Source organism: Rousettus aegyptiacus, unplaced genomic scaffold (genome assembly GCF_014176215.1).
Source record: "Rousettus aegyptiacus isolate mRouAeg1 unplaced genomic scaffold, mRouAeg1.p scaffold_m13_p_9, whole genome shotgun sequence".
NCBI classification, from domain to species: Eukaryota; Metazoa; Chordata; class Mammalia; order Chiroptera; family Pteropodidae; genus Rousettus; species Rousettus aegyptiacus.
In genome coordinates this window covers 86,667,157-86,811,335 of record NW_023416312.1, presented here as the reverse complement: position 1 = coordinate 86,811,335, position 144,179 = coordinate 86,667,157, and the positions used below count along the sequence as shown (strand labels likewise).

Below are 144,179 nucleotides of genomic sequence, written 5' to 3'. Positions count from 1 at the left end.
AGCCATGCAAGAGTTTAGGGGAAAGACATTTTAATGCTTTCTGATAGAGATCTGGGAAGGGCGGGGTATAGGGAAAGGACAGGTGAACTTGGCTTTGGAAGACAAATAGTTTCGAGTTTGTTGAAATGAAGATGAGGCAGAAAATTTAATCCTAGATCTGGCTAAAGATCTAAAGCCTCAACTCTTAGACATTATGCTGTAAAGCCCTTTGACTATGTTGAAACTTAGGTTTGAGAAATAGCATAACACCTTGAATGCCATGTTAAATGATTTGGATTTATTCTGTTGACAACTAGAAGCCATGAAAAGTTTTAAAGAGTGTGGTCTGATGAGAACTGTGCTCTTGTCCCAAAAATCTTAAGCATTTCGATCATTAGGCCCTGTGAGCAGATCAAAGATGACAGTGTAAAGGCCTGGGTTCCATCAGAACCTCTGATGACTGGTAATTATTCTGCAGCTTTAATTGCTCAGATCCTTGTGCTAAGCTCCACTCTGTTACACTTGGCTGGTCCAGTTAAGAGCTGTCAAATATATTTCTTGAGCTGTAGAGTAAATCAGGGTTTTCTCAGAAGTCAGGTTTTATTCAAAAAATGACTTTACATTTTTTAATCAGAAAAAAATGTAAAGTCATTTCCTGATTACAAAATTTTCTAACATTACAGAACTCTACAAGTATTATAGAAAGTGAAAGTGTCCCATAGTCCCAGCCCTACAGAGATAACTACTGCTAGGTCGATATCTATTCCTCCAAACATTTTTTCTTGTATGTATAATAGAATTTATTAAGCCTAAACAATTTTTAGGCAAACTATTTATGCTATTTTTAAACTCTTTCTTCACTGAGCTATACAGCATGGACATTTTTCCATACCGATACATGTAGATCCACCTAATTTTTTAAAAAAGAATGCACCATTGTGTATTTTCTCAGTTCCTCTATGAATAGACATTTGGGTCATTTCTATTTTTCTATTATGGGCAATGCTGCAATAAACATCCTTATATATAAATTTTTGTACATTTAAAGCAACATTTCTATAGGATAAATTTCTAGAACTGAACACATTGGATCATAGGATCTAAAAAGTTATCTTTTAACAGATATTATTAAATTGCCCTTTGAAAATGTTATACTAATTATCACTTTCAGTAAGAGTGTGCTGACTTGTTCACATCCTCTTCAATACTATCAAACTTTTAAATCTTTCCTACTATGATTATTTCAATAATCGATATATGTTAAACACCCATATTTAGGGTGAATTAGGAAGCTAATACTAACTGGCCTCTATCATTCTTCCATACAACATGTAAATATCTTCAAAAGTTATTGGGGCCATTTCTCAGGACCTGGTATATTACATACTCACTTTGGGAACACATACCTTGTCTGGTATATATTACTTCATAGAGTTTGTCTGTAGAAAATACAGATGGAAATAGATAATAGGCATGACTTAGGTTGTACACTAGCCTGATTTAAGGAAATAGCCAAGTCACCCATCAAAATACACAGATGAAGAAAATATTTATCAGGTAACAAAGACCTATAGAGTGTAGTGGATCCGTGTTGAGTGTGCCACTTGGCTTGTTTGTCTTGTTTCACTCATGTCACGTACAAATAATATTTTTCAAATGGTGACAACAGCATCACTAATACCATGGCTTAAGTAATGTAATCACTTGCCAGATGACAGCATTGTTGGCTGAAGTCCAAGAACAGATGATGGCATAATTCCAGTCAGGAAAAGAAACAACTGTAACAAAAACGTCTAAACCCGGATATTTGAGTAATTTGTTCTCTAAATACAATAACCAACAGACCAACTGAGCACATGCTGATTGTAAGTAATATCTGCTTAGGAGGAGTCTAACACTCACCTAGCTGGTATTAGTTTAAGTGATTCTCTTCTTCTGAGCCCATCAGAGGATTCCACCTCCCCAAGTCCCTTTGTTGTTGAGAGGGGCCATTCTAGCCAATGAGTTGTGAGATGAAGTGAGATATTGCATGACTAGGGCATTTCATTTACTGTGTGAGGCCCTCCACTTCCTCTTCTCCTTCCCATAGTGATTGTGGAAGCATATGTGGAGATGTAGTTACCACAAAATCAGAGTAGCAGGTATCACTGAGTTACCACATGGAAGAAAGCTGCCCCAGCGGTCTCCTTGATTTGCAATGAACTTTGTAAGAGCAAAAAATTAAACTTTGTTGTAGTCACCACTGAGATTTTTGCATTGCTTGTTACTGTAAAATAATTAATAAAACATCCCTTGGCCAAAAGTAATCTGTTAAATGTTCTAGCAGATGAAGAGGCAGAATGGTCAACTAAGAATCAATTTCTGAGTGCTTCCTATGTGCCCAGGAAAGTGCTAAGTGCAGGTACAATGCAAAGATGTCTGAAATATATTCCAACTCTCACTGTTTCTATGGTCTTCTTTGATTCCTGCTCTTTCTACTGGGAATGTCCCTTCCCCACACCAGCTCCTTGCCTCACTAGCTATTACTCATTCTTCATGCATTAGGATTATAACACCACTTATTGAATCCTTCCCTGCTCTCCTCTTGGATCCCACAGCTCCCTGGGCCTCCTCCACCACACCACTTATCATGCAGCACTATGATTGTCTTTTCAGCTGTCACGTATGCCAGATACCTAAGGACTGTCTTGTTCACCTTTGAGATCTGGCACCTCAACAACATCCTGGCATAGATTAGGCTTACAATATGTTTTTGAATGAAACAAAATTACAATATCTCACTGTAATCTGACGATCCGTGAATGAGTGAGCTTGCTAGGTTCTTAGAGCACTGATGTGACAAGCCTGACCAAAGTAAAAGAAGCATGTTAGAAGCTGTGACAAATAAGGGTGGATGGGGGCTGGGATGAGGCCTGATTGGGAGAGTCTTGACAGACTAACAGATAAGTTTAGATTTTCTACTGCTGGAAATTTGGGGAGCCATTGAAAAATTTAGCACCAGGGAGTGAGTGTCATGTGTAATGTTTAAACCAATACATCGGTATTGGTATGTGAAAAGGATTAAAGAAGAAGTTGTTGTGGTTATCCAAACCAGCTAGTGATTATTCAAGAAGAAGAATGAGAGCCCAGGCTGGATTGGAGGTGATGGGACTAAAGAAGAACATTTTAAGTCACCATTAGCAAGAGGCTGAGAAAATCAGCTCACAATGCCTTCTCTGATCATTGCAGTCTATTTTCAAATTCAGATAAAATCAAGTTAAAGTGGACATCAAGATAGTTTTAAAGGAAAAAGGAGTCACAGATCAGGATAATTAAGGGTGGCTGCAAAAGAGTGGCTGCCAGGGAAGTCAGTCTCTCACTACTTCACTGTCTCACTTTACGCACCCCAGATAATTTTTATTTTTCTGTTAGAGGTTTATTCCCTCTTTCAGCACTCCCTTTACATGAGTTCCAACAAGGTGAGGCCCCCAAAGTCACCTGCCCAAGTAGCCTTAAGGTAGGGATGATTCTGCTGTCTTGACAAAGTCATGTGTGGGGTGTGTGTGTGTGTAAGTGTACGTATGTGTGCGTAGTAGTAGTAGTAGTAGTAGTAGTAGTAGTAGCTCTCTCACAGCAGTGACATCTAGAAATGAAAGGCTGTTATAGGTAAGGTCCTTCATTTTATAGATATCCTTAACTGCATTGCTACTTAATACACACACACACACACACACACACACACCCCTACATGTGTGTGTGTATTAACACATACACATGTGCATCCTTAAATAATAAGAGTGCATAAATTGGATGAATTAGCCCAAATTAGAGAAGTTTACCACACGATATAGAAGTAGGGGGATTCTGGTTTCTTTGCATAACTTAATGACAAGGGAGTCTTATAGCAATGACATTCAAAATAAAGTAAGAAGAAGTATCCAGCATGGACACATGAACATTAATAGGAATATAAAATAGCACAGTCAATTGACACGCTCATCTATGTCTTGGATTTTTATACAAATTGATTGTTACTGTTTGACTGTCTATAATACCTTAGTGTACTTTGAAAGAGCTATCCATATTATAAAGCTACTATGGGCTTCAATGTGAAATTATGTTCAAAAGGCTTTTCTCTCTTAACTGTCCATCTTCTTGCCCTAGTTCAAGACTTAGAATACTAAGAGGCTACTTTTCAGAGTTATTTAAGTTATTTAAGTAGTCTTAAGTGTGAGGACTCTAAAACCAGACTACCTGGTCTCAAATACAGAAGGTACTACTTGATAGCTATCTTTTCTTAGGCAATTTATTTAATCTCTCTCTATCTTGTTTTCCTCATCTGCACAATGGCCCACAGTATAGTACCTCCCTCATAAATTGTTCTAAGCATTAAATGAGAAAATCCCTGTACTACTTTGCATTATTATCTTTCTATTTACATGTACTGTGTCCCTAATTAGATTGTAGCACATATCATCGAGGGCAAGAACTGGATCCTATTCACCTTTGAAGTTAATATCCAATAGATATTTATTATTGATTATGAGGAAACCTGAAGTAATAGTTTTCCTCAGCACATCAGTTTCGAAAAACAGATCTCTGCAACTGACATGAGGTGGGTTTTAGTTGACACTTTCTATTTAGACTGAAAGTAGGTCAATGAAATGGGTCATTTGCCAACCCAGCTTTATAAAACAAAACCAGATACTCTCATACAATAATGATTGTCTAAATTACAACTTATAACCCAATGTATCACATAGTTTTTGCCTGTTTTGAAAAAACTCCAAAAGGTGTAAGTGTGTTTAGCAAAGTAAAGGGTTTCTCCTGTGTGTATGGCATTGTACAGACTTTTAGGTTCGTTTCCTAAAGAAAGTATCTTTCTCTGGAGAACATGTAATTGACTACAGATGGATCCATCTTGATTTGTTGCCTAGTGACAGCAAAAGGAAGTCACCCTATGGTGAACTGCAAGTCTGTTTGCCATTACACTTTCACACAAAATGGCCTTGCAGCAATCTTTGGTAAAAGCAATACAGGGATCATTTCATTTCAAACAATTACCTTTTGGAGGTCCTCCATTCTGAACCCCTTGCCTGCTCTGGGGTGACCTAGGACCACCAGCAAGATTTGGGTTGAGATAAGAAGAGTCCCGTGGCTCCAATGAAGCTCTCTAATTATCTGGAATTACCCTCTAAAATCTGGGGTTTTCAGAAATTCTAGGGGAACTGATGATTCTGTACACCCCCTCAAGATTTCCTAACTGCTTCAGGAGTCTGGACTCAACTAGAATCTTCTCTCTAATTAATTCTTATTCTTCAGGCTTTTGACTCCATTTCTTTCTATATACCTAGTATTAGTTTCCTAGGTCTACTGTAACAAATACCACAAAATAAGTGGCTTAAAATAACAGAAATGTATTGTTTCACAGTTCTGGAGGCCAGAAGTCTGAAGTTACAGTGTTGGCAGGGTCATGCTCCCTCTGAAACCTCTAAAAGATTCCTTCCTTCCTTCTTTCTAACTTCTGGTGGGTTGCCAGCAATCTCTGGGGTTCTTTGTACTGCAGATGCATCACTCCAATCCTCTATCTTCACATGACATTCTTCCTGTGCTCTCTTATTGTTTTCCCTTTATATGTGTCTGTCTCTGTGTCCAAATTTCCCAATTTTAAAAGGACGTGTAAAGTCATATTGAATTAGAGCCCTCACTAATGACCTTGTTTTAACCAGATTATCTCTGTAAAGATCCTATTTCTAAATAAGGTCACAATGTGAGGTATTGTAGATTAAAATTGACATATTTTATTTTTGGAGGGAACACATTCAACCCATGACATACCTGTTAGTTGTTATTGTTGTCGTTGTTGTTTTTTAATCTCCCTATATTTTAGTTCCTTGATCCTCCTATGTTTTCCTAGTCAATTAATCCTATTCTGCTTTCAATTCCACCCCGGCCACCATTCAATGACTCCATATCCCCTTTATATTTCCATCCCACTTCTCCAGAAAAATTTCAATCCTGAAACAATCCAACTGCACCTGCCTTATTTCTACCCTTTTACTCTAGGGCTGCTGAGTGCTGCCTCTACCAGAAGGATTAATGCATCTACTTCTCCTCTTAGGACAGTGATTTTCTGGCTGCAAATCTAAGCATCATCCCATTTCCGGCCCTTTTCTCTCTAGCATTTCATTCAAATCTGAACACTTTGAGATAGCAACTGAGATTTCAAAATCTACTCTACCATGGTGTCAGGGTCCCAGGCTGACATTATATAGATGGTCAGCGGAGTCACATTTTACCTGGCTGAAATTACCTCCTAAGTCAGGCTTTTCTGAATTTTGGAAACATAAGCAAAGGTTTCAGACCTGAAACTCTAAATGATACATGCTTATGTGTGTCATGAGCAGATCAAAATTATAACAAAACTATAGAACAACCATCATTGGGGGTCACCTGAGGTCTGGCAGAACAGAAGTCCTACAACTTGGGACATACATTAGAGATCATCTCAAGGCTGGTAGGAGGGGCAGAGACACAAAATGGGCCAGTCCTACAATAACATGTGGCAGTCAAGAATCAGGAGGGGTAAGTATCTTGCCTGCAGAGATTCTCCCCATTCCCTTGAGAAGCAATGGGGCCCACCTCCACACTAGGCTCCCCAGCCTAAGGGTTCCAGTGCTAGGAAGAGAAGTTCTCAAAACATCTCTCTGTGAAAACCAGTAGAGACTGTGGCTGGGTGAGACAGAGGGCTGCAGAAGTCCTAGACATTCCTCTTAAAGGACTCACACATGGATTTACTCACTGACAGACTCACCTGCTCTGAGCTCCAGCACTGGGGCAGCTGCTCAAAAGGCACCAGGGACAAGTGGGGAGGAACTGAGTTGTCTAGGTTCAGGATTAGGGCTGGAGGGGTGGCTTTCTCCCAGACAAAAGTTCTGACAATATACCTTGTTCCTCTGTCCTCTTGCCATGCTGATGCAAGTGGCCACCATATCTGAGTCTCCAACAACCAGGCTAATGCAGGCTGCCCTGCCTTGGAGAGTCTATGAGACCCCTGTTTCCCCCAAATTGTGGGCCCACCAAGCTGCCCCTAGTGTTCTTTTTTTCCCTACAAATGGCCTGTCTTGGCTCATGCTGCAGACTTTCCTAAAATCTCTCAAAGGCTCACAAAACCCAAAGAAGCAGCATCTGGCCTGGCCTTGTTGTGCCTCAAACCTATTGCTGAGCAGCCCCAAGCCTTGCAGTAGAGGTGGTCAGCCTCAGTTCCTGGCTTGGCCTCTCAAAGCAACTATAAGCCCAGCATGGGGGGCAGCCATCTGTAGATTGTTATGTAACTCTTACCAGGTGGCCCCAGAAGTGCACAGGCTTTGGCTGAATGTGGTCGGCAGCTGGGCTCCTCCCAGGAGGCCCTTGGGCCAGCACACCTGGTGGCTTGCTTTGACCAGAGCGGGAGCCAGAGCACCACCTAGGGCTGTACCTGAGGAAGACACACCCAATGGCACCAGAGTCCTACTAATGTGATTCCTGCTCTGTAGGGTCATCCCCTCACCAGCAAATCCTCACAACCAATCAGCCCATTGGTCAATCCCTCCCATCAACGTGCAAACAGCAACCAATGCACAACTACAACAAGAGAGCACACACAACCCATACCAGGGATATACCTGGAGCATCCGGCTCAGGTGAAAAAGGAGACTGGGCCCCACAGAACACCTACTACAAAAGACTCTTAAGACTGAGAGACATAGCAGCCCTACCTAATACATAGAAACAAACACAGGAAGGCAGCCAAAATGGGAAGACAGAGAAACATGTCCCACATAAATGAATAGAACAAAGCTCCAGAAAAAAGAACTCAACAAAATTGAATCAAGCAAACTACTAGATTCAGAGTTCAAAACACTGGTTATAAGGATGCTTAATAAACTTAGGGGAAAAGTAGATGAACTCAGTGAGAATTTTAACAAAGAGATAGAAAATGTAAAAATAGAGGTGGAATACATAAAAGGAAACCAGTCACAAATGAAGAATGCAAGATCTGAGATGAAGAGTACATGAGAGGAAATCAACAGGTTAGACAAAGCAGAGGATTGAATCAGTGATTTAGAGGATAGGGTAGTGAAGGATGCACAATCAGAACAGCAACAAGAAAAAAGAATCCAACAAAGTGGGGATAGTTTAAGGGGCCTCTGGGACAACATCAGACATAACAACATTCACATCATAGGGGGACCAGGATGAAGAGAGACAGAGGAATTGAAAATCTATTTGAAGAAATGATGATGGAAACCTTCCTTAACCTGATCAAAGAAATAGACATATACGACCCCAGGAAATCGAAGAGCCCAAAACAAGAGGAACCCAAAGAGGCCCACACCAAGACACATCATAATTAAAATGCCAAAGATTAAAGACAACGAGAGAATCTTTAAAGCAGCAAGAAAATAAAAACAGCTACTTACCTACAAGGGAGCTCCGATAAGACTGGCAGCCAACTTCTCAACAGAAACTTTGCAGACCAGACGGGATTGGCAGGAAATATTCAAATTGATGAAAAGCAAGGACTACATCCAAAATTTTTCTACCCGGGAAAGCTATCATTTAGAATCTGACGGATAAAAAGCTTCCCAATAAAAAAAAAAAAGCTAAAGGAGTTCATCACCTCCAGGACGGTATTACAGGAAATGTTGGAGGGACTTCTTTAAGAAGAAGAAAAAATATGAATAATAAAATGGCAATAGCTACATATCTATCAGCAAATACTCCAAGTGAAAAAGGATTAAATCAAAAGACAACATGGATGAATGTATAAGAAAACAAGACCCCTACAAGAGATTCACTTGAGATTAAAAGACACACAGACTCAAAGTAAAGAGATGGACAAAGATATTTCATAAAAATGGAAATGAAAAAAAATCTGGGGTACCAATAGTTACACCAGACAAAATAGACTTTAAATCAAGAGACAAAGAAGGACCCAGCTATCCCACTTCTGGGTATTTATCCAAAGAAACCCTTAATACTATTTTGAAGAGACATGTGCATCCATATGTTCATTGCAGTATTATTTACAATAGCCAAGATTTGGGGCAACCTGGGTGGCCATCAATGGATGAATGGCTTAAGAAGAGGCAGTACACATGTATAATGGAATATTACTTAGCCATAAAAGGAATGAAATCTTGCCATCTGTAAAAACATGGATGGACCTAGAGGGTATTATGCTGAGTAGAGTAAGTCAGACAGCGAACGACAAGTGCCATATGATTTCACTTACATGTAGAATCTAAAGAACAATATAAACAAACAAACAAAACAGAAATTGATAGATACAGAGAACATCTTGATGATTGCTAGATGGAAGGAAGGTTAGAGGGTAGATGCAAAAGGGGAAGGAATTAAGAGGTACTATTGGTAGTTACAAAATAGTGTGGGGATGTAAAGTATAGCATAAAGAATGTAGTCAAAAATATTGTAATAACAATGTATGGTGTCAGATGGGTACTAGATTTATTGGGGTGATCACTTTGTAAGTTATATAAATGTCTAATCACTATGTTGTACACCCGAAACTAGTATAATATTTATGCCAACTATAATTGAAAAAAATTTTTAATTGTTTTTTAAAAAGTAGTTCCAGACTCCAGGACAGGCTATAACATTGGGAACAAAAGTCTGCTTATGATGGCTTCTGGTTAGCTTTTAAGATTATAGCTGAGTTAATTTACAGTCATTTTGCAAAGTGTAGTAGAGCAAACTTGCCAGATAGTCTTTCCCCACTTGCTATGGCTATGCTCTGTAAACCATCATGATAAGAGTGTTTACAGTTGATGAACTAAAAATTTTGTGGAGAAAGTAGAATTATGAACCAAACGTCAAATGTGAGTCTATAAAAGCTCTTAGAAATTTTTTTTTACTTTCACTAAAATGAAATGTTAAAGATGGAACATCAAAAAGAGTCAATGTGTTATAAGGTCTTAAATTAAAAATAGTTATAAATAGTTTTGTACAATTTCCATTCACCATCCTTTAATTATTAGAGCATTTTCAGGAACTCTCTCTTTCTCTCTGTTTTATTTTATTGTTATTTATTTCCTTTTTTAATTAATTAATTTATTTTTATGGTGACTGGTTAACAAAATCTAGTTTCAGCCGTACACTTTAACAGTGAGGCGCATATATATATATATATATATATATATATATATATATATATATATATATATATATATTTGCACTGTGTGTTCACCTCTCATAGTTAGATTTCTTTCTGTCATCACATATTTGACCCCCTTTACCCCATCTACCTCCCCCATGCCCCCTCTCCTCTACTCTCGGCAGTGTATGAGGGTTGCTTTTTCTCCGCATCCTCTCCAACATTTGTTATTACTTGTCCTGTTGATGATAGCTATTTTAACAGGTGTGACATGGTATCTCATGGTTTTGATTTGCATTTCCCTAATAGCTAGCGATGTTGAGTATTTTTTCATGTATTTGTTGGCCATTCGTATGTCCTCTAGGGAGAAGTGTCTGCTCAGGTCCTCTGCTCATTTTTTGATTGGATCGTTTGGTTTTTTGTTGTTATTGAGTCATATGAGTTCTTTGTATATTTTGGATATTACACCCTTATCGTAGACATTGTTTGCAAATATATTTTCCCATTCAAATGGTTGTCTCTTACCTTGTTGATGGTATCTTTTTGCTGTACAGAAGCTTTTTAGTTTCATGTAGTCCCATTAATTTATTTTTGCTTTGATTTCCCTTGCCTTTGAGGTCAAATTCATAAAATCCTCTTTAAGTCCAAGGTCCTTGAATTTACTTCCTATGTTTTCTTCTATGCTTTTTATTGTTTCAAGTGTTATACTCAGGTTCTTAATCCATTTTGAGTTAATGTTGGTGTGCGGTGATAGACAACAACCTAGTTTCATTCTTTTGCCAGTGGCTTTCCAGTTTTCCCAGCACCATTTATTGAAGAGGCTGTCCTTTCTCTGCTGTATGTTTTTGGCTTTTTTGTCAAAAATTATTTGCTCATAGAAACATGAGTTTACTTCTGGACTCTTGATTCTGTTCCACTGGTTCGTGTGTCTGCTTTGCTGCCAAAACCATGCCGCTTTGATTAATGTCACTTTGTAGAATAATTTGAAGTCAGCCAGAGCGATGCCTCCAGCCTTGTTCTTTTTTTCATGATGGCTTTGACAATTTGTGGTCTTTTGTGCATCCATAAAAATCTGATGATTCTTTTTTCTACTTCTTTTTAAAAATGCTGATGAGATTTTGATAGGGATTGCATTAGATCTATATGATGCTTTAGGTAATATGGTCATTCTAACTATGCTGATTGTTCCAATCCAAGAACATGGAATATCTTCCCATTTCTTTGTAACTGATAGGATTTTGATATGAGTATGTAGTAATCAATTGATTTATTATGATCTCTGTGCAGTTAAACCTCTCTGCTAATGTTAGTCTGTATTTGCAGCCGCTTGCTCCCCAGCACTAATATCACCACCTCGGTTCCACCTCAGATCATCAGGATTCTTCCAATGCAAGAACAAGAAATATCTTTCTATTTCTTTATGTGTTCTCCAATTTCTTTTAATAGAGTCTTGTAATTTTCATTATATAGGCCTTTCACATGTTTCATTAAATTTATTCCTAGGTATTTTATTCTTTTTGTTGCAATCGCAAAATGAATTATTTTTCTACTTCTTTTTCTGATACTTCATTATTAGAGTATAGGAAAGCTATGGATTTTTGAATGTTGATTTTGTATCTGGAAACTTTATTGTATTTGCTTATCATTTCTAGTTGTGTTCTTGTGGAGTTTAAAGAGTTTTCTATATAGAGAATCATGTCATCTGCAAATGGTGACAATTTGACTTCTTCGTTTTCTATTTGGATTCCTTTTATATCTTTATTTTGTTTGATTGCACTTGCTAATACTTCCAACACTATATTGAATAACAATGATGAATAACAATGATGCCTTGTTCCTGATCTTAAAGGAAAGGTTTTCAGTTTTTCACCATTAAGTATAATGTTGGCTGAGGGTTTGTCATAGATGGCCTTTATTATGTTAAGGTACTTTCCGTCTATACTGATTTTGTTAAATATTTTGACCATAAATGGATGCTGTATCTTGTCGAAGGCTTTTTTCTGAATCTATTGATATGATCATATGATTCTTATTTTTTAATTTGTTTATGTGGTGTATCACATTAATTGATTTGCATAAGTCGAACCATCCCTGTACCTCTGAGATGAAGCCCAATTGATCGTGGTGTGTAATCTTTTTAATATGTTGCTGTATTCAGATCTGTACTATCTTATTTAGGATTTTTGCATTTGTGTTCATGACAGATATTGGTCTATAGTTTTCTTTTTTCGTGTTATCCTTACCAGGTTTTGGTATCAGGGTAATATTGGCCTCATAAAATGAGTTGGAAAGTATTACCTGTTCAATTTTTTGGAAGAGATTGAGGAGAATAGGTATTAAATTTTCTACAGATGTTAGGTAGAATTCACTAGTGAAGTCATCTGGTCCTGGACTTCTACTTTTTGGTAATATTTTCAATGATTGTTTCAATTTCCATACTGCTGATCAGCCTATTTAGATTTTCCAGTTCTTCTCGATTCAATCTAGAAAGGTCATATTTTTCTAAGTACTGGTCCATTTCTTCTATGTTATTAAATTTGATGTTATATATTTTTTCATAGTATTCTTGTATGAGCCTTTGAATTTCTGTGATATCTGTCGTAATTTCCCCCTCTTTCATCCCTGATTTTGTTTATTTGTGTCCTTTCTTTTTTCTTTAGTGAGTCTAGCCAGGGGTTTTTCAATTTTATTAACCTTCTCAAAGAACCGGCTCTTTGTTGCATTTATTTTTTCTATCATTCTTTTGTTTTCAATTTCATGTATTTCTGCTCTAATTTTGATTATTTCTTTCCTTCTGCTGACTTTAAGCTTCATTCGTTCTTCCTTTTCTAGTTTTTTTTTTTAAGATGAAGTTTTAGCTTGTTTATTTTGGCTCATTCTTGTTTTTGGAGATAGGCCTGTAATGATATGAACTTTCTCTTATATCCACTTTTGCCATATCCCAAAAGTTTTGATATGTTGTACTATCATCATTCGTTTCTGTATATCTCTTGTTCTCTCTTTTTATTTTTGCCCTGACCCTGTTATTCTTCAGTAGCATGTTGTTTAATCTCCATGTGTTTTTGGTTCTTCCTGCTTTCCTTTTGCAGCTCATCTCTAGTTTCAAAGCATTATGATCAGAAAATGTGCCTGGTATGATTTCAACCCTCTTATATTTGTTGAAGCTAACTCTGTGCCCCAGTATGTGGACAATTCTTTTGAATGTCCCATGTGCACTAGAGAAGAATGTATAAGCAGCTCTTTAGGGATGGAATGCTCTGTATATGTCAATTATGTCCAGTTGATCTAATGTGTCATTTAAGGATGGTATTTCCTTATTGATTTTCTGTTTGGATGATCTGTCTATATCTGACAGTGGGGTATTTAGGGCTCCTACTAACATTATGTTTTGGTCTGTTTCTTCCTTTAGTTTTGTTAGTAATCGCTTTATTTATTTTAGGGCTCCCTGATTGGGAGCATATATGTATTACTAAATGTCATGTCTCTTGATGTATGATTCCCTTTATCATTATGAAGTGTCCCTCAGTACCTTTCTTTACCTTTTTTATTTTGAAGTCTATTTCATTTGATACTAGTACCACTCCTCTGTTCTCTGAATGCCATTTGCTTGAAATATCATTTTCCACCCTTTCACTATGAGTCTATATTTGCCTTTGGAGCTGCGATGTGTGTCCTGGAGGCAGCTTATGTTTGTTTGTTTGTTTGTTTTTTGATCCATTCTTCAACTCTGTGCCTTTTTATTGGTAAGTTCATCCATTTACATTTAGAGTGATTACTGAAATATGACGTCTTGTTATAACCATTTTATCTTTTGTTTTCTAGTAACTCGGTGTTTCCATTGCTTCTTTGTCCTTGTGTTTCTGTTTTCTTTATTTTGGTTGGCTTTTGTGGGTTTTTCCACTAGTTCTTCTTGTTTTATATTATATACTTCAGTTCTGAATTTTTGGTGTGTGGTTACCATTATAAATATGTAAAGATATATACATATTTGAATATGTATATATCATATACATATTTGAATATATATATATATATATATTCATCCATTTTCTTCTGCCCAGGCCTTATTTCCATTACCCTTTGTGAATTTGGATCTTTGAATCCTCACCTTTTCTGTCATTGTGGTCTCAATTTGTCCCTGTGTATGCTGAACGTTCATTACTATCTTGCTATAGCAATTCTTTTCTTATTGTTGAAGCTTATAATGTCCTGTTCTTCATAAGGGTTGCACTCCTCTGCTTTATTTGCCTGATAGTCACCTTACTCCTAATTATGTAATTTTTGTCATTTTGTCTTAAGCGAGCTGACCCCTTTCAGTATTTCCTATAGTGCAGGCCTCACAGTGGAGAATTCTCTCATTTTTTTTTTATGTCTGGAAAGGTCTTTATCTGCAGGATAGCTTAGCTGGATACATTATTCTAGGCTGGTAGTTCCTTTCACTTAATAATTTGAACATTTGATTCCACTCCTTTTTGGCTTGTAAGGTTTTTGCTTAATAAGTCTGACAATAATATAATCATTTTCCTTTGTTATTTACCGTCTTCTTCTTCCTGGCTGCCCTGAGAATTCTTTTTTTGTCATTGATTTTTGATGATTTTAAAACAATGTGTCTTGGAGAAGGCCTTTTGAGGTTGAGATAATCGGGTCTTCTGTTGACTTTTTGAATTGCAAGCTCCAGCTCATTCCTTAGATTTAGGAAATTCTCGTCAACTATTTGTCTGAAAATGCTTTCTAATCCTTGTTCCTTTTCTCACCTTCAATAATGCCTATTATTCTTATGTTCCTCTCCTGATGCTATCAGCTAGTTCTTGTATTTCTCTTTCATTATTTTTCATTCTTCGGTTTCTCTCTTCTTCCTTCTGATTTATTTCTAGATTTCTGTCTTCAATATCACTGATCCTTTCCTCCATTTGGTCCACTCTATTTCCTAAGCTTGCTATTTCATTTTTCAACTTTTTCAGTGTGTTTTTTTTAATCTCCAGAAGGTCTATTCTGTTCTTTCTGAGAGTTTCAATCTCCTTTCTAAGGAACTCATTCTGCTCATCTAGTTGCTTTTTTAATTCCTAAAATTGTTGATATGATTGGTTTCAGAACTCACCAAGTTTTTTTCAGAAGTACCATCCTGAATTCTGTCATTTAAGTTGTATATTTCTATGTCTGTAAGCTTATTTTCTGGAGATTTTTCTTTCTTTCTGAGATGCCTTGTCACCTTGGTTGTTCATGGTGTTTAATGGACTATTTCTCCTCTTAGGCATTAATGGAAATGTATTCTGATTTTTTTTTCCAGAAAGAAGATTTATCATATAAAGATCTCTCTTTAGCCTGCTGTAAAGAAGGCACTTTTCTTTTGGTTTCCAGTAGGTGGCTTCAAAGCCTTTTGGATCCTTGTTTTATATAAAGCCTTAATAATGCCTTTTTTCTTATAGATGTTTAATTGCACTCACTACATTCAGTCTGTGTCCTTGTCGGTGTTAGAGATAGTTTCCATAGTGTTTGTTCAGATTCCCCTGGGGCTCTGTGGTGTTCCATCTCAGAGGATATGGGGGGAGGGGCCCTCTGGGTTGGGGAAATGGGGGCTGCAACTCAGCCTCAGTTTTGCAACCACAGCTGGTAAAAATCAACTGTAGTTTCTCTGTCGTCTCCGCTTTTCTGCCATCCCTGTTTCTCTGCCTTCTGCCCTGATGACGGAGCCCTGCCACTGGCTACATGGAGCTCACAGCTCTCTCAGGCAGGGCTGTTTAGGGAAGTCACCACACCTTCTCCCCTTCCCTTCTTCCTACAGGGAGCTCCAGCAGATGCAAAAGGCAGCTTCTTTGTTTCTTCCAGTCCACTGCCCGGCACCCGGAGTTCTGACCTGTGGTAGCTCTTATGGGCAGATCTCACACTCAGATGTTCTGGTGTGCAGTTTGGGGTGTTCTTTTTTTTAGTTTTAGATGTTCAGCTTATTGTTGTTTCAAGGGGAGAGATCTGAGGACATCTCTCACTCCGCCGTGTTTCTCCAAATTTCAGTGAAATACTACTTTTAAATTGAGTTCTTCTTTAGACTCTTATCATCTGTGACAGCTCATTCTCCTTTTTAACTCCTTTGATAGTTTCTTCTTTATTCTTAGTGGAAAGGCTGGAGTAGAATCCACTGGAAACATAAACTGGTAGGAACTCTTAAACAGAAATTTTGATGAATTGCTGAAGGTTGAATATGTACTCCTGTGAGTGAAAAACTCCTAGGGACTACAGTCATGAGGGGATCCCACACTTTCATGGGCTTTCTCTCTGGGAACCCCACCAAGCACTTATTGTGAGGATCCCAGAAAAACACCCTTGTGTTATTTATTTTTCAGGTAACAGTCTTGTAACAATTTAATTGTATAGAATTTCTATAAAGTATAAAAGCAAAAGTCTATCAAATCTCACTCCCCACTCAGAGATAATCACTATCGTTAGCTGATGGTCTTGGTGTCAATTTAACGCCAAAAAGACCCCCCAATTTGGGGTGCAGTGAAAAAGGAAATTTTATTCAGTTCAAACAGTTCAATTTTGATATAATAGGGCTGTAAAATAGCATGGCTGCTAGGCAGCCCTCCAGTGAGGCCCCTCCTAGAAAACTCAGTCTTGGGTGGAAAGGGAAGCTAAGCCAGAGTGGAGCTGACTTATACAGAGAGAAGTCTCCAGCCCTGGTCCCTGACTGGTCTGCCCTCAACAAAAACAAATACTTCAAATACTCACAGTTTGATTGGTCTAAAAAGCAGCTCTCCAGATTGGTTGGAAGGAAGGTCAGTGAAGATATTAATGTAATATAGCTGCGAAGCTCCAATCGGATGAGGAAAGTCTCAGTTCTTTTGGTTGTAATACAATTTCAGGAACTCCTTTATAAGTGTTGGCTCAGAAAACATGAACATAGTACAGGCAGGCAGTTCATTGCAGTCTTCTCCCTAAAGTGTGGCCTGTATGAGAGGCCCTTATTTAGCAATGGTTACTAGGCTCTGTTTGAGCCCAATTAGCCACCAGGAGCCCTTCTCAACAGGTACATTCATTCTTGGGGTCAACACTATTAATGGAAAGACATTTGGGCTGTTTCCATTTTTATTTTTTGGTGGTCATTGTTCATTATTCAGGTTGATGGTTTTCATAGCCACTTTGATTGTGAGGCTGCTGGATTTTAAGTCTCCTGTGAAGCTGGGGAGAAGGTGATGGGAATAGTCCAAGTTAAAAAGATATAAAATCTGCTGTTCTTATTCAAATTCAGCAGGCTTTTTTTTTTTAAATAAAAACATCTCAGGTTGTTTCAAGCCTTTCATTTACTTCCAGAGTTCTGAACAAGCAGATGTTTTTGTTGCTGTTATGAAGAAGCAGGTTTATGAAGCAAACCTTCACCCTGCCATTCCATACTTCCCACTACTATCCAAGACTTTCGTAATTCTCTTTTTAAAAAATATGGGGATAACTTGGCAAGGAACTGAAGTCTGCCTCTAGGAGCTGAAAGTGACCCCTGCTGACACCCGGCAACAAAGTCCTAGAACTACCAAGAAAGGAATTCTGTCATCAGCCAGAGAGCTTGGAAGAGAACCCTGAGCATCAGATGGAAATTAGACCTAGAGCAGAGAACCCAGATAACCTGTTCCCAGATTCTTATTGTACTTCTTATCCTTTGCATGCCTCTTTCTCTGCCAAGGCCCCAGTTCAAGAAGGACACACTTAATCCAGGACATTTAAGGGGCTTTGCAATAATGGAGTCAGTTTTGTTGGGAATTGGCCAGGCGGTGAGGGTTTTTTTTTTCATAGTAGCACTTATATTCCCTACCAAAATACTAGTGGGCCCGCATAATTTACAAAAGCCTGGAGAAATTATTCTATTTAAAGGATCATTGTTCTGAGGTAAAACTAGTTTTACCCAGGGGCTGTAGAGATTTTAACTGTCACTTCCATGTTATTCTAAGAACCTGATACAGACGTCAAGAGACATAAACAACTCTAAATACTGCACATCCCCAGTCTCACTCTTCTTTGTATACTAAAATCCAATAGTAACCCCTGATATGTCCTGTGATTTATCTCAAATTCTTAAAACCTCACTGGAAAGATGAAGGTTTCTCCTGCTATTCAGCAGGCATAGGTGGCTAGTAATAACTCACCACAGTTAATCTCAAAAGCACAAGGACCATTGTCTTCTTTCCCAGCAGAGTAACACATCTTTCATTCATGGATACGGTATATGAGACAGCCTCATTTTGGCTAGAAAAGGTACAGAAAGAACCCAAGAACATTAAGTTTGCCAGCTTTTCACCATTCGACACATTCATGGACTTGAATTGTGGAAATGCTCAGTTCTTTAACATAATTTATTCATCTCTGGCAAATAATGTCCAAAAAATCTTCAAGTCATTTTGAAATGTAGGGTGCTCCTCCCCTGATACATACCCATATCCAATTCGTGCTGAGAAAAATATACTTTGATACTAATAAGAAGGCTTCTCCCCAGCTTTTCCTTCTACTCAGTGAGTTCTGAGACTCCTGAGGCAAAGCTCGCATGACTCAGAGATTTAAATTTGTTAGAATGAAGGAAGAGGAAAGAAATCCTGGGATTCGTTTTCTTCCCTCCTCACCTCTATTTGCTGGTAAACTGTTGCATTTCAGATGTGTATGAAAAATCCAATTAAATATACAGTGCCAGCTTGCTGCTGGCAACAGGGTACCAGGACTTGACAGAGGAATTCATTGACATAGTCCTGGGTCAGGGCACACCACAACCACCATGAACCACTACTCCTTGTTTTGCCCAGGCCAGTGTGGCCCAAGACAAGGCCTGCATTGAACATTCATGACCTACCTCGGTGTGAGTTGTTTTGGAATCAAAAGTTAAGAAACTAAGGCTTTCTATTTAAGAATATAAGGGTGTATCTATTATGTTTTAAAATGATCTTTAGAAAGAACAAGGCTGAATTGTTTGTTGTGGGTGACAGCTGCCCTGCCTAACAGCTTCACCTTCAGCAGAAACAATAGGTGATCATATTTCCAAAGAGTACTCTATCCAAGAAGCAGAAGTAAATAGCAGTCCCACTTTGCTCATCCTAATTCTTGTGAGAAACTGGAATCCCAGTCTTGAACTTCAACCAGCCTGAGGACTTCTCAATGTCAAATACCTGCACTCCTAGACTTTTACCAATTAGGCTGCCAGACTCATCAAAAACAGTTTCTAGCAAGGACTGGAGAGAGGAATGTGTTGGGAGGGGAGAGTAGTGGGGACAAGTTTTGACTCTAGTTCTGGAGAAACTTGGCGTTAGAGGTAAGTAAGCAAGTCATGGATTTAGATGCAAGGATATGGGAGAAGAGCTCTGTTATGGGCACTAGGAACAAGGCTGGGGCTTGGCCCCAGAAGCAAAGCATGAGACTTGCTTCTGGAACCATAGGGGGATTGGCCACAGGGTGCAATTGGCAAGAGTAGCGTAGAAATGTCTGAGCTGAAAGTCAGGCAACCTGGTTTCTAACTTGGCTCTCCCACCCAGTAGTGATATGGCTTTGTGCACATGATTGTGAGCCTTCCTTAATTCATTTGTAAAATAAAGTTCACTTATGCCAACCTCTGGAAACTCAAGTTACCACAGAACTGTGCTTCTCAAACTTAAATGTGCACTCGAATCACTGAGGCATCTTGTTAAAATGCAGGTTCTGATTCAGTAGGTCTGGGATGAGGGCTTAAGACTCACAAGCTCTCAGGTGATGCTGATGTTGCTAGGCCCTGATGTTGCTTTTTGGAGTAACAAGTAAGCATAGAGGACTACAGAGTGGCTCTAGGGCTCTCTCCACTGGTACGGATGGAAAAGCCAGAAGGAGGATTGTAGTCACTAGCCCCTTCTCAGCCATCAGTCAAAGCAGTTGGCCTTTGATTTGTTTTACATAGAGTTCCATCTGAGATTTTATTTGAAAAGTAAAAGAGATTCTTTTTTTTAAGTGGTAGAAAACCATTGGATTACAATCCTTCTGGAGGAGGGGATATTTTAACTTATTTCTATTGTGAAAATGTTCACACATTCACCAAATTTGAAAGAAAAGTACAAGACACTTGCATACCCACTACCCCACAAGTACCACCATTTTGTCAATCTCATTTTATATAAAACTGATATTTAAGAACCAGGGCAGTCCCAGTTCTGGCGTCTGGCCTCAGGCTCTATTGAATGAAACAACTTCCATGATGTCTGACTCAATATTCATTTCTGCTTTAATGAGACTGAGTTTGGGTCAGTGAACTGCATTACAACTTATGAAGAACAGAGTCCCAGAATTAAACAGCCACCATGTGAAGCTAAAAAGCAAAGACAAAGACCACCAAGAAGTGCTATCAATGCACAACATCCAAAAAACATGTTTGCCAGGTTTGACTAGCCAGATTCAAGAGTTCGAAGAGGCCTTCAAAATGAAGGATCAGAACAGAGACGGTTTCCTCAACAAGGAACATTTGCATGATATGCTTGTTTCTCTAGGGAAGTACTCAGCTGATGCATACTTCAATGCCATGAGGAATGAGGCTCTAGGGTCCATAAATTTTACTTTTCTCCTTGTGGTGTTTGGTGAAAAGTTAAGTGGCATAGATCAAGAACATGTCATCAGAAATGCTTTTGTTTGCTTTGATGAAGACGCAACAAGCACCATTTATCTGAGCTGTTGATAACATTAAGAGATCAGTTTACAAATGAGGAAGTAGATGAGCTGTACAAAGACTATTGACATGTATATCTTTAAACCATGGAGCAAAAGACAAAGATCATTGAAAAAACTTCCAATTACTGTTTCTTATTCTATTTTATTTCCCAGACACTTACTCCACCCTCACAGAACCTATTGTATGTGACTAAATTTCACAGTTTTGCTTTTAAAAAAATTTAGATGCGTTCATTCCAGACCTTTCTGCCACTTAGCACTTATGTAATAAGACTGGAAATTGGGGTGAGGTTGTAAATTGTATTAAAAAACAGATTGCAAATAAACATCAACAGATGTGAAAGCCCAGGAAAATATATTTGTATTTCTGGTCTTGCTGGATTTTGACATTTTCATAAAATAAAATGATATTTTGAAATAAAGTTTATTCCAATTCTAATGGAATATAATGGTAAGTTAAACAGACAGTGGCAGTTGAGGATAGTCCTTTTTTCAGGTTTCAACTTCATATAATTCAGATTTTATAGTAAAATGGATTTTTAGCACATATGGGACAGTGTCCTTCAAAATGTTTCAGTACACTTTAACATCAGCACACAGTAAAAACTAGTTACATCTTTGTTTTTCATACTCCTAGTAAGTTAAATGTTTAAACTACTGAATGACAGATATAGAATGTATCTGAGAAAACCTTAAACATTTTATTGATCTAAGATTCTAAGAAGCAAAATTCTAAGCATTTACTGTGTGAGGCATTACACAAATATGATTTTCACTGAATCCTCCCAACAACCTTGTGAGATAGATTTTTATTAGCCCTGTATTTTAAATAGGGGGCCTGAGCTTTGAGAAGTTGAGTAATTGATCAGAGTCACTATTAGTAAGTGAGAGTTGGAATTCCAATCTCAGGCACCTAACTCTAAAGCTTAGAGTGCTGGAATTGCTGTGCTGTCTCTACGAAAAGCTCCAAATGCCTAAAAGAGCCAAAACATTTCTGACACATTATAATATAATTCTATAATCACTATTGAAATTTAAAATAATTGGGGTAATTTATTATTTGAATAGAATTTCAGAAAATTCTATCCCAAGTTAAAAAAGACAAAAAATTATAAACAATACTATTGTATATTTGAAGGGAGTTCATGTAGTACAGACTGTAGGGAAGGACTAAAAAACATATTGACAAGTATGCTATAAGCTTATTTAAAGTTCTCAAAGCTAAGCAATTCGAGAAACAGGAAAGAAAATTTTAAAGGGAAAAACTCCAATTACAAAAGTTTACCAATATTGTCCAACATCTATTCCCTCTCCTAAGAGTGTTGTATTGGTATTTTACTTACATAAATTAATGCATTTACATATAGTTTAATATTTGTGCTTTACAGGTTGGTGCAGTGGACAAATCTCTGTTCACTGCTATCACTTAATTTTTGGGGGGCTTCCTTTTCATCATCTTTCCACTCTTGTGGTTTAGTACAGTGCTTTGCAGTTCATAAGAGCTTTCACTTTCATTTATTATCTAATCCTCATGGCCTTCAAGGTAAGTAGGACTTAAGTAGAGCTGAAGTTTAGAAAGCCAAAGCACTTACCCAAAGTTCGTCAAGAACAAGAATTCATATCTGGTTCCTTTTTCCACTAACAAGCTTAAAGTCATCATAAAATGTCACAAAACCAGGTGGAGAATCACTGTATGTTTAAGGAAAGGGAAAAATATAGTGGGATTATACAGATAATTTTTAAACCAATATTTGTCAGTCAGTTGTTATGTGCCAGGTTGCCACAGCAGCTGCCCCCTACGGAGCCCTTCCTGCACACCAGGCACGTCCACATGCACACCGCGGTGGTGTTTGATCCCTGGGACAGCCTGGAAGGTGAGTTTTGCACATGCTGATTTTACCAGTTATCAAGCTGGGGCTCAGAGAGGCCGAGCCGAACCGTGTTCCCACAGCCCTTATTAAGTAGTAGAGCTGCTGTATCTAACGACAAAGCTCGTGCCCTTGACACTGATGCAGCGTTGCCTTTGGATGTCCCTGAGACTGAACAGCTCCTATGATGAATAAAGCTAACAGCTAATAAAGACCCGACCACTTCCACGCGTAAGGCATTGTGCTCAGTGCTTACTGAGCGGTGTACATTGTTTCACGATTCCTCACATAACCTCTGAATTGCTAATTGTTCTGCAGGTGAAGAAAATGAAGCTCAGAGAGTGTGAGGGACCTGGCCAAAGTCCCTCTGCTCATCTTCATCTCCTGAAGAGCCAGGTTTCAACTGCAGCTGGCTGCTCCTTCCAAGCCTGCTCCAATCGCATCGAGCCCATTTTAAAGATGGGACTGACCATCTCCCAGTATTGCTAGTGTGCTGAAAAGCTCCTGGAGACTGACTTACAGCAGAAGGAGGGGGCTGCTCCCCGGCCATATCTGCGAATCTCTGTTGTAGCATGCATAGAGATCAGAAGCACGTGATCGTTTTAGAGGCTTTGATTTGTTCAAGGTCTTGCAGCCCGTATAACTTTTGAAAACCTATATATCTCACCCTCATGGTTTATTCATGTGCAGAAAGTTGACTCTGTCAAAGCAGAGTGAGATGCTCCGTGCTCCAGCCCGAGTCTGGCCTGCGCTGATGGAATACCGCCATCTACTGTTTGCTCCCCTGAACTACATCAGAAAGCCCTAGGTGGTTGTTGCGAAGGCTACAGTGAGAGGGACAGTCGCACGTGCACAGTAGATTTTAATGAGGCGAAAAAAGAGAAGGAAGGTCTTGGGGCACCGGAAGGGAGTGGGGGAAGTGGAGTCAGTGTGAGGCTGTAGAGCCTCTGCTTTAGCAATTTCACTTGATTCCTGGGGTTATACGGTCTGACTTCCACGTTTATCATCAGGGAAAAGTGTGTCTGCAGTGAATCCTCCAACTGCAGTAACTCACAGGCGGGTGTGTTATGATTATGTCTCTTACGTGCATGTCATAACTTTGAGTTAATTTTTGTGTATGATGTGAGGTAAGGGTCATGTTTTTTTTTTCAAAGATATGATTTCCCAATGTTGCCAGTACTATTTGTTGAAAATATTATCCTTTCTCTAATGGATTGTCTTGAAATCTCTGTCAAAAGTCAATTATCCATGTAGTTGTGGGTATATTTTGAACTCTCTGTTCTGTTCCATTGATCTCTATCTTTATGCAATACCACACTGCCTGGAGTATTGCCGTCCTATAGTAAATCTTGAAACTACGAAGTGTAAGTCCTTCAACTTTGTTCTTTTTCAAAATTCTATATAGTTGTTGGAATCACCTGTCAATTTCTTTAAAAAGTCCTGCTGTGACTTTATTGGTAATGCATTGAATCTATAGGTCAGTTTGGTAGAGTTGACATTTAACAATATTGAGTCTTCAAATCCGTGAGCATTGTATATTTTTCCATTTATTTATGTATGTATTCTTTAATTTCTTTTGTAATTTTCAGTGTACAGGTATTGCATATCTTTTGTCAAATTTATCTCTAGGTATATAATATTTCTACAAAGAAGGTATACAAATGGCCAACAAGCAAATTAAAGGATACTCAACATCATTAGTCATTAGGGAAAAGCAATTAAAAATACAAGATACTACTTCATAACCACTAAGATAGTTATAATTTGTAAAAAAAAAATAAGTGTTGGAGAAGACGTGTAAAAAATAGAACCATCATACATTACTAATGGGAGTGTAAAACGGTGCATCCTCTATGTAAAACAGTTTTGGTGGTTCCCCAATACATTAAACATAGAATTACCATGTGATCCAGTAATGCCACTCCTAGATATGGACCCAAAATGTTGAAATCAGATGTTTAAACAAAGCATGTACACGAATGTTCATAGCAGCACTGTTCAAAATGGCCAAAAGGTGGAGACAATACAAATGTCCACCAGCATATGAATGAATAAAAAGAAGTAGTATGTCCATACAATGGAATACAATTCAGTCATTAAAAGGAATGAAGTACTGATACATGGAACAATGCAGATGAACCTCTAAAACATTACTCTATATTAAAGAAGCAAGACATACAAGATCCCATATCATATGATTCCATTTTTATGAAATATTCATAATAGGTATATACATAGAAACAGAAAGGATATTTGTGTTTTACAAGGGCTGAAGTAGGGAACGAATGGGGACTGATCACTTAATGAGTATAGCATTTAGGGCGTTGAAAATGTTCTGGAACTAGGTAGTGGTGATGGATACACAATAATATAAATGTACTTCAGCCACTGAATTGTATACTTAAAAATGGTTAAACTGGCAAATTTTATGTTATACATTTTATATGTTATGTTTTATGTTATATGTATTTTGCTAAAATAAGAAATCACTTGATTATAAATCTAAGGATTTATTTATAGTCTCTCAATCTGTGTCATTAATCTATGCACATATCTCTGCACCAATACCACACTGTCTTAATTACCGTGGCTTTATAATAAGTTAAGAAAAAGGTACAGTAAGTCTTTCAACTTTGTTTTTCTTTTTCAAAATGTTTTCATTATTTAAGGTAATAACATTTCCACATTCATTTTAAGATCAACTTGTCAATTTCTATAGAAAAGTCAGCTGATATATTGATAGATACTATAACAATATAAAAGTAAACTTGGGAAAGATTGCCATCTTAAGAATATTGAGTCATCCAATCTGTGAAATGTCTCTATTTAGAGCTTCTTTAAATCTTCCCAGTACTGTTTTGTAATTTTCAGTTTGCAAGTTTTGTATATATTTTATCTGAGTTATCCCTAACTGTTTCCATTTTATTCTTTTTAAGGCTACTGTGAATCAAATTATTTTCTTAATCTCATTTTTGGAATTCTGTTACCAGTATTTAGAAATACAATTGAAATTTTAATATTCATTATGTGTCCTTTAACCTTGCTAAATCTGTTTATGGCTCTAGTAGCTTCGTGTTTGTGTATTTCTTGATATTTTCTCCATATAGGATCATCTGTGGATAAAGAAAGTTTTATTTCTACCTTTCTAATCAGGATCGTTTCGTTTTGATGGGTAGGTGCTTATTCCACTGCTAGAGCCTCTAGTACAATGTTGAATAGAAAAGGTGAAAGTGGATATCTTGCATTATTTCCAAAAGTAGGGAAAACTTTCATTCTTTCGCCATTAAGTATTATGCACACTGTGAGCTTATGTAGACACTGTCAGGTTGAGGAAGTTCCCTTCTATTCCAAATTCATTGCAAATTTTTTATCATGAACAGATGGTGGATTTTGTCCAGTCTGTTTTTTTGCATCTATCTCAATGCTCATTGTTCCCCATCTGGTACTATTAATATGGTACGTAATTCATTTTCAGATGTTAAACCAGTTTTGCATTCCTAGGATAATTCCCATTTGGTCATGATATGTATCTCTAGGGTGTTTGTACCAGGCCTTGCCTGGTGGTCTTGGATTTCCCATTCACAGCAAATGTTGTCCATGAGGCAGGAGAAAGAGAATTCTAGTGTCATTGGTGTAGAACCACTAGCCTTTTCTAGGACTGTAGCCCCGCTCAAAAAGCCACACCCTCCACACCAGGCTCCAATCCTCCCTTGGACCTCACAGAGGAGGCCCCTGAAGCACACGCAGGGCCAAGACCCCAGTCCGCCTCCCTATGGCCACCAGGTTTGCGCCTTCGCCAGTGCTGGGAGGAGCCAGGATGGCCCCGCCCACCACCTCTTAGTGGCCGCAGGAGCCCATTCGCTGCACCCCCATTGGCTGGACCGTGTCGGGGGCGGACTCTGCATGATGCGCACCTAGGGACAGAGAGCTTGCCGCCCAGGTGAGCTCCCGGGATGGCAGCGTGTCCCTTGAGTGGCATAGAGGCTCAGGGACAGAAGCAGGATTCCTGGGCTGCCGTGGCTGGAGGGCCTCTGCGAGGCAGCAGCTGCAACAGAGGCAGGCCTCGTGCTTGTCTTGCATGACGAGGGTTCAGGCCAGGGTGATGGCAGGGGCATTGGTTCTGGGGAGTCCCGGAACTCCTGGACCTCAGTTCTTTGCGTCTGGTTGAAAAAGAATTGAAGGCAGACGCCCAGAAATTAATTGTGTACAAGGTAGCCTTATTAAAGGCGAAAGCACACCTTTAGAAGGGTAAATAGGCCGCCAGGAGCTATCGGCCTTCAAGACAAACTAAGCTCAGTCTCAAAAGGGGGAGAAAGCTGCCAAAAGTCGTCAGCCTCAAAGACTTCTGCCAAAGCAGAACTACACGCTCAGATGGGAGAGCCGGCAGGCTCAAGGGAGAGCTGCTGCATGGGCCTGTTGTGGGTTTGGGGATTTCATCCATTAATATTACTAAGGGGTGGAATATTCATGATTTAGGGTGGTCGCCTTTTGGAAAGAAGGTGGTTCTTTTTCTGGAATTAAGGAGGTGCCCCTTTTCTTACCACATGTGGGTTTTTTTCCCCAGAACTGTCAGAGCATCAGATGCATAATGGATACAGCCTTAACCCCAATGCTAATTTATTATAATGATTGTATAATGAAGCAAAGGTGAATTCTAGGTCACACCACCAGCTCTCCCTCTGCGCATGCCTATGTTGGGGACTTTCCCGATTCCCTTTATTTTCCACTTTAGCAGGAATATTTAAACTACAAGACTGTGTCACTACGTCAAAGCTATTGTTCAAGTAGCTCTGGGGGGGGTGGTCCTGAGGTAAGTCCTACCTCAGCAGGACCATGCTCAGACTTCTCTGACCAGGGCAGTGGCTTCTTCTGGAGGAGGGCGGGCTCTCTGAAGGGAGAGCACCTGAGGCAGCAGAGTTCTTCTGCCAGGCAACCCTCAGTCCCCTCATCCCCTACGCAAGGACCCACACAAGGACCCTCCCCAGCGGGCTCCTCACCCCTGGTCTGGTTGGCTGGGGGTGGTTCCAACTCGTGTGCAAGGGGCAGTCCCCCAGTGCTCTAGTCCTTGAGGGCTGGGCCTGCCTCCACCCAAGCCCCAGACTGCCCTGTCCCTCCAAACTGGCTAAGGTGGTGGTGGGCAAGGACCCTGGGGGAGCTTCCCTCCCAGGCATTTCCCCAGAACTCCTGCAGCTGATTCCTCTCTGTATTTCCAGTAGAGGGCGTCGCTCTGAGCAGAGGGTGCATTTAGTTTTGTGTCACAAACGCGCGTGTGTTTTGGAGCCAAGGGGACAGTCATATACATGTCGCCCCTAGGAGGGCAGGGGCCGTGTCTGTCCTGCTCACTTTTGGATCCTACGAACCTGCCCCAGAGTCTGGCACTGAGTGGATGACTCAAGGGACACTTAGAAGGTGGCATTTTGTTGGTAGGAATCTGTTAAAACATGAGGTTTGGTGGGGAATGGACGCATCCCTGCTGTGAATCGCATTAATTCTAACGTGTGTCCAGTACTTGTGTGTGCCAAGCCCTGGGCTCAGCGCCTTAAGGGCATTCACGACATTTAATCCTCAAAAAACTCCCACGAGAGACGTCACAGCATTCATTGTCAAGTCCATGTTACAGCCTGGTGGGGGAGACGCAACCAGGGCGTGGGAGCACAGCGCTAGTCCCACCCAGACCGTGAGCCAGCAGCCCTTTCCTGACCTCTGCGCTCCCACCCGCGAGGTGCCTCGTCCCGGGGGAGTACATTCACAAGGTGCTCGGGATGGCAGTATGGAAGCCAACCCCCTTTGGACAGCATTCTTCTCCCAGCAGAGACCCAGGCCTTCCTGGTGTCAGAGTCCCCCTGCCGCTTCTCTGCCAGTGGCGTTGACCCCCTGCAGAGGTAGCGGGAGACTTTGCAAAGTTTACCATCGAAGGCCGCTGCTAGCCCTTTTCTCTCCCAGTTCCTTCCTCAGAGCGCAGGGCACCGCAGGTAGGACGGTGGGTGGGCTGCAAGCCTGCCCAAAAAGGGTTTGAAGGCGGCCAGGGCCGGCGAGAAGGGTGAATTAGCGCACAGTGGAAAGGCTGCCCAGCCGGGTCAGAGTACATACGCGAGGACTGTGCAAACAAGTGAAGATACTGAGAGTACCGGGAGGTCGGGTTCTCCATGCCAGAAGGCTGCTATAAACATGGAAATGTGGAAAGAGAGGGAAATGTGGGGTGATCCCTGTGCTCTTGGACTGGTACTGAAGGTACTGGTGTCATCTCAAGGGTTTTTTCGATAGGCATAGAAATAAGATCTTGGCTTCTGAGTGCTATATTCTCCAACCTGAAGGATCAGAAAAAGTTGGCAAAACGGCTGAAGAATGACATTTTAATGTCATTTAAAGACATTAAAGACTCACGCATTAAACACGCCAAGGAGGGGTTGTTTATACGGATTAGAAATATCTATGAGGAAAATATACAGCCAACCTTTATGCATATAACAACAGCAGTGCACAGGGAGGGCAAGGAGAGACTGAATGCAGAGGCAGGCCACTCCAGATTGGTGGGGGCAGGTTAATAAGCAAGGGAGCTTACATACAAGGCTTGTCTTGGACAGCTGTAAGAATCTCTTTTTTTCTTTTTTTCCATTTATTTATTTTTTATGGTGACATTGATTAATGAAATCCAATAAGTTTCAGCTGTACACTTTACCAGCAAGGCCTATGTATGTAAGAATCTTAAATATGCAGAGAGGCCTTAACTGGGTTTGGACACTGTACCGTCCAGATGAGCTCAACACCTTCTTCTTTCAAGGTTTTTGTCCTTGAAAGGGCTTTGCCTATGGGAATGGTGGCCAGAACATGCACTCCAAAGACAGGTTGGAGTAAGGAGCCTCTGATTGCCCAGCTCCAGCTCAAGGACAACTGGTGGTCATGTCCTCTCAATGATGTCTTTCAACAGATGACTGTGGGGATTATAATGAGATGACTGCAGCAAACCATCCAGCACAGTGCCTGGATCTCCAAAAGCTCTCATTATACGTCAGTTCCCTTCACTTGGTTTCCTCTTCTCAGAGTGACAAGGTTGCTCCAGGTGACATCTGAGGACAAATGTTGACTAGACATCATCTTGATTGTCCACAACCACCCTGATGGCTCCTTACTGGAAGTGCAGGAGTGCCCGTGGCCGGCCTGGAGCCACACAGTCATGGGTGGAAGAGCTGGGCTCAGGATGCAGGTCTTAACCAGAGCGGGGTGTGCTTGCCTATCTTTCTCCCTGGCTAGGAAGGGTGGTCCTCCCTCATCAGAGTGCCTTAGGGCTCTGTTTTGATCCTCTCGATCTTGGTTGTGCCAGATTACATGATCCCTGGAGTGGGTGTGGAACTATCAGAGATTGAATAGGACCATCTGAACAAAGAAGAGGGAAGCTCAGGACATTGGCAGGGACTGGGGTCCATTCCTCCTGTGCTGGCAGATGTTGGAAGGGTCCATCTTGTCAGGGTGCTCTGATCCATGGAGAGCTCTTGGTGACAGGTGAGGAGTGCACCCAGTGCCCTTATCGTGGCTGTTCCTCAGTGTGACCACACCTTGTCTCCTCAGGGCACCTCTCTCCTGAGGCCTGTGGGCCTGCCTTGCTCTATCTGGGTAACGACGGAGCCCCCTCTCCCCTAGCCCCCTACCCAACTGCCACCCTCACCCGCAAAGCAGCTTCAGTGCCCCTGGCCTGTCTTCTCTGGGGAGGTTCCATGAAGTGAAGCTCCAATAGTAGAGTTGGGATTTAAAGTGGAGGGAAGGGAAGCTTTCATCCCAGTGGTTTCTCTTCTTCAAAACTCTGCACTCACCTGGCCAGCAGGAGGCGATGTAGACCTTGCCACCTGCTGTTGCCCAGGGCCCTCCAACAACACAGAATCTGCAGTCTGTTTCACCTCACTTCCCCAGCTCATCCTCATGGTTCAAATGAATTAAGCACTTTCTAACACCAAGCTCTATTATGAAGACAAGATAGGTATTAGGTTATTCAGACAAAGGTTGTGAATTGGGCAGTTGCCACCTTAGGCCTCTTGCTGCTGCCTTCTCTTCATGGGGGCAGTGGTCCAGGCCAAGAAAGGCCTCGAGCATCTCCTGAACTCTCCCTACCCACTTAAAGCCCTCTGAGGGTGCACCCATCCCCCAGCTCCTGGCCATCAGAGAGGTTATCTCACCAATACGCCATCTCACCCCAAGGACATTGCACACCACAAACAGGAGGCCTCCAGTTTTATTTTTTTGAACTCAAGGACTTTTTTTTCCACTTAGAGAGACAGCAAGATTTGACAATAGCAGAAACAAGAACGTTTCTCTGACCAGATTGTGCTGACCAATACAGAGATCACACACACAGAGAAGTGAAAGTCATCTTATATGGGTTGGTGTCTCAGATTCTGTACAAATTCCACTGCCTGGAAGACAGACTGCAAATAAATAAAGTGCATTGCGAACCCATCAAGCAGCTAGGGTCCAGTGGGGTGTGAAGGGAGTTGAGAAAAGAAAAGCAGCTCACTACTCAAGGCCGAAATGATGAGAAAAGCCCTGGCAGGAACACAGTCTAAGGCCCATTCCCTTTGAGCAGAGACAGCCACAGCAGCTCCACCCAGAGCCACTTCCTGTGCCCCTCGGCATGGGGTGGAGCTTCTCCATCTGTGAGGCCAGAGGACCCTGAGGCTCCTATGCACATTTCTCCCTGAGGGACAGGGCACAGAATCCATGAGGAGCCTTCCTCATGCCATTCTCAGGTCTTCCTCCTCCCTGCCTGACCCAGGAAGAGGCTGGAGCTGGGTTCCAGTTGCCCAGACGGTAAGACCTGGGCTCGAAAGGAGTACATCAGTGTATCGGCCCCCAAAAGACCCTCATCTTCCTCACCACTCAAGAAGCCCATGTCGCTCTCCTTTCTCTGAGGCTGTCTCCAGAGAAATATGGATGGAGTCGGCAGGCTGGCAGACTCCCAGTAGTAGTCCTGGATAGATAGGGTTGGAGTGGAGGAGTTGCCACCAGGACTGTGGACTCCTGGGAAATTTGGCACAAGGAAGGAAGCCATCCAGTTCTCTCTCTGGGAAACTGCAGGGGGTACATGGTGGCTTTGGTCCAGTCTCGGTTCCCTGGGTGAAGCAGGTGATCTTCACCCAGGACCTGGGTTCCAGCTGGGCAGCTGAGGAGGGCAGATGGTGTGAGACTGGGTCACTCTGTTGCTGGGGCCAACCAGGCTGCTGTGGTTTTCAGCCTCAGGAACTCTGAGTGCCTGGGCTGAGAGTAACCAGTGTCAGAGCTGATGGGACCAGGGGCAGGTGGTGAGGGCCAGGGTCTCTCTTGACTCCCCTTCTGAACTGCTCCTGGCCATCCTGGTATGCCAGCCGTCAGCAGCACAGGCCAGTCCTCCAGGACTAATCCAAGCTCATCCTAGAGGAGTGTCTCCCATGTGATTCTGGGAATGTAGTCAGGCCCAGAGACAGAGGTCATGCATGGTTCCCAGCCCCATCCTACCCCAGGTTTATCCCTTCACCTTCATGGTTACATCATGTTCCCAGTAGGTCCTCATCCACACCTAAACTGAGAAGCTTGTGTCTAATTGCTGAGGAACCCTTGGTCAAGCTTGGGGTGGGGGTGGGCAGACCCAGATCTGTGGGTGTAGACCTCAGCTCCCCAGGGGCTTCTGGGACTCATCTCAGTTCAGATTGTCCACCTGGTCTTTTGACCTCTGCTACCATTCCAAGGAAAGCTAGTTCCCCACATTCCCTACCCAGGTCCTCTCTTTCCCTAGGTCCCCTGGGAGCCTTGTGCTCCCCTCCCCCAGGAGCAGACAGGGGCTGGGATGGGGGACTGTAGGCCTAGGGGCAGATTTAGCTCCACCACTCTTTATCTGTATGACTAGGGCAAATGCAACCCCCCTCCCAATAGCCAATTTCCCAAGTCATTAGGTAAAGAGAATAAAAGTCCCTCATGGTATTGCTAGGAGATCTCAGTGCCCAGGTGACACGGTCCCCATCCTTCCACATGCCAACACTGGATCACTGGGTTACCCCAGCCCTTGGGGTGGCTGCCTGGAAGACCACTCATCTCCTCCTTGGTCAGGCCCTTCACTCAGCTGCTCCCGGGAAGCACCTGGGCCAGGGGTGCCTGTGGGCACAAATCTGACTCTTGAAGCCAGAGAAGGAGAGAGTCATGACGTGCAAACACCAGTCCCTGGAAGAAAAAAAGAAATGGAGACTTGAGAGTTGCCTCCCCACCCAAAGAGTTCCCAGTTCCCCAAGTAGCACCTACTCTACAAGCCCTTACTGCATCTGCTCTCTCCACCCAAGCCCAAGAGTTGCCTTCTGCTCAAGGAAATCGCCATTTTCCAGATTCTCTGGGTCCACAGGGGGCTGCTGGAGGCCATCAGTACTGAAGAATGGCATTCTGTGGCATCTGGGAGGGCTGGAGGGGGCATGGCGGAGATGGAGTAAGAGCAAGACTGTGGGGGTGGGCATAGGGACGAAGGTGCCTTTCCTCCTCTCCCCTGCCTCCCATGCAGAGCTTGGGAGGATGCCCTCAGAGAGGAGAGAGAGCAAAAGGGGCAGCAGGGGCAGGCAGACGGGAGTCTACCTCTCCGCGGTGCCCCCCACCCCCCCACCCCCGCCCCTGGCTGGGAAGACGGGGTGCAGGGAGCTGCAGAGAGCCCAGGGGCCTGAGAGCTGAGAAGAAGACAGACCTGTGGTTTGGCCAAGAACACAACCATCCATTCTGGCTTCCAACCAAGGGGTGGAGAAGGCTGGCAGCATCTTTTCTCTTCTAGGGCCTCCCTGGGGGCCACCCCAGCCCATCCCCCCCATTTCTTCTGGTTCAGGTGACTCCTTCGAGGCCTCTGGGGAAAGAGAGGCGGGGACTGGGTCGCGGGCAGGCGGGACGCCCAGGTCTCCATTGGCGATGGGCTGAACCTCTGATATGGACGGTGCACAAGCCACCGCTGCCCCTCACCCCCATCTTGGAATCGTGACAAGGGACTCAGAGAGACTGCGGAGGCTGTGCCTGCCTCTGCTCGGCTCTGCAGCTCACCAGACTGGCTTCCTCGGGTTCGTTCCATATTTCCCCTGAACCCCCAAGGGGTCTGGACGTCTAGATGTCACGGCAACCGCCCCCCTCCAGCCCACAGGTCCAACCTTTGGCCGCCTACCTTTTCGGTCAGGCCCAGTCAGAGCAAGTCCTTGCAGCACAATTTCTTCTTTCTGGTTTCCCCCTTCCGCCAAGGTGAGGCAACAGGTCGGCCACACTCAGATAATTTCCTCGAGCCCGAGGGAAAGGGCCCGTTTTGTGAGTTCGTGTGCAATCCGCGCGTGTGGGCGGGTCACGGCTGGGTCCGGGGATCGGTGGCCGGCGTCCTCCCGCGGAGGTCTAGGGTGCAGGGGCCCAGGGCGCCCCGCCTCCTCCCCCCTGCAGCGTCCCGGCGACCCCGCCGTCCTCCATACCCGCGCCCCTACTCGCGCAGGCGTGCGGGCGCGGGACCCTCCGGACTCGCCGCTGTGGCCACGGGCGCTCACTCGATCCGCACCTGCAGGCGGACGTTGAGCATCACCGAGGCCACGACGTAGAAGTAGGGGAAATTCATGCGCAGCCGCCAGGCCAGGTCGAAGAAGGTGAGCAGTGTGCGCGTGAGCCCCTTGCAGAAGGCGTGGTAGGAGCCGCGGGTCGCAGCCGAGCGCGACAGCCGCACCGCCAGGCCAGACAGGGCCGCCGCCGCCGCCGCTGCCGACACAGCCGCCGACGCAGCCATGGGCCCAGCAGGCGCAGGCCCCGCCGACCCGCAGGAGCGCAAGCGGGCTGGCAGGTGGACGCGAGGCCTGGAGCTCCAGCCGGCCCCGGGCGCTCTCGTCCGACCCTGTCCCGCCTCAGTATCCAAGCTGGTTGGACTCGGTCAGCCGCCCCCGCAGCAGCCACTGTCCCTCCTCCTCCCACCCCCTCGCTCGCGCAGCTCCGCCCCTGCCGTATCCACGCCTTTTGCCGAGAGCCACAGATCTGCAGTAGCAGATATAGCCCCGCCTGCGGCATCCGCACCTCTGGCATAGCCCTGCCCATGGCACCACCCCGCCAGCAAGCCTGGGCTCCTAAGAGCAAAGATGGAAGGCCTGAGCTCATTGGAAGGCCTTGCTGCCCTGGAGGGAAGTGGAGGGCTGGTGCGTCTGGATGGCTATGCTGATTTTGTACGGAAGGCCCATCTGAAGGCCCCGCCCGTTCACACCATACCCCATTGTCTTTTGCAGAGCTTTTGTAGCTTTGGGAACATCATTTTATTACAGACTGCGATTCATCTACAACAGAGGATTAACCAATATTACATAAACTCCGAGTTATTGGATGATTTCACCTACAAGTTGTTGTCATACCCTGAGCCCTGTGGGCAGGTCACAAAACCAGGAAGAGGCCTAGCTATGACTGGATCTCAAGTCTTAGTTTGAGCCAGCTGTATAACACTATCAGGAGTAAGGAAGAATACTGTTAAACAAGTGGGGGAGTGAAATATTCTGATTTGGTCTAACTCACCTTGAAACCAAATCCTCTCCATTGGTTGCCTGGAATTGCCCAGGAAATTACTCTTCTCTCATTTAATTCATTTTCAAGTATTTATTGAACACCGATTATCTACCAGCCTTTGTTCTAGGTACTGGAAGCACAGCAGAGAACAATAATAAAATCCTCGCCCACAAGATACTAATATTTAAGTTGGGGGGAGACATACAATACATTTGTAAATAAATCAATAAATAAGATTTTGCAGCTGATAACCAGGGACATCAAGAAAATACAGCAGGAGTATGTGATAGAATGTTACACAGTAGAGGAAAACTCTCATAGAATTTGGTCAGGGAAAACAACTCTAAGGAGGTTACATCTGAGCTGAAATTTGACAGATTATGGGAAAGAAATAGCCGTGGGAATTTAAAAGAAGAGCTGTTTAGGCTGAGGGAACAGCAGTCACAAAAGCATTAAAGTCGATTCTGCCTAGGGACTGTTGATGAGTTCCTTGCCTAAGCTCTTTTTAGAGGTGTTATATATATACACACTTATATATATACACACACACACACATATATATGTATGTATATATACATATATACACACACATACATACATACATATATATGTATATATACATAAATACATATATATTTACACACAAATTTTTTTGTGTGAAAAAATGCAGGTCAGTAAGATAGGTGAATACACACAATGAAATAGTATGCTGTAGTTGGAAGTAAGAAACTAAATAGATATATGGTCTATTTCTAGTGCTTTGTTAGTACAAAAAGTGCTGTCGCGAACATGTATATATTTGTCTGCTCATGTACATGGGCAAGGGTTTCCCTATGGTATACAGTCAGGAGTGGAATCCTGAGTCAAAATGTGTGTGCATCTTGATTACTTACCAGCTAATTCTAATTTGTTTTCCAAAGTGTCAGCAGCAATCATATGACTTTCATCAGCAGATAAAAGTTATATGACCACGTCTTCTCCTATTCTTGATATAACTGATTAAAATTTTTGCCAGTCTGAGAAATGTAAATTGGCATGTCACTGTGGATTTAAACTACATTTATCCACTTACTGTTGAAACTGAGTATGTTTTCAATGTCTATTGGCAATTTGATTTTCTCCTATAAGAACTGCTTCTTTCAAATCTCTTGCCCACTTTTCTGCTGGACTGCTTGGTAGAAATAAAATTGATTTTTACATTGATTTTATATCTAGCATCCTTGCTTAACTCTCTTATTAATTCTAATGATTAATATCTGATTCTTTGTGCTTTCTAAGTAGAAAAATCCTATCATCTGTAAAGAATGACAGTTTTCTATCTTCTTTTCCTACCCATATATTGGTTGTTGTTGCATTACAAAGCCTAGTTAAGACTTTTAGTCTCAGGAACTTTCTTGTCTTTATCTTGATCTTAAAGGGTATGATGTCGAAGTTTCATTCTGAAAAGTTCTTATTCCAAATATCTACTTCCCTAAATCTCTAACCTCCTTCAAGTCCTTTCTCAACTATTATTTTCCTATTGAAGCTTATTCTGACTACCTTATTCTAAAATACAACCTGCCACCCATCCCCAGCACTCTAGAACTTCCTACCATGCTATATTTTTCCATAGCACTTATTACTTTCCAGCATACCATACATTTTACTCATTTATTGTTTCTAACACTACCCTTTCCTCAACCCATGAGAATGTTAGTTCTACAGGGATAAAATATTTTGTCTCTTCGTTAACTGATTTATTCCAAGTGCTCAGAAGAGTATTTTAGTCAACATTCAACAATTGATTAAATGAATGAATAAATATAAAGTATTTGGCAGAGTAACTGGTTGTAGTAATTATGTAAGCACTCGATAAATGGTAGTAGTGATTAAGAAAAATTTCCATGATTAATTACCACCAGGTTCCATAATATGTATTGGCCATTCCAAAATTTTACATGCCTACAAGAACACACACACATATGTGCATGTACATATACACACGTGTGTACACACACACACACACACACACTTCACCTAAGCAACAAGTAATTACTTCTGAGTTTTGTTTTCATTTGGCCCCATTCTCATGCCCAAAATCCCTTGCAGGCAAGGGTCCAGTCAGACTCTATTCTGAGAGGCACTGTTGCAAGATATGGAAGCCAGAGGGATGCAATTTTTCTCTGGCAAGGTGATGGCAGGACAGTGCAGGCTTAAGCGGTGGGGGTTCCTATAGCTTTCTTGGACTTCGCATTCCCCTGTCAATCTCCAGCTCTGGGATATCAGGGAAGTTCTGGCTTTGGCACAGATTCCTACACTCTTCTGATTCCTTGTTGTTACCCATAGCCCTTGACCTTAAACAGATTAGTCAGTTTCTAATTTCAGCATTAGATCTTTTCCTTTTCAAAATACCTGCAGTGTTTTCTCTTTAATTTGACTAATCCAGGGAGCAAGGCAGACAAGGTTTTGCCTTCACTGAATTTCTAAGGCGGATATGGTCAAGGGACTAGGCAGTTACCATATAGTGTAAAGGGTCCATCAGTTAGTTTGTCGGTCAATCAGTCAATAAAAATTGATGAAGGCTTTCACCAGAGTCCCAGGCACTGGGGCTAACACCTTGTGCTAAGAAATATGGAGAAATGAGACTCAGTGTCTGGAATAAAGAGATGTCAAATGAGGAATTAATAAACAATTCAAGGCAATGTGTGTTCATAGGAGACTTTCAGAGTGATGGTGTCTCTGAGCTGATCCAGTGTAAAGGGACCCAAGATGAAAGCTGCCAACTCCAGGGCCCACTGGAGTCTTCGGTCTTATAATAAGAGCAACTAAAGAGTATTAGGTGAGAATCAATTCAGAAATTGCAGAGCAAGGACAGAGAAATATTTCAAATCAATAACTAAACTTCCACCTTAAGAAACTAGAAAAAGAAGAGTGACCTAAACCCAAAATAACCCGAAGAAAGGAAATTATAAAGATTAGAGCAGAAATAAATGAAATAGAGAGTAGAAAAACAATGGAGAAAATCAATGAAACCAAAAGTTGCTTCTTTGCAATGATCAAGAAAATTGATAAACCTTTATAGGTAGACTGACAAAGAAAAAAAAAAGACTTATATTACTAAAATCAGAAATGAAAGAGAAGACATCTTTATTTTTAAAAAGGAGTGTAAGAGAATGATATGAACAACTGTGTGCCCAAAATTAAATGACCTACATAAAATACTTTCCAGAAAGACAAAAACTATCAAAACTAATTGAAGAAAAAAATAGATACTCAATTGCCTACGTTAAATAGGTGATTACTATGGAATGTGAATTACATCTCAATAAAGCGCCTATAAAAATTAAAAATAAAACACAAACCCTTGTAAAAAAATAGAAAATATGAATAGACCTATAACAAGAGAATGAATTAGTAAGTAAAGTGCTTTGCATGCACGCGCGCACACACACACACACGCACACATGCATACAAGCCCAAGTCTAGATTGATTCACTGGTAAATTCTACAAATCACTTAAACAAGAATGAATACCTTTTTTTTGTCTGACTTATTTCGCTTAACATTATTATCTCAAGATCCATCCATGCTGTTGCAAATGACAGTGTTTTATCTTTTCTTATGGTTGAGTAATATTTCATTGTATATATGTACATCTTCTTTATCCAATCATCTATTGAAAGATATTTTCATTGTTTCTATGTCTTGGCCACCGTGAATAATACTGCAATGAACATCGGGGTCCATAGATCTTTACAGATTAAATGTTTTCAAATATTTTGGGTAGACACCCAGAAGAGGGAATGCTGGGTTATATGGTAAATCTATTCTTAAATTTTGAGGAACCCCCATACTGTTTTCCATAGTGAAGGTATTATTGAATAGTACACTTGAAATCTATATGATTTTATTAACCAATGTCGCCTCAATAAATTTAATAAAAAATTAAAATTAAAAAACTACTTACTATTGTTAGCAAATAATCATGCAAGACTTCTAGCATATAATTTTTAAAAAGAATGAATACCAATCCTTCTATAACTCTTCCATAAAACAGAAGCTCATTCTATGAAAGTAGTATTACCCTCATACAAAAACTGGACAGAAACATCAGAAGAAAAAAAAATAACCTCAGGCTAGTGTCCCTTTATGAATACAGAAGCAAAAATCCTCAAACTGATAAAACATGTAAAAGGATTGTATGCAATGATTGTATTAGTTGTCTAGGACTGCCATAACAAAGTATCACAAATGGGATGGCTTAAACAAAGTATCACAAATGGGGTGGCTTAAACAACAGAAATTTATTTTCTCACAATTTTGGAGGCTAGACATCCAAGATCAAGATGTCAGCAAGGTTGATTTTTTTTTCTGAGGCCTCTCTCAGCTTGTAGATGGTCGTTTTCTCCCTGTGTCTTCATACAGTCTTCCCTCTATCTGTAATCTGTGTCAAAATTTTCCCACATAAGGATACTAGTGATATTGGATCAAAGCCCATCCTAATGACATCATTTTAACTTAATTGCCTTTTTACAGACCCTATCTCCAAATACAGTCACATTCTGAGGCACTGGGGGTTAGGACTTCAGCATATGAATTTTATGGGGACACAATTCAGCCCACAACAATGACCATGTGAAATTTATTCCAGGAAAATGAGGTTGGTTAAAAATTAAAATCAATCAATGTTGCACAACATATTAATAGGATAAAAGCCAAAATCACATGATCATCTCATTAGAAAAAGCATTTGATGTAAACTAACATTCTTTCATGATAGATCACCCAAAAAAACAGAGAGTAGAAGGGAAATTTCTTAACCTGATAAATAGCTGAGCAGCCACTAGATGCCCTGGATATTAAGCTGCCCAATGTCCAGGGCCGGTTGAAGTCATGTGCACTGCCCTACACTCAGGAGTCTGAAGCTATTTTCGAGCCTTCTCAAAACCAGGTGATGATAGGTCCAACCTGCAGCAGCTTTAATGATATTGGTAAAAATAGAAGATGTGATTGTATCTGAGCTGGAGAGGGAGGGATTTTTAAAAATTTGGTGACTGATGAGGCATAAAATGGTCCCAAAGAGAGCAGGCTGATGTATCTGAGTGATGTATCTGAGGGAGTCAACAGGTAGTGGTGAGGATGGTCCAGAGGAGGATACAAGAGTGAGGGACTCTGGCAACCAATGGCCCAAGAGAACTAAGAAGCTGGGAAGATATCCATGAAAAGGGAGGTTTGGCAAGGTGCAGAGTGAGGTTTCAGGGCCTGGGTTTCAGAAGAGGCCATTATAGATAGACAAATACTTCCAGTCTCACTTCACTATAGGGTCTAGAGCGCTTGGCTGGCCAGAGCTCCCTGGAGAGAAGACAGGCTGTGTCAGAAGGTGGGTATGTGGGAGCAATTTAGTATATTGCAGGTGGGGGTTCAAGGTGCAGAAGGAAAGCTCTGGCACTAGGCAGCACCTGGAATTCCAGATGGACACTTGTAATAAAAAGAGGCAGGGAAGCTGATTCAGGTCTTTGTCTTAGATCTCAAAACCATAGGGAGCCCTTGACTAGCCAACGTCATGTTGAAAGAATAGTACCCACTAAATTATGTCTTTTTGGGCTTTGGGAAGTGGATGCCCTGCTTCTAAAAGTTTTTCAGTCTTGAGGGTAAGTTGGAGACACTTGGGTCTTGAATCAGATATTCTCAGGTAAATAGCTTCTACTGTGACCTGGACGTGGAGATTCTTGGAGCTAAACAATGTTTTAGAAACAAAGTTTTGATGTGGTACATTAAAGACAACCCAAATAATCATTTAATATTCTTAATGTGACCATGGTTCCCCAAATAAAATAGTAGTGATGCAATCCAGCACTACATGCATGACCTGACCCTCTTCACCTAGCCATCCTCACTTAAAAGTGTCTCTCAGGACCATAATGAGTACTCTGCATGAGCCCCAGTTCACCCCAGCTTCAAAGCAGAGTGGGGCACAGCCTATGTTTTGAGGCCCCATAGATGTGAAAGTTTGGCTTTTCCATGATATTATGATGTGAATGAAAAAGGGTCTCTGTAATAAATATGACAAGCTCAGTGACTGAAAGTACCCTCACAGGGTGATCTGATCACAAATTCACAAATTCCTAACTGGGCAGGCCATCATGGCGAATAGTAACACCTCAGACCTATAACTTCCCTAGTAAAAGGTTTACTCTTTGCCTTAAACAAACTCTGTCCATTGTCCTTGTGCAGTTAGGTTAAAACACCCTTGAAATGCCAGAGTAATCTTTTTTTTTCAGACCCCTGGAGACCACCCTCAAGGGAGTACACAATTTTATTAATTACCCTATAATCCAATAATAAGGATTTCCCCATCTTGCTTTTTTCTCACTTTCATGTAATCTTCCGTAAATTCCCTCCTTAATTCCAAATGTGTAAAAAGAACTGCAAAGCTGTCATTTGCAGAAGCATTTGAGATCTTGTTTCCTGGCATGTTGTCAGTTTGGTTGAAATAAACTGTTATAAAAATTCTCTAAGGATTTGGACGTTCTTATGTCAGCAATAATATAATTTAACATTGAATAGAAAGTAGTTGCTTACAGTTTACCATTGAACTATCTGTGGAGTGGCGCTGTTGTGGGGTAGGTGGGTGGAGAGCACCTAGAGGCAAAAGAAAAGAACTCAGGCAGTGAGGAATGGGGGCTCCACACCCGGGAGCCTGCTTCCATCCTCCTGGGAAGTCGCTGCACCAGCTTTCAAGACAAGCATCAGGCCCTCCCCGTGGAAGCCCACAGAGGAAACCCTCTACCCAAGAAATGCGAAAAGTGTTGGCCTGGAAGCGATTTCCCGTAGGCCACCACTTCTCCCTTTTTGCCTGTGGTGGGAGGAGCCACAGAGTCCTGCTCACTAGCCCCTAGCATCTCGGTGGCATCCGCAGAGCGCACTACGCCCCTATTGGTTGGGTGGTGGATGTGCACTCAGAACATTAGATCTCCTCAGTTGGCCGCCATGGACAAGGCTTGTGTGATCCACTCTGATTAGAAGTTGGATGGCAGCACAGAGGAGCAGGCACGACTTCTGAGAAGGGACTAGACTGAGAAGCAAGTCTCGGGTGCACCCAGTGTCACGGGGGTCCCGGACCACCCTAAAGACAGGACCATGCTTCGGTTTATTTCCAGGGCTCTTGCTTTCTGTAGGAGAGTGGACTCATCAGAGGCTAAGAAAGAGCACCATCTGAAGCTCTTGGAAGGTACTCAACTTATCCTTTCCCTCCTTGGGGGCCTGAACCTAGAGGCATGCCCCACTCCTGGTTCTGAGCCTCTAAGGCTGAGAAGGAAACTACATGTCCAGGGTAGCGCCATCTTGTGTGGGATAGGAGCGTATCCGAGTTCCTGAGCCCCTGGGATTTTCAAGTCCAAAGTAGTGAGGATATAGACAGAGAAGGCCCCTGGGGTGCTGTGCTCCACCCTTGCATTTACTCAGATGCCTTTGGTACTTACATTGTGCACATATTATATGAATGTGTAGCAGATTCCTCTCCGTATTTCCAGTAGAGGGCGTCGCTCTGAGCAGAGGATGCATTTAGTTTTGTGTCACAAACGCGCGTGTGTTTTGGAGCCAAGGGGACAGTCATATACATGTCGCCCCTAGGAGGGCAGGGGCCGTGTCTGTCCTGCTCACTTTTGGATCCTACGAACCTGCCCCAGAGTCTGGCACTGAGTGGATGACTCAAGGGACACTTAGAAGGTGGCATTTTGTTGGTAGGAATCTGTTAAAACATGAGGTTTGGTGGGGAATGGACGCATCCCTGCTGTGAATCGCATTAATTCTAACGTGTGTCCAGTACTTGTGTGTGCCAAGCCCTGGGCTCAGCGCCTTAAGGGCATTCACGACATTTAATCCTCAAAAAACTCCCACGAGAGACGTCACAGCATTCATTGTCAAGTCCATGTTACAGCCTGGTGGGGGAGACGCAACCAGGGCGTGGGAGCACAGCGCTAGTCCCACCCAGACCGTGAGCCAGCAGCCCTTTCCTGACCTCTGCGCTCCCACCCGCGAGGTGCCTCGTCCCGGGGGAGTACATTCACAAGGTGCTCGGGATGGCAGTATGGAAGCCAACCCCCTTTGGACAGCATTCTTCTCCCAGCAGAGACCCAGGCCTTCCTGGTGTCAGAGTCCCCCTGCCGCTTCTCTGCCAGTGGCGTTGAACCCCTGCAGAGGTAGCGGAGACTTTGCAAAGTTTACCATAGAAGGCTGCTTCTTAACTTTTATGTTAAATCTCTCACTAGAGCGTCTACTAATTATTCTTACTTTTACCAATGGGACAACACAGAAGAATCTTTGACATATTTTCATGTTCCTAAGTGGCAGTTGTCACTTTGATCTCTTCCACTTTCTTGTATTTTATGATTTCACCTAACAAATTTGACTTTTTTTTCCAAATGATCAGAATTTTCTTGGCTTCTGTTTACATTAGCTACTACTATAATCAAGATTTTCCCCAGCCATCTTGTCAATTCACTCAAATCTTTGGGGAAACACCTAAAGTATTGTGGTTCATGTTGTGGGTTCTACAGGCTGACTCACTAGGTTCAGATCTTAAATTATGGCTTACTAACTGTGTTCGTTCAGAAACAAACAAACGAACAAACAAACCTAAGTGTTTCAGATGCACATATGGGCTAGATTTAAATCCCCAGATTTCTTTATGAGTTTTGTCTGGTGAGATGTTTAAAAATCTCCAGATACTGCTGCTTTTGCTGATAATGATGAAATTATATAACAATAATGGATGCTTAAAGGTTGTCTAGATGCAGATACAATAACAACAATTAATATATAAGCTCTTGACTGTGGGAGAGATTCACAGTTCTAACCATTTGACATGAAAGTGCCAGTTAATATTTATAACAACCTTTTACCCCAGCTTTATGGAGGTATAATTGACAAATAACATTGTGCAAGTTTAAGGTGTACAAAATGATGATTTGATATATGTATATATTGTGAAATAAGACTAGTTATACCTCCATCACCTCACATCATTATCTTATTTTTTGTGGTGAGAACATTTAAGATCTACTCTCTTAGGTAGACATTGTTATTGTCCTGGTTTTACATATCAAGAGAAATTCAGTGAGGTTAGGAAATGTGCCCAGGGTTACACAGATGGTGAGAGGAAGAGCTATGATTCAAAGCTAGGCAGTTTGGCTCCAGACTCAGCGCTCTTCACTTCAGAGCTACTGCCTTGGGCACGGAACCACTGTGCTTGCTATAGAGAGAAATGGTGGAACCAACATTGTAACCTAAGAATTCTGCCTGTGCACTTAACCACTATGTTCTACTGTCATTGTCATCTGTAGCACAAATCTTGCCCAGTTTATTTCTAGATTTAGATCATTATATACCATATCTTCTTCTGGTAAGTCTTATTTATAGTGGATGTTTGCTTTTGAGATTAATGAAGCCTTTTGTTTACCCATCTTGTAGGTGACACCAAGTTAAAAACTGTGCAGGGCGTCGTGACAAAATTCTATAGTGACTATGGCTTCATTGATCATTTGATCTACTTTAGAAGTGATGTTGTGACTGGTGGTGTGATTCCAAAGGTTGGACAAAAAGTTATTGCAATTGTGGAAGAAGATAAAATATCTCATGAACTGAAAGCGATCAAAGTAAGATTAATATGAGTTTGGGGACTGTCTTTATTCCTGGGGGGCTTTCAACCTTGCTTCTGTTTATTCAGGCTCTCTGAGGTGACCTGGTATAATGAATATCAAGTGGAATTTAAACTCCAATTCACTGGATTGTGTGGGGTATCTGTTCTCATCTTTGGAGTGGTTTCTGTTTACAAAAATATAAATAATATATTTATTCTTCAGCATTTAAAAATATGGTTTGCAATGATTATTAGAGTCTATACTATTGTGAAACTTCCTTTTTTTTCAACCAAGTAAACAATTCTTGTATTTGTTGAAATTGCTAGGTGAACAGACATGCATTTTAATTACTTTTAAAAACAACTTCATTGAGATACAATTTACATGCCATAAGATTCTCCAGTTTTAAGGTTCAATGACATTTTTAGTAAATTTAGTCATGCAAACTTTACCTCGGTACAGATATTTATGATTTTAATAGGCACAGTAGTCTTCTTTTATCCACAGTTTTGCTTTCTGCAATTTCAGTTATGTGTGTTGAACTATGGTCCAAAAACATTAAATGGAAAATTCTGGAAGTAAACAATTCATAAGTTTTCAATCGCTCACCATTCTCAGTAGCTAGCGTGATGAAGTCTCACACTGTCCTGCTACCCCACCCAAAATGTTACCCATCCCTTTGTCCAATGTCCCCACACTATAGATTCTCCCTGTCCATAAGTCACTTAGTAGCCTTCTTGGTTATCAGATCGACGGTCACAGCATCACAGTGCTTGTGTTCAAGTAACCTTTATTTTACTTAACATTGACCCCAGAGCACAAGTGTAGTGATGCTGGCAATTCATATATGCCAGAGAGAAGCCATAATGTGCTTCCTTTAAATGAAAAGGTGAAAATTTTCAACTTAATTAGGAAAGAAAAGAATCGTATGCTGAGGTTGCTAATATCTATAGTAAGAATGAATTTTCTATATGTGAAATTGTGGAGAAGGAAAAAGAAATGCATACTAGTTTTGCTGATACACCTCAAACCATGGAAGTCATGGTCACCGTGTATGATAAATGTTTAGTTAAGATGGAAAAGGCATTAAACGTGTGGGTGGAAGACGTGGACAGAAAATGTGTTCTGATTGATGGCAATATGTTGCACCAGAAAGCGTTGAGCTTATATGAAAACTTAAACAAGGAATCCTCTGAAACAAGTGATACCAGGTTGTTTAATGCAAGTAAGGGTTAGTTGCACAGATTCAGGAATAGATTTGGACTGAGAAATATAAAAAGTACTGGAGAGGCTGTGTCTGTTGACAAATAAGCTGCTGCCACATTTCTAGCAGAGTTGAAGAAGTTGATTAGGATTTGGTAGTATGTGTGGTTTCAGGCATCCACTGGAACATATCCGACAGATATGGGGCAATTAATGTATAATCAAATTATGCTTCAGCTTTATGTACAAATTGACACTGTGAAACTGTGTGTTTATGAATATTGACAAAGATGGAAATATTGTTAATTTTGAAATCTCTGCCAATATGAAAAATGAAAATCTGTCTCATAATTTTATTTTGCATTTAAGTGTTGTTGAGAGTAGATTAATTTCTCTTTTCTTGGAGTTATTTATATATTAGGAGCATTAGAGCTATTTGTATGTCTTGGAAACTAGAGCTTTGTTAGGAAATTTATCATATTTGTTAGGAAATTTATCAAATATTTCCTAAAAGACTATTTTTCGACTTTGTGAAGTTTATTTTTTATATAGTATAAATGTGCCCATTTTGTTCACATGGCTTTTTGGTTCAATAAAAATCCTTACAAAGTCTCATTCTACGTCATAATTTACACAAATATTCACTTGTTCTCTTCTGAAAGTTATTTATTTACATCTAAATATTCAGTCCGCCTGGAATTGATTGGGATATAACAATTGAGAGAAGGATCCAGATCTTATTTTAATGACTACCCTCTTATCCCCATACCTTTAATGGAACAACTTCTTAAACAAAAATATTTTATGGCCAAGCTTTTTCTGAAAGAAAGATTTTATTGAGCTAAATATTGACCAGAAATAGACTAGGTCTTGGGACATGAAGTATAAACCACCAGCGCGGCATAGCCAGGTGGAAAAGACATGTCTGCTCTCCTGGAGTTGACAGACTCTTATACATTATGTTTCGGGGAAAGAAAGATGTAATTAAGTTGTTTTGAAAGAATTTGCATTGGCTACAGGTAAAGGGGATGGAGAAAGGTAAAGCATGGGCAGTTCTGTAGTAGGTGCACAGTCCTTAAAGAAGAAAAATTTACTATTTTTGATTGGTTGCAGGCAATGGTCTTGAATATTCTTGCATATGCAGGATGCTGTGGCATCTAGTGGTTGGGTAATAGACTCCTGGAGGTTTATTAGAAGCTCCAACACACATGCAGGAATGTGAGCAGTCTTTTGTTGGTTGCTCAACAGCTATTAACTGCTTAACCATTCCTGTATTGTTCTATCACTCTTTAGCTGATGTAATTTAATTTAGAACACTCTGAATTTTTCTTATGTCAACCCACTTTTTACCTACAGAGTTGAAATGCCACTTCTTTCATGTGCTACATTCCTATAGGCATTTGAAACTGTGGTGACATCCTGTTGTATTCATTTGATTGTGTTATCTTGCCTTGGAGGTATGATAAAATGATTTGAATTACTGAAGGATTTATAACACATTTAGATGTTTGGGAGCTGCATTTCCCTGTCAAAAATTTGCTTATGTTTTTGGGGTTTTCCTGCATCAATTTAGAAACATTGTGTTTAGTTCCCCCATTTCCAGTCACAACAATCTCAGTACCCATTGGGATTTTGAAATTGGGATGATTGAGTTTATAGATTTATTTTAGGGAGGACTGACCTAATGATAATTGTTTTTTCCTCCAAAAGGCATGTCTCTCCTCTTACATGCTTCTGAATCTTTTTATACTTTTCTTCCAATAGGTTCTGTATGTTTCCTGCTCATTTTATTTCTTAGATTTTTAATATTTTTGTTTCATTGTCAATATACATGCTTACTTAAATTATTTATTTAATTTTTAAAAGTAAACTTCTAATTTTAGGAATAGTTAAATCGTCACTATATTTATATATTATTTGTTCAAACCAATTTTGTATTTTATATAGTAAAGTATTGATTTTTGTTATGTAATTTGTTAGATGGCAAACTTTCTGAACTCTTTATCCCTTTCTTAAATGATTGAGATGCACTTCATTATTACTACTATTATTTAGATAGCATTATCAATTGAATGCTTAATATAAACTTTCTCTAAATTTGAAAAGTTTTATACACACATAAAATTATACATAAATAATTCAAACTCCAGAGGAATATAAAATGGAAAGTAAAAATCACCCTTCATGCCATCCTGGGCAACTTTTATTCCTGAGGTATGGTGTTTTTTGTGGTTTTTACTTTTAGAAATAGAATCCCTCTTCTTGTAGGTATCTGGATATCATGTATAATATTCTTACACTCTTTTTTGACTTAGCAATACTGTAGTTGAGTGAAAGCTTGAACTGCTTGCCGCATAACAGCCAATAAATAAGTCAAGTGACAAAGAGTTGGGGCAAGGAAAGTGACTTTATTCGGAAAGCTAGCAAGTCGAGAAGATAGTGGAATATCTTGAGAAAGTACAGAATTCAGGCTTCTTTTATGTCAGGGGAATTGGGGAAAGAGGAGGGATTACAGGTCGGGAGTTGATTGATGACCACAGACATTTGGACGCCAGCAAGTACCTGAGGGGGATGGTGAAACTTCTTTGCTTTTCGTCAACAAACTCCGGTTGCTGTGGTCCCAGTCACAAGATTTCTGTAAATCTTTTGATAATCATATTTTTGTACATACCTTTCCTATCTCCTAGGGGAGGTAGTTTCGAGCAGGGCAGTTTTTCAGAAATTTCTAGGCTACAGGTTAGATTCCTTTAATGATTAGCCTGTCTATGTACAGGACTAAGCAGAAGTTGCTAACCAACATGTTATGGGAACTGGACAGGCTCCAGCAAAATGGAGTCAGAAAGACTGATTATTTTATTCAATTACAATATTTGCCAATATTCATTGACTTTGTATCATGAAAGATGTGGAATTCAGCTAAATTGCATCATCCATTTCTCTGTTCTCTTTTATCAGTATTGTATTAATTTAAATAAACACACATATGCGCGCATCCTTTTTAATTCTTTTGTAAGTTACTACCGTAAGTTCAAAATGAACGAGGACAGTTAATTTTTTGACACGTATAATAAGAAAGTATGATTTCAGGATATTAAAAGGGTATCTTAATGTTAAAAATATAGTATTTATGTCTATTCAACACTGGTTGGCCCTTTCAAATAGAATGTCATCAATTTTTAAGGTTCCTGTCAATTTTAAGGTACATCAATAATTTTATGGAAATTTTTAGTATACATAGGTTGTGGCTGTCCTCTTGATTTCAGAAATGTTAAAATGTGGAAAAACTGGTTGTAACCCTTATCTGATTTTCATTTTATTGGAATGCATGATACTAACAGAGGCATTGAAATATCTTAGTTATGTTAAAGAAGTGTCCTCCGTATTACATTTCTTGATTGTGTTTGAAAATGAGGGATGATATATTTTCCAAATATTTTTCAGCACTCTCAAGATATCCATCTAGTTTTTCTTTCCTTCATGCTCTTGATATGGAGAAAATATGAATAATTTTCCTAATATTGAGTCATTCTTTATGTAAATGATCCTCATTTGGTTATTATTTCTAATTTTTGTAATGTCCTGCTGGATTTGCTTGCTTACTTTTTATTTAGATGTTTGCATTTCCATAGTGGAATTGATCTATAGCTGTGTCTTTTATGTTATTGTTATCAGTTTTTGGAGTCATGTTTTATTGGATTTATAAAAGAATCGGGAACTTTTCTTTATTCTTTACATTATTGCGCAATTTAACATCGGAATTATATATTCCATGAAGATTATAAAGAAATTATCTATCAAGCCACTTTAGGACTGACACTTCATGGAGGATAGGGTGGGGTAGCTTTTCATTCTCTTCCAAAGTTAGTCTTTTTTTGTGTTGTTTTTTGAACCAAACCCTTTCTGATATTATTGAGTATCTCTTCCCTTTCTGTATTTTTGATTATCTCTCTCTTAAGGGCCAATATCCATCAGCATTGAAACATGCTGAAATCTTAGCTTACAAAATACAAGTCTTGGCTCTCAAGATAGCTTTTTCTTTTAGCTTCCCCTCTTCCTTCTGTAAGCAAGACAACGTGACAGAATTGTCTGTCTGTTACCTTCTCTTCCTGTGAAAGGCGAGCTCCAAGCTTTGCCTGTGTTGACCCCACTGCAGCTCCCTATACAGAGGAAACCCACATCTGCTGCTTCTCAGTCCACATGGATGGCTTCTGGTGTTTGTCTCAATTCAAGGATCCTGGTCAGTAATGATGTGATTTCTTTAAATTCAGTTTAGATTTTAGGTAGACTAAAAGGTGATCTGTGTTTGGGGGAGAGAAAGATGGTCTAACATGCTGGAGCATGGTGAGGGAGAGTGAGAGTAGTAGATGATGAGGGCACAGAGGAAGAGATCATGAATGGTTTTGTAGATTGGGATAAGCAATTTGAAATTTACCTGAAGTGCAGCAAGAATCCATTAAAATATTTAAAACAGAGAAAAGACAAATTTCATGCATCATTCAAAATAAACTGGCTGCTGTGCAGAGAATGGATGGTAGTAAGTGAAAAGGGAAGCAGAGGGGTGACATAGAATGTTTTTGCAGTATTGTAGATGTAAAATGCTAGTGGCATGGATTAGAGTGCTAGGAATAGAAGTGGTGAGAAGTGGTCATACCACAGGCATATTTTGAAGATATTGATATAACTTGCTGATCGATTGCATGGGTACATGAAAGAAAGTGAAGAGAGTTAAGGGTTCTGCCAGGGGTTTTGTGGTAAACTGGATTGCCATTTTCTGAGATGGCGAAGATGAGAGGAGTGCAGTTTAGGGGGAAGTTTTCGACATGTTAAATTTTGTACATGCTATGCTTCAGATGCTTATGGGACATCCATGTCTATAACTTAGCATAATCAGTTCAGGGACAGGAAACAGGAGAAGGACTTAACAAAGGAGGCTGAGATGGAGCCATTCCAAGAGAGGATGGTCACACAGAAGCCAGGCAAAGTATTTCAAGAAGTAGGGAGTGGTCAACTGGATCAAATGCTAAGAGACTGAGTGATGAGAGCATGGAAAATTGACCACTGGATTTTGCAACCTGGAGGTTGCTGATGATCTTAAGATCAGTTTCAGAGGCATGCTGGGGCTAAAAGCCTGATCAGAGAGGAATGAGGAGAGAATAGGAGATGCAACAGTGAATATACATGATTCTTTAAATATTTTTTGCTGGGAGAAAGAGCAAAGAAATGAGACTGAAGGGGAAATAAAATCAAAGAAGGTTTGTTGATCTTTTTTTTAAGATAGGAAAGTCTAGATAGTATGTTTACCTGTTGACTCATTAGAAAAAAAATAGTTATTGTAAGAGGAAGAGAAGCAATAACTGTAGGAGCAAAGTCTACATGGAGGCAAGAGGGAATGGTACCATGTGCCCAGTGGAGGGTTAGGGCTTGGACAGCCTTCCACTGTTACAGGATGGAAGGCAGAGAAAACCAGAACAGATGCCAGAGAGGAATATATGAGATCCTATCCAGAAGCCTTTATTTTCTTAGAGAAATATCTGTGTTTACTGCTTTTGCATTAATGAAAATAAAATATTTGTGGAATTAAAAAATAAAATAATGTTATAGTTTTGAGGTGTAGGTAGTTTCAGATTGTAGGAAGGTACATTTCCTGGGTATGATAGTGAGTTAGTATGGCGTCAGTGAACAGAGAACATGGAGGTCTTATGGATCATTCACTTGGATGTTGGCAGAAGTGGTGGTCGAGAGATAGTTGAGAGTCTGATGCTTCATTCCTCAAGAACATGAATGAGGGAGAAATAACTAGGAGATTGGCACTGGCAACTGGAAAGCCATGAATAGAAAAATGAGACTAGGCCATGAACTAGTCTATTCAGAAAAGAAACATGAAAATGAATTTACACCTCCATGGATCAAGTTTACATTAGCAACATTTGAACAAGAAATTTCCCTCCTAAGAATTTATCCTACATAAATAAATCAGTCAATTAGGCAGTGTATTAGGATATAAGCCAAATATTCAACTGTATAGAATTTGGTCTATAAATTATGGCACTTACATTCAGTGGGATTCCATATTATCTTCTAAAGTAATATTTCAGCACTCTGTTGACATATTTGTGATCATTTGGTGATACATTAATAAAAATATTAAATTTTTCCTTAAAATAGTGCATACATATTTATGCATAGTAAAAACATCTGGAACAGGGTAAATACCAGAATATAGTCAATGTTTATCTTTAGATAGGTGGTAGACTTATAGATTATGTATAATTGGTTTTTGCTTTTGTCTTCTCTGTACATTTTTTGTGTAATTAATATGTATTATTTGCATAATAAGAAAACATACATATAGGCCATTATACTTCTAATAATAAAAGTTTTGAGCCCTAATTTAACTTGTCTTTTTTAGTGTCACCTCCCCTCCCCCTGTTATTTTCCCAGTTTATTTCATGCTTTGTCCTTCAGGTGCCCTGATCTGGAAGCTTATGTTTTTCTTTCTTGTTCCTCTAACATACATGTGTCTTCTTTCCTCCCTCGCTGTCCCCCTACCACTGTCCTCAACCGTACCCCCATTTGCCAGGTAAAAATCTTTGTTTTCTTTCACAGCCCAGGTCAAATCCCACTTTCTCCAAGAAATTATTCTCTATTTTCTCACTCCAAAATTCTCTCCCTACTGGCAATTTATGGAAGCCAATTTTTGCACTTATTTTTACCGTTTGTCACTATTTGCTTTGAATTAGTTATTTTTGTCTTGTACTATCCTTTGAGAATTCCTGGAGGGAAGGAATAGTATATCTTTTATCTTTGAATCTAATAGTATCAGTGCATAAACCTGATTGGTCCACAAATAATGTTTTCACACACATTTTAAAGATATGACAGTAGAAGACAAAGAGTGAACCCTCATTTAAATCTTGGATTTTAAATATATTTTATCAATATTGGTTTATCAACTGAATGGATGTACCAATTGAATAAATACAAGATGCTAGTAATAGGGGAAACTGAGGGCAGAAAAGAGGAATATATGTGAACTTTCTGCTCAATTTTTCTAAACTACTCTAAAGAATAGTTTAAAAAAGATGACTCGGTCATTATTTTATCATCTCATGTCTATGATGCGTTTGTCAGGTAAAATATATTCACCACTGTTTATTATAGTTATTTAAACCTTTTCTTGAACAACAATGATTTAAGCACATGTTCTGATTTTTAAACTTTTGTTATGTTTGAAATAACTGTTTCTTTATCTCACAGGTGGATACTTTCTGTGATAATTACCATGACGATGGACCGTCAGACTCCTGTACTAAAGTTTCACTTGGCTGTATTACCTCTTTAATGGAAGGTGCTGACTGCATTAGTCACACAGCTTACTTCTCTGTAGATGTTGTTTGTAAAGGTACAATTTACGTTTTTAAATTTTTTAAATTAGGTTTTGCCTATTTTTCAGTTTTATGGATTGGATTTGGAGATGGTTATAGGCATCATTTCTAGGGTCAAATTTAGAACGTGCTTATTTGGTGAGAGGATTTTAGTGCTAGAACTACTTCTCCAGTGTCCTTGGTTCCAATCAGAGGCTCTTTAATAGTTGGGCAGATCTTTGGAGTTGAAAATAATGTAGAGCAATGGACAGATACATAATATTTTTAAAAACTAATGCTATCATTTGTTGTGTTTTCATTTATTGGATGCAATCACTAGTGTTTGTGTAGTTTTTCCATTCATATAGGTATTGAAGTTCTTATCTATCTGAATGATATTACAAGTATACAAGATTAATATATATTTTTAAATACTTCAAATGATTTAAAATAAGATTGGGAAATACTTTGTACCTTTCCATTGTTTCACAAACTGGCAGGCCACTCCAGATTGGTAGGTGGAAAAGTTTAGTAAACAAGGGAACTTACAGAAGAAGCTTGTCATGGGTGCCTCAAGACAAGCAGATCCGGCACCCACACACCAGAATCTTAAGAGCTTATATAGAGGCCTTAATAAGATTCAATCACTATTCCATTCAGATGGCCTCAAAACACCTTGCTCTTTCAAGGCTGTGTCCTTAAAATGGCTCTGGCTATGGGAATGGTGGGCGGGACATACATTCCAAGGACAGGGGAGGGGGTGAGGAGTCTCCCATTGCCTAGGTCTAGCTCAAGGTTCGCCTAGTGGTTATGTCTTCTCAATGACTTTCTCCAACAGTTTCCAAGTGTGTGTGTGTGTGTGTGTGTCCATTGTTGAATTCTGTTTGTAATTATCAGATATAATATTTTGTTGTTTTATGCCTGAAGCAATAATTTGTTAATTTGTTTATACTATTGGAGTTTAATTCAGCTTAAGATAGAGTGCTAGATTTCGGCAAGATCAAGATAAATAAGAGTTCATTGAAACCTGCCTGCAAAGAACTTATAGTCTAATTGGAAGAGATATATATGTGAATACACTAAAAGAACATGATGAAACATTACTGGGCAGAGGAAAGAGAATGATTGACTGTTACGGAAAGAATTCAAGAATGCTGCTTGGGTGAGGTAGTGTCTGAGCTAGACTCCGGACCTGTGCAAATCCTTGCCAGGCTAGATTTTGAAAGATGATTAGAAGTAAACATTTTGTACCTGTTTAAGTATGGTCCACTCCCCTGTAGCATGGATACAAAAGAAGAAATTAGTTCAGCCACACCAGGCAGCTTTCTAGTTTACTTTTCCTGGATGTAAAAGCCAAGACTTTACCTTAGCTATCAATTCTGGAGATCCCCAAAGATGATTGTTTATTGGTGGCTAGGGTTTTAAGACTCAGTTAGTCAGAAATACCCAATTCTAAGAAAAAATGCCTCTGTGATTGCTAAGCTCCAAAAGCAATTTCTTGGTCCCTATAATCATATCGACAGGAAGCCACCACGAATGGTAACCCTCACTAGAAGAATTCTTTTCAAGAAGAGAAACACTTGAACGTGTTTGTAATGCCAAAGGGATTGATTGAAGGTGCAGAAGATATCAGGAAGAACCGATGGAACAAAGTCCATAGGTGGAAAGAGAGATGGACCCAAAGCAGAGGTAGAGGGATTTACTGCTGCACAATAGTGAATTGAAGTAATAACCTCAATTTACATAGGGTGAAAGAGAGAAAAATAAATTAAAAAGACCTGAGTGCCTAATTAATCATACTTAGAATTGTCAGAATAGTTGCTGTTAATCTGATTATGAAACCCAATGAAAATGGCAAAAATATTCCAATTTAAAATATAATAGGATTCTAAGAAGGAAAATTTGTTATTTTTTTTGTCCCACTTAAATGGGGAGATAGTATATTTTCTTATTGGAGTTCACTCCACAAATATTTGAGATTCTTGCTCTGTTTCAGGTACTATTTTCATAATATTTGCATTCTAATTGAGGTAGACCTCAATCAGCAGGTAAGCCAAAAAAAAAGTTAGATCATTTTCTGCTCCCCATGATTTGGACAAGATACTATGATAGTAAAACTGGAGTAGGGTGATTTGGGAGTTTACTGTAGATAGCAGATTAGGAAAAGCCTCTCTGAAGAGGTAACACTTAAGCTGAGACCTAACGGATAGGAAGGAGCCAGCTGGAGATGGTACTCCAATCATGGAAGAGTCATTGTAAAATTTCCAAGGTGGAAAAATCTTGGCATTCCCTAGGACCTGAAGGGAAAACAGATGGCTGGAGTGTGGTGAGTATGTGTGGTATGACTTGAATGAGGGATAGTATAAATTGAGATTATAAATGCCAGTAGGATCCAGATGATGTAGAATCTGGTACTATATTAAGTACATAATTTATACTATCATATTTAATCCTATCAGGAACCTTCTGAGGTAACCTTGCATGCTCAGTTCTAATAGGATGGTATAGATTTAAATAAAAGTAGTCGTAAGTAAGTTGAGGAATGAGTAGGAGGTGAATATATGCAGACCAAGGAATAGTGGTTTTATGTAAACCTAACTTAGAGTATCTTGCATTTTCCAGTGGTCTTGCCAACTTAATAACCTGGCACAATCTTGCCATTATTGGGCTGTGGCATAGGCCATGTCGTGACTAAATTGGTCATGACCAAGTGGTCAGCTGGGCCAGTAGAACCTGTTACTTCTATCATTACCTGAGACTGGTTGTTATTAACTATTCCCAGACACTCATGTCCAAGGATACTTTGTTTTATCATCTAGCACTCCCCATGTGGTTCTTGGAGGGGAAAATTAGTTATCTTGTGTCCAGAAAGAGTTTGGAAAAAAGAGGCAGATTATTGCTGATTGTAGTTCAGAGTTTGCCATGTTAGTGAGAACTTTGTTAACTGCAATGGCAATTGCAGTCAAAGTTTATCACCCTAGCTTAAGGTTATGTATGTTTATTAAAGTTTTTAAACATACAGAAAATTTGAAAGGATTTTATGGTGAACAACCATATAATTACCACCTGGCATTTACCATTGATTTTATTATATTTGTTGTACCACATATCTATCCATGTATTCATTCAATTTGTCCATCAGTGTATCTTATATTATAGATATATTTGAAAGTAAAATACAAACATTTATATAGTATCTTCTGAATACTTCAACATGTGTATCAGCAACTCAAGTTCAATGTTTGTTTTTTTTCTGAGTTTCTTTGAGTTTTGACAACTGCATGTACCTAAACATTACCCTCATGCCCTTCCCCAGTCAATCCCTATCCCCACCTCCCAGGAAAACATTGCTGTTTTTTTTTTCATCATAGGTTTAATTTGCCTATCTAGAATTTTATATAATGGTGCTGTCTAGAATTTTATGTAATGGAATCAGACATATATATTCTTCTGTGTAAGACTTTTTTTATTCAGATGAATATTTTTAGATTCATCTATGTTGTTGCATGTCTTTACGTTGGGCATGTTGGAAAACTTAAAAGGAAGTTTTGCCAAAGTTCATTCCATTATATTGAATATATCAGTTTCTCCATTTTCCTATTGAAAGTCATGCTGGCTGTTATCAGCTTTTGGCTATTATGAATAAAGCTGCTAACAAATGTTTTTATACAGGTCTGTTTGTGGATCTATGATTTTCTTTGTCATGACTAAGTGCTGAGAACTAGGACTGAAACTGCTGAGTCATACTTTAAGGGGAAACATAAATCCAGGGAACCATGGGTTGAAATTTTAGACAGAGTGCACTAGAAAGGTTTCACTGAAAAAGTAAATTTTCAGAAAAGACCTGAAGGAGCAATAATGACGTGAGTCACATAAGAATTTATAGGTCATTATATGGATGTGGCCTTTCAGAGGGTATTGAGCAATGATGTGATATGAGATGAGTTATATGTTTCAGGATTTTCACTCTACCAGTCATGTTCAGAACAGGCTATATGGGACAAGGATGGAATTGAGAAGATAAGTTAGGAATCTGTTGCAACAGTCATGTGAGTGATGATGGAGACTTGACTAAGGTTAGTGAAGTGGAGGCTATGGGGATTGATTTGAGTCTAGAAATATTTTGAAGGTAGAAGTGAAAGTATTGGCTGATGGATTGGACATTTGGTGTGAAGGAAAGAAGAGTCGAGGGTTACTCCTAAGATTTTTGTTTGAGTAATGATAAGGGTAGAGTTTCCATTTTGGAGATGTGGAAAGATTAATGTACAAAACTGAGTACATAGAACAGCTTTAGGCATAATAATTTGAATAAACACTTGGATATATGAATTTGAAGTTGGTTAGAGCTGCAGTTATACACACACATATACACATATCTGTGTGTGTGTGTATATACATATATACATATATATATACACATATACATATATATATATTTGGAGTTGTCAGCCTATTGATATTATATAAAGCAACATTAAAGAAATGTGTATAGGGGAGTATAGGAGAGGAGAGAGGGAGAGAGGGAGCGGGAGAGAGAGAGAGATTGAGACTGAGTGAGACTGAGATCTAACACATGCACGTGTCTTGGGTCACTCTAAAATTTAGCTATAATGGAACTGAGGAGGAACAAGAAAAGGACTATGAATGAACTAGGAAATAGTGGATCATAGGGTATGGACATGTTTAGTTAGTAGATACTGCCAAATTTCTGAAGTGATTGTACCAATTTTCACTTCCAGCATCAGTATTTGAGAATTCCATTTGCCTGAAACCCTTCATGGTATCTTTGCATCTTGTGGCTTACTTTTAATTTATTGTGAAAATCTATAGATATTTTTTTATAACTGTAAAATATAAGATATGTACAATTCATCGTTTCTCTAAAACACTTTGGAGAATTATTTCTTTTTGTATCAATATGTTCTCCTGCTACTGCTACTACTAATAGCAATCAATATTTATTTGGTGCTGGTTATATACCAGGCACTGTTCCATGAGTTTTATATCTATCCATTAATTGTTCCTTCAACTCTATGTAGTAAGTACTACTATTATGCTTCTCATTTTATAGATGAAGAAATCAAGGCACAGAGAGGTTAAGCAACTTGACCAAAGTTGCAAATTGAGCAGGCGGCAGTATGAAGGTTTGAATCCAGGCAGCCAGATTCATGCTTGTGCTCTTTCTGATGTATTTTCCTGCCTCTCAAGGAGTTGTGAATGTGACAATGGTTTAATAAACCCTGTGCTACTCTCAAAAAGATTGCCCCGTGTTGCCCCATTGTTGCTTTTCCCCAATTGACTTTGTTAAATCAGTAGAGAGAATCAATGTGAACTTCCTTACGAACAGGATGATTTCCAGGTTTGCCTGTTTTAAAATGTTCAAAATGTACCTTCTATGCAATAGAAACTATTTTAGGGTATTGTAATGTTGAAGTAACTTGTGAAATTAACATTACCAAAAATAAGAGATAATTCCAATTCGATTCCTCTCCATGGCTGTTTTAGATTTTGAGCCTTATCAAGGTGACCGAGTGGAAGTCGCGTTTTCCATTGAGCCAAACATGCAGAGGAGAAAGGCCATCTCTGTGAAGCCTCTGAGACACAAGCATGTGCATGAGGTGGTTTGTTTGCATGTTGCTCTTGCTATTTGTTTCTGCTTATCTTTCCTCTAGTTATGTTTGCTGCTCAGGATTCTATTGGGTGTGTTGAAAAACCTAAAAGGAGGTTTTGCCAAAGAGGAGTCTATTTTCTTATTGAAAAGGCTGTGCTTCTGAAAGGAAAAATTAGAGAATAATATAGAACACAAATATAATTAAGATCTCAATTATGTAGTTTATTTGAGAAGTATTAAAATGTTTGAGAATAACAAGAACAGTAAACAAATTGTATTCAGGGAATTGTTGGGAAAGAATGAACAGAGTGGGTAATGGTACTAGAGGCTTACACTAAATGCTGGGTATGATTTGGGTAGTGGAGATTGAAAATGAGTGGGAAATTCAGTCTGCACAAAGGTGCAAATGAAGCCTAGAATATGGCAGGGGAAACAGTGGAAAATGATGTTCTATTTACTACCACATTCCTTTCTTACTAAACCCCTTCATTTTCTTAACCTCAACTATAGAAATTAATGGAAATTGTGTATTATACTTAGAGGAGGGTTCCTAATCCTAGACATGGGCCCCATCTGCAGAAATTCTAACTTAATTGGTATGAGATGGGGTCTGGACATGAGTAGTTTTACAAAGTGCTCTTGGTATTTTAAATGTGCCAGCCAGTTTGGGAATCACTAATTAGTAGTAATCTACAGATTAGAGCCAGACTGAGGAGATACAGGCCCTGTTCTAGTGTTTCAAGCTTTTCATAATATTGCCTTTATTTGTATTTACAGGCCTGTATTACCAGCTTACATGGAAGAAGTGGGGTGATAGATAATAGTATCTTCTTCACCTTGGATTCTCTGAAACTTACTGATGGATACATACCTCAAATATCTGACATCGTCAACGTGGTTGCAGTGGAGAGCATTCAGTCTTGCTATATTTGGAGAGCAATTTCTATGACTTTAGTGAAAACGTGTCAATAAGAAAAAATTTTTATTGCCTATGCAGCTTTTCCTCTCTTGGCAGTAAAGGGCCTGGTTCAAATGCTTTGAAAAAAAAATAGCTTAGTAAAATTTAACAATGATTTTAAATACAACCTCTTAAATCCTGTGTGGTTTGGCTAAATGGAGTGTATCTTCTGGAGAATGTTCAGTATTTTTTTTATTATTAGTTAAAGGTATTTTCCTTTTAATCCTTTATAATAAACTTTAAATGTCTCTGTTTATTTTTAAATTAATCTACCTTTTTTTCACCTTTAGAACAGAGTTTCTAATCCTAGAAATTTTTTTTAGAATACATTGTATATCATGGGTTTTTTTAATATTTTGAGTCTACAGTCATGCCACCCTGCACACACCCAATCTTGTCTGATCGCCAAAGCTAAGCAAGTTCGGGCTTGGTTAGTACTTGGATGGGAGACCACCTAGAAAGACCAGGTGCTATAAGCATAAAAAAAAATGAGTTTGCATTACAGGTCCAATGGGAACCCAACCATCTAGTAGTTAGTTCCCCACTTTATGGGTTGATAGTCAGAGTCAATATGCTCTAGAATTTAGGGATTCACTTATTGATTCACTTCAGAAATTGTGATTACCTTCAATGTACCAGGTGCTAGGGTTATAGCCTGAACACAAAGGCCAAAATTCTGTGCACTAATGGAACTTGTTTCTATTAATGCTTCTTAATGCATGGAGTCATAGAAGAGAAAGGGGCATGTGGAAGGTGGTTTGGCTCTGAGTCCCTGTGAAAGTCATGATTCCAAAGCAGTACTACACCCTGTGGGAATCATAGAGAGGTCCACCACTGGACTTGATTCATGGATCATCTCCCTATTGTATTCTCCCATTTGGTTGGTGTAGAAGACTATTCTTTGAGACTGACTTGACAGTGGATTATCATAAACCTAATTGGGTAGTGATTCAATCCTAACTGCTGTTTCACAAACTTCTCACTGCAGTGAGTGAATCATGTCATCACCTGGTGTGCTGTGGTGGTTGGATGGGGGTGTCAAATAATTTCCCTTCATCCTTTTAAATAGCAAATTCTAGAATCTGTTTGCTTTCCTAGGACTGGCCTAGCAGTGGTATACTTTGAACATGTTATCTCAAGGATATGGCGACTCTGAGTCTTTTTGCCATAATTTTGAATGCAGGGTCCTTGGTCACCTCACACTCATCAGGGCATCACCTTGATCTCTCCAAATGAATGATGTCATGGTTCTAAGACAGGGAAGCAGGGAGTAGAGGGCTGAGATAGAAATGTGTTTTTCAGAAGGTGGGAAAGAAATTGCATGAAAATACAGAGACCTGTCATCACAAATTTCTGTAGCTCCAGTGTTCTGCAGTAGTACTTTCCAACTGGTGTGCTGGGAACAGGCCGCATGTGTGCTGATATACAGATTCCACTCTCCTCATTTAGGGATATGTGCAAAGAAGGAAAGGAAATAAGATAATCCTCTTAAACAGCATTGGCCAACTACAGCACTTGGGCCAAATCTGACCTGAGCCTTTATTATTTTAAACAGCTTTATTGATATGTAATTTGCATAACATACAATTTAACCATTTAAAGTAAAAGTCAATGGTTTTTAATATATTTGTGTGGTAGGTAACTATCACCACAATTTTAATTTTAGAAAATTTTCACCCCCACTTGAAAACACCCCATATCAGAAATAAAAAAATCAGATTGCACCTTTCACCTTTTCTATAAAGTAACTGATACATTCATTCCCTTTCTTGCATTTTAAAGTCAGCTCTTCAAGTGGTTTTGAAGCCCTATAAACACTGAGACCCAACTGCGTTCAGTTGGTTACGCATATGGCGTTAGATGTCACTCGTGATCTAAATTTCAGTTATTTCCACCCAGATGTGCTGCCTAAGTTTATTAAATGTGTTAACCAGTTGCTTACTGCGATCTATCTTGAGCTCAAACTCAAGTGTCATAGAACAATCTTTTCACTTCCTACCTTTAGAACTGTATCTCAGCTCACTATATTCCATGTCCTAGTGAGTAAGATCAGCTAACTCTTCAAAGAGGACATGAATTGTTCATGCTGACATAGAGACAAGGCATGAGAACTGTATAAATAGACTAAATATTAAACTAGAGCCTACAACATATTGCTGCCAGACCACCGGAAGCCTATAGAACAAAGGAAGATTCCTGCCGGGATTACTAACAAACTACCCACTCCATGAAAGGAAAACAGTCTTTAAGTTGTACACTACACAAAATAAACTCAACAATTCATTCCCTATGGGGAACCTAGAGAACAAAGGCTGAGATTACTAGCATGCTTTTCACTCTGCATACCCAGCCTTTCATGCTACATACCCATACCATCGAAGGAAACACAGGTAAACAAAGTCTATAAATTATAATTCATATAACTAAGAATCACACATAAACTGAATTCCTTGAACACTTGGTGTTTCTCTGTGTCTGTCTCTGTCTCTGTGTCTGTCTCTCTCATTGAGATGAGACCATGCTCTGTCTATGGAGCATTAATCTTTCTCTAATAAACTTTCCCCTGGTCTCTCTCATTCTCTGTCTTTGAGATGAGACCATGCTTTCTTTGTCTATGAAGCGTTATTCCTTCTCTAATTAACTTTCCTTTTATCTCTAACTCTGGAGTGCACTTGAATTCTTTCCTGTATGCTGTCAAGAACCTTCATCCTCTTCTCTTGGTGCAGGACTTGAGTCCCCAGTTGGGGGATTTGCCCTGTCCTGCATTCATGTTTTCCTTTTGATTAAGTCTCCTTGATTCTGCTCACTCTTTTCTAGAATTTTAGCTCGATACTCTTTACAATTCCATGGTTGCCTATGAAAATCCCATCTATTTCAGGCTAAAGAGAAACATAAATGTGAAATAGAGACTTAGAATATCAGTTAGCAAAGTGTTTATTAGTTCCAAGTTCCATACATTGCATGACTTCCCTATAATATCTAAGAGCACTATTTGTACTACATTAACCAGAAAGTATGACAAGGGCTCTAAAATCCTGGCTATTCAGTGTAAGCATGGGACTGGGACTCTGCTGTCTGGGAATATAAAGAGAAAAATGATCATGACTTTTGACTGTCCAATATACTCACAACATTGGGCTAGGAACTTATATCCACTATCATTTAATCCTCAAAAGCACAGTCAGAGTTAGGGAGTACAGAGTTAGTAAACACAGGCACAGAAAAGTCAAGTGACTTTGTAAAGGACAGAGGCCTTTTACCCAATAGAACTGAGAATCATATTCATATTAGTCTATTTCCAAACTTATAAATTCAGTACATTTGATAAGAGGAAATTCTCCCTACAGGGTTCTAATGTTTTTCACTCATTCATCCAACAACTATTTTTTTAAATACCAGACTGAATATCTGCTCCTAATGTAAAGGTGAAAAAAAAGAGGCCATGGCTTAGACATCAATGACACTTTGAGGCTAATGGGAAAGATGAATATAATCATATAAATTACCATGAAAATTAAAATTATAATGGGCTAGGTATGAAGAATAGGCTGCTCTGAATGTGAGGTAATAGTTGTTGTAGGGACTATGTTAGATTAAGTGTCAGGGAAGACCATTTGGGGAAGCCATATTTAAGTAGAAAAAGGAAGGATAAGTAGACATTTATTGACCACAGAATTATGAGTAGAGGGCATGGTTCTGAGGCACAAAAGAGCTTGGTGGATTTTAAAGAATTGAAAGACTTTGGGGTTGCCCAAGTGATTTGATTCAGTCAATGGAATGTAAGAGTATGTGATGTAAGTAAATGCTTCTGATGTTCTGGTGACCCACCATGCCCCTTCATCTTAAGCCCAGAATGACAGCACATGGAGCTAATCTGAGTCTGGCCTGCAACATGGAGCCAAATCTAGGCAACTCACTTTTGAAACAGAGTCAAAAAATGGCAAACCCTAGTTCACGATCAATATGCAGAACTGTGAATGTACAAATAAATGGCTTGTTATTATAGGTCACTGAGTTTGGGGCATTTTTTGTGGCAATACTAATATAGACATTTTACATAAAAAATGACCTCACTAACACCTTTATTAATAAATGATTTCTTATCAATTGCTGTGCACAGACTTAGATATTTGATAGCTCGATATGCAGGACACACCACCACAAGCTGGTTGGATATAACAGTAGTTTATTACGGAAATAGGTGATGAAATAGAGGACGGTAGGAGAAACGGTTAATAGAACAAGGAGAATATAGGGAAAGGAGAATATATCATACCACTAGGACGGCTTTAATCATCATACTGCAACAACAGCACGGGCATCATAGCAGCACCGAAAACGTTGCGGCAGCGCAGGACCATTCTCAGAACACAGGCATCACGAAAAGGTTTTTTTCTTTCTAGTCTTTGGGTCTTTATACTGTTGCTACACAAAGCCGGCAAATTGCCAGTATTGTGTGGCGTGTGTGCCAAAAAAGGCGACTATACATTCTTGCAAGATGGCCCGGCCTTGGCCAGAGACCAGGGAGGGACATGCCGCAAGAACCCATATCTTAAGATACCAAATAATCTGTGGAATTTTCATGTTCCCGGGGGAAGCGGCCGACTTTCCCAGGGAACAAGTAAACACCAATTAACTTTATCGACCCTGAACAGGCCTTACAATCTAATCCTCTTACCACACACACACACACACACACACACACATGCACACGCACATGCACACGTACACACGCTACCTGCTCTATGCCAGGCTTGATTAAAGAAAGAACAGAAAATAATGACTAGGAGACTATGCAAAGTGTAAACTTGATTATTAACTATAACAACACTAGATTATGGACTGTTAGGTCATAATTTTGTCACTGAATTTAAACCAGACTGTTATTATCAATTGTACTGCTCCAGGCTTTAAAATAGACCCATTACACAACATATGTCATATATTCTACAATAAGATTTTACTTTAGATAAAAAAGATAACTGTACAATTCAATGACAAAAAAAGAACTATGGATAAGCTACCACATACACGATCTGAATTTCCAGTTTAGAGAAGCCTCAGTCATTTCTAATACATTTTTTTTTCACAGTCAACAAGATGCCGGCACTTAAAGGTATTACATTTCTCCCTTATATATAGCCAGGAGATTTTTATGTTGTAATAATGCTTCCTACTTCTTAAGGGTTTTGGGGAATCAAATCTTTCAACAGTGAGTTTTTACTGCACACACTCTATGATGACGTTGAAGAAGTAAAAAAGAAAATTACATTGATGTAGTTCGCCATTTGTTAATAATTGAACTGGTCTAACATCTAGAAACAATTTCATTGAAATGCACCTGCTAACACTTAAGCATTGTAGTAAGATAAGAATATAAATGCATTCAAACGAATTGTTTATTAAGTCTGTTCTGTAACTGGGACCTATAAATTAAACTGATAAAAGCAAGAATAACAGGAGAAAATGCACACAAAATCAATTTTAATTCTGTGTGCACAGAAGTTTCACAGAAAATAAGTGAAATTCAAAGAAGCTGTTAGACTTGGATACTTACATACCATTTTAAGAGAGAGTGATAAATTGTGGAGAAGTGGCTAAACAAAGTAAAGGGGCATTGGGCTTCTAGGGGAAGTAAATTGTGGGAAGGTAAATATATGGGAAATTATGGACGATAAGAGTAATTTTAGTAAAGTTTGTGCAGATTCCTCTTGAAGCCATCTTTCCATGTCTAATGATTAAGGTACTCAATTTTATCTTATGGCTATTCGGCTTTAGAATCATTTTTTTAAAATTTTATTGTTAGTTTCAAGTATGCAGTACATTGGTTAGACATTTTTAAATTTTATTATTAGTTTCAGGTATATAGTACATAGTTTCAAGTACATAGTTACACATTTATATAGTTCATAAAATGATCTCCCTAATCGCTCCCTCCCTCCCCTGGCCCTCCACCTAGCCATCATATTAATGCTGACTGCATTCCCTGTGCCATGCAACCCATCCCTGTGACCACCTATCAACTACTAATTTCTACTTCTTTAACCCTCCGCCTCCCCTCTAGCTGTCACCAGATCGTCCACTATATTTGTGAGTCTGTTTTTGATTAGTTTCTTCTTTTTGTTCCTTAGATTCCTCATATAAGCGAAATCATATGGTATTTATCTTTCTCTGTCTGACTTATTTCACTCTGCATAATAACCTCTAGGTCCATCCATGTCATTGTGAGTGGTAGGAGTTCATTTTTTAAATGGCTGATTAATATTCCATTGTATATGTAAACCATAACTTCTTTATCCAATTGTCTATTGATGGGCATTTAGGTTACTTCCATATCTTGAAGAGATATTTCTCCAAAGAGGAAATACAGATGGCCAATGACATGTGAAAAGATGCTCAAGGTCACTCATTATCAGAGAAATGCAAATTAAAACCACAATGAGAGATATCACCTCACACTTGTCAGAATCGCTATCATCAGTAAATCAAAGAACAAGTGTTGGTGAGGATGTGGAGAAAAAGGAACCCTCATACACTGTTGGCGGGATTGAAAATTGTTACAGCCACTATGGAAAACAGTAAAAAGTAAAAAAGTAAAAATGTAAAAAAGTAAAAGTAAAAAAGTCAAAAAGTAAAAATGGATTTACCCTTGACCCAGCAATTGCACTTCTGGGTATTTAAAAAAGAAAACCAAAACAATAATTCATAAAGATCTATGCACCCTTGTGTTCATGGCAGCACAATTTATAATAGAATTACTTTAACTATATGAAATACTATTTTCTATAGGGAGTTATTGTCAAGGAGTAATTCAACTACCAAAAAAATCTGGCTTCATCCTCTGGCCAACAGAAATTTGTTTATGAACATTTCTTTTTTATGGACAAAACCAGAAATCAACTTTATCATGTTACAGGTTCTCTCTTTCACATATGTATTTGAGTACAAGAATTTAGGCTTCTGTGGGACCTGATTTCATTGCATTTTTGTTAATGGTCTGCTAAGCAATTACCATATCTCCAGGACTTCTTATTGAAAGAATAGATGTAGGGTTAGAGAACGAAGGTGTTTTTTTCTGCTTCTGACATGATAATGAAGAAGACAAAATTGGCTTTCTTTAATGTACTCCCAAAGATCATATCACAAAACATTATCAACTTAAATACTGATACTAGTTGAGTGACTTCTTATTGAGTTGTTTTTATTTAACCATGGATAGTCATAATTTTCATAAAATCTAAAGTATATATTTATTAATACACCACTTTTTATTAAAGACAGTTATTAAATTGTTATATGATTATTTGATGAAACTGGCACATGGGAAATAGCATATCGATCCTTAAAACTGATTTTTATTTAATTTGGTTATTTGGCTTTTCCTATATCGATACTGGAGTCACTGAATAAAGTGACCTGACAACTGTAGGACCAGAAATAAAGCATACTGTGTTTTCTACACATAACTCTCAAGTTTAATTGTAGAAATTTTAGCTAAAATCATCATAAAAACAACATTAATATTGAAAGCATCTAAAAATACATTTAGTTTTTACTATTTTTAACCTTTGTTGTATTGTCTGTCAAGAAATGATCTTTAAATATTTCAAAGCTTTAGTTCAGGCAAACAAAGATGGAAGGTCACTCTTCCCTCCTTCCCTAGGCAACAGTGCAGGTACTTCCAGGCATTCTACTCATCTTGTTAAGGGTGGAAAATTTTCAAAGTGAGCTAACTAGCTAAGTCAGCTACAGGGAATACATATCTTTAGATACCAAAAGTTGTCCTACTTGCTTGGGTGTGGGTTTAGGAAATGTATAGGATATGAAGATGGTCAGTGTCTGCTTCTGTAATCTGCTCACTTATTAACCAGAGTGTAGTACGAGGTGATGTATTTGTATTGCGTTAATGGCCGACTTCTGCTTCTGTAAACTGCTAACTTGTTTAATGTAGTTTTGGGCTTTGTGAGCTGCCTCTTTTGAAATTGTAAGAGTGAAGACTTCCCAGTAAATCAGTAACAAGGAGGTGATTCCTCAAGGCACCAAAGTCCCAGGAAGGGGCCCAACATTCCAAGATACAGATAACAAGACTGTCTACCAGGCTATGTTTGATCTAGCAATTCCCCAGATACATTTATCTTTGTAAAGGACATTAACGGTTAACTTCTGCTTTCTGTAATTTCCTTACTCTCTCTCTTTGTTCTAAGATGTAGTCAGAGTATTCATAAACTGCCTCAAACAAAGACCCCAAGCTGATCTCCTCTAACCCTGCGTGGAAGAGAGTCAGTCGTGGGCCGGCTAATAAAGGCTCATGATTAATCTCAATTGGCTCTGTGGGTCTTAGATTTGAACATACCACAACAATATGCTCTTCTCTCCCAGTACCATGGCTAAAATGAACCATAGATGAGATTTAAAAATTCATAAATGTAGTGGAGAACAGCTGCAAAAAGTCAGGACACTGAATTAACATAGTTTAATTTCTGCTTACATTTTAAGGGAAAGCAAAGCAAGAAGCATCAGAGATACTACAAGCCAAGTGGTTGCCATCTTAAAAAAAGAGAATAGATTTCAGCCAGACACAAAGGTCTCCATGACAACAGTGAACTTAAATCCTCACCAGCACCATTTTTGCAATATTTTATCAACAAAATATCCATCCCACTAGCCTGCCTAGCAAGTCCTAATTTTCTAATCTTCCATTTCTTTGCACTGAATTTGTATCTGGATCCTTAGCTACCTGTATCGTATCCTGAAAAATTATAAAATAATTTAAAAAGTAAGCTTAAGGCTTTGTTTCCTTGATATTCAAAGGGAAAGGATAGATTCAAGAGGCTTAGAGTTCATATTTAAAGCCAGTTTGATCTTATTTCAAAGATGGACAGATGTTTAACAAACATGAGTTTATTCAAATTATTTCATTTTAAAAATGAGATTGCAATTCAACATAAGTAAAAAATGTGGTAAAATCTAATGAAGCAAAGGCTCACAGAAAAGAGAATTTGTTTGGATGCTGATTTAAAACTAGATTTTATATGCCGATGTCTACCCACATGCACACCTAGCATTATCATAATATCTCAAAGAATTCCTTTAAGTGTTCTTTTTAGCCAAGAGTTTATTTTAGCCTAGAATATTTCAGAATCATAAATTCAACAAAAATATTTTAAACATATTATAATGAACTGTGTACTAAATGGACTCCAGGTGCACATTTTATAGCTAGATCAGAGGCAAGATATTTAATACAGGTAAAATACATGCATCAAAGTAATTAGGCTGCTGCATTAACAAAATGATACTGTAAAATTATTTTTTAATTCTATAGCAATATACAAATATAAATTGTTAGGATGATATTTGGTGTTCAAAGAAAACAGTAATAGTGCTCATTTGAAAAGACTTGTATTTAGTATTATTACCTCAAATAAGAACTAAACAAAATGACTTTTAAAAATTAGATTTTGATTATAAGATAATGCAAGCTTAGTATAAAAGTATTTGAATAGTGTATACTTTTATAAAGAAAAAGTTCTTATTGCACACACGTCTAATCACAATCCCACTGTCCTTTAATACATTGTTCATCCTGCCCTAAATCATTTTCTGTGATTTTGGTGATGATCAACTCTATTTTGCAATGGACATTAAATTATCAATTTTTCAAGGTAGCTTCATGAGTGTCTATATTTCTGGTTTTGGTGCATATCTAAGAAGATTTTCTGTTGCCTGCAAAATACTCAAACACTGCTGTCATTTAACCCCAGGGGGCATTATCCACTTAAAATGGGATATATATAGTTGTTTATTTCAGAACTCACCTTGCACTCTCTGAGACTGTGATCTTTGGAGTCGTGCAACTCAAGGTCCTGCTTAGAAACTTTCACAATTCTTGTGTCACACTTATCTTCTTAATTCTGAAAAAAAATCATTGGTATGCTTTCTGTTATGAGTTAAATTATGTGCCCTCCAAAATTCATATGTTGAAATGCTAACCCATGGTATCTCAGAATGTGACCTTATTTGGAAATAGAGTCATTGCTGATGTAATTAGTTAAAACAACAACATTCTGGTAGGGTGGGGCCCTAATCCAACATGACTTGGAGTCCTTATAAAAAAGGAGAAATTAAAAAATAATAAATAAATAAATAAATAAATAGGAAATTTGGATGCATACATGTACACAGGGAAAATACCATGTGAAGATGAAGGTAGAGATCAGGGTGATGCAACAGAAGATAAATATGATGGTTAATTTTATGTGTGACCTTGACTGCGCCACCAGTATCGAGGTATTTGGCAATCATTATTCTAAGTGTATCTGTGAGGGTGTCTTTTGAATGAGATTAACATTTGACTTGGTAGACTGTGTAAAGCAGATTGCCCTTTCTAATGCAGGTGTGCTCATTCCAATCAGTTGGAAGTCTCAAATAGAACAAAAGGGCTGACCTTCCTATGAATAAAGAAATCTGAATAAGAGGGAAAACTGGCTGCTTGAGCTAAGACATAGATTTTTTCTGGCTTGGGATTTGGACTGAAACATTGGCTTTTTGGAGGTCTTGAACCTACGGCAACTTACACCTTCAACTCTCTTGAACTCAGACTAGAACTATACGATTGGCTCTCCTGTGTCTCCAGCTTGCTGACTCCAGATCTTAGGACCTCTTGGCCTCAGTAGTCAAATGCCAATTCTCTCTCTCTCTCTCTCTCTCTCTCTCTCTCTCATTTATCTAACTATCTATCATCTATCATCACCATCTATCATCTATCATCTTTCATGTATCATTCCCCTATCATCTATTATCTATCTATCTATATCTATATCTATGTCTATGTCTATGTCTATGTCTATATCATATCTATCTATCTATCTATCTATCTATCTATCTATCTATCATCACTTATCTCATCTATTGATTATCTATCTATCCTATTGGTTAAAAACAACCAAAATAAAACACACACAAAAATAGTAAAATATTCATCCTAATGGTTCTGTTTCTCTGAAGGATGCTAATACACTAAGAAATACCAAATATTGCCAGCAAACCACAAGAAGCTAGAAGAGAAGCAGGGAGCAGATTTTCCCTCACAGTTCTCAGAAAAAAAACTAACCTTTCTAATACCTTGATCTCAGACTTCTAGTCTCCAGAACTGTGATATAATTAATTTCTGTTTTTTTTAATACAGTTAGTAATTGGTAAACTAGTACACCTTCTAACACTAAAAGTTGCAGAAGAGACTTAAAAAATCAGCCCGATATTTCCCCTTTTATAAAATGATTTTAAAATAATTTTTTAAAAATAAATTATCCAATTGAGAATTGTTATAGGAATAACAATGACCCATAGATTAGCTCTTTATTCTCTCCTTTCCACATCTATTGCCTTCTTTTAGTGCCTTTTATTTCTTTGTCTTTTTAAAAATTTTATATTCTATTTCCTCATACTGGTCTTCTTTTTTCCTGCACTATCTATTCTGATTCCTGATGCTTCTAATGTGGTTTCATTTCAGCAATGGCTTTGTTTTTTCCTATTTTTATATAAACTTTGCCAGATCATTGTTGGCTATTTCTTCTTTATCTTATCATTTCTTCTTTAGTTTTACTTTTTCCCATGATTTCATAATTTGAAATTTCTGAGTGCCGTTTGAGAAGAATATGGCTTTCTCTTACACTATCTGTGAATAATCCTTTTTTTCTAGAATTATACTTTCTCTGCATTATGTATAATATTGTATTAATTTGTTGTTTTTCTTATTTCTTTGTTTCTTACTTTTTTCAATAACATTGTGAAAGTTGACATAGAGACATTTCAAAATGGAGCCAGACAGCCATTCCAGAGGACCTGCCTTACACATCTTGCTCCTTGAACTATTGGACTGTTTGAACTGGGCCAGATCTTTGGACTGTATCAAATCAACTTTGTCTTACAAACAATTGTAAAGGCAGCAGGAAAGCAGACATGGTGACCACAGGGACTGATGATAATGGACTCTCTGTTTGAATATAGAATTAGTAACCAACCATGTATAGCTAAAGAGTAACTTACAGCTTGCTAGCACAAATGGAAATTTCTTCTATTCATGTAATTATTCCTTTTCTTTTCTTATAAAAACCCCATTGCATTCACTCCATAATCAGGATATTATTTGGGTTTCTTCCAGAACCCGTGCTCCTTAAATTGCAATTCTTTGATCTAAAATAAATGCTTATTGCCTCTCATTTTTGCTTTTTAATTGTAGGTTAACAGTATTAACCTACCATCTCATATTTAAAATTTTCTGCTTACTACTTGATTTGAAATATGGTAACCTTATTTTAATCTAACGTTGCTCAATAACAGATTGGGGAGAGGAGGATTGCAGAGGAGGAACAAAAAGAAGGCCACTGGTAGTTTAAAAATTGTAATTCCCATCTTTGACTTTATTCTGTTTTCTTGGAGCTAGGATCTGTAGGGCTCTCTGACTTTCCTGAGTTCTCTTAAGCCTTCAGAACTCCTTGTTCAAGTAAAGAAATCTGAGACATACCATGCCTTTCTTCCTTTATTCCCTTCCTTTTTTCATTCCCATCTTCTTTTCTTCGTCTTACTTTTAGTGAAATCTGCACATTATATAATATCTGAAAAGAGAAGTTAGAGCTCTGCCTTTTTTCTTTATAGATAGTTTGCGCCAATACTTTAATTTTTGGTTAATAGCTATAACAGTTAGTTTCTAATCTCGGTTCTACAAAAAGCCACTTGGAATCGAGTTAGGTATATTTAAAAATATCTGTTAAAACCACATGGAGTATTTAAATATACATCTCTAGGCAGCATTACTGAGTGTTTCCATCATGATGATTGAGCAACAGACTATGTAAAGCTCCAAGTCACTCTGTCCTGCCTATGTCTCAGTGTTCTCATGTATAACATGAAGGGTTTGGAGGAAACATAATCTAAGCTTTCAACAGTTTTAAAATGTTGTGACGATAAAAGTGATTTTGTGATTTGGTGAATCATGATGAAGTTATTTCAGGAGAGACAACTTTTTAAAGTGTTTCTGTGGCTGTGATTTGTCTAGAAAAAAGAACAAAGGTATATTGCCTTTGTTTGTTTGTTTGTTTGTTTTTATTGATTGATTCCCTCAAATTGATCTGTGTTCAACTTACTAGAGAAGAGTATTGTCCAAAGGAACAATCTTTTATCATGGCAATTTTGTTTTCAGTGAGAAGTTGCAGTTTTAGAGTCTGTACTTGATGCCAATAGAAATTTAGTACTTAGCCAGATAGCAGTAAATTTTCTTCAGAATGTTTCCTCCTAATTATAAATGTTGAGCAGGACTTTAAAGCCAAGGTTATGTTTGCTATATTGATCAAGGAAACCAGAATGGGTGAACAACAACCTTTTCCATGTACATAGTTTTGATTTTGCTAAGTAAAACATCTGAACAGAATAGACTATAGACTGAAGAATAACCCCAATAAAGAACCATAAATGAGAAAAAAAAACAAAAAAGAACAAAAAAATGTTTTAGACATATAATAAATATCAAGCTAAAACACTATCAAAGAGGTACTGTAAAAGGCTAGATGTCATAGAGTACAATAAAATTATTTTTACTATGTGATCCAATGTTGTTTCAATAATTATTCTGTGCTCAGTCAATCTCTTTGGTAAGTCATCTAACCTGCATGTCTCAAGGTTTTAATGTAATTTATCTACTTCTTTCAAGGCTTTGAGGACAGGAAGATTTTCTCCACTTCTGAAACTCTTTGAACTTCTTTTCTTATGACATTTCTCACTATATATAGCCAAATAAGCAAGAACAAAGAGAGAAATTCACCCATTCTTTCCTCTTACTCATTAGTATGATGACCTACTGATCATCTTCATGAAATCATCATTAGACTAATATTTTGCAGCTTATTACTATCACCTTATTAACAGAACCTAATAAATTTCTTTTTCTTTGTTGGACTAAAACCATCTTATATCAGTAATTCCAAATAATTCAGTGAAAGCATATTATTACATAAAAAAGTAGTTTATTATTAAAACCAGATGATAGTACACAGGAATATCTATACTATGCTGATTTCTAAGACATTTTCTTCAACTATACCTAGAGTCACAAATTCAAATGAGATGCAGCAGATAAAGTAAAAGTAAAGAGGTGGCTGGACATAAGAACTAAGGGTGATATAGAGAAAAAGGTGAACTGAAGGATTGTGTTTATCCAAAATTGATTCAATTTATTAAAAATGTAAAGCAAGGAGGGATGCCAGAAAAATGGCAGAGTGAGAGACATCCCCAGATATCTCCCCTTGAAACAACAATAAGCTGAACATCTAAAACTTAATAAAAACACCAAACTGCACACCAGCTCATCTGACTGTGGAATTTGTGCATAAGAGATACCACAGGTCAGAACCCCAGGTGTCGGGCAGCGGATTGGAAGAAATAAAGAAGCTGCCTCTCCCAGCAGGAGCTCCCAGTAGGAGGAGGTGGAGGGAAGAAGGTGCAGTGAGTTCCCTGAATAGCCCTGCTTGGGAGTGATGTGAGCTCCACTCAGCTGACGAGAGTGCCCAAGGTTCAGGGCAGAAAGCAAAGAAGTAGGGACAGAAGAGAAGCAGGGACAGTAGAGAAACAACAGTTGATTTTTACCACCAGCTGTTGCAAACCAGGGTTGAGCCACAGCCCTCATCCCCCAATGAGAGGGCCTCTCTCCTCATATCCTCTGAGGTGAAACACCATGGAGCCCCAGGGGAATCCGAGCAAACGCTACCGAAACTGTTACTAATACTGACAGGAAATGAGACAGGGTAGCAAGTGTGATTGAATATAAGGGGGAAAAAAGTTATTATTAAGACTTTACATAAAGCAGGGATCCAAGAGGCTTAGATGCCACCTACTGGAAACCAAAAGAAAAAGGTCTTATTTGTAACATGCTAAGAGAGACCTTGATATAATATCTTCTTTCTGGGAAAAAAGCAGAATACACTTCCATTAATGCCCAGGTGGAGAAATAGTCTATTAAACACCATGAACAACCAAGGCGTCATGGCAGCTCAGAAAGAAAGAGAAAAATCTCAAGAAAATAAGCTGAATGACATAGAAATATGCTACTTAACTGACAGAGAATTCAGGATGGTACCTCTGAAAAAACTCAATGAGATCCAAAATATCCACATCAATAATTTCAGTAATTGAAAAAACAACTAGTTCGTCAGAATACATTTTTTAGCAAAGAGGTTGAAACCTTCAAAAAGAAACAAATAGTACTTCTGGAGATGAAGAACATGCTGAAAGAGATGAAAAATGAAATAGCAAGCTCGGGAAATAGAGCCAACCTAATGGAAGAAAGGCTCAGTGATATTTAAGACAGAAATCTAGATATAAATCAGAAGGAAGAATGAAAAATAATGAAAGAAAAATACAAGAACTAGCTGATACCATCAGGAGAGGAAACATAAGAATAATGGGCATCCTTGAAGGAGAGGAAAAGGAGCCGGAATTAGAAAGCATTTCAGATAAACAGTTGATAAGAATTTCCCAAATGTAAAAAATGAGCTTGGAATTCAGGAAGTCAACATAACATCCAATTATTTCAACCCCAAAAGGCCTTCATCAAGACACATTGTATTAAAATTATCAAAAATAAATGACAAAAAAAAAGAATTTTCAGGGCAGCCAGGGAAAAGAAGATGGTAATTTATAAAGGAAAACCCATTAGATTATCATTAACCTTCTCAGCACAAACCTTACAAGCCAGAAAGGAGTGAAATCAAATATTCAAACTATTAAATGAAAGGAACTACCAGCAAAGAATAATGTATCATACAAAGTTCTCTTTTAGATATGAAAGAGAAATAAATATTTTAAAAAATAGGGAATTCTCCACTACGAGTATAGCATTGCAGGAAATATTGAAAGGGGTCAGCTCACCTAAAACAAAATGACCAAAAAAAATGCATAACTAGGAGTGAGGTGACTAGCAGGCAGATAGAAGCAGAGAAGTGCAAAATTTACTAAGAACAGGGCATTATAGGCTTAAACAATAAGAAGAGATTAGCTATAGCAAGATAATAATGAATGTTCAGTATACACAGGAACAAATTGATACAACAATGACAAAAAAAGGATTTAAAGATCCAAATTTGCAAAGGGAAATGGAGATAAGGCACATGCAGAAGAAAATGGGTGTATACACACACAATATGTGCACATATATATATATATGCACATATATATATATATTTATATAACTGTCCTCTATATATTCCTTATGATAACCACACCTCAAAGATTCATAAATTAAGTATATAACATAAAACAAGAAGGATCAGATGGAAAGCCCACAAAACACAATCAAAATACAAAATACAAAATACAAAAAAATGACACATACACAAAAAGGAAGCAATGGAAACACCAAGCTACCAGAAAGCAAAACATAAAAAGTTTATAGGAAAACTTCATATTTCAACAATCGCCCTAAATATAAATTAACTAAGCTCACTAATAAAAAGGCACAGAATTGCGGATTGGATTAAAAAAAAACAAAAGCCAACCATACGCTGCCTTCAGGAGACACATCTGAGTTCCAACGACAAATATAGACTCAAAATGAAATGGTGGAAAATGATATTCCAAGCAAATGGCATTCAGAGAAAAGCAGGAGTAGTGGTACTAATATTGGATGAAATAGACTTCAAAATGAAAAGGGTAAAGAAAGATACTGAGACACACTTCATAATGATAAAGGGAATCATGCACGAAGAAGACATAACACTTATTAATATCTATGCTCCCAATCAGGGAGCCTCAAAATATATAAAGCAATTACTAACAGAACTAAAGGGAGAAACAGGCCAAAACACTATCATAGTAGGGGACCTAAATACGCCACTGTCAGATATGGACAGGTCATCCATACAGAAAATCAATAAGGAAATAACGTTCTTAAATGACACATTAGACCAACTAGACATAATTGACATTTACAGAGCCTTCCATCGTACAACAGCTGCTTATACATTCTTCTCTAGTACACATGGAACATTCTCATGAATTGACCACATACTGGACAATGGAGATAGGCTCAACAAACATAAGAGGAATGAAATCATACCGAGCATATTCTCTGATCATAATGCTTCAAAGCTGAAGATCAACTGTAAAAAGAATGTGAAGAACCACAAATATATGGAGATTAAAGAAAATACTACTTAAGAATGACCAGATCAGGGAAGAAATAAAAAAGATCAAGAAATACATAGAAATGAATGATAATGATGGAACAACATATCAAAACTTTTGGGATATGGCAAAAGCAGTCATGAGAAGAAAGTTCATATCAATACAGGTCTATCTCCAAAAATAAGAATGAGTCCAAATAAACAACCTTATACTTCATCCATGCTCATTATAGAAAATTTAGAGTACCCAGATAAGTACAAAGAAAGGAAAAAACACCCATAACTTCACTTCATTGACTCAGTTTTCTGAGATCCTGGGCAGGGGAGATAGAAAGATGAGGATGCAGTAGTTCTCTCCATGTAAAGTTAATATTTCTGCTATTTGTGTGCTAACCTTGAACTTGGTTTTGATACTTGATTCTTGCTTTCTTCATCTACCATCAAGTCTCTTTTTATAAAAAAAAAAATGCTAGTAATTTGACCTTGTTCAGAAAGTTGGTAGCTTCAAGTTTTGTCTCTTTTGGGGGGATATTTTTCTTTTCTTTTCTTTTTTTTTTTTTTTGCTATGATCAAAAATGTTGCAATGAACATCTTATATATAATATGTGAATCTATGTATATCTTGGTGAAATTATACAAATATTTCTATAGTATAAATTCCAAATAGAGTCTTGCTCAATGGCTACATGCATTTAGAAATTTAATAGATATTTTCAACTTGTCCTCCATAAAGTTCTATTACTTAATGTTTTTACAACCATGCATGAGTACGCAAGTTCTAATCAATATCCAGTCCTTCATAGTACCAGGTGTCATTTAACTTTTCATTTAACTTTTGGCAATTTGCAAGGTAAGAAATTATAGACTATGATCACTTTGGTTTACATTTGTTTTATTACAAGTGAGGTTTAACATTTTCTCCCTGTTAGTAATTTCCATTTTCTTTGTACCCTTTTTTTATTTCATCTTTCTTCTATTAGGTTTTTAATCTTTTTTTTAAACTTTTGATTTCGAGCTCTGAATAAATTAGGCAAATCAGCCCTTTGTCATGCATGTTGCAAATATATTACTCAATTGTCATTTTATAATTCTTTATCTGTGTTTGTTTTGCATTGGTTTTGGGTTGTTTTGTTTTGTTTTGCTGCGCAGGTATTTTACATTATTATGTAGAAAAAATATAAATTTTTCCTTTTCAGTTTCTGGACAAAGATCATGTAAAATAAGAAATTTTAAATAACTGAGAAAAACTATAAGATGCTGGAGGGCGTGGCTGGAAGATGCACCAAGAGGAGCAAAGATGAAGACAGGACAGGGCTGCAACATGAAAGCTCTGTCCTCTCTTGGAAACCTTTCCAAAGATTTTGTCCCCTCGCTCCTTCCCTGGCTAATATTTGCTCCTTTTCCTGTGTCACTTTACATGTCCATCCTCCCCAGAGGACCAGTGGGGTCCCTGTCTTGTGCTTCTTCCACAGCCCATTTTCTCCCAGGGTGGCCTTCGAAAGGCTGAATCCAGTTGTTCTTCTAAACCATCTTCCCCCACTCACCCACCCATGCCGAGACTATACGCCAGAGACCACATCTGTCTCATCACCTGCTCCCAATTCCTAATGCAGGTGCACATTAGGTTTGCAAGAAACACCTCTTCCATCCTGGGTTTCTCAACCTTGCACTAGTGGTTGAGGCACTTGGGGCTGGACAATCCTCTGTGGTGGGGGCGACCTGAGTATTGCAGGAGCTTAACAGCATTCCAGACCTCTGCCAACCAGAAGCCAGCAGCACTCTGTGGTCAGGATAATCACAACTGTTTCCAGACGTCATCCACTGTCTGTCCCCTGGGGGCCAAATCTGCACTGAGAATCACTGCTTTAGGACACCAGTGAGGGAATAAAGGAATCCTGTTGAGATTGTCTCCACTGGCAACGCTGATTGAACAGCAGAAGGCGATTTTTCCTTTGCTCCAACTAAATGAATCCAAACACACATGAGACCGAAGGAAAAGATCAACCATTATATTTGTCCTATACACATCCTCACAACTCTCACCAAAACCAAACCAGACCAAACTCTCACAGCGGGCTCCTGACAACGTGCTTTCCTTCTTAGCCTCAGGCCACATCTACATATCTCCTCCCTTTTTTGAATATGGCCCCAACAAGCCATCTGCCCCAGCAATGCTTGCCACTGACACTATTTTAATCAAGGCCCCAGTCAACTCCATGCTCTCTGCCTTCTCAGCTCCCCTAACACAGGGTTCCCACTCCCTTTTGTCAGAACCAGTTCTTCAGCCAGTTCTAAGGCCCCCACTGACCTGTGCACAGAGATGATCACACCAATGGTAGCAGGTACCATTTACTGATACTTCCTATGGTGCAACACTGTCTCACAGCATGCATGTCTTATTTCACTCTGCCACAGCTCCGTGAGGTCAATTTACTATTAGAGAGGGGACTGAGGCTGAACCAGGATTAGTGATTTGCCACAGGTCCCATAACTCATAAGTGGCAGCAGCAGAATTTGAATCCAGCTCTTTCCGATTCCAAATCTGGGCCTTTCATGGCTGAGTGATGTGGCAAAAGAGCACCCCACACTGGGGCCTGTTTGCAGTGACAACCAGGAGGTGTAGAAAGCTCCTCCTACACTCTTGGGACCACATCTTTCTGGGGCCCTGTGCTCACCTACCCACACCTCTTTGCATGATGCAGTCTCACTCATTAACAGAAGCTTGTAACAAATGCCTCTTCTCAACTGCAGCCAGCAGGACCTTTACAAAATGCTAATCTGGTCACTATGCTCCCTCCCCAGGGTCAGTCAATAAATGGTGTCTGTGGTCAGCCTTCCATTTCACTTTCTTGTTTTATCATCAACACCCTTCATTAGTCACCTACAGACTGCATTTCACTCCAACAACATCATGCCATTGACCCCAAAACTTTGACCTCCCCCTTGTCATTGTTTATGCAATATCCACAGCCAGAGTGCCCTCACCTCCAACCTTGACCATTTATCTTCCTGGTACCCAGAACAGTATCTGGCACAGAAGAGGTCCTCGAAAAATGCCATTTGTTGGGATATAGGAATGAGTGGTTGGAATGCTGAGGAGTGGATTTTTTAAATAGTGACCACAACCAATTGAATGATTGGGTTGTATTTAACACTACCTCTTTCAATCTGCTTAATTGCTTTTGAAGAGACACTGTTTAAGGATCTGTTCTCATTATTGGTACATCGGTACATCCTCTCCCCCTTTAAAAAAAACTAGTATAACAGAAGGGCAACTGCTTGGAAAATTGGACCAAGATAGTTGCAGCTTATGATCCAGTCATATAGTTTCTGCCACCTTGAAACACAGTAACGGAGCTCGAATGCTATCACCAGGCTTGCCATATTTACAAGTCTTCCATTTCCTAGTGCCAGTGGGAAGAAAGGGTCAAAAAGAATGGACATAGCCTGCAATTGAGGCCTGTGATGTGCTTGGCCATGATTAGGCATTTTCTGATCTTTGTGCACAAGGCAAATTGTTGACCAACTGAATCCACATTGTGATAGTCCATGATGCCCTGACACCATATCACTCTCTGTAAAATTTGTCGTCAATACTCTTGTATATCTCCAAATGTAAATATCAACCCCATTCAAACCTTTTGAGCAATGATTAAGCTTTGAACACCTGAGAGTAGACTGCCATGATGAATGAAACTGGTTTTGATTTCACCTTGCCAAGCAAGGGCTTGGAGAGGGAGAAAGCAGGAAGGCTCAGAGAGGAGCCCAAATGCTCGAGAGTCATGCACTTGACGGACACCAAAACCACTTGACAAGAAGAACTGCTGAGATCTTTTGTTTCTGGTGTGAGCTTTGTCTATCTCTGAGGCTAGATTCATTCCAGGTTAACATTAGGCAGAAGGAGAACTGTGAGCTCCTGACTACAGGGTTCTGCCTCTGAAGCAGCATTCGTAACCAGAAGCATCCTGGTCCTGATGGTGGTACAGAAAGAATCTCCCAGAGTAGGATTAAATGGCAACCTGTAGGAGGTGTAAAATTATTTTCTGATCTGCTCCAAGCAGTGCACATCCTGGACAGGAGGCAATATTGAGCCATCAACGATGTGGGCTTCTTTGGCCCACAGATATTGTTATCTACAACAATGTCACCATCTTGGTTAGACCTGTGATAACACAGTTTTCTCTTACAGGAAACTCATTAACTTCTTCTGAGAGACAAACATGGATGTGTTCAAAGCCCTTGCACTGGGCTTCAAAAGTCAAGCCTTCTTTAGAATTATCTCATAAGAATGAAAAAGCCCATATGAGAAGTAGGGCTCCAGAAAACCATTTAATAAAAATGTCCCAGCAGGGGATTTAAATCTGGGATGTTACCCTAATGTAATTCACTCTGACCCAAATGGACTGTGCTTACATTTGATATTTGGTTGAGACTCACCAGAATTAGTCTGTCTTCCATGGCACTGGAGTGAAGGATCAGGGCCTCCTGACAAAGTACAGATACAATACGATCATACTTTGTGTGCCCCCCTTTAGGGTTCACCCTGTAGCTGTGGATATCCATCCTCTAGATCATATCTAAGAGCCAGGAATGAGGCCCAGGTGTGGGATAATTACACACCCCTCGTGGCAAGACACTGCCTCCTCCCAGCAGGTCAAGACTTCTTCCTTCTTTCGTCTTCCCATCTCTCTCAGAGAAAGGTATGGTATGTGTGCATGATATTCCTTCAAGTGCATACTCCAAAACAGAAACATCCTTGATCTCAGTTAATAACTGAGCTGTGTGTATATTAGATTTCTCATAGAACCATATCTCAAAATGGGATAGAGATGGTAGAATTGGGGGCATCTATCTTCCATTCGACAAGTATTTGTTACAACAGAGATGAGGGTGAAACATTTAAAGAGAGAATGGTGTGTGCCCAAGCCCCCAAAGGATGAGAATGAGGAGACCTGAGAGATTGGCTTGGCCAGTGTGGAGGAGATGCATGGAGAAGAGGAGGCAGAGGATTCAGTCTAGTGAGGGGCACTGGGACAGGTTTCGTGAAGAACCTTCAGTGGCAGGCTGAGGGACCAGCATAGTATTTGGACTCAACAGTGATGGTAGAAGAATCTCCTTTACCAGTGGTCGCGATGAACCTGACTGGGAGCTTGAGTAACGCATAATAGTGTCTTTCTCTCTCTTTCTTTAAATAGACTTTATTTTTTTAGAACAGTTTTAGGTTCACAGCAAAACTGAGCAGAAGGTACAGCAATCTCCCTTATATCCTATGCCCCCACACACACTCAGCTTCCCTCACAGTCAATATCTGGCACTCAAGTGGTACATTTGTTAGAACTGATGAACCTACATTGATGCATCATTATTGCCCAGAGCCCACAGTTTACATTAGAGTTTACTCTTGGTGTCATACATTCTCTGGGTCTGGAAAAATATATAATGACATGTATTCATCATTTCCCTAAAAATCTTCTGTGCTCTGCTTGTTAATTTCTCCCTACTCCATCCCTGGGCTACCACTGATCTTTTTACTGTCTGTAGTTTTGCTTTTTCAAGACTATCACGCAATTGCTATCATACAGTATGTAGCCTTTTTAGATTGGCTTCTTTCACTTAGTAGTATACAGTTAAGTTCTTCTATGTCTTTTCATGACTTGATAGCTCATTTCTTTTTAGTGTTGAATAACATTCCATTGTCTGCATGGATCACAGTTTATTTATCCACTCACATACTAAAGAACATCTTGGTTACTTCCAAGTTTGGGCAATTAAAAAGAAAGCTGCTACAAACCTCCATGTGCAGGTTGTTGTATGGATATGAGTTTTCAACTCCTTTGGATGAGTACCAAGGAGCATGACAGCTGAACCATAAGAGTCTGTCTCTTTTAATTTAGGAAGCTCTTAATCTCCTGTTTTAATGTAAAGTGTGGGTAATTAGAGGCTTCCTGTGAAAAAAAGGTTTAGGAGTGATGGGATCAGATACCAAATCTTGGAAAAGAAAATACTATGGAGACATTAAAATAATTAGAGTAACATCAGAAACATGGCAGAATGAGAGATGTCCCCAGATCTCTCCTCTTGAAACAACAATAAGCTGAACATCTAAAACTCAACCAAAAACATCCAACTTGCACACCAGCATAATATCTATGCTCCCAATCAGAGAGCCCCAAATTATGTAAAGCAATTACTAACAGAACTAAAGGGAGAAACAGACCAAAACACTTACGTGGGATCTGCGCATAAGAGCTACTACATGTCAGAACCGTGGGAGTCAGGCGGTGGACTGGAAGAAACAAAGAAGCTGCCTCTCACAGCTGGAGCTCCAAGCAGGAGGAGGGGGAGGGGAGAAGTTGCGGCAGGTTCCCTGAACAGCCCTGCCTTGGAGAGCTTTGAGCTTTCCGTAACCAGCGGCAGTGCCCAGTCATCAGGGCAGGAGGCAGAGAAGTGGAGACAGCAGGGAAGTGGGGATGGCAGAGAAGCAAAGTTGATTATTACCAGCCACAATTGCAAAATGCAAGGGTGAACGGCAACTCCCATACCTCAACCCAGAGGACCACTCCCCACATACCCTCCAAGACCCAACACCATGGAGTCCCAGGGGAATCTGAGCAAACGCTACTGAACCTGTCGCTAACACTGAAAAGAAACAAGACTGAGAACAAAAAAAGAAAGGCATTATTAAGACTTTATATAAAGCAGGGATTCAAGAGGCTTAGATGCCACCTACTGTAAACCAAAAGAAAAACACCTTATTTGCAACAGACTAAAGAGAGAGGCCTTTATATGATAAGTATTTTCAGGAAAAAAAGACAAAATTCACTTTCATTAATGCCCAGGCAGAGAAATAGTCTATTAAACACCATGTACAACCAAGGTGACAAGGCAGCTCAGAAAGAAAAAGAAAAATATCCAGAAAATAAGCTGAAAGATATAGAAATATAAGACTTAAATGACAAAGAATTCAGGATAGTACTTCTGAAAAAACTCAATGAGATCTGAAATAATTCATATCAAAAATTCCAGAAACTGGAAAAACAACTAGATGAGCAGAATAAATTTTTTAGCAATGAGATTGAAACCCTCAAAAAGAACCAAGTAGAACTTCTGGAGATGAAGAACACACGGCAAGAGATGAAAAATGAAATAGCAAAGTTAGGAAATAGAGTTGACGACATGGAAGAAAGGATCGATGATACTGAAGACAGAAATCTAGAAATAAATCAGAAGGAAGAAGAGAGAAATCGAAGAATAAAAAATAATAAAAGAGAAATATAAGAAATAGGACAGAAATAACACCAGGACAGGAAATGTAAGAATAATGGGCATTATTGAAAGGGAAGAAAAGGAGAAGAAACTAGAAAGCATTTTCAAATAAATACTTGGCGAGAATTTCCCAAATCTAAGGAATGAGCTGGAGCTTGGAATTCAAGAAGTAAACAAAACACCCAACTATCTCAACTCCAAAAGGCCTTCTCCAAGACACATTCTATTAGAGTCATCAAAAATCAAGGACAAAGAATTCTTAGGGCAGCCAGGGAAAAGAAGATGACAACTTACAAAGGAAAACCCATTAAATTATCATTGGACTTCTCAGCACAAACCTTACAAGCCAGAAAGGAATGAAATCAAATATTCAAACTACTAAATGAAAGGAACTACCAGCCAAGAACAATGTATCCAGCAATGTTCTCCTTTAAATATGAAGGAGAAATAAAGCCCTTTCCAGACATACAAAAAATTTAGGGAATTCTCCACTATGAGGCCGGCATTACAGGAAATACTGAAAGGGGTCAGCTCACCAAAAATGAAATGACAAAAAAAATACATAACGAGGAGTATGGTGAGGAGCAGGCAGATAAAAGCAAAGGAATACAACCCTTACAAAGAACAAGGCATTATACGCTTAAACGATAAGAAGAGATTTGCTATAGCAAGATAGTAATGAATGTTCAGCATACATAGGGACGAATTCAGACAACAATGACTGGAAAGGGGAGGATTCAAATATCCAAACTCGCAAAGGGAAACAGAGAGAAGGCACACGCAGAAGAATATGGGCAACTGTATAAACATGCCAAAGATTCAGAATTGAAATATCTACCATAAAACAAGAAGCACCAGAAGGAAAGCCCAGAAAACCCAACAAACACAAAACAAAAAACAAAACAAACAAAAAAAAAACACACCCTGAAACACAAAAACAAGGAAGCAATGGAAACACCAAGCTATGAGAAAGCAAAAGATAAAATGGTTATAGGAAAACCTCATATTTCAATAATCACCCTAAATGTACACAGATTCAGCTCACCAATAAAAAGGCAAAGAGTTGCAGAATGGATCATAAAACAAAAGCCAACCATACGCTGCCTCCAGGAGACATATCTCAGTTCTAAAGACAAATATAGACTCAAAGTGAAAGGGTGGAAAATGATATTTCAAGCAAATGGCATTCAGAGAAAAGTGGGAGTAGTGGTACTAATACTGGACGAAATAGACTTCAAAATAGACTTCAAAATAAAAAAGGTAAAGACATTGAGGTACACTTCATAATGATAAAGGGAATCATACACCAAGAAGACATAACACTCATTAATATCTATGCTCCCAATCAGGGAGCCTCGAAATATATAAAGCAGTTAATAACAGAACTAAAGGAGAAACAGATCAAAACACTATCCTAGTAGAGGACCTAAATATCCCATTGTCAGATATGGACAGGTCATCCAAACAGAAAATCAATAAGAAAATAACATCCTTAAATGATGCATTAGACCAACTGAACATAATTGACATTTACAGAGCCTTCCATCCCAAAACAGCTGCTTATACATTCTTCTCTAGTGCGCATTTAACATTTTCAAGGACCACATACTGCGACATAGAGATAGCCTCAACAAATATGAGTGTTGAAATCATACCAACCATATTCTCTGATCATAACACTTAGAAGCTGGAGATCGAATGTAAAAAGAAATCAGTAAGAACTGCAAATACATTAAGATTAAACAACATGTTATTGAAGAATGACTGGGCCAGAAAAGAAATGAAAAGAGAGATCAAGTAATACATAGAAACGAATGATAATGATAGTACAACATATGAAAACTTTTGGGACATGGCAGAAGTGGACATAAAAGGAAAGTTCATATCATTACAGGCCAATCTCCAAAAACAAGAATGAGCTCAAACAACCTAATGCTTCATTTTATAACACTAGAAAAGGAAGAACAGATGAAGCTTAAAGTCAGCAGAAGGAAAGAAAGAATCAAAATTAGGGCAGAATTAAATGGAAACGAAAACAAAAGAATAATAGAAAAATAAATGCAGCAAAGAGCTGGGTCTTTGAGAAGGTTGGTAAAATAGACAAACCCCTGGCTAGGCTCACTAAAGAAAAAAGAGAAAGGACACAAATAAACAAAATCAGGGATGAACAAGGAGAAATGATGATAGACTCCGCAGAAATACAAAAGATCATACAAGAATACTATCAAAAAGTATATAACACCAAACTTAATAACCTAGACAAAATGGACCAGTACTTAGAAAGATACAACCTTCCTAGAATGAATCGAAAAGAACTGGAAAATCTAAATAGACTGATCCGCAGTATGGAAATTGAAACAATCATCAAAAATCTTACCAAAAAGTAAAAGTCCAGGACCAGATGGTTTCACCAGTGAATTCTACCAAACATTCAAAGATGATTTAATACTGATTCTCCTCAAACTCTTCCAAAAAATCAAACAGGAGGCAATACTTCCCAACTCATTTTATGAGGCCAATATTACCCTGATACCAAAACCTGGTATAGATAACACGAAAAAAGAAAACTACAGACCAACATCTCTCATTAACACAGATGTAAAAATCCTAAATAAGATACTAGCAAACCGAATACAGCAACATATTAAACAGATTATACACCACTATCAAGCGGGCTTCATCCCAGGGCCACAGGGATGGTTCAACATATGAAAATTGATAATGTGATACAAAACATTAACAAACAAATTTAAAAATTCGGATCATATCAATAGATGCAGAAAACGCCTTCGACAAGATACAGCATCCATTTATGATCAAAACACTTAACAAAATCGGTATAGAAAGAAAGTACTTTAACATAATAAAGGGCACAGACAACGAACCCTCAGCCAACATTACACTTAATGGTAAAAAACTAAAAACCTTCCCTCTAAGATCAGGAACAAGGCAAGGCTCTCCATTATTCCCACTGTTATTCAATATAACATTGGAGGTCCTAGCGAGTGCAATCAGGCAAGAGAAAGAGATAAAAGGCATCCAAATAGGAAACAAAGAAGTCAAACTGTCACTATTTTGCAGATGACATGATTCTCTCTATATAGAAAACCCTTAATACTCCACAAGAACACTACTTGAAAAAATAAGCAAATACAGTAAAGTTTCTAGATACAGAATCAATGTTCAAAAATCCATAATGTTCCTAATCTCTAATAATGAAGTATCAGAAAAAGTGGAAAAATTTATTCCTTTTGCAATTGCAAGAAAAAAATACGTAGCAATAAATTTAATGAAACATGTGAAACACCTATATAATGAAAACTATAAAACCCTATTAAAAGAAATCGAAGAAAATACAAAGAAATGGAAAGATATTCCTCGTTCTTGGATTGGGAGAAACAACATAGTTAAAATGACCCTATTACATAAAACATTATATAGATTTAATGCAATCTCCATCAAAATCCTATTGGTATTTTTTTTAAAGAAATAGAACAAAAGATCATTAGATTTGTATGGAAGCGCAAAAGACCCCAAATTGCCAAAACCTCCTGAGAAAAAAGAACGAGGCTGGAGGCATCCTCTACCTGACTTCGAATTATACTACAAAACGACAGTAATCAAAACAGCGTGTTATTGGCAGAAAAACAGACACACGGACCAGTGGAACAGAATCGAGAGTCCATGTAAGTAAATCCATATTTATATGAACAAATAATTTTCAAAAAAAAAGAGCCAAAATTATGCAGTGGAGATAGGAAAGCCTCTTCGATAAATGGTCCTGGGTAAACTGGAAAGCCACTGGCAAAAGAATGAAATTAGACTGTTGTCTATCACCACACACCAAAATTAACTCAAAACGGATTAAGGACCGGAATATAAAACTGAAACAATAAAGTGCATAGTAGAAAACATAGAAACTAAACTCAAGGACCTTGGACTTACAGAGGATGTTATGAATTTGACCTCAAAGGCAAGGGAAGTAAAAGCTAAAATAAATTAATGGGACTACATCAAACTAAAATATTTCTGCACAGCAAAAGAAATCATCAACGAGGTAAAGAGGGAACCATCTGAATGGGCAAATATATTTGTAAGCAACGTCTCGATAAGGGCCTAATATCCAAAATATACAAAGAACTCTTGCAACTCAATAACAACGAAAAAACAAATGATCCAATAAAACAAATGGGCTGACGACCTGAACAGAGACACTTCTCCCTGGAGGACATATAAAAGGCCAACAAATATATGAAAAGATGCTCAATATCTCTAGCTCTTAGGGAAATACAAATCAAAACCACAATGAGATACCACCTCACACTTGTTAGAATGGCTATAATCAACAGGACAAGTAATAAGAAATGTTGGAGAGGATGCAGAGAAAAAAGAACCCTCATACATTGCTGGTGGGACTGAAATTGGTACAGCCACTATAGAAAACAGTTTGGAGGTTTCTCTAATAACTAAGAATTGATCGACCATATGATCCAGCAATCCTCTACTGGGTATTACCCCAAAGACTTGAAAATTTATATGCAAAAATATATTTGCACATAGCAGTGCTATTCACAGTGGCCAGGACATGGAAGTAACCGAAGCGTCCTACGATAGATGATTGGCTAAAGAAGCTGCGGTACATATATATAATGGAATATTACTCAGCCATAAGAAGAGATGAAATACTGCCACTTGCAACAACATGGATGGATCTCGTGATAATCATGCTAAGCAAAATAAGCCAGACATAAAAAGTTGAAAACTACATGATATCACTTACACGTGGGATATAAACCTAAAAGCAACAAATGAACAGGACAAAGAGAGACTTATGGTCATGGACTATGTACTAGTGGTTACCAGAAGATAGAGGGAGGAGGAAGGGAGGAAGATGGGGTAAAGGGGTCAAATATGTGGTGACAGAAAGAAATCTAACTATCGGAGGTGAGCACACTGTGTAAACATATATGCTCCTTATTGTTAAAATGTACGGCTGAAACTTATTGGATTTCATTAACCAATGTCACTATAAAAAATCAATCAATAAATTTCTAGTTATTGGAATGCAGCTTGCAGTTGGCCACTTACAACTTGTAGTCAGATGACCTACGTATGGGAAGAATAGCCATATTCTAGATCTCGCCTATCAATCATGTATTTGGAAATTCATCCTTAATCCTTCCAAGGGCACCATCATGAGCTCCAGACCTTCCTTTGCATTCCTATAGGACTTGGAAGATATGAATTTTCAGGCAAAATTGCCATTACTTAGAGAGGCCTGACCTCATGAAACATGTGGAGGTATTTATTCATGGTGGCTTTGGAATCACAGGGAAAGATCATTACGATGGCTGCCAAGTGTTAAATAAGTGCTGGGCCTTCTGCTGGCTGGTGGGTTTGGCTTTGGAAAGGTTGAGCTCAGATGCAGCCCTCCAAAGGACAAAAGTGGAGAACTTTTGCAGACAATTGGAGATAGAGTGTATGCATGTGTGTTTTTAAACTTACACAAGTATTGTGTTGTATAAATCATGTTGTTCTCACTATGGCAAAATTAGAAAGTGTAGTTTGTACATTTTTTTAAAGCTGAAATCCCTCCACCCTGACACCCATGCTCTATGGCCTTCTCAGTGGGCCTTAAATCCAATGACTGGTGTCCTTATGAGAAAAAGAGAGGAGCACACACAGAAAGAAGCCCCGTGAGGGCAGAAGCAGAGATTGGAATCATGCAGCTATAAACCAAGAAATGATAGGAGGATTGCTGGGAACCACCAGAAGGTAGGACGAGTCAGGATGGATTGTTCCCTAGAGCCTTCGGAGGGAGTACGACCCTGCTGACACCTTGATTTCAGACTTCTGGCCTCCACACATGTAAGAGAATCAACTTCTGTTGCTGCAAACTACCCAGTGTATCAGTGTATGATCATTTCTTACGGCAGTCCTCAGAAACTAATACAACATCCAAAACATTCAAACCAATACCTCCTGATCCGATGCAGTAGCGCAGAGTTCTTTCTAGCCTTCCCCTTTGTATTTTTGTGCCTCCCTTCTCCAACAGTGAGAAATCTGGCTCTCATTATATTCAGTTATCTTAATCAGCCAGTCTCTGGATCCTTCAAGGAAGGTACCAGACTCCTGTGCAAATGAACCTTGAGCTCCCACTCAGACCTGCCTGCCCCTTTTGCTCTGGCACTGTCCTCACACCACCCCAACCCTCACTTGGACAGGCCTGCCTGCTCTGCTTGTGGCACCATCTGGCCTTTTACAGAATCCTTGAACCCCACCTCTGCCCACTCAGGCCTAGCTGCCTTACCCGTGTACCTAGCTCATTTGGGGTAGGGTCTGGATACTGTTTTGATCCAGAGGCCTTCGGTTCACATGAGAGAAATCCAGCTAAAACTGGCTATGAAAGCTACCTCACAAAATGGAACCCCACTCAAGAGAGGTGGCCTCAGGCACTGCTGGGTCAGTAACTCACTTTTCTCCTAGTTTGCCAGGCTTCTGTCTGCCCATCTTTATGTTTCACTTTATGCTCCACTGTGGAAGTCTTTGCTAATGCTTGAGCTCCACTTTCATTTAACCTATACGTATTTGTCACTGTACTTACCACCTTGGTATATATTTTTTTTTGCTTAACTTTTAGTCTTGTCATAGTGACCCGTGATTCTCCTGAGGACTGGGAATCTGACATCCCTAGTACTATTGTGTTATCTAAAGCATAATAGGCCCCCAAAGATTTTTAAAAGACTGAATCGCCATGGGCAGGAGACAGTCTAAGAGAGAGTGAATGGGATGACAGCATCAAAAGTTTTACAAGTTTACATGCGTGACAAATGGGGCCTATAGCCTAAGAAACCCCTCGTTCTCTTTCCATGAGCTGTTGCTCCAGTCTCCTGGCTGCAGGGGCCTAGGACACAGATTGGTCTGTCATGCTCCACCCTACATATCCAGTCAATTATCGGAGCCTGTGGATTCTGCCTCCTCATTCCTCTCAGATCCCTCCCTTCTGTTTCATCTGCACACCATTGCTCTTCTTGCAGCCCATGTTCCCTCTCATCTGCAGCACCATCCTCACTGGTCTTCCATCTTGTTCCCCATCTTATCTCCCCTAATCTCCACCCAGGATCAAAGTGAGCTTTCTAAGACTCAGAGCTCACCAGTACTTCTCAACTAGAGTCTGTGGTTTCCCACTGACGAAAGATGAGGTTCCCGCTCCGTCAGGTGGTTTGTTAGACTTTCCATTACCTGGCCTCTGCCTAGCACTCTAGCTTTCCCTCAAGCCACTCTGTCCTCCTCTTCTCAGGCCTTTGCATGAGACAGCCCTTTGCCTGGGATGCTATTCATAAAATATTTGTTCAACCCCAGTTAATGGGCTGGCAAAAAGTTCTCTTACCATCTCAATTTTAACTAAGATCAAAGGTCAAGGACACAATATCAATTGGCAAGTACCCTCTCATTCTAAAATTCTCTTCACCCTAACCTCAGACCATTTGTAAAAGACGTCAACTCCAGGTGAAATGTGATCTCGATGTGTAAGCTAAAATAATACAACTTTAAAATGAAAATGTAGAAAATACGTTCATGATGTTCAGGTAAACAAACATTTCTTCACCAGGATTCAAACTACACTGATAATAAAGACCGTAAAGAGTAAGTTGGACCCTGTAACTCCCAAGAACTTTTCCTCATCAAGGGACACCAATATGCGAGTGAAAACACAAGCCAGGGAGTGGGAGGAGATATAAATGTAGTACATTTCAGCAGGATTTAGAGAAGCCGAATACATGTAAACCGATGACTCGATCATTCTTCTCCCAGAGTGTACCCTACAAATGGAACGGTTCGTCTCCGTGGTCTTCGGACATAAGTCTTCAAGAAAACCTAAATAAACTGCAAAACAGACCTAGAATGAACCTCATTTGTTAATACTGTTGCATTATAACCAAAAATTGATGGGAAAATATGGACATTATCTAACTGTTGGGGCACAAAGGAAGTAAAATGAAAACTGCAATAACAAACCATCAAAAATCATAAATAAGAACACTGCATAAGATTTGTGAGATGTGACCCAACTGGACGTAAAGTTTTCTGCCTTCAATGTTCTCATCATTTCAAAGAACAAAGAAAGAATACACAGTATTTACTGGATGTTCATTTCAGGTAGGGTCTCCACATTCTATACTCCATTCACTCTGCCTAGTAGTTGCATGATGGGTCCTATTCTCTGTCCTCCCTAGCATTTTATGAGTCAGACATTTTTCCTTGCCCTTATATTTTGCCGATGCTCCACATTTCAAAACTAGACTGTGTTCAAAGCTCAAATTATGCATAAACATAGCAATGGCTGCATAGGAAAAAGTGATTCTGACACGTAGTATAAGGGGAAGTAAAGAGAAGTGTTCATTGCTACCATCAGGGAAGCATCTGCATGTTGCTCCAACTACTTGTTGGTGGCAATCAAACAGGAAGAGGGTATCCATTTCTATGAGACTAAAATATTGCATTGATGCAGGTCAATCGGGCACATCCCCATATGTCGGAATACTGACCATCGATCCAAAAGGAATGCCGACATCCATATGCCTCTTACTGACACCTGTGCTGTGGTTGGCTTGGGATAGAGACATTTTCATCACAATGATTAAAGAAGACTTGCCAAGTCAGAAGCAAATTCAAGTCTAGTACAGTGGCAAGAGTCAGTGCCTGCTCTAGAAGCTGGAAGATGGGTTTTTAACACAGCAAAACACAAAGCTGTTCTTACGAATAAGCTCAAACAAAATCATTCTTCCAAATCAGCCTAGTACAGGTTAAAGCTTTGATACAGCCGTGTCCATTTGTGTAGGAGCTGTTTCCCACAACAAATTCTCAGAGAATTCTTCTCTCCCATGAGCAGCTTGGTGCATATTAAAGCCTGTCTTCTTTATGAAGCTTGAGAGCAATGATTGCACCTCTATGCCTTCTCCCTTGTGTAGTTTCTTAAATGAAAAACAAGGCTTGATTTCTCTCTATCACTTTCCCCAGAATACTGACACATAAAGGGTCTCTCCATGTGTGTTAACTGGTGCAAAGTAATCTCTCTGTGTCAACTAAACTTTTTCCCACAACTGTGACTTCTATGGGCTTTTCCATCTGTGTGCGTTTTTAGGTGCCATATAAAACTCTCTCTAATACAGAAAAGTATCCCACACCCAAGACAAGGGTATGTTTTTTGCTCGGTATAGGTTTTCTGGTATTCTGCAAGGTATGCCACTTGAGTGAATCACACACACTGCATTTATAGGGTGCCACCCTTGTGTAAACTCGAAGATGCCTGGAGAGGTTCGACCTACAAAGGAATCTTTTTCCACATCCAGGGCACCCGTGAAGGAGCTCTCCAGAGAACTTCACAGGTGCCCATGAAGTATCTTCTAGGAAGCAGAACCTTCCGCACACTGAGTACATTGGTGTGGCTCCACTCAGGGACTGTTTCGCTCCCGGGCTCTGGGGCTAAGAGATTCTTTCCAGTTGGATCTCTCAGCTAGAGGAACGTTCTCTCCTAGAGGGACGTTCTGATCATGGACAGTCACCGTGCAGTCTCTGGGGAGCTGCGCAGTCCATTTGCCAATTGAGTTTTTAGCCATTCAGAGCTTTCTGGTAAATTGGGACCAAGATGTTCATTTCTGACTATAGACACAGAAAATGGATACCCACTCTCTAGTGTATTTTCCTTTGACATATTTTCTTCAGTTTCTCTCCCGATATCAAAATTGAGAGCATGCATAGTAATCACAGGTGTCACCATATTTCAAAGCGAATAGAGCAATAGGGACGGACAAGAATTATACTCAAGAACTAATAGGAGGATAAAACTTCCAAGTGCCATCCCAAACCTCTTTACCCTGGGAGTGAGGCTGAATTTTTCTTTTCTTTCTTCCTGATCATTCCGTGAACCCTCACCTACTTTTCTGTGAGTCATTGTTGTTTCACTTCCTACAGTTCCTTCACTCGGGGCTCTTCTCTGTGCTACACTATGAAGGTCAGGCCAGGCTTTGGTTGTGGGTATCCTGGCCATAGGAGAGGTGGGAAGGACAGTCTGGGTATATGGCCTCTCAGTATCTGCCGACTTCCTTCTCAGTTAGGATTGCCTCACCAGGAGCCTCTGATGTGTCCTTTTTGTTCTGTTCTGTTTTGTTTTTGTTTTTAAAGATAAAAACAAAACCCAGATGAAGAATTGGGGCAGGGGGTGGAGATCCTAGTTTTCTCAGATCAAGGCTATTCTCCTCCAAGCTATGGAAAGGGAATTGATCAATTTAGGTGTGAGGTCAAGGCACTGAATGAGTTCCACATCCATTTTGAGAATGTAATTATGTAGGTCCAGAACATAAAGTAGATATGCCTAAAGTTTTGGCATATTAAAACTGAGAAACACTGTCTAATTGACTACCAAGTGAAGAAAGAGAGAGGCTAAAGTGGGAATTAGCAAACTGCTCACTATAGCAGTTTCAATAAGAAATGTTCGAATTAAAATGGCAACTGAATTAGGAAAATCAGTACATTTTGTATTGGCTGAAGTCTAGAAGTAGTCTCTTAACATTAACCCAAATATCCATCAAACAGTGTTTCTCGCTCTCAGTCTAAGAACAGCCAAAAGAAGTTTCGACACTCACTATCACCCTAGTCCTACCTGCCCTCTCCTCACTGAGAGACACTGGTTCGTACCCTCTCTATACAACCCCACCTCAGCTCTGGCCAAGTATACCTGTCAGTAAAAATGTGTGGGTTGGAAACAGGTCACGTAAGATTGAAATACAGGGAATGTTTACATATTAGAATTAGTAAATTGACATCAGCAAGTTGGTTTGACTAATGTTGACCTGAAGGAAATCAGAACATTATATCAAAGTGTAGGAGTTGACTAAAATACCTTATTTTCTATTTTCATGGAGAAAAGATCGTATATTTCAGTTGAAGAAATATTACTCATCATTTTGCGTATACATGGGTTTCAAAGGTAAGGTAGGGATGAGAGGGTAGTGAGCCCCAGGCCACATAAAACTGGATCATGGATCAAAGGAACACTGCCATCAAGGGAAATTGCAAATGATCTCTAAGGTGAGGAGTGAGCAGCAGCACAGTCTTAGGGTGGCAGAAACCTGGAGGCCCAGATTATCCCTGTAAGGATGATGTGAAAAAAAGTTCAGAATGCAGGAAGTGTTCATAAGGCAGTTCCAACCCTGTGCATGGAGCCTTGACTTGAGACTCTTCAGGCTGTAGACTTCATCACACGTCCCTTCGAAACCAACCCAGACACCTGCCCCTTGGACGCAGGGGAGCTAAAGAAGCCACTAGACTAAGAGTGAAACAGCCCTGGAGACAGAATCTAGCACCCATGAGAACAAGGCCAGGAGCATTACCATTGGACAACTGAGTCTCATTGGTGTGCCATCAGTCCAGCTAATCCTTTCTGTGCAGCACCACACCAAAGAGGACTGAGAAGCGTCAACTTAGTTCTTTGCCCTGGCATAGCTTTCAAAGAAGCTGGCCCAAACTTGAGCTCCTTGCTGGATGCCCTGGACTCTCAGAGCCCTGCTCCTGCCATGATCACTCTTGGCATTCCCAAAATCCATGCTTAATGCCCATGTCAGCTAAGGCCACTAACCATCCCTTTTGATGCATCTCCCATCCTCCTCCTCCTTTTCTCTTCCTCCTCCCCCTCCTCCTCCTCCTTCTCCTTCTCCTTCTCCTTCTTCTTCCACCTACAGCACCTGGTCTTCCTAGTTGGTCTCGTATCCAAGTACTAACCAGGCCCAACCCTGCTTAGCTTCTGAGATCAGAGGAGATTGGATGTGTTCAGGGTGGCATGGCCATAGACTCTCCCACCCTTCTGATCTCAGGTCCCACCCTCTATTCTTGTACATTTAATAGAATACCATCGCGAATGATGAATGGACCAGACACTTATTAAAAAGGTTTTCACAGGTATCAGCCTTCCTTCTGTCTGCCAAGATAGGGGAGACAGCCATGGCTCTCATCTTAAGGCAAGCTTGTGAGAGAAGGCAAGTAGACACTAGCACTCTCACATGGTGTCATGGGAGAGTAAATTGGTATGTCATTTGGGGGGTGGCATTTGACAATATCTATTAAAGTTAAATGTATATGCACTAACCAATTGATCCAAACCTAGAAATTTGTCCTGCTGCCACATACCCATGGAAGGAAGCTCACCATGTTCTTTTATAGCTTGGCCCAGGGTATTTCAGTTAACGTTGTGTGTCTGTCAGAAGTCCTTTCTTTATGCTCATTTGTGTTGTCAGGGCCTTCTCTTTAACCTCAAACACCACAGTATCCACCAGAGAGGTTGTCCTAGAAATGAGCGTATGGATGTAAATGTGCTTCCTTTGTATCAACCCCTAAATTGTTCACTTCTTCACTGCCTGCTGGAACTTCTGACCCCAAACACTGCAGGTGATGACTTCAAATTCTCACACCTCCAATGATTTTAAAATTAGCCCACAGAAGCAGATTTTTAGCTATTTTGAGCCATATCCTGTGCGTAGCTCAGAAAACCACACCCTTCATCTGCTAGCCAGTGAAAAGTTGGAGGCTTCTGCTTCTGTGACCCTGAGCTGCAGCTGCCTTTCTCTGACCCATAGACTTCAGGTGTGTTATTGGTCTATGACATCACTTGGATAGGTAAGACCTCTCACTGAGCCCTCACTCCCTGGGGAGTTTTCTTATCCACCTCCCCTTCTGACCCCTGACTTCCCCCACAACACATCTGCCAAAGAGTTGTCCAAAAAACTTGTGCATGTTGCTGTCGCTTCCTGATCATGTCTCCTTCCCAGGTCAGCCTGAAGATCCCTTCCATCCTCTACAAGTGGTAAGGAAGATGGAATCATGATGACCAGGAGGTAGATATGGAGACCTCCCAGTCACTTTAAAACAGTGACGAGAAAGGGGTAGTTGACTCTCCTCTGCATTGGCATATTTTGCATGTTATATCATTCTATCTCTCCCTGGTTAAGTATACTGGACATTCCTGTGCTTTGGAGAGTGAAGCGTTACAATCAAGAGCAATAGCCCTACTTGGCATCATATGCAATCTTTGTACTCACCACAGTTGCTAAGAGGAGCAAATTCCTATGTGCACTGGGAAGACATGTATATGGAGATTTATAATCCCATAAGACTGTCTGGGTTCGGCCACTCATTGCAGGCACACACACAGGAATGCAGATTTTTACAAACTTGTTACCAGATCAGAGATGTGGGTAAGGTAAAGACTGCAATATAAATGACAATATTTTCTATAGTTTGATATTGACCTTAAAGGATATACATCTGTCCTTGTGGGTTTTACCTCCTGGTCACATCTTTTAAAAATAAGGCATTGCCCATGTCTTCTATAGCCCCAGCACTTGCTAGAACAAGCTACAAAATAGGGTATACCTGGACAAATTGAGTAAGTGCAGAAAGGGGGACAGATTTGCCACCAAACAACCACACTGTGACCTTATGAGCTAAATTCCATGAGTGTGGTGGCACTGCAGACAACAGACCATTCTACTGTGAGGCCTGGAATGGACCAAGCCATCCTTTCCAAGGAGAGAGTGGAGTCTCACCTGTGTCCTTCCCCATGGTCTGCCAGACAGCGGGAGAAGAGAGGTGGCACTTGGAATGAAAACCAGAAGATGGAGGGTGGGAGAGAACCACAGGTAAGCACCACAGCTAGAATTTCTATTGGCTTCAAGAGGAGATAGGCCAAAATGTTTAGGATGCCCGTTCTTATATGCTTAGACAGGGCATGGGAAAGGAAGGAACCTAGGCAAGGTAACTGAAAGTTTAACAGGTCTTTGAATTCTTATATAATGATCTTTTCTGGCATGACATCTTCCAGGTTCTGCCCAGAGGAGCTTGTGCTTTTTCCTTCTCTACAATCCTAAAATGTCCTTGACCATTCTCAAGACATAAATGATTATCTATGGGCCTTTGACATGCACATCTCCCTCTCAAACCCTGCTTTCTCTCCTGAGCTCTCATTCCACACTGGTCATTTCTACCTGGAGACCCGTAAACATCTCAAATTACTCATGTTCCAAGCTAAACTCACTTTGACCCACCAAATCTGATCCTCTTCTCTTGTTCTCTATGTCAGTGAATACTATTGTCATCTACGCAGTGTACACACCAGAAACCTGGATTTGTAACCATTTCTCCCTCGTTTCCCAGTGCCCAGTCAATCTCCAAGCCCTATCTTTTACACAGGGTAAGTAACCTTCAAATAGGGCCCCCTTTTTCGCTCCATCATCACCAGCACAACCCTAGTTCACAAGACCATCCTCTGTCACCTGGGTGATTGCAACACCTCACAAATGCTGTCCCCGCTTCAGGCCTTACTCATTCTTAGTGCAGTCAGAGCGATCATCGTGCAAAATGCAAATCTCTGTGTATCACTTCCCTACTTAAGAACGTCCAGTAGATCCTAACTGTCCTGATGATAAAGCATAACTTCTCAGAAGGATGACAAATTTCTTCATGATGCAAGACCCTGCTTCTGTGGCCAGCCTCATCGATGCCACCCTACCTCTCCTACTCTGCCTGTGGCCCCACACAACACAGCAGGAGATCTTTAATATGTCACCCTCACTATCTCTCTGAGCCTTTTCACATGCCTTCCGTTCAGTCCAGGGTCCTCGCCACTCCCCACTTCCACACTCAGCAGGCTTACTCCACTTCATACTATAGGTTACTATCCAGGTCTGCCTTCTTCCAGGATGCTTTTCCTCTCTGCTCAAAGCTGATAGATCTGCCTCACTATGGGCTCCCATTGCACCCTATTCCGTCCAATGCGTGGTTTTACAGTCCTGCTAACATCACAGCCATACCTGCAGTCCTGTTTCCATTTCTGCATCATCCACAGGAGTTGCAGCTCCAGGATGCCTGGGACTGAGGTCCTGTCCTGTGCACTACTGAATCCCCAGGGGCTGTCACAGTGATGGACTCTTATTAGGCACTCATCTAAATCGGCTGAGTGAGTAAATGTTAAGATGTGGAGAGGGACGTGGTTACTAGTCCTCATGCTGAGCTAGTTATGAATGTATCGACCAGAAAACTGGATTTTCTGACTTGGGCTGTCCCGATATGTTCGCTTTTTGTGTCTGTTTCATTTCCTCAGTATTTCCCAGCATCTTGAAAGTGCCAACATATGGAAGCTGTGCTTGAGAGAATTAGGAGAAAGGTTTCTCACCACCCTTGGTCAAGACTTTAAAGTGGAAGGAGGAGGAGTAGCAACATGGATCACCAGTAGCAATGAAGAAAAACCCCACAGAGAAGTGAAACACAGGAATACAAGAGCCACACGATCCAGCTGCCTTTCTCCCCCTGGGTTTGTCCCTGTAGTGTCTGGAGTGCTGGTTCTCAGTCTGAAGTGCACTCATCTGGAAATCTAGTTAAAAATGAACCCTGGGTGATCCTGATACAGAGGCTGCTTACTACGCATGGAGAAACACTGTTCTGCATTTTCATGGGTGAGATACCTATTTGTTCTACTGTGGTTTAGTGATGAAATCCTCTTAAAGGATCAGAAGTGAGAGCAGTAACAAAATATTAAGTTTGAATGTGGCTCTTATGGCATAAAAGTAACGGAGGCCCTTGGAACCCAGAATATAACAGAGCGCATTGGTCAAAAATTGCAGGGAATTTAGTTCTTATTCAGACTACCCAAACTCCTATCGATTTCCTGTAAAATATCCTCTGTCAAAGCCTCCTGAGCAAGCTCATTAGCCAAAGGAATTTTGAGCCCCATTCAAGCTAACGTGCTTTGTGGCCAGCTAATCCCAGAGAGATGGTTCTTCCTCCTACCCTTTATCAGAGTGATCTCATTACATCTGGTAATGGGTTTCTATGCAGCCACACCCCTGGAGGGCTCCCGAGCTCTCAAAAGGGAAATCAAGGAAAGGAAATGAAACCCTTGCCTTACCAGGGTCCAGGAAGAGGTGGCCTTCCCCAGCAGCACCATAGCTCAGCTCCTGTGGCCCTGCCTGTAGGGTCCACACCTCTGCCACCGGGGCCTCAGAGACAGGTCCCATTGCTTGGAGTGGGGGTGACTCCAGGTGGATGTCTGGAGGTATGTCTGCCATTCCCACTGCCGCCAGGTCTTCCAAGAGCACTTCCTGTCTATCCATCTGGGGGGAACACCAAAAACCATCACTCTAAAGTCTGGACCACCAGTGCCCAGTAGCAAGATAATGCAAGACACGCAAGCCATTTAAAATTTTCCAGTGGCCATGTGAAAAATAAAAGAAATAGGTAATCTTAATACTACGCATTACTTATCCAATATATCTAAAATATTGTCATTTCAGAAAGTAATCAGTAGAAATAATTATTAATGAAATATTCCACCTACTTTAGTTTTCACCCAAAGTCTTCTGAAGTGGTAGGCATTTTATACTTACAGCATTTCCCACCTTGGACTAGCCATATTTCTAGTGCTCAGAGACACACTTGGCTGGTGGCGACCGTACTGGTAGGGCAGGATCAGACCACACACAGACAAAATCATGTGTGGTAGGCCAAACGAGGAGATAGAGGAAGGAAGGGAAACCGCGGGCTCACTCTATGCCGGGGGCAGGAAGCGGTAGAACAGTCCTGTTCAGGCAGGCTAACTGCTCAGCCCTGTCATCACACCAGCCTCAAGTGCCCCTAACGCCCAACTAGAAGCACTTCCTCTCTTCTCCAAAGACACTGCCCTGTGCTGAGCTGTGCATGCCCCAACCAGGTTTTACTGGGTGGCTCTGAACAGAGGTCATGGCCACTGCCCCCAAGAGGTGTTTTGGATATGATGGCAAGTGGTGCCTATCAGAATTTTGTGGGCACAGATGGGAGTATAGTTCACGCACAGTGCAGAATTGTTCCGGGTCCCTACCAACTTTGGAGCAACCCCTCAAACAGTCATGTCAGCAAAAAGAACCTGTCAAGAGCCTCACTCTATTGGTCGTATAAACACAACATATTTTTTGCACATTTCACCGTGACTTAAATTTTCTAGGAAAGCACTACTTCAGAAATCAAGGAGAGACTATACTGCTAATTGTTCAGAAATGCCAAGCGTGTTTGCCTCTGGAAAATCACATGACCAGCATCCATACCTCTCACCGTGCATGAGCTCTGTCAGTCTGAATTTCTGGTTGTTGCCTTTGCAGTGAGTCTTTGCAGAGAGGCAAGCATCTGACCCCTTCATGAGGTCTTCTGGTGCCCGTCATGTGCACTCTAAAATGATTACTAGTTTATAATAAACTACGTTCTCATTTATATTCCTTCTAGACTCTACTTGACTCAGGGTGGGCCAAATTTCTGTAAAAAGCCAGATTGTAAATATTTTAGGTTTTGTGTGCCACATTCAGTCTGTCACTTATTTTCCTTTTTTTTTTTGAACAGGTCAAAACCATTATTAGATCTCGGAGAATACAACAAAGGTCGTGGCGGATCTGATTTGCAGACTCTAGAGCATAATAATGGCGTTCCTGATGGATGACTCCAGGTAAGTAATGTTATCTAAATTTCATTTAAATATATTTACAGGGACACTACAAAATATTTGTTGTAGAACGGGTATTGCGTATGATGAGGTTGCAAACTGCTGACCCATACGCTGATGAAATATGAACAGGACTGCGGAGAAATTTCGGGGTTGAAGAATGACACAGAGACAAATGTCTGATCCATTCCCACCAGCCTCTGGAACTTCTTATATTCTAATACCCAGATCCCAAACTCTTTCCTCACCTGCTGCTCTGGTATCTTGAGTTTTCTCTGTAAGTCTTCTGTCAGTGATGGAACTCTTTCTCTGTTCTCTGGGCAATGTTTTCTCATGAAGGTCTCTATCTCCCTGGGCAGAACTGTTAAGAATTGCTCCTGCACTAGAAGCTCTAGGGTGGGTTCCTTAAAACACATCCCTGGCTTCAGCCATTGACAGCAAAGCTACCAGAGGTGGTTGAAAGCTTCATGAGTCCAGGCTGCTTCTGTGTACTGTAACTGCCTGAAGCACTGACAGGAGACTTCAGAGTCAGTATCATATTCTTGAAACACTGGGCCCTGATTCTAGGAGGCCTAGATTGCAAAACCCAGGGCCACAGCCATCGTCCCTTTCCAGCAGTGTACAGTTTATCCACGGCCTCAAGTCTCAGATGTCAATTTGCTTCTTTGTGTAATTCTTGTGGGGGAGGCACCTACAGCTGAAGACAGAGCAAATGAGAAAGGAAAAACAGCACTGGTCACCACAGGGCACCTTAACTCCCTCAATTGCTTCCTTTTCACCAAAGCCCTAAAGGAGCAGATTGTAATCTTCTGGAGGCTTTGAAAATCTGATGAAAGCCATGGACTCACTTCCCACAAAAATACAAATACATATGCACTTCTGCGCCCAGTTTCCAAAAGGTTTATGAAACATCCAGGCTCATGCACACACACCCTGCTTTCCAATATGGTAGCCACTAGAATCCCGTGGGATTTTACGTTGAAATGGATTAAATAAAAAATTCAACTTTTAGCCACACTGCAAGTTCTCGACGGCCATGAATTCAGAGGAGAGAGCTGTATTGGGCATCTCTGCTCCAGAATTCTACTGACTAAGGTGAGGAACACCTGCTTTCGCAGGAACCCACCAAGGATGCACTGGCCTGTATCCACACTCTCAGTCTAAGAACAGTTTTATTCCGTTTCTGAATATAGGTGAGCCACAGGAGAAATAGAGGAGAGACACTGAAATAGTGGTGAGTAACCCTGAAAGTCCATCTAGCCACGAGTAACCATTAGTCGCCTGCAGTCATGGGCCTCTTAGTGAGAGGCATGCCTTGCGAAGGCAGCAACTCAATCCTCATTCTTCTCCACTCGGGGTATGTGTAGTTCAGCCAACATCACCGTGACCCTCATGGCATTCCAAGTCGTTTTCTCAAGAGAAAAAGAGCCTGCCCAGGGCAGGCCATTAGGAATCTGGTCTGCATTCATAGTGAAGGACCATTATCCCATTCAGCACACTGTGTGCCAGGTGCTGATCCAAGCCTCCTATGTGTACTAGTTCATTTAGCCCTCACCCAATGGCAGGAAGTGGGTGCTAGTATAATGCCCTGAATACGGATGAGGGGACTGAGGCTTGAGGCTTAGGAGGACTGAATAACAGGTTCCAGGTCCCATCGCAAGTGCCAGCTGGAAATGGCGATGAGGTGAGAATCCATACACCCCTGCAATGCTCATGTGTAAAAACATCCAAATGGCCTTAGTGCAACCTCTGAGGTCACAGAGGCGGTCTCATACATGTTTCCGCAGATGTGGAGACTGGCACTGCTCATGCACTATGGGTGCTCTCTTTCTCTCTCTCTCTCTCTGCATTTTCTCACAGACCTCACATACCTGTTCTAGTTCTTGCATGCGATCAAGGATTAAAATACTCATGATCCTCTTCCTGCCCAGTCATCCAAAAATGACACTCCGGTCCCATACCATCCCTGGGCTAGTTTCCTAAATGACACACGGGTCTCTCTCTGCAGCATCCAGTTCATAAAATTGCCTGCAGTGGATCCAACTCCATTGAAAGGGAACAGCAATACGCCTAACACAGAGGCAGTGGTCCAGGAAGATGATTGCTTTGCTCACCAGGACTCCTTCCCAAGAAGCTTCTTTTTCCCCTCCTAGGCACCTAACGGTCGCTAGATGGCATCCAGGAACCGTGGCAGTTTGGGCTGGGGACCAATTTTTCCTGTGCTGCAGCCTCACGGCTGGGGAGCCCTCCCGAGTGACCCAAACCTTCCCCCACGGCTTCCAGGAAACTGACCCTCTGGGTTTCTCGCCATCGGCCCTTCCGGATGAAAACTTCACTTCCCCTCAGGGCCGATGGCTTCTCCCCAAATACTCCTGAAGGATCCGGTGCTCACAGGGTCTGTGGATAAAGAGGCGTGCGAAGAGGCACAGGGCTCTGTGAACGGCGGACACTAGGGGAAAAGTAAAGGGGACAAATCCCGAAAGGTCTGACGCAGGTTTTAAATCAGCTGCAGTGGCGAGGGTGCGGAAGTAGCGCGCTCCCCAGTGTACCTGTCACGCTTCCCTGGGGCGGGGGGGCGCTGCCGGGCTCCGAGGGCCCTGGGGAGGCCGGTCAGGTCGCGGGGAACCCGGCGGGAACCCGGGCGAGACAGTGGCCTGCCACTCATCATTCCTCTCACTCCCACGCCCAAAGGAAGGACAGGGCCACCTCACCTGTTTCTCCTGTTCCTGCGGGAGCCGAGCGCGTCAGGGCTGGAGCTCACCATTTGCGGTGGCTTCTGGTTGTGAGGGACAGGGATGCTCTTTCTATTCCTGCATCCGTGGTGGGGATAGGGGCCCGGAGCTCCCTACTCTTGCCATTCCCACGCCTGAGGAAGGGACAGGGTGCCAGTGCCCAACGTTCCTTCCATTTTCCACTCTTTCTAAGGACGTGGTCCCAATTCCCATCGCTCCTTACATTCCCTGGCTGTGGAGTTACCCGGGCCATGTGCCAAATGCTCTTTTCCTTCCCGCGCCTGTGGAAGAACTTGGTGCAGGTCCCGCCATCACTGGCTGCCACCAGTTTGGTGCTGGGGGCGAACCGTGGGAGCCTAAGCAATCAAGCGAGCCCTGCCCTCGGTGTCCTCCGTGTCTGTGCCTTTCGATGCCCCCGACTCACTGCGTGCGGGTGACCCGCCAGCCGAGCCCTCCCGTTCGCTCGGTCCTCCTGCAGGCCGTCGGGAAGACCCAGACAGCTTAGGTCTCAGTGGCATCTTCTTCCCGGTGACGCTGGGGGAGGGGTGCATAGCGTCCTGCCACCCGTCTAGGTGCAACTTCATCCCGAGGCCAGGAGGTCCAGGTGGTGGCTCAAGCTCTTGTCAGTCAATGTACTGTGACCTGGGACAAAATTGTGTACTCTCGGTGGGGACTGGATTTCACCAGAAAACTTCTTAAAAATCAGATTTCTGTACCACGCCCTGAAACACTGAGGTGCTGAAATTCACTTGGGCTCCAGTAAGAACATTTTAATAAATGTTTCAGCAGATTTGACTGGCCCATTGTTGCTCTGAAATTTGCATTTTGACTCTTTTGAAGTAACGCCTTATGAAACATGAGATATCTCAAATTTGAGAGAAATAATAGAACAGTAGAATTTTAAAGTCATTAAAATTAGTTAAATGTCTCTAAAATGTAAAGTTACCGTATGACTCTGCAATTTCACTGCCACAATGAAAAATGTCTGTCCACACAAGCCACTGTACACAGATATTCATGGCACCTTTATTCACAATTGCCCAACAGAAGAAACAACACAAACCTCCACCCATTATTAGATAAACAAAGTAGTATAGCCATGCAACCCGGGAGTGTTGAGCCATATAAAAGAAAGGTAGTGATGCCTTCTATGACACAGATGAATCGTGAAAACATTGTGCTATGTGACAGAAGCCAGTCACACGTATTATATGTTTCATGATTCCATGTATATGAAATGTACGAAATAGGCAAATTGATAGAGCCAGAACTTCGATTAGTGGTTGCCAGGGCTGATGGTGTTGCAGATAATGGCAATGATGGATGATGGGGATCTGTCTCCTTTGGGGGGGATGATGCAAAGATTATGGAGTATGTAGTGATATTGGTTGCAGAGCTTTTTGAATATACTAAATATCAAAAAATTACATTAATTTGGTGATATTTATGGCACGTTAACTTTCCTTTGGTAAAGAATAAATAACGTCCCCTGGGGGGTAATTGGCCCCATTTCAAAAAGTACCTCTGCTCTTTCGACATACCCTACCTTGACTGGAAAGTTAGGCTTTCTTCCTGATCATGTGAGATTATCTCGGTTGCTTTTGACTCTGCTAAGACCACCTGCCTGGCCTGTTAAGACAAAGTCAACAGCTCTAGGATCTCTCAGTTCCCTGTGTGTAACTTTCATCATATGGTCTCATCATTGTTCCACATATTTATTCTTCCCAGATACTAGAGGCTGGCCCTGAGCCAGCTATCTTCAGGGTCCTTACTGTGCTTGCTGATTCTGGTGAGAGCCCAGCAAGTATCTTTTAGGTTCAACCTGGGAATTTCACATATCTGCTACTTGTGCTGTAAAAACCCTTTGGGGTCCATCCATTTTAAGGAAATATACTAGACTTGGGTTTTATTGTATTAATATAACATTATTCAGTGAACTCAGCATTGAAACAAAAAATCCTAAAAAAAGATCGAGTCCCCTATGAAATATGAAACACATGTGCTCATTGAACAGTGGGTAAATCGAACCAGCTGGAACTCTTGAAAACCTTGATTCCTGGCCAGTCACACACAGGGCCTCCTGCCCACTGAGGCAACAGAAATTTGTATCTGACCTGTAGGAGTGGTCAGCATGGCCCAATGTGAACTTCATAGGTCAGCAGAAAAAGTGAAATCTGTGGTTCAAGACTAGCAAAATAATGTTCTTCTCTTGGGGGAGGGTGGTGGGGGAAGGTGTGGTCTAACAGTGAATAGAAAAAGGGCTTTGGAGCTTGATTGCTCTGGGTGAGGATTCTGGCTCTGGACAAGGAACTCAATTTTTCTAAACTCAGGTTTCTGACTGCAGTATGGGCATGATAACCCCTTCCCTGCAGGGGAAATGCAGAGGTGTTAGGAAGATCATGTGTACTGTGCAAACAGTGCCTGGCATAAGCACTCATGAAAGAGTAGTTGAACCGTCAAATACCATGCATAAGATATTCTGGTGTCACGCTGCTTGGGTGGGTTGGGGGCTGTTAGGTGAGGCGTACCAGGGGACCTGAGGCTCTTCAGCTGCTGGCCATGGGTGAGCTCGGGCTGAAAGGTCTGCCACACACCGTGACTGCAGCTGGGGCAGTCTGTTAGCATGCCATCTGGAAAACAACCTGGTTACTGGAATGCCAGATAGTTAAAGCTCAAGGTCCTTTGGCACAGATCATAGCTACACTGACCAGGTTAAACAAAAACCCCTCCTAAGATCCCACATAAGGTGATCGACCATGCTGCAGTGCTGTTATTCTTTGGAGCCTTTGTCATTATCTGTCGGGAGCCATTATGAGACACTGAAGAAGTTACATAGCTGATAGCCATGAAGCAACTGCTGAGACTGCTTAAACAATGGTTCTAGGAAGCAGGGTGTGGAGTTAAATGTTACCGACCCTGGAGGGGAGGTTCGCCTCCTAAAGAAATCCTCTTAAGATAGTGGAATGTTTTACAGCCCAGAAAAGGGAAGGATATATAGGAACTTATGTAAATGTAAGCATTCTTACGGTAACGTACATTGTGCTTTGCTATTGTACTCTGTGCCTTGCTACTGTATCCAAAAACTTATATAAAGGCTGCGCTAAATAAACTCTTGAGGCTGCAGCATTGACTGTATGCCCTCCGGAAAGTTCTTTCCTGTCTTTTTTCTCAGGCTTCACCCCCTTCTTTCAGGTAATGATCGACTTTAGCTGGCTGGCTCTGGCAATTATCATGGCTCCCTCTGGCTGGGCTGACCAGCAATGTTGGAGGGGGATGGGTGGATGGGTGGCTTCCTGTCCCAGCCTCTGGATTTTACCACCTGGGCACCCTCTACTATGCATTCAAAGGCACCTGGGGTTACTCTGGACATTCCAGATTTTGCTGCCTTGCACCCACCTTAGCCCTAGGAGAAGAGTCACAGATGGAACAATTCAGCTTTAAGGCAGCAGAAACAATGGCTACTCACTAAAGAATTCTGCATATTGCAGACGTTTTAACATACTATGGCCATGTTGTATGAGGTCCGTCTTAACTATTTGTTAGCTAGGTTACTATCTTCAGAAGGGACAGGGTATGATTAGCTAAGAAAGACATTATACTGTATATCTCACTTGAACAACCAAAGTGACTCCATCTTAGGTATAAGACTCCATTTTAAGCACAGGCCAGTTCCCGGAAAAGCCGCAGATAGCGAGACGATCACCCCACCCTAGACTCAACCAATCAGAGCAACTATGGAAGGTAACTCTCCAAATTACCTGCCTTGTTCCTTGGCACCATCACCCAGCCAATCCTGCTAAGTGACAAGCTCTTTGTACCAATCCTGTAACGCCAAGACATCGCTCCCCATGCTTATGATTTTTCCCTTCAAATACCCCTGAAGCCCCATGTTCAGAACCGCCTCCTACTCACTGCTGCGTCGGTGTGCAGAGTGTGGTCTGGATTCAAGTCTGAAATAAACTCCCTCTTGCTCTTGCATCGGTGTCGGCTTCTTGGTGGTTCGTGGAGATATGAGTTGGGGCATAACACACTCATATTTGGAATCTTAAGAAGCCAAACTCATAGAAACAGCTAGTGTAATGCTGTTTACCTGAGACTGGGGTTTGGGAAATGGGAAATGTTCTTCAAAAGGTACAAACTGTTAAGTATAAGATGAGTAAGTTCTGAGCATCTAATATACAGTATAGTGAATACAGGTAAATGTACTGTATTATACAGTTGAAGGTTTTAAGAGAGTAAATCTTAAATGTTTTCACCACAAAGAAAAATGTAAATATGTGAGGTGATGAGGATGGTAAATGATAATCATTTTGTGATACATATGCATATCAAATAATCTAATTATACATCTTAAAAAGAGTCTTTTATGTGCATTATATCTAAATAAAGCTGGGAAGGAGAGGAAGATGGTAGATGGCTAAAAGGAAGGACGGAGATTAAAAAATGAATCCTCTGGAGGGGGTCAAAATCTTTTACTCTATTTCACATAAATTTAGCCATAAAACAGAGGCTTATGAAAAGTATTGAACCTGGGTTAACCAGTCCATAGGAAAACAACTGCCTCCATGACTGTTTTCAGCAGCATAAAGAACAGAAGCAGTTATTGCTTTTGCCTCTCCCTCCCACTCCCTCTCCTGTGGATTAACCCACCTCCTGCCCCTATCCCCCAAGCTTTGGATGTGCATTTATGGCTTTAGCAACTTACTTTTTTGGTTGTGAGCCTAATAGGCTGTGTGGCTTCCCCTCCCTTTTTCCTTGTTGCTCGAACCCCCTATTGGTCCATGGAAATAGTTATCCCACTTTTATTTGCAGATATATCTTTGTTACTTATTTATAAAATGTAACTCCTCTATATTGCTGTGTACTTTGGGGAGATGAAAGATCTTTTTTCCCCATGAAAGATTACCATTTATATTCAAATGCAATGAAACAACATGCCAGTTTCATAAAAAGGTGTAAAAATTTATGAATATATAGAAGCCTTCTGCAACACCTGAAACTAGGATCTGACATAGATATAAATCCATGTCTTCTAACATCCTTGCCCTTCCCTTGACATCACATTGCTTCTCAGAAGATAATCACTGAAGCCAGGCCAATGGCAAAGCAAGAGAAACCACCATAAAAAAATTCCATCTGACCTAGTTCTCACTGGGATCATCATCCTAAGCCACAGGCCTTGTTATCTTCTAGATGGTCTGCCTTGGTATCCAACCTGCGATGAGCTACAAAGACCACAGTGCTCTCCTTGTCATTAACAGTAGATCAGTTTGCAAAATCCCTAGACCTTCCTGCAGAGGTGTATGGGGTTGTGCTGAGCAGGCATAATAATGGGCCTCCCTCTGGGCCTCAGAGCAGTGTGGCACCAATTTGAAAGTCTCCAATCTACATAGTTAAATAAGGCCATTCACCACTGCTCTGCGCTTTCAAGACAAAGAGGTAGATAGCTAAATGAGGGTCCAAACTGCCTCCTTCACTATTTCATTCTATATACCTCAGTGTTGAGAGGATCAGGAGATGGAGAAATATCAAGTGTTTTCAAGTCCCTATGTCTGTTGGCATTCAGGCCTTAACTTGTTGTTTGGAATTACTTGACAGAAAACTTTGCAGTACTGGGTGCTCAGGGAAGAAGAAACTAGAATGGGTGCACTTTGCTCAGGACAAATACTCCCAGGACAAATAGTGAATACTCTCCTCCTATTCCAGAATAAAGTCTCGAGTCCTGGGCTTGGTTGTTCATAAAGACAGAATAACAAACATAGGAATTCTAATACCCTGAGCTCCCTCTAGAGAATCTGAATATTTTTGTTTTCTATCTCTCCCAAGAAAGAATGAGAGTAGGGCTAATGGCTGTCATATATTTGCTGGGCACCTGATACCTGAGGAATTTAGATCACGAAGGGTGGGGAAGCTCAGTAACCAGACAGATATATAATTATAGACATATAATAGCTATATTTTCAATCTTTTATTTATAAAGTACACACGTTATCAGTTTTGTGCTATGCACTGAAGATACAATGCTGAATAAGAGAGATAGCTTAGATTCCTTTATGTACTCCTCCCAAATTTTCTGCTGATGACAAAATCCTATCATCAGGCACCTCATAATTTTGCATTTTTTCATCACCTCTAGGGTGAAGCTCCATATGGTGACTTTCTTCAGACTGGAGCCACTGGACATGTTTCCCTTCTCCTGTGGAGCTTCTGGTGTCTAAGAAGGCTTGACCGCCTGCTGAAATTTCTTCTGCATATGCTACAGGAATAAGGTTGCTCACCTGTGTGGGTTCTCTGGTGCTTAATAAGGTGTGAGTTTTGAATGAATCTTTTCCCACATTCATGACATTTAAAGGGCTTCTCTCCTGTGTGAATTCTTAGGTGTGTGTGCAGATTTGTGTTATGACTGAAGCTTTTCCCACACCATGAGCATCTATATGGTTTTATTCCTTGGTGTGCCATTAAGTGTTTATTAAGATCTGAACTCCACCTAAACCTCTTATCACACTGTTGACATTTATAGGGTTTCTCTTCGGTGTGAATTCTCTGGTGTTTAATAAGGTCAGAGCTAACTCTAAAGCCTTTCCCACATTCCTGACATTTAAAAGGTTTCTCTCCTACATAGCCTTTCCTATGAAGATCCATATGTTTTGGAAGCTCTTGTTTACAAGTTGAAAGTTTCTTTCTTTTCTTCCCTAGACAAGCTCGAAGCCGTTTCTGTACCCTGTGTGTATCGCCATGATTTTCCTTGCCAGTTGTTTTCTGGGCAACTTTCGTTCTGGCCTTTCTTAATACTTTGCATCCTGATGCTTGTATTTCTAATGTAGAAGTAGATATAGGTTGGTCATTTCCAGTGTCTTTTTTGAGTTTTAACCCTGTTGGAATAAACAGAAGAATCAGCCATCTGTGTCCCAGAACAAGAAAACTGGGAATGGAGCAAAAAAATTGATGACTGCTTTTTAAGAAATAGAGGAAAAAGTGATTTCTGGTCCAATCTGGACAAAATTGCATAGACGCATTTCTCCCTGATCCTCTCTGCCAGGCCCAACAACTAACCCATTAAAGAATGTAAGACACAACCAATAGAGAATTCTAAAAAGTAATTTAAAAAAAGGGAAAATGGTTTGGACCCCAGGACCAGTAGAATAGCATAGCAAGGTTATCTAGCATCCCCACACCCGAAGAAAGAAGGCATCCCAGATCTAGTGTTTCCTAACCCTCAATCTAGCAATAGAAGGCTGCCTGGATAGGCTTATTTCTTCCTAAGTCTGAATGGGAAACCTTCTGACAACATCAGAACCTATTAGGAGACACCAAAGGCACGCAGAACTAGCAACAGGTACCCAGGCACAACAAGTGGTCTGGAGAGGCCTCTTCATCCCTGTGTGTATGAGACTCCCCATTTTCATTGAGAGATACTTGGGACTAGATAAATACCTTCCTTACCCTCTGGGAGCACCAGCAAGGACACATGGGAGTCCTAGCAGTACCACATCAATCAAGGAAACATCATAAAGGTTCTGAAAATTAAATTCTCACTGGAAGTATACCCCTTAAAAGCAGAAAAGAATGCATGTGTTAACTAACCTAAAATAGATTAAATTTAATTAAAATATTTAAATAGGACCCAGACTCTCCTAACTTAACAAAATTATCCAGATACAATTTTTAAAAAAATCACCTATCAGACCAAGAGCCAAAAACAAAATCATGACTTGAGTAAGACAATCTGACAAAAATGGAGTCTGACTAAAAAAAAAGACAACAGGAAAATCTAAAAATACATGAAATTAAATGATACACTTCTAAATAATCCATAACTGAAAGTCTCAAAGGAAATTTAAAAATACATAGTTGAACAAAAATGAAATGAAATGTACCAAAATATGTGGAATAAAGCTGAAGAAGTACTCAGAGGAAAGTGTATATCCCTCAATGCTTACAACATAAAAGAGGAAAGGTCTCAAATCAATAATCTAAGTTTCTACCTCAAGAAACTAGACAAAAGTAAAAGAAACCCAAAGCAAGTTGAAGAATGCAAATAATAAACATTAGAGCGGAAATTACAATCAAACGAAAGCTTGTTCTTCAAAAAAATAAAATAGGAGTAATGTCAGAAGCATGGTGGCATAAGGGATTTCTCCTGATCTCTCCCCTTGAAATTATAGCAAGCTGAACATCTATACTCCAACAAATAACACCCACTCTGCACACAAGTATTATCTGAGAGATCTGCACATCAGAACATTTGACTATTCGTGTGATACAGGGCAGTGGAAAGAGAGATACAAAGGCACTGCAGAAAACAGCCTGGAGCTCCAAGCAGGATGAGGAGGAGTAGAGGATTATGCAGTGGTGTCTTGGCTCTTTGAAGCTCCAAACAGTCCTGCCTGAGTGATGAGCATATTCCGTGCAGTGGAACCCAGTGATCAGAGAAGAAAGCAGGGTAGAGACTGAGCATGGAGGGATAACAGTTAGCAGCCTCCTTTCATACCAGCATTATTCATGGTGGCCAAGACATGGAAACCACCAAAGTATCCTTTGACAGATGACGGGATGAAAAAGATGTGGTACATATATACAATGGCATATTACTTGGCTATAAGAAAAGATGAAATACTGCCATTTGAGGCCATCAAGTGAAATAAATCAGACAGAAAAATAAATGAGAACCATATGATTTCACTCATATGTGGCATCTAAAACTGAAAGCAACAAACATTACGAACAGAGACACATGGATAGTGGCTTAGTGGTTACCAGAGGGAAGTGCGGGAGGAAGAAGATAGATGGGGTAAAGGAGATCAAATACTTGGTAAAAGAAGGAAATTTAACTTTGAGTGGTAAACACACAATGCAATATACATAAGCTGTATTATTGAATTGTACAATTGAAAACTATTTGATTTTATTAACCAATGTCATCCCAATAATTTTAGTAAAACAAGTAAAACTCTAATTGATAAACCTATCATGAATGACAAAATAAAAGGGGAGAAGACAAATCATCAAAATCAGCAAGGATACTTGGTATATCACTATACATTCTGCAGCAATTAAAAGATAATAAGGAAGTATTATAAACTACTTTAGGTTTACAAATTTTAAAAGAGAAAATGAACAAATTCCTCAGAACTATAAACTATCAGAATTCAACCAAAATGAGATAGATCGTGTGAATACCAGTGTTACTATTAAATAAATTGAATTCATAATTTAAAAAAAAACTTCTAGAAAAAAAAGAAATCTCGAGGTCCATATGGTGTTATGGAAGATTCTACCAAATATTTAAAGAATGATCACCAATTTAATATAATCTCTTCCAGAAATGAAAAAGAGGAAATACTACCCAACTCATTTTATAAGACCAGTGTCACCCTGGTAGCAAAATCCTATACAGTACACTAAAAAAGAAAACTACATAAAAACATCTCCCATGAACTTAAATGCAAAAATTCTCAACAGAATATTGGCAAACTAAATATTACAATATATAAGAATTATATACCATGATCAAATAGGATTTATTGCAGGTATACAAAGCTGGTTCAACATTTAAAATCAATCACCACAACCCCCATATTAACAAGCTCTGAAAAATCATATTCCTAACAACTGACACAGAAAAGTATATGACAAATTCCACGTCTAGTCATGATGAAAACACTAAGAAAATTAGTAATATATAGAATGGATAAAGGCTATAAATAAAAAATCCCTGTACTAACATCATAAGTAATGGCGAAAGACTTACTGTTGTCCTAAAAATTGGAAACAAGGCAAGGATGTGTACCCTCATCACTCTTACCAACGTAGTACTAGAAGTTGGAGCTACTGCAATAAGAAAAATAAAAGGCACTGAAAATTATATGATTGTCTCTATATAAAAATCTCAAGAAATATACAAAAAAACTTAGAACTAATAATAAAGTGAGTTCAGAAGAGTCACAGGATACAAGATCAAAACATAAAATCAATGGTATTACTACATAAAAACAATGACCAGGCAGAAACCAAAACTGAAAATAATACCATCTATAATTGCTCCAATGAAAATGAAATGCTTCAGCATATACGTAACAAAACATGTAGAGGATAAATACACTGAAAATTACAAGCTGATGAAAGAAATCAAAGACCTAAATATAGAGACATAAATACTGTGTTTACTGATTGGGAAAGTCAAAATAATAAAGATATCAACCCTCTTCAAACTAATACATAGGTTTAAAGTAATTTCTAGCAAAATCTCAACAAAATTCCTTGTAGACATAGAAAAGCCTACTCTAAAATTTACATGGAAATGCACAGGTCATGAAATTGTTAAAATAAAATTTTATCTTGACAGAAAAAGAATAAACGAAAGAATCACTCTACCTGATATATATTAAGGGTTACTATATTATATAGCTACAATAATTAAGACAATATGATATTGGCAGAGGAATGGACACACATAGCTTGATGAAAAAGAGCATATCCATACAAATATGCCCAACTGATCTTTGACAAAAGTTTTTTACAATTCCGTGGAAGAAGTATAGCCTTTTCAACAAATGGGGACTAAAGCATCTAGACCTCCATAGGCAAAAAAATGAATCTCAACCAAAATGTCACACCTAATAAATAACTCAAAACGGATCATGGACTTAAATTTAAAATTATGAAACTTTTATCAAAAAACATAGGAGAAAAGCTTAGGGATCGAGAGCTAGAGTTCTAGTCTCGACACTAAAATTATAATCTATAAAAGGAAAAAATGAATTGGTGTTCTTCAAAATTAAAAACTTTTACTCTGTGGAAGCCCATGGGGAAGATGATAAAAGGACAATATATAGAATTTTGAGTGATGTCAGAAACATGGTGGAATGAGATTCATCCCTAGATCTCTGCCTTGAAACAACAATAAGCTGAACATCTAAAACTCAACGAAAAACACCCAAACTGCACACCAGCACATCTAAGCATGGGATCTGCACAGAAGAGCTACCACAGGTTAGAAAACTGGGTGTCGGGGGATGAACTGAAAGAAACAAAGAAGCTGCCTCTTGCAGCCAGAGTTCCCTGCAGGAGGAGGGGGAGGGGAAGAAGGAGAAGTAAGTACCCTGAACAGCCCTGCCTGGGAAAGCTGTGAGCTCCACAATGCTGGTGGCAGGGCCCAGTCATCAGGTCAGAAGGCAGAGAAGTGAGGATGACATAGAAACGACAATCTATTATTACCAGCTGAGGCTGCAAAACTCAAGGCTGAGCCACAGACCCCATCACTCAACCCAGAGGGCCCTTCCTCCATATCCTCCAAGATCCAACACCGCAATCCCCAGGGGAATCTGAGCAAACACAACCAAAACTGTAGCTAACACTGACAGGGACTGAAACTGAGGGTAGCAAGCATGATTGAATACCTATAAGGGAAAACAAGGCATTATTAAGACTTTATATGAAGCAGGGATTCAAGAGGCTTAAACACCAACTATTTGAAACCAAAAGAAAAACACCTTCTTTGCAACAGGCTAAAAAGATCTTTATAAAATCTTTCTGGAAAAAAAGCAGAACTCACTTCCATCAATGCCCAGGCAGAGAAATAGTCTATTAAACACCATGAACAACCAAGGTGACAAGGCAGCTCAGAAAGAAAGAGAAAAATCTCCAGAAAATAAGCTTACAGTAATAGAAATGTATGACTTAAATGACAGAGAATTCAGGATGGTACTTCTGAAAAATCTCAGCGAGATCCGAAACGAGTCATATAAACAACTTCAGAAATTGAAAAACCAACGGGATGACCAGAATAAGTTCTTTAGAAAGAAGAATGAAACCTTAAAATAAAAATGAATAGAACTTCTGGTGATAAACACACTGAAAGAGATGAAAAATGAAATAGAAAGCTTGGGAAATAGAGTTAACCTAATGAAAGAAATGATCAGTGATATTTAAGATGGAAATCTAGAAATAAATCAGAAGGAAGAATGAAAAATAATGAAAGAAAAATACAAGAACTAGCTGATACCATCAGGAGAGGAAACATAAGAACAATGTGCATTCTCAAAGGAGAGGAAAAGGAGCCAGAATTAGAAAATACTGTCAGACAAACAGTTGACAAAAATTTCCAAAATGTAAGGAATGAGCTGGAGCTTGGAATTCAAGAAGTCAACAGAACACCCAATTATCTCAATCCAAAAATGCCTTCAACAAGACACGCTGTATTAAAAGTATCAAAAATCAATGACAAAGAAAGAATACTCATGGGAGCCAGGGAAAAGAGGATAGTAACATATAAAGAAAAACCCATTAGATTATTATTGGACTTCTCAGCACAAACCTTATAAGCCAGAAAGGAATGAAATCAAATATTCAAACTACTAAATGAAAGGAACTACCAGCCAAGAACAATGTATCCAGCAATGTTCTCCTTTAAATATGAAGGAGAAATAAAGCCCTTTCCAGACATACAAAAAAATTAGGGAATTCTCCACTATGAGGCCGGCATTACAGGAAATACTGAAAGGGGTCAGCTCATCAAAAATGAAATGACAAAAAAAAATACGTAACGAGGAGTATGGTGAGGAGCAGGCAGATAAAAGCAAAGGAATACAACCCTTACAAAGAACAAGGCATTATACGCTTAAACGATAAGAAGAGATTTGCTATAGCAAGATAGTAATGAATGTTCAGCATACATAGGGACGAATTCAGACAACAATGACTGGAAAGGGGAGGATTCAAATATCCAAACTCGCAAAGGGAAACAGAGAGAAGGCACACGCAGAAGAATATGGGCAACTGTATAAACATGCCAAAGATTCAGAATTGAAATATCTACCATAAAACAAGAAGCACCAGAAGGAAAGCCCAGAAAACCCAACAAACACACAAAACAAAAAACAAAACAAACAAAAAAAAACACACCCTGAAACACAAAAACAAGGAAGCAATGGAAACACCAAGCTATGAGAAAGCAAAAGATAAAATGGTTATAGGAAAACCTCATATTTCAATAATCACCCTAAATGTACACAGATTCAGCTCACCAATAAAAAGGCAAAGAGTTGCAGAATGGATCATAAAACAAAAGCCAACCATACGCTGCCTCCAGGAAACATATCTCAGTTCTAAAGACAAATATAGACTCAAAGTGAAAGGGTGGAAAATGATATTTCAAGCAAATGGCATTCAGAGAAAAGTGGGAGTAGTGGTACTAATACTGGACGAAATAGACTTCAAAATAGACTTCAAAATAAAAAAGGTAAAGACATTGAGGTACACTTCATAATGATAAAGGGAATCATACACCAAGAAGACATAACACTCATTAATATCTATGCTCCCAATCAGGGAGCCTCGAAATATATAAAGCAGTTAATAACAGAACTAAAGGAGAAACAGATCAAAACACTATCCTAGTAGAGGACCTAAATATCCCATTGTCAGATATGGACAGGTCATCCAAACAGAAAATCAATAAGAAAATAACATCCTTAAATGATGCATTAGACCAACTGAACATAATTGACATTTACAGAGCCTTCCATCCCAAAACAGCTGCTTATACATTCTTCTCTAGTGCGCATTTAACATTTTCAAGGACCACATACTGCGACATAGAGATAGCCTCAACAAATATGAGTGTTGAAATCATACCAACCATATTCTCTGATCATAACACTTAGAAGCTGGAGATCGAATGTAAAAAGAAATCAGTAAGAACTGCAAATACATTAAGATTAAACAACATGTTATTGAAGAATGACTGGGCCAGAAAAGAAATGAAAAGAGAGATCAAGTAATACATAGAAACGAATGATAATGATAGTACAACATATGAAAACTTTTGGGACATGGCAGAAGTGGACATAAAAGGAAAGTTCATATCATTACAGGCCAATCTCCAAAAACAAGAATGAGCTCAAACAACCTAATGCTTCATTTTATAACACTAGAAAAGGAAGAACAGATGAAGCTTAAAGTCAGCAGAAGGAAAGAAAGAATCAAAATTAGGGCAGAATTAAATGGAAACGAAAACAAAAGAATAATAGAAAAATAAATGCAGCAAAGAGCTGGGTCTTTGAGAAGGTTGGTAAAATAGACAAACCCCTGGCTAGGCTCACTAAAGAAAAAAGAGAAAGGACACAAATAAACAAAATCAGGGATGAACAAGGAGAAATGATGATAGACTCCGCAGAAATACAAAAGATCATACAAGAATACTATCAAAAAGTATATAACACCAAACTTAATAACCTAGACAAAATGGACCAGTACTTAGAAAGATACAACCTTCCTAGAATGAATCGAAAAGAACTGGAAAATCTAAATAGACTGATCCGCAGTATGGAAATTGAAACAATCATCAAAAATCTTACCAAAAAGTAAAAGTCCAGGACCAGATGGTTTCACCAGTGAATTCTACCAAACATTCAAAGATGATTTAATACTGATTCTCCTCAAACTCTTCCAAAAAATCAAACAGGAGGCAATACTTCCCAACTCATTTTATGAGGCCAATATTACCCTGATACCAAAACCTGGTATAGATAACACGAAAAAAGAAAACTACAGACCAACATCTCTCATTAACACAGATGTAAAAATCCTAAATAAGATACTAGCAAACCGAATACAGCAACATATTAAACAGATTATACACCACTATCAAGCGGGCTTCATTCCAGGGCCACAGGGATGGTTCAACATATGAAAATTGATAATGTGATACAAAACATTAACAAACAAATTTAAAAATTCGGATCATATCAATAGATGCAGAAAACGCCTTCGACAAGATACAGCATCCATTTATGATCAAAACACTTAACAAAATCGGTATAGAAAGAAAGTACTTTAACATAATAAAGGGCACAGACAACGAACCCTCAGCCAACATTACACTTAATGGTAAAAAACTAAAAACCTTCCCTCTAAGATCAGGAACAAGGCAAGGCTCTCCATTATTCCCACTGTTATTCAATATAACATTGGAGGTCCTAGCGAGTGCAATCAGGCAAGAGAAAGAGATAAAAGGCATCCAAATAGGAAACAAAGAAGTCAAACTGTCACTATTTTGCAGATGACATGATTCTCTCTATATAGAAAACCCTTAATACTCCACAAGAACACTACTTGAAAAAATAAGCAAATACAGTAAAGTTTCTAGATACAGAATCAATGTTCAAAAATCCATAATGTTCCTAATCTCTAATAATGAAGTATCAGAAAAAGTGGAAAAATTTATTCCTTTTGCAATTGCAAGAAAAAAATACGTAGCAATAAATTTAATGAAACATGTGAAACACCTATATAATGAAAACTATAAAACCCTATTAAAAGAAATCGAAGAAAATACAAAGAAATGGAAAGATATTCCTCGTTCTTGGATTGGGAGAAACAACATAGTTAAAATGACCCTATTACATAAAACATTATATAGATTTAATGCAATCTCCATCAAAATCCTATTGGTATTTTTTTTAAAGAAATAGAACAAAAGATCATTAGATTTGTATGGAAGCGCAAAAGACCCCAAATTGCCAAAACCTCCTGAGAAAAAAGAACGAGGCTGGAGGCATCCTCTACCTGACTTCGAATTATACTACAAAACGACAGTAATCAAAACAGCGTGTTATTGGCAGAAAAACAGACACACGGACCAGTGGAACAGAATCGAGAGTCCATGTAAGTAAATCCATATTTATATGAACAAATAATTTTCAAAAAAAAAGAGCCAAAATTATGCAGTGGAGATAGGAAAGCCTCTTCGATAAATGGTCCTGGGTAAACTGGAAAGCCACTGGCAAAAGAATGAAATTAGACTGTTGTCTATCACCATACACCAAAATTAACTCAAAACGGATTAAGGACCGGAATATAAAACTGAAACAATAAAGTGCATAGTAGAAAACATAGAAACTAAACTCAAGGACCTTGGACTTACAGAGGATGTTATGAATTTGACCTCAAAGGCAAGGGAAGTAAAAGCTAAAATAAATTAATGGGACTACATCAAACTAAAATATTTCTGCACAGCAAAAGAAATCATCAACGAGGTAAAGAGGGAACCATCTGAATGGGCAAATATATTTGTAAGCAACGTCTCGATAAGGGCCTAATATCCAAAATATACAAAGAACTCTTGCAACTCAATAACAACGAAAAAACAAATGATCCAATAAAACAAATGGGCTGACAACCTGAACAGAGACACTTCTCCCTGGAGGACATATAAAAGGCCAACAAATATATGAAAAGATGCTCAATATCTCTAGCTTTTAGGGAAATACAAATCAAAACCACAATGAGATACCACCTCACACTTGTTAGAATGGCTATAATCAACAGGACAAGTAATAAGAAATGTTGGAGAGGATGCAGAGAAAAAAGAACCCTCATACATTGCTGGTGGGACTGAAATTGGTACAGCCACTATAGAAAACAGTTTGGAGGTTTCTCTAATAACTAAGAATTGATCGACCATATGATCCAGCAATCCCTCTACTGGGTATTACCCCAAAGACTTGAAAATTTATATGCAAAAATATATTTGCACATAGCAGTGCTATTCACAGTGGCCAGGACATGGAAGTAACTGAAGCGTCCTACGATAGATGATTGGCTAAAGAAGCTGCGGTACATATATATAATGGAATATTACTCAGCCATAAGAAGAGATGAAATACTGCCACTTGCAACAACATGGATGGATCTCGTGATAATCATGCTAAGCAAAATAAGCCAGACATAAAAAGTTGAAAACTACATGATATCACTTACACGTGGGATATAAACCTAAAAGCAACAAATGAACGGGACAAACAATCAGAGAGTCATGGACATGGACAACAGGCTCGTGGTTATCAGAGGGTGGGGTGGAGGGGGTGATAGATGGGGTAAAGGGGTCAAATATGTGGTGACAGAAAGAAATCTAACTATGGGAGGTGAACACGCAATGTGTGTGTATGCCTTATTGTTAAAATATACGGCTGAAACTTATTGGATTTTATTAAGCAATGTCACCATAAAGTAAATTAATTAATTATAAAAATAAGACCAAAAAAATAAAAAGTACAATATACAGACCTGGAAAAAATATTTGCAATTTCCGTTATCTGAACATATAAAGAACTCTCAAAACTCAACATTTAAAAAACAATTCAATTAAATATGGGCAAAAGTCATTTCAATGAAGAGAATATAGAGATTACAAATAAGCACGTTAAAAAGCTACAATTCATTAGGGAAATGGAAATCCAAACCACAAGAAGATAACACTACAGAGCTATCAGAATGGCAGAAAAAAATGATGACAATACTAAACACTGCAAGGTGTGGGCAAACAGGATCACTCACCTATTGTTAGTAAGAATATAAAATGGTACATCCACTATGGAAAACAGTCTGGCAGGTTCTCATAAAATTAAACATACAATTACCATATGAACCAGCAATTGCACTCTTAAGGCATTTTCCCAGAGAAATGAAAACTTATCTCTACATAAAACCCTGAACATGAATGTTTATGGCAGTTTTATTCACAATAGCCAACAACTGAAGATAGAAAAAATCTTTCAATGGGTGAATGGTTAAACAAATGATGGTATATCAATACTATGAAATGCTACTTAGCAGTAAAAAGGAGTGAATTACTGATACACACAACAACTTCGATAAATTTCTTGGGAATAATTCTGAATGAAAAAAGTACAGCCCAAAAGGTTACATACCTTATATTTTATTTACATAACCTTATTGAAATGGCAAAATTTTAGAAATGTCAACCCGATTATTGGTTGGCATGGGTTGGTGATGTGGTAGGGTATGGGGGGAAAGTGTGTATGGTTATCAAAGGGCAATAGAAGGAATCCTTGTAGTAATGTTCCTGTCTAGCATCTTGATTGTGTAGTTAATGCACAAACATACATATGTGATAAATCTTTGCAGAACTAAACACACACACATAAACAAAAACAAGTAAAGCAGGAAATATAAATAAGGTCAGTGGATTATATCAATATCCTGGTTATGATATCATATATTACTTTTGCAAAAGTTATCATTGAGGGAAACTGGGTAGTTTCATGTACTACATTTGAATTCTTCAAGTGAAGTCTACAATTATGTCAATAAAAAGTTCAATTAAAAATACAGGAACAGAATCTTAAAAATGTTAAGCCCCTGTTAAGGCTCCTATCAAGGAAAATTTCCTCTCTTCCCGTGAATATACTTACCTGTAGGGCTCTCCAAGACTGTCCTTGAACTCTTGGGGACCTTGGATCTATGGTTCTTTCCCTTGTTCTAACAGATCACTTTAATTTTAAAATGCAACAATAATCTGAGAATAAAACCTTAAGGTCATGGACTGCCATCTTAATTCTAGGCTATTTTCAGGAATAGTGAAGGACTCTTTTGCTTTCACTTACTCTAAATGTTTGAATAGGCAGAAATTTAGATTCAATATTTTTTTTATGCTCTACTGTGGTTGTGGGTGAATATACAATAAGTAAGCTAAGAATTAAACTTAAGGAGGATTGATCTACTCAATATGGAGAATGGGAATCTAGTGCTATTGAAGAGACTTAATTAGAGATAATGGTGGCTTAAACTAGGATAAAGAGTGGAAGAGGTGGAGACATGATTGTATTCACAATCTATTCTGAAAACTTGCTAATGGATCAGTTGTGGGGTATAAAAGAAAGATTGGAATAATGAATAATAACTGAAAGTTTTTTGACTTGAGCAACAGGGTAAACTGTGGTGCCCTTTCCTTAGAGAGAAAGAATATGAGAGGAGCGGGTTTGCAGGGTGGGGTGGGAGTATGATATAACAAGAATTCTATTTAGAATAAAGAAGTGAGATGTGTATTTGTAAAAAGCTCTCTAGGTGATCTAGATGTGCCTTTCCTTTTCCCCACATCATCAAGTTGAGAACCAACCAGCTACTGAAACACTGGAACTCTCACAGGAGTACATTTTCCATAAACTGAGGGCATAACAGATTATTCAACTTCTATACAAAGGAAAGGAAGAATCTTTACCTAGAGAGATGACAGTCTCATAGTTTTCCTGCATTACATCACTGTAGAGCATCTTCTGAGCAGGGCCCATTAATTTCCATTCCTCTTTGGAAAAAGATATGGCCACATCTTCAAATGTCAACAAACTCTAAAAAGAATGGGTTTTAGTTCAGTATTTGCCACTACAGAAGCCATCCTATCATTCATTTCTGAATTACACAGCAGGCCAATCACTGAAGTGTGTAAGACTTAGGGGAAAAAGTGAGATGGCAGCAAAGGAAGGAAGCAAAGAGACCATTAAACAAGCTTGGGAGGTGCCCAATTCCCATGGTGCCAAGCCTAGGTGCCTAGAGGACATCTGGAGCTAATATGGCTCAGAGAACCTGCTGGGCACTGTGGGTCTTGGGCATCAAAGAAAAACACAGACAAGGTCACAATCAGGCTGCCTGAAAAAGCTGGAAAATACAGCTCACCTGGGACTCAGGCAAGATGAGCTCAGATGCCATCTTCCAGTTTGGGGTGCTTTTCTGCTCAGAAAAGGCTAGAATCTGTTGAGCAGCCATAGCTGTGGGTGGAAAAGAGCCAGAAAGTTTCTCTTTTCTGTTTATGAATATCTTGAGCTGATTTCTAAAATATAGATTAGGATTCCTTCAGTAATGATGGTTCACCTTCGCAAGTGAGGTGTGTGTGTGTGTGTGTGTGTGTGTGGTGCCTAAAGTGGCTTTCTCATGGTAAATAAGAACCAAATATCCAACACTCCATAGGACTGGTTCCCCATTTGGCTGTTTCCCGGATTTCATGAAAACTAATAAAAATAAATCTACTATTTTTTCCCCTCATAAAATAAGTTGTTCACTGGGCCTGGCAAGAATTAGAGGTGTTTGAAAATGAATAAAAGACTCAAGTCCTCCAGTGTATAGTAGAAAATGTGGGACATTTTTGTCTTTTACTATTTTTTCCTGGTGCACAATTCTCTTTCCATTTTGCCACTAACAGGCCATTTCTGATTCAATTTCTCCTCTAACTTATAAGGGTGAGATCCCTATGCTGACCATCACCCTCATTCGCCACCGACCTACTTGTACTTTCACCTGAGAGACATCCTAACTGCTAGCATGGCTGAGTACCTGGAAAATTCCCATGACAGTCTAGCTGAACAAATTACTAACACAGCTCTCAGAAGAGAATTATGAAGCTCCTCACCTCTTTCATATACAGGCTGGGTTTCTTTCTGAGAATTTCTGCCCAGCTGTTCTTGTAGTACCTGGCATATATTCCAACATTCTTTCTGGAACACACCCATTGGTTGGGGCTCTGCTGGCTTCCACTTAAACTCTGGGACCACTGCTGTTCCTCCCAAGAGCACTGCCTCCTTTCCCAGGTCATGAGCTGTGACCTAGAAATAATCCCCATCTTCATTAGCACAAAACTTACTTTGGGTTTTGAGGTGGTAGTGGAGGGACGAACAAGAGTAGAACCCAGATTTCGGGAGTGTGTGACATTAAAGGAAGTAAGAAAACACTGAAAAGGTATTGTGCCACCATTTTCCCACAATGAACCAATATATCATCTGAGAAAATTAGGATAAAATGAAGAGCTCTGATTGCTGCCAGCCTCCACCCCTCCACACACAGCCACAGCTCAGGCCACTAGTGGACTGGGAGTAGGCTGTCTGTTCTAACACTGCCTTCACTGGCTTGCTTCTTTGACTTTACATCCTTGTCTGAGTGGATTTCTATCTTCTAGTTTTCTCTAAAAAATAAGGCAATGAATAAAAAGGGTTTTCCTGCCAGTCAGATTTTCCAATCCTGTCATGGCTAGGGAAGAACTTCATGGAGGAAGAGGATGCAATGGAAGAAAAACTGGGGACAGTTGGGCTCTAACTTCCTTTCACATAATTCAATTGTAATAAGACACCAAAAATATGTCCCGCCCTGTGTTCAAGGTGGGATCTGGAAGAAAGGAAGTGTGCTGCCATCTCCCAAGGGTTTTCCTTTGGTTCCCCACTTACCAGCAAAACCAAGCAAAAAACACTATGGGAGGAGAAAGACAGCTGGCTCTTTTCCTGACCTAGAGATGTATGTTCCCACTATGGAGGGCACTGCCCCTTAGCATCTTGATTCTCTCCAATTCTTTGTTGGCATTTTTCTTCCTTTCATATTGTTTCCCTTTCATTTTTTCTATTTTCTTCCTCTGCAGTCTCCCCAGAGTTCTGTGATTTAAACCTGTTTGCTACCCTCTCTCTCCTTTGATCTCTAAGTGCTGCCTATTTTTTTTTTCAGATTTTCCTTCCCTTTCTCAACTCTTTCTTGCCTATAATTTCTGTTTCTAAGAAATCAAGTCCTGTCTCCTTGGCCATCCCAGACTAGGCCCACCACCCTAAATTTGCACTGTTCCTAAAGAGGACAAAATGCATTTTTTCCGTAAGCCAGGAAAAACTGCCAGGAGCTCCAAAATTTGTAGACTACTGCTGCATGTCTGTGATTTCTGATCCCACATAGTTATCCTAAAGGAGCAATGGAAGCATGACCTAGTCCATCTCATTCCTCAATTAATCTCCACCCCGCCCTCGACCCGGACATAGCTACCTTTATCCTATTTCATTATACACAAAGAATCTTTCTCACCTCGCTGCTTATTCCACCAGGTTCTCTCTGAAAGCATTTCACCAAGGCCACAGCCTCTTCAATGCTCTGTGGACAATACTTCTGCACCCAGCTCTGGGTATCCCTGGGCAGAATGGTCAGGAACTGCTCTAGCACCAGCAGTTCCAGGATCTGTTCTTTTGATTGTATCTCTGGCTTTAGCCACTGATGGCATAATTCCTGAAGTTGGCTGACAGCCTCAAGTGGTCCAGATGCTTCATGATAACAGAAGTTCCGGAAGTGTTGGCGAGCACTCTCCGGACCAAGACTGTCTTTCTGTGGGCTAGATTTCTTATTCTGACAGGTGCTCTCTTTCACAGACCCCTTAGTCTCCCACAAAGCCTCCAAATGTGGGTACAAGCATGCATCCACGTTCAGATGTCTCATCATCATTTGCTCTAGGAACAGTTTTTCTCCTATGTGTGACATCCTCCAGGTGCCACCTTTGACATCTGAGGCCTTGTCAGGTTTGGTTCAAAACCAATGTGTGGGTCTTCTCCTCGATAGTACTGAAGGAGAAAGGAAAAAAAGTACACATCAAATGAAAGTTACATGACACATATTTACTTGGTATCTATAATTATCAGAGAAGAATAAACAGAAAAGTTCCTGTCCTGCTTCCTTCTTAAAATCAACTGCCAAGTATTAGGACAGTCATGATAACAGATTACTTCAGAACATATATTTCTCTCCTTTGTTACTCAACTTTGAAAGACAAACATAACTCAGAGAATACAGATGTCACTTGATAACTTTTTGTTAAAAGTTGAGGAAAGGTTGGTGAGTGAAAAAAAAGGCACGCATTTGCTAAATGAACCTTTGAGACTATCCAACACCCAATCTGTGCATTTCCTGTCCCATCTTCACAGATAGGGTATATTTGAGTTTCTTTAAATTTTAAAAGATCACCCCAGTCTTTTATCTTTAGTCAGGAGGAAAATAACTTCAATGTCGTTCATTATCTTATGAAGATTAAAACCATTACTTCATGGAACATATGATATAGTCTCCTTTCCACTGCATTAACACTGGCAGAACCAAGACAAGAAAATCAGAAAGTAATCATGGAAAAAGTAACCTTATTCCTCTTAGCAAATATCTCCCAACTAAGCAACCAGATGTCCTCAACATTTTTTGTTGGTACTTTGGGGGAAGTCTTATAAAGGGCACTGTGCAAATTTGTACCTGTGTATTAAATTTCTTGCTTACTGCTTATTTTACTGGAAAAACCTAACATTTTGTATAAGATAGTCAAATGTCAGATTATAAAACAAACAAGAGAAATTGTGATGGTTAAAGTTCTTGAGACAGGACGGGTCTAGTAAAGGTACTCCTCTTTACTTTACAGAGTCATACAGATCTTTAAGCAAGGCTAAGGGCAGCTTTGAGAGTCTGATTTTTCCTGAGGTGATGCAGCAGAAAGAGCAACAAAAATTCTTTCAGAGATGCCAATGGTATTCAAAAACTAGTTGGTTCTTTGCTGCCTACCCTGGCTCAGGAAGTACAGGGACACCTCTCATATTTTTATGTCAGAAGCTTAATGTTTTTGAGTGGAAACGGTAAAGTTTTGCTGGGTGCAGTGGTAGACATAACTGCCCCATCCCCCACCACTATTAATTCGCTACACGGGCGTCCATAAGCCCTGTGCCTGCGGGCAACTTCTGAGTGTGCTTCGGCGGCATCCCTCAGTGATATCTGCACACAGGGTACAAAAAGTTTGCTTCCAAAGGTTAGATGTGTAAGTAGGGGCCTGAGTACCCGCCTTGCTAAGAACAGGTCCCGCCCGCTCTCAGTCCGACCACCGCCTGGCAATGCCTCTGCTCCGTCCTCCCACCTTTCCTCACCGTCACGCAGCTGCCCCCAAAGGCTGCACTGGCACATGTGGCCCGTATCTCTTGGGCTCTTCTGACCAAACCCAAAGGAAAAATCAGGCTTCTTGATTACCTCCACGCAGCTCTGGCCTCTGTGGACGCCACTTCCCTCTTCCTCACTCGACTACGAAGTCGCCACGCCTCCCCACTGCTCTGGGGAGGAAGCGCTTGGCGCCTGCGTCAGTCCAAGAGGCGGTGTAGTTAGCGCGCTCCTTGGCGAATGAAGCTCCAAGACTCGGGAGCGCACAGTGCTTGGCAGATCAGTCCGCCACCAACCGGATCCCTCTACCGCCCGTAGACCACACCCCAATTCTTCATTTTGGGGTCGCGGTCTGTGGACAGGCCCCTGACCGGAACAGGAAGATACATTTCTGGTGGCTTCAAGACAGCCACGCCCAGCCATTTATCTCCCTTCCTCCACCTGTGCAGTTAGCTCAGCCTGCCAGGAATCACCCCCGCGGGTCCTTTTCATCACTGAAGAACTGGCCGCCTGCTTCGGTTCAGCCCTGGATGCCAACAAACAAACAAACAAACAAACAAAAGTTAATGCCAATGAGTATTCAGGCCTGCTGGGGGCCTAGAGGAGCCCAGTAAGCCACTCATCACACGAGAGAGATGTACCCTACCGGCAAAGGGTGCCACGATTTCATATCCCCTGCTTGAGCGAAGTATTATTCGTCCAGATTGTTCCTGCGTCGCTTTCCTGCTACCGGAGGCCTCTTCTGCAGGGAACCGTGCCCGGTAAGGGCCGCCACTCCCAAAGTCATCGCTAGGCTTGTCCAGAGCCTCCTTGAATAAGAGGCAGTTTAGTTCTGGTGATTTTTCTTGCTAGATCAGGAACCAGAGCCCCTTATGTTTTTAAAAACACTTTTCTGGTTCGTTGGCATGTCCTCAACTACTACTGTGTTAGGTTTTAACCTCATGATATAGATTCCATTTATATTTCTCTTTGGCACATACAGACTTACTGAGGATCATGTAGATTACCAGTGGCAGATGTTAGACAGGAATTTAGCTCTCCTGTTGTTATATCCTGTACTGTTTCTACTACATTATGCTTTCCTGGAGGATAGGGACCTTGGTTCAGCTTATATATCCTGTAATGCTTAGCATAGTCCTCTGGACAAATGAACTTTTTAAGAACTTGAGTATCTTCTGTTGTCAGCATCTCCAAATTTTCAGTGTTTACCTAACATTGAGCCAGTTGGTCAAAACTTGTTCATATTATTGTGTATAGATTTACTATGATTTCAGACTCACTTGTTTATGACTTTAGTTTTAATCCACTTGTTCATGACAAAGAAAAAAACTTGCTTTGCTATAAACATCAAGCAAGTCATGCCAGGAAGTCATCATTGTACACCTGTTGTCCTTGATAAGCAGTCAGCAGCCCAGCAGTAGGCGGGAGGGGGGGGTGTCTCCGCTGGACCCTCATCAATAAGAACATGTGGAGAAGCAACTACAGCAAGTGGACATTTAGACTGTAAACACTGAGAGTTCGTGAGGACTATTCAAGATTTTGGTTTGCGTAGTGACTCTTCACTAACTCAAAAACTTCTAAACTTTGAGCTCATTATCATTCGAACTGATGAGTAATGTAAAACTTCGATAGGATTTCATTTGTAAGGCCTATTTATGGAATATTTGGTTAACTGACTTATATGGCTGTTATAGGACTAAAATCAGATCCCTGTGTTGTAAGTTGCAAATACTTATGACATGTATTTCTTGATTATCTAATGTAATGTCTTAAAAATTAAACACAAAAGAAAGTATCTTAGGGGACTCTGTGACAGTTGTTGCATGGAGAACCCCTGATTAAAGAAACTTTTTTTGAAAAATAAAAATAAAAACTCTTCTAGAATCCTAGCCATTTAGCACAAATTCACTGTGGGAATTTCACAAGCCAATAGCATACAAGGTAATATCTCTTAATAAGCCAAATAAAGAAATAACATACTCCAAACAAACAACAAATTAATCACGCTGTTGTCTTCGGTGAAGAACCTAAAGGAAATAATGAAGAATAGAAAGTATAATTCAGAAGAATGGCTGCCTTGAAATTTCCAGGAGTCAAAAATTTAGAGCAAGCATAGTATCCTGGGATGCTATGAGTGTGAGGGGAGTGATGGGGAGTTTTCACTGGATTCTACATGTATAAACCTAGGGAGTCTCCCTGAAGAGGAATTTTCACTCAAAAGGCTAATCAGTTCTTTATTCTGCTTCTGTAGATACACTTGCTGCATAGGCCATACTGGAAATTAGTTAACTAAAGGCTCATTTTCCCTTTCGCTTGTTCTGTCTAAGCAACAAACATAATTGCCTATACCTCCTAGCAGTTCCCACACTTTGTAACCATCTGAGGACAAATTAATCAATCAGCCCATGCCAAATAAGTTCTAGATCTTCAGAGCACTAGCTCTTCTGGGACTGCCAATGTAATAATCCTGAGTTTTCCAACTCTCTGAGTGATGCTTGGTTTTTCATTGGTCTGATTTTTGCAACTTTTCAGCAACATCCCTTCCTGATGCTCTGGCAACTGAGGCTTGAGTCTGAGGCTACTGGGTCACTTGGCAGACACTGAACTGATCCTAGGTAAGGGGACATTAGCTCCAGGAATGCCTCCTGTGGAGCATTTAAGGGAAAGGGCTGTAGTCAGAAATGCCTGTCTTCGACATAGAAAAGAAGTCTTTATCCATTGAGTCCACATTTCCACTAGTCTCCTACAATGTGTGCCATGTTCCATGTCCCTGGAGGGGACCCTCTTGGTGGGATCCTGATGCCCCATACCTTCTGGCAGTTGTACGGGCCTGGTCTAGAGCCATTTTGGAGAAGCTATCTCCTTTAGAGGCCTCCTGTTTTAATTTTTGACTGTTAGATTCAGGTCACCAGAAGTTCTAATCAGGGTTTGGTGCCTTCTTTAGATATGACACATGTATCCAACACCCTAGAGTTTAGCAGCACAAGGTTAGTCAATAGTACCTGATAAGGTCCTTCTACTGAGACTGGGGGGAATCTTTTTGGAGGTGGCTTTTACAGTAAATAAAATCTCCAGGTTGCAGAGTGTGGTATTTGGGGTTCTCATCTCCTTAGAGGGTACTGTGAAAAGATTGCTCAACCAAAGAATGGTGATTTTCAGTGGAAGCAATTAGGCATTAATGATATTGAAATATGTCTCCCTTTATCAACTTTAGATCGAGACCAGCAGGAGTCAGATGCATGGGGCATCCTGTAATTACCTCAGAAGGTGAGAGTTTATGAACTCCAAAGGGGGTGGATCTGAGTTTTAAAAGGACCAACAACAATGCATTTGGCCAAGGTATTTGGAGGGTTTCTACAAATTTTGCCAATTGAATCTTAATAATGTATTAGTACATTTGACTAAAGCTAAGGATTAAAGGTGATAAGCTCAATGAAAATGCTGTAAAACTGGCCAAACAGAACAGATTTATTGAAACATCTGTCCAGTAAAAAGGGTTCCTGGATCACTAGGAAGTTCGAGAGAAGTTCCCCAGGTAGGGATAAACTTTTCTCACAGGACTTTAGCCACCAAAGAAGTGGTAACTTGCCTATAAAGGAAAGCTTCAGTCCAGTAATGGGCTATTCCCTTCCTTTTAATGTACAAAAAGGAAAAGGGGAATCTGATCATAGGGATGCCAAAGAGCAAGCGGGTTTTTAAACTCTTCTTTAAAGCTTTAAAGGCTATGTTGCATTTTCATTCTTCCCATAAAATTGGGTCAAGGCTGTCATTCTTTAGGAAAACAAACAAAGGTTTTGCCATAACAGAGAGATTTGGGATCCAATTTCAGCAATAGCCAACATGCCCCAAAATAGCCTCACAATGGATGCTTAGTGTTGGGCCTTGGGAAACTTAGGACACCATTAAGCCTATCTGGATCCAGGTGTAGTCCTTGGTCCTATATCAGGTGTCCCAAATATTGAACCTGAGTTTGGTAAACTAAATTTCCTTTAGAGACCTGATGTCCCCTTAACACCAAATGTTCGAACAGGTAGATGTCTTCTTGTGAGGAGACCTGAGAAGAAAAACAAAGAAGTAAATCATCCACATATTGCAACAAAGTAAAACCTTTAAGGCAAGTTATATCATCCAAATCAGCTTTTAGGATTTTTTCAGAAATAAGAAGGGTTTTCAGTAAAACCCTGAGGCGTAACTGTACAGATAATTTGTTTTCTTTTCCAAGTGAAGGCAAAAAGGTATTGACTGGCTTCATGAACTGGAATGCTAAAGAATTCACTGTGTAAGTCAGTTACAGAATAAATTTACTTCCAGTTGGAATAGATTCCAGCAGCATATGAGGGTTAGAAACTACAGGGTGTCAGGGGATAACGATGTTGCTTATTGCTTTGAGGTTCTGGAAACACCTACATCCTTTTCCCTTTGGCTTTTTCACAAGTAAAGTGGGAGTGTTACAGAGACTAGTGCAAGGAATAATAAGGCTCTGAGTTACATAATCTACTATGGGCTTTATTCCTTGAAAGGCTTCTTTACTTTAGAGGTATTGATTAATTCTTGGAAGAGGTTTTCAAGGATCTCTTTTTCTTAATAGGAGGTGCACTGTGGATTCTGTCAATATCAGTTGAAGATTTTGCCCACAAGGAGGATGGAAGTTTATTCACTAGGGACAATTGATCAATGCTCCCTGATTCAGCTATTGTACCATCAGAAATGGGAAAAAATTAAAAAAAATGTTGAAAAGTTATTCAACTGATTGGCTGTTCTGACAGCTACTATCAAATTCTAGGATTATTTCCCCATTTTGGATGAAAGAAATTTGGGTATGATACTTCTCTAGGAAGTCTCAGCTTAATAAAGGAATAGGGGCAGAAGAATTAAGAAGAAAATGGTGCGTATCTCTTAAAGGGCGTAAGCAAAAAGGAATAGGTTCAGAGACAGGAACCTGTTGAGGTTTATTTGAAATCCCTACTATTGGAACTGTTCTGTTACTCCAAGGCAGGGGCTCTTTTATATCAGTGGGATAGAGCACTGAGAGTGCAGCACCAGTGTCAATAAGGACAGAGATAGATTAATTAGCAATTTGAAAACAAGTTTCATCAACCCAATTCAGAAGGAGGACTGGGAAAACCCCAAGTAGTTCCTCAGAGCCCTATCATTGGGAATTATGAGGACAGTGAGAAGGCTGGTTAGAAGGCTGAAAACACCTAAAGTGCTTAACTTTGCATGTCCTGGCTCTTTGCAGTAAAAGCAGAGAAGCTTGGAGTCTTCTGGTTTCATACAGGGTCTTCATTTGTCAGGGCTGAAAATTAAAAATCTTGGCAGTCTTACTTCTAAGCGTTTCATGTAGAGTATGAGCCAGCTGATTACCCAGATTAGCCAAATCTAGGGTGGACATGGTTTCCCATTCTAGCCTGGTCCTTTTAACTAAAAAGGAAAGATCTCAGTTCAGTCCATTAACACACAGAGTTAACGGTTACCCAAGCAGATGACCTAAAGTCATTTATAATAGTCATAAATAGATTTGTCAGACTTTTGTGAGCAAGTCTGAATTTTGCTCCAATCAACAGACCTTGGGATAGCTACTATAATTACTTAAAGCTAGTCTTCTAGCTTCTTCCCCCCAAATAGAGGTTTATTTTTCTAAATCCCTTTTGGGATGTTTCTATCAGCAATTGTCATCCAATAGAGAACCTGGCCTTCATCAACTGGCCTATGGATTAGCTGATATAAATCAGAAAACCCAGGTCGATAGGTCTGAATAACAATATCAAATTTCTCGGAAAACTTGTAAGGATCTTCAGTTAACTTAGGAAATTGTTTAACAATAGCTCCTAATTGAGCTTTAGTCCAGGGAACAAATGAAACTTGAGATCTGTTAGGATCCTTGGAGCGCTTAACTTTAAATGGAAAGGTACTGATAGGTTCAGAGGAGGAGAGGGTGAGAGAGAATTCAGGGGAAGATGGCACCAGAGGCAGAGGTGAGGATGCCATTCTCATTTATAAAGCATTCTTGAAATGACAAAGTTTTAGAAAGGGAGAAGAAATTACTGATTGTCAGGAGTGATGAATCTGGGAATGGATAAGAGAGGAGTGGAAGACAGGGACAGGATATGGGTCAGTCTTCAAAAGACCAACAGGAGGGATCCTTGTGGGGATGAACTCTTCTGCATCCAGACTATTAATGTCAATATCCTGGAAGTAGATTATACTATAGTTTTGTAAGATGTTACCATTAGGAAAACTAGGTAAAGGGTAAAGGAAATCTCTTTATCTCTTTCAACTGCATGTTAATCTATAGCAATGTCAAAATTAAAAAGAAAATAATTTAAAAGAGGGACTCTACTAAGAAATTCCCCCTCCTCCAGAAAAACACTAACTACCATTTCTGAGGTCTTTTACTCCATATTCAGGAACATTAACTTTAGAAATTCTCTCTTGTTAGCAGCTGTGGTCTATCCTGTTGATGTCAGTGAGACCCTTCCAAAGCTCTTCTTCCCTGCCACCTGACCAGATAACTGTTCCTCACTTACCTCCTTTACAGCTTGGGGTCTCTTTTGGAGATGAGGTCTAGTAGTTAATGCAACCTGGGGCCAGCTTCACCGCTCCTCTCTAACAGCTGGGACTACAGGCACCCGGCACCACACCGGGCTGGCTAACAGTTTTAAGCACTAACTAGTGCCAGCAATGGGATCAAAATGTACTACATGCTGCTCTCCCTTTAATCCTCAAAACAATCCTAGAAGCCATTTAACTAATGGGGAAACTGAGGCCCAAGGTGGAATAGTAACCTGCCAAAAGTCATATAGCTAGTGGGCAGCCAGCAGAGCCAGGATCTGAACCCCTTCAATCTAACACTATTGCAGAGCTGACACTATTGCAGCAGCGCCACTGCCTCCCTGTGGACACAGGCACCCTCCACTGTTCACGCTGTGCACTTGGGAAATCTGGAGGATGAAAGTTACAGACTTGACTATGAAAAACATGGCTTCGCCAAGTAAGGTCTATTCAGGACAATCAAGACAATGGAATGGGGAAGTAAGACTTCGTGAGGTCGCAGTCCTCAGGGCCAACCACAGATGAAACCTGTCTCTCTCACCTGTTCCCTCAGTCTCACAAGCTCTCTTGGCATTTACTCTAAAACAGGGGTCCCCAACCCTTGAGCCATGGGCTGGTACTGATCTGTGGCCTGTTAGGAACCGGGCTGCACAGAAGGAAGTGACTGGTGGGCAAGCAAGCAAAGCTCCATCTATATTTGCAGCCGCTCCCCAGCATTAGCATCACTGCCTCAGCCCCATCTCAGATCATTAGGCATTAGTTTCTCCCAGGAACACTAGTCCCTGGTGCCAAAAAGGTTAGGGACCTCTGCTCTAAGAGTTACAGCTTCTTTGCAGCTTCTGCACCCTACTGTGGATCTCCTGGGACAAGATAATCAGGAAGTGCTCCAACACCAGCAGGTCCAGGATATGCTTCATGGGTGCATCTCAGCCAAAGCCACCCACCCACCCACAGCGAAGCACCAGGAGCTGCCTGAGGGTTTCATGGGACCAGCAGCCTCCTGGAAAAGGAACCCTCTGAAGGGTGGAAGCTCCTTTACTTGAGCAGCAGCAGCCGTTCTCCTCTGGGAGCTGCCATCAGGCCCCAGGAGTGCCTGGTACTGAAAACTAGCCACATCCACCTGTGAAGGTACTTGGGCCCTCTGTGAAGATGAGTGGCCTTGCTGAGTCACCAAGGAGCTGGCGGCGGAGTTACCAAGTCCACACTAAGGAGCCCATCTCCGGCCCCACCACAGACAGCTCTGACACTTTGGTCTGTGGGTCTCAAAGATGCAGTCCACTGTGCAGCTGCGACCCTGGGTACCGCACTGGGTGAGCTGGGAGAACCTGGTGAGTCCCTCGTGGCCAGAGGGCGTGGCTGTCCCCAGGACATGGGAAAAGGGGCTTCCATCATATTTGGGTTATATGAACTGGTCTCCTCCAGCCTTGACTGGCAGCAGGCCCTAGTCTCTCCCGGGTCCCTGCCAGAGGAGGGTATGGTCCTCCTGAGCTGGGCATGCCCCTTCAGGAAATGGGACATCTTCACCGGGGAGCGCCCTTGCCACCAGCATTCGATTTCAAACCTGCTGTTAGACGTTTTGAGATTTGTCCCGGTAAATTTTCCCCTACTCCCCTTTTTCACACTTTTTTTTTAATCCACAGGCCCTGTGAGCATGGGTTCCATCAGGAAGGTTTGGGGAGAAGCCATCAACCCTAAGGGGAAGTGAAGTTTTCATCCAGAAGGGCCGACGGAGAGAAATCTGGAGGCTTGTTTCCCTAGGAGATGTGAGGGAAGAGATCCTCCCGATGAGTCCCCATGTTGTTTACTTCTTCAGAGCAGGCTAGGGCCATTAGACCAAAGCCCACTGGTGCCAAATTCAAATTGTTTTAATACAGTCCAAAAAATCTCCCATATTTTTAAAGCCATCTGGAGCCTACCTACTTTACACATTCCACAAAACTTTTCCCAACATCTGCTAACCACAGATAAGTCGAATTCTATAGCTACAAAACATCCTAAACCGCTGCTGCCTTTTGGAGCTATCTGACATAGAGACTCCCCACTACGCTGCTGAAGGACTTTGCCTAGACAATCAAGTTCCCTCTCTGATTTCCCCTTCTGCCCTGGGAATTCCCTTGCCCTGTCCTGCATCCGTGTGGTGGCCCTATGCCTTTGCCTCTCGAAGATCTCTTGCTGGGAGGGACTTCCGTTCTCATATACCCCTGTCCAAGCTCTGTTCAAATAAAGCTTGAGTGCTAATTCCTGCCTCTCATGGTCTTGTCTTTTCCTTTATCAGCCACCCCCCAAATCCCTTAACATACCGCAAGTCCTTTAAAAAGGCAGATAGGAGAAACAGAGTGAGTAGCAGGAGATATTATTATGGAAGCAAGAAGTTGGAGTGATGCCAGGAAGGGGTCATGAACATAAGAATGCAGGCAGCCTCTGGAAACTTAAAAGGGTAAGGAAAAAAAAACAGATTCTCATCTGAAGCCTCCAGCAGGAACATGTCCCTACTTGAATTTAGAGACTTCTGACCTCCAGAAATCTAACAGAATTTTTCGTAGTTTTAAGCCACTAAGTTTGTAGTAATTTGTTACAGTGGCAATAGGACACTAATATAATATACAGAGCTGCATGTGCAGCTATCCATAAATATTTCTACATCTATCCATTTGTATCTATATGAAAATAAATGTGACTTTATACTGGTGTCTCAAACTCTGATTCATTCCTGCATGAATCACTCTCGCTGTCCCTTCTTGCATAATTATAACTCCATTCACCACAAATGAGAAATCTGGCTACCACCATCTACCATCCATTAACTTATTTGCTTAAATAGTGTACATGTAAAGCAGTTTCAAAAATGTTCATCTATGACCCTGTGAGAATTTACCAACCCGAGTACAATGCTTTGTCTTTAGCTTATCCCTCAACTTTTATTTTTAATTCATCCTCCAACTTTTAAATTTGAAATATTTTAAACATGTAGAAAATTTGCTTCCTTACTTCTTGGAAACCTGAGTACTGTAGATGCTGCTTCTCTCCCTGCTCCATTCCTTCCCACTGAATTTCTGTCCCCTTCCCATGACAACTCCCAAGGGGTACTTGTAGGGTTTTGGACTACTTGACCATCATCCCTGCCCTGTTGCCTCACTCCTCCACCCAAGACCCTGGTCTGCCCAGATGTGCCTGACTCCATTCCTGATAACTCCATGGCTCCGATCATATCCCACTTCAACCACTAGGCTCTCCCGGGTGCTTCTCCCCAGATACACACTCCTACCTAACTGGATGAAGTGACACTGCAGAGAAATGGTGAAGTGTTGAAAGACTGGGAATGGACAGAAATACTATCAGGGTAGGAAACATGAACAGATTCAAGACAGGTTGTGAATCCCAGAACAGAGTGATGCCTGGCCTCACAGTCTATCTGGAGCTCTGGGAGGGAGACATCCTTTCAGTGTCCAACATCAACAGGAGGAGGCAACAGGAGGTCAGAAATGATAGCCTGGCATTTAAGAGAGGCCCTGAGGTGGTGCCCTTGGTTTCCCATGGATTCTTTGTATCATTAATGAATTCCAGCTGAGGGCCTCAGAAGAAGACTCTATACAGGGGGTGAGAAGGATCTTGGATAATAAGAAGAGGTCTGGCAAGATTTCATTTTATGGCTAAGTAGTATTCCATTGTATGTATGTATCACATCTTCATTTAATCATCTGTCGAAGAACACATGCACGGATCTTGAGAGTATTATGCTAAGTGAAATAACTCAGATAGAAAAAGATAAGAACCATATGGTTCACATATATATGGAAAATAAAACAGAAAGCAACAAGTGAACAAACTCACAGATACAGACAACAGAGTGGTAGTTACCAGAGGGGAAAGGAGATCGAACATATGGTGATGGAAGAACACTGGGCATCGGGTAGTGAGCACACAATACAATAGAGTGTGATATATATATATATATATATATATATATATATATATATACATACACATATATATATATATACACACATACACATACACATATATATGTATATATGTATATACACATACATACATACATATAAGAAACTTGTACACCTGAAATGTATATGATGTCATTAACTGTTATTAATTGTTATCCTCAACAAATTTAACTTTATAAGGAAGAAGCCTGGGCTAGGGAAGAGTTAGCAAGGTATGCATCTCTCCTCATTGGAAGCCACAGCACCAACCACAGACGCCAGCATCAGATGTTGGTATGTGCCTACAGCCAGCCAGAATACAATGGCCAACGCCCAAAGATGAAGGAGGATGGGAAAGCAGGGGGGACATCTGTCCTTTTCCTGCAATCATCTTATGTTAGCTCCCTCTGTATCCAGATACCATCTTGGGGAGGAAGAGAGAGATGAATAGGAGGGAGAAGGGAAGAGGAAGAGGAAGAAGGAAACAAAGATGAAGAGAGAGAGGAGGAGAGGTAGAGGAGCTACAGAAGGCTTCTTGAAGTCTTCGATGCTGCTTGTCTTTGTACATCACCAATGGAAGTATATAATTCAGTATAAAGAGTTTCCCAAGCATGCTGCTCAAGGGACTACTTTGTTTTCAGAAAAAGTATTATTATTTCATAAATCTAGTGTTTTATGAATTAGGGAAATATGGTTCTATAATTTAAAGTGGTGAACAGCATATCTGGGCCTACAACACAGAAGGGAAGTGATAGGAATCCCTAAAGGATAGGCAGAGAGACTAAAGAGCCTTTCCCTTCTCAAATTTTCTTTGACTGACTCTGGGATGTATGGTCTGATTTCTCTTCCCGGGTTTTCTCTCTGCTCTACTTAAACATAGCTCTTCCCAAGCTCCCTCAAACCTGTTTTACTGTAAACGGAGATTATATTGGGTCTAACCCAACTTGTTTGAAGTTAATCCAGAAGGCAAGCAGCCGGGGTCCTCCAAGCCACTAGGAGTCCCCAGTGATTTACATGATGCTCAGAAAATGCCGCCTGAATTTGTCGTAGCTCTTAGGCATTTTGCCAATAATTGGTGAGTGACAGGGCTGGAAATAAGAAGGAGGGGGGTGAACAACACACAGTGGAGCTCTGGGTTGTAAGCCTCCTCTGAATTTTGACAAAGATTTATTACTGTAATATCGTCGAAGCTTGAGAAGACCACTAGTGACCACCAGTGATTGTGTTGGTGCTAAAATGGAGTCACCACCCAGAACAGCACTTCAGAAAATCCCTGGGGAGAGCGGCAAACATTATCAAGACTTTATGTTGGGTGTAAGTGTGGATTAGCATAGGTGGGTGCAAGTGGCTTAATGGGTGATCCATTACTTAACATGGAGAGGGTGATAATGGGTATGTAAATAAAGTTCCAGCTGCTGTGGGAGACCAGGAGAAGAGGTTCTTTGAATTTCACATGTTGTAATTCACCCACATTGGGCCCCTCTAGACTAAAGGGCAAGAATAGAACTACTGACACCTGTAGCCCAAAATTTTTATGAAATGCCAGGGAGAGACCTGTGCCCAACCACCCAGCCTGGCATGTGTATAGGCAGAATAGATGGCAAAAGTTGTCCTCTCTTTTCCCCTGGGAGATTTTGTTTGTTTGTTTGTTTGTTTGTTTGTTTTTTATTATGGCAACATGGGTTAACAAAATCCCCTCAGAGATTTTAATGTCCACAATGCAAACATTCCTTAGGTAGCTGAAAACCTACTTCAACATTTTCTAGGACTGGTGTTCCTGAAACCAGTTTTCAACTAAAAATGCAAATTGGTAAAACATTTAATATATGCTCAACTTTAGAGAGGAAATGTAATTTCAGTTCATCAAAATTTTTACACAAATAATGGGTAGTGTATTAACATATTAAATGAACAGACGATGCTGAAAAAGGATTCTGACACTCATGCATTTTGATTCTTGTCCTTCAAAGTCGGATCTCACCTCTACACCCACAAGACTTTTTACTACAATCACTCATGACTCTCTGGCTGAGTTTTTTTTTTTTCTTGCCTTGGAGCATGGCTGGACATGGCACAAGGCCACTAGAAGTGCCACAGACTTATTACCCCTGGAAATAGGTAGCCCTTTATTAACAATGGTTGAGTTTTCAGTGGCTACATATTCCAGCTTCCTTTTCCCACACCTGGGATGGATCTGAGATGTATTCTACACAATTTCCCACAATCCCTTCAAAGCTCCAGTTGCCCACAGTGGTAATTTGCTATATTATCTCTCCCCCACCCACAACTGTCTGATCCACATAACTCTTAAAGTGATCACCCCACTAAAATTAGTACCCCTCTTCCCCCTTACATACTTGTTACATTATTAACCATCTACCCCATGCTACACACTACATCCCCATGACTATTCTGCAACTATCCACTTAGTTCCTTTGCCTTTTTTGTCCTCCTAACCCCCTTCCCATCTAGTGTACCTCTAAATATTTTTTTTATCTATGTGTCGTCATTGTTGTTGTTGATTTTGTTCTTTAGATTCCACATGTACATGAAATTATGTGATATTTGTCTTTATCTTACCCATTTCTTTCAGCACAATACCCTCTAGGTCCATTAAGACCATATCATTTTCCATCCCCTTCATATTAGTCTGTATGTGTCTTTTAATCTGAAATGAGTGTCCTGTAGGCAGTATATGTGGGGGTCTTGTTTTCTTATCCATTCAGTCACACTATCTTTTGGTTGGAGCACTTAATTCTTTTCCTTTTGAGGTACTTATTGATAGGAATGTTGTCATTACCATTCTTTATTCCTGTTTTTGATACATGTTGTTTCTTCTTAAAGAAGTCCATCCAACATTGCCTATGATACTTGTTTGGTGATGATGAATTCCTTTAGCTTATTTTTGTCTGAGAAGTTCTTCATCCTCCCTTCAACTCTAAATGATAGCTTTGTAGGATAAAGTATTCTTGGTTGTAGATCCTGGGTTTTTGTCACATTGAATATTTTGTGCCAAACCCTTTTGTTGTGCAAAGTTAGTTTCTTTTGAGAAACCAGCCGCCAGTCTTATGGGTGCTCTCTTGTAGGGAAGTAATTTCTTTTCCCTTGCTGCTTTTAAGATTCTCTCTTACCTTTGGTTTCTAATGATGATGTGTCTTGCTGTGGGCCTCGCTGGGTTCCTGGCACTGGGGACCCTCTGAGCTCCCTGGGGATTTATGTCTATTTCCTTCACCACGTTAGGGAAGTTTTCCATCATTATTCCTTCAAAATAGCTCTTCAACATCTTTTTTTTTTCCAGTATCCCTATGACAAGGATACTTTTATATTTAATAGTGTCCCATAGGCTCCTTAAATTATTATTATAGTCTTGGCTTTTTTTTTGCCATTCTGATTGAGTCTCCTTGGCTTTCCCATCCTCTATATAGGTTATTTGATTCTCCTCTTTATTCACTCTGTTTATTCCATTTAATATACTTCTCATCTCAGATAATGTGTTCTTCATTTCTGACTGCTCCCCTTTTATAATTTCCATTTCCGTTTTTGTTTTTTATCTCTTTGTTGAAGTTCTCACTGAATTCATCTATACTTCCCCTAAGTCCACTGAACATCTTTATAACTTTGCACCTGTGAAGTTATGAACTTTGCACCTGTGAGATTGCTTGACTCTATTATTTCTGGTCTCTGTTCTGTTCTCTTATTTGGTTTCTGCTTCTTTGTCTTCTCATTTTGGATGCCTTTTTTTGCGTCCGTTTCTATGTACTAAGCAAAGCTCCTAAGTCTCCCAATCTTACTAGCGTGGTTTTGTGAAGTAGGTTTCCAATGACACAGTCCTGAGAGGTTTTCAGCTTCAGGCCAAGTTTAGCCCCAACCTGTGCCCCTCCAGGGCCACCTATTAAGATTTAGCAAGCAATGCACAGATGCTGTGTTTATAGTTGCCTCAAAAGGCCACACTAGAAACCGAGGCCAGCTGCCATCAGTGTGAGTCTAGGCGCTGCTCAGCAAGGGGCTCCTGACTAAGCGAAGACACACCTGGATATGGTCTGGGTGCAGCTGTGAGTTGGGGGAGGTGCAGTTTCAGGGAATCCTCTGGACAGAACTACCTCTGTTATTCAGTTTGATGTCTCCACTCTGGTGGTGCTGAGTCTGAGCACTAGATGGGGAGAAGGGCTCAACAGAGGAACAATGGATACCACCCACATTTCTGTACAGAGCGAGTCACACCTTGGCCTTCTCTCCAACAACTCAGTGTCCCCCTGTAAGTCCATGGTGCCCCCTGCACAGCTGAACTGGCACTGGTGCTCAGAACGAGTAGGTGTGTCACCGCCAAAGTCTGCTTCTGGACATAGCCCCTTTAAGAGATGTCTGCCACTGCTGCCGCTATGGCCTCTGTCCCACTCAGCCTATGGGGACTGGGCACCCTCGTGTCCTCGCCCCATCCCTCCTTCTGCCATTGCAGGGTGATTTCTCAGTTTTTTCCCTATTTGTAGGGCTTGTTCATCTAGATCTCAGATGATTTTCCTTGCTGTTTACTCTTTGTTTTCGTCACGACTTTGATTTGGTCTCCAGAAGGATAAACAGAGCTGCTATCATCTACATCATTTTTCCCCCTTAAATATACTTTTTAAAATAATTTTTATATTTTAATTAGAGTCGGCATACAATATTATATTAGTTTCAGGTGTTCTACATACATAGTGATTAGACATTTATATAACTTACCAAGTAATCACCCCGATAAGTCTAGTACCGATCTGACACCAGACACAGTTATTACAGTACTATTGGCTATATTCCCCATGCCATACTTTACATTCCTGTGACTGTTTTTGTAACTGGCAATTTGTACTTGTTAACCATTCCTATTTTTAATCCATTTCCCCAAACCCCTTCACATCTGGCAACCATCAAAATATTCTCTACATCTATGAATTTGTTTCTGTTTTGTTCATTTATCTTGTCTTTTAGGTTCAACATAAAATCAAATGGTATTCATTTTTCTCTGATTACTACAGTCAGTACAGTACCCTCTGGGGCCATTCATGTTATCGCAAATGACAAGATTTCACTCTTTTTTATGGGTGAATAATATTCCATTGTATATATGTACCACTTCTTTATTCATTTGTCTCTCAGTAGACACTTAGTTTGCTTCCATATCTTGGCTATTGAAAATAATGCTACAATGAACGTAGGGGTGAATACATTTTTTTCAAATAAGTGTTTTGGGTTTCTTTGGATAAATACCCAGAAGTGAGATAATTAGGTCCTTCTTTCTCTCTTGTTATAGCTTTTTTAAAAAGGCTATTTTGTCTGCTGTAAGTATTACTACCCTAGCTTGTTAGTTCTTTTCTATTTTTATGAATAATCTTTTTCAATCCATTTACCTTCATTCTGTATGTCTTTCGATCTGAAGTGAGTCTCTTGTAAGGGTCTTGTTTTCTTATCCATTCAGCCACCCTATTTTTTGATTGGAATACTTGATACATTTACAGTTAAAGTAATTGTTAATAGATAGATATGTAGTTATACTATTTTATTATTCATATTTTTAATCTTTTTTTCTTCTTCATAAAGTAGTCCTCCAACATTTCTTGTAATACTCACT

General features: G+C 40.1%; 3 protein-coding genes and 1 pseudogene across 11 annotated transcripts; 1 reads left to right on the top strand and 3 right to left on the bottom strand.

The window, feature by feature from the left end:
• Positions 1–30,844: 30,844 nt before the first annotated feature.
• On the bottom strand, positions 30,845–34,542 carry LOC107499440 (small integral membrane protein 10-like protein 2A). Its single transcript, XM_036227168.1, has 2 exons — positions 33,788–34,542; positions 30,845–32,820 (listed from the first exon to the last, which is right to left on the bottom strand). Exon 1 carries the CDS (start codon positions 34,382–34,384, stop codon positions 34,148–34,150), a length of 237 nt encoding a protein of 78 aa, XP_036083061.1. The 5' UTR covers positions 34,385–34,542; the 3' UTR covers positions 30,845–32,820; positions 33,788–34,147.
• Positions 34,543–42,261: 7,719 nt separating this feature from the next.
• On the top strand, positions 42,262–59,958 carry CT55 (cancer/testis antigen 55). The gene is made up of 5 exons (XM_016123554.2): positions 42,262–42,352; positions 44,593–44,777; positions 53,223–53,367; positions 58,835–58,947; positions 59,718–59,958. The coding sequence occupies exons 1-5, from the start codon at positions 42,262–42,264 to the stop codon at positions 59,910–59,912; spliced, it is 729 nt and encodes a 242-aa protein (XP_015979040.2). The 3' UTR covers positions 59,913–59,958.
• Positions 59,959–68,155: 8,197 nt separating this feature from the next.
• ZNF75D (zinc finger protein 75D) lies at positions 68,156–128,410 on the bottom strand. 9 transcript variants are annotated; one of them, XM_036226804.1, is made up of 10 exons: positions 128,178–128,410; positions 126,216–126,742; positions 124,792–124,984; positions 124,062–124,153; positions 123,610–123,736; positions 104,568–105,230; positions 104,149–104,253; positions 102,105–102,553; positions 100,297–100,501; positions 68,156–69,812 (listed from the first exon to the last, which is right to left on the bottom strand). In XM_036226804.1, exons 2-6 carry the CDS (start codon positions 126,660–126,662, stop codon positions 105,169–105,171), a joined length of 921 nt encoding a protein of 306 aa, XP_036082697.1. In that variant the 5' UTR covers positions 126,663–126,742; positions 128,178–128,410; the 3' UTR covers positions 68,156–69,812; positions 100,297–100,501; positions 102,105–102,553; positions 104,149–104,253; positions 104,568–105,168. The 9 variants fall into 9 exon arrangements, with proteins under 9 accessions (XP_036082697.1, XP_036082698.1, XP_036082699.1 ...); XM_036226805.1 differs by lacking the exon at positions 104,149–104,253; XM_036226806.1 differs by lacking the exon at positions 104,149–104,253 and having other exon boundaries at positions 105,013–105,230.
• LOC118608585 lies at positions 96,071–96,189 on the bottom strand (annotated as a pseudogene).
• Positions 128,411–144,179: the final 15,769 nt, after the last annotated feature.

Coding starts and splice junctions, on each gene's coding strand:
- ZNF75D (XM_016123571.2), bottom strand. CDS start 126,662: ATGTCACACATAGGAGAAAAACTGTTCCTAGAGCAAATGATGATGAGA. Junction 124,154..124,791: donor CCAGCCTGTATATGAAAGAG/GTGAGGAGCTTC, acceptor TTCCACCCACAG/CTATGGCTGCTCAACAGATT. Junction 123,737..124,061: donor TCATCTTGCCTGAGTCCCAG/GTGAGCTGTATT, acceptor CATTCTTTTTAG/AGTTTGTTGACATTTGAAGA.
- LOC107499440 (XM_036227168.1), bottom strand. CDS start 34,384: ATGGCTGCGTCGGCGGCTGTGTCGGCAGCGGCGGCGGCGGCGGCCCTG.
- CT55 (XM_016123554.2), top strand. CDS start 42,262: ATGCTTCGGTTTATTTCCAGGGCTCTTGCTTTCTGTAGGAGAGTGGAC. Junction 42,353..44,592: donor CCATCTGAAGCTCTTGGAAG/GTACTCAACTTA, acceptor CCCATCTTGTAG/GTGACACCAAGTTAAAAACT. Junction 44,778..53,222: donor ATGAACTGAAAGCGATCAAA/GTAAGATTAATA, acceptor TTTATCTCACAG/GTGGATACTTTCTGTGATAA.